The sequence below is a fragment of the Phyllobates terribilis genome, unplaced genomic scaffold (assembly GCF_046119375.1).
Source record: "Phyllobates terribilis strain yellow unplaced genomic scaffold, ASM4611937v1 Scaffold_11__3_contigs__length_659146591, whole genome shotgun sequence".
NCBI lineage: Eukaryota > Metazoa > Chordata > Amphibia > Anura > Dendrobatidae > Phyllobates > Phyllobates terribilis.
Window position 1 is genome coordinate 342,920,313 of NW_027362771.1, and position 144,179 is coordinate 343,064,491.

The 144,179-nt window shown below is 43.6% G+C and overlaps 1 protein-coding gene and 1 long non-coding RNA gene across 4 annotated transcripts; one reads left to right on the plus strand and one right to left on the minus strand.

Moving 5' to 3' along the window:
- Positions 1-4,411: 4,411 nt before the first annotated feature.
- CSK (C-terminal Src kinase) lies at positions 4,412-106,736 on the minus strand. 3 transcript variants are annotated; one of them, XR_012251272.1, is made up of 14 exons: positions 106,280-106,736; positions 57,495-57,568; positions 56,306-56,419; positions 50,232-50,344; positions 38,528-38,747; positions 24,975-25,068; positions 24,487-24,552; positions 19,974-20,073; positions 12,482-12,572; positions 12,285-12,358; positions 11,531-11,726; positions 9,111-9,197; positions 5,547-7,959; positions 4,412-5,296 (listed from the first exon to the last, which is right to left on the minus strand). XR_012251272.1 is itself a non-coding variant. In XM_073652818.1 (13 exons), exons 2-13 carry the CDS (start codon positions 57,507-57,509, stop codon positions 7,777-7,779), a joined length of 1,353 nt encoding a protein of 450 aa, XP_073508919.1. In that variant the 5' UTR covers positions 57,510-57,568; positions 106,280-106,736; the 3' UTR covers positions 4,412-7,776. The 3 variants fall into 3 exon arrangements, 2 of the variants coding, with proteins under 2 accessions (XP_073508919.1, XP_073508920.1); XM_073652818.1 differs by having other exon boundaries at positions 4,412-7,959; XM_073652819.1 differs by lacking the exons at positions 50,232-50,344; positions 56,306-56,419; positions 57,495-57,568; positions 106,280-106,736 and adding an exon at positions 44,407-44,553 and having other exon boundaries at positions 4,412-7,959.
- On the plus strand, positions 52,219-58,247 carry LOC141166280 (uncharacterized). The gene is made up of 3 exons (XR_012251273.1): positions 52,219-52,483; positions 57,388-57,547; positions 57,721-58,247. It is a non-coding gene; the product is annotated as an uncharacterized lncRNA (long non-coding RNA).
- Positions 106,737-144,179: the final 37,443 nt, after the last annotated feature.

Here is a 144,179-nt window from a genome sequence, read left to right on the forward strand (position 1 = left end):
TGGGCCAAATGTTTTGCATATTTTGTCATGGGTAGTCGAACATTGACTAATTTTTTTTCTATGTGTGTGTTTTTAGGTGCAAACATAGCAAATACCAAGCCAAATTTATCACCAGCTGTCAGGAAGCTTATTATTCTGAGAGTGAAGTCAGCCAAAAGCCAAAAAGAGGAGCTATGGAATTCAACTGTTCTCAGGGTCAAGTGTCACGTATATTGAAGAAATAAAAAGAAGGTTATGGAGCAGCTGACAAACCTAAAAGGGGAAGACCACGGGAAACTTCCTCCAGAGTTGATCACATGAAGAAAAAGTCAGTATCTGATGTCCATAAAAGTGCTGTACAGATTTCGCACGAAATGAAGGAAGAATATGGGGTAAGTGAGTCGCCAAACTGTGGTGCAACGGCTAAGGGCAGTAGGGTTGAATGCACGAGTTCCAGTCAAGAAGCCTTTCATCTCTGCAAAGAACCAGAAGGTCCGACTTGAGTTTGCCAAAGAACACAGCTAATGGAAAGAGACAGATTGGTCTAATGTGTTGTGGCCTGATGAATGGCAAGCACTATATATACTGCCCAATTGCAAAACGTAATGATGTAAGGTACCATACACCTACAGTGAAACATGGTGGTGGCAATGGCATGGTTTGGGGCTGCTTTTCTGCATCTGCCATTGGTCCTCTGCACAGAATTGATGGAAATATGAATGCTACTATGTACAAGGATATACTGGAGAATGTAATGCTGCCACATGGTAAAACCAAAGTAGGCAGGGGATGGAAATTCCAGCAAGACAATGATCCTAAGCACACATCCAATTTAGTCAAAAATTGATTAGCAAAGAAAAATGTTCACCTGTTGCAATGGCCAACCCAATCACCTGATGTAAACCCTATACAGCACCTTTGGGATGAGTTAGGGCGACGAGTTGGGGCCCGTACTCAGAGCAATACAGATGAATTGTTTGCAGATTTGCAAATGGAATGGAGCAAGATACCTCAAGATGTCTTGAATACTCTAGTGGCTCCAATGCCCCATTGGTGTGGTGCAGTAATTTATTAAAGCAAGAGGTTCTGCTACAAAATACTAAATTATGGCATAGTAAACAATGAATTACTCTCTATGTTGTGATTAATAAATAGTAGATACAAAACTTTTGGCCGTCAGTTTTCTTTAATTAAATGACCATACCTATATTCAAAAGCATTTGGGTTAAAATTAAGGTCTTGCATGATGACAACTTCATGCACTTTCAATTCATCACCAGGAAAATGGCCTCACAACAACCAGACAGAAGTAATCACACTTTAAAAAAAAAAAAGCTAAACATTTGGTCGCCATTGTATAAGTCGCCATGTAGCCCTAGCTTAAGAATGACAACTATAATACCCAAGTGTGACTGCATCCTACATTTGGAAACCCTATATGCAGAGTATTTTTTGCTCAATTATACTTCAAAATGTAACCAAATAAAAATATTCATATATATTACACACATTTTTTATTTGATGGTTGCAATTTTAAAATATAATTTGAGCAAAAAATACTCAACATGTCAGGTTTACAAATGTAAGATGCAGTCCTACTTGTATATTCTATTTGCCATTTTTAGGTTAGGGCTATACAGCCAAATGTGTCTGTTTAAACTTGTCCTTTTAACTGGTTGAAAAACAGATGATTTTTCATAGACTAGTTACTAAAACTCAGGCAGGCCAATCACAACTGCATATTGGACAAGCACAGGAGTTGCTTGTACATCGCACCAGACTAGGCCATACTGCGACTCTTGTGTAAACAGGCGGCACAACCATTATTGGATCAGTGTCAGAAAATAACAAGGTTAGAGTAAGGCCACAGAGTTTGGTTTACTGATGAAATTGTGAAGCCAAAACCTGATGTGGATCATAAAAGGGATGCAAGTATAAAAGGACAGATTTTTCGGATCAAAAACCAGTAATCGTGCACACTGCAATTTTTTTGTTCGTTTACATGGCTTGTATGTATTTACTTGCTCCAAGTGCGGTCCGTTTTCTATTTGGACAACGGATGGAAGTAAAATATGCGAGCCTAAACAAGCCCAAAGGGGGATGTATTTTAGTGCAATAAATAAAGCAGAGAAATGTTGCATAGTGGTGCGGCAGCTTCATTCACTTGTATAGTTACAGTTCGGCTCACATTACAGAGTCATGTAAAAAGACTGAAAAATAACTCCCCTCTTGAGATCCATGTGTCATGTGTCTCAACTTGCTACTTGGTAAGGTAACTCATTTCAAGTTCTGGAGTGTGCATGCTTGGAAAAAAAAAATATGGTAAAGGAAATCTGTCAGCAGGTTTTTGCTATATAATCTAAGAGCAGTGTAATGTAGGGGCAAAGAGCCTGATTCCAGCGATGTGTCACTTACTGTTCTGATGGTGCAGTTTTGATCGAATCCCTGTTTTCTCTGCTGTAAATGTAGTAGTGCTGTGAATGCTGAGCTGTGTATAACCCCGCCCACGCCAATGATTGGCAGCTGCCTGTGTACACTGTGCATTGTCAGCAATGGTCTAGCTTACACACTGTCCAGCAGTGAATATCTATAGCTGATAAAACACTAATTTTATTGAAACTAGGCTCTCTGCCCCTACTACAGTATATGCTGCTCTCAGATTAAATAGCAAAATCTGCTAACAGTTTCCCTTTAACCCATTATTAAACAACCAACCATTCATAAAAGAAAGATAGCGGCACTCCCCATTAAAGATCAAATGTCCATTTATTCTTTCCTGTCGGACAGAGAATGAACAGGCTTGTAGTTTGCATTTCTGCATCTACATGATCATCGTGCAACACTTTTTTTATATATGTAAAACCAATGTGATTATGGTCTCTTCTAAATAGGAAAAACAATTTGATTGATGCTAGAAATATGGTGAACATTTACGGTCTCCACCGATGAGAGTAGGATTTTCTTATGTTGTACAAGATAAATGGGGACAGTTCACAATGGTGTTTCCCTTGCAATGCTATTTGTGGGTTGGGTGGGGGTGACTGACATAAGATGATCATTCGTTATGATCTGTTTCCCATAGACTTAAATGTTTAAAAAAAAAAAAATCTGTCTATCAGTTTTTTCAAAAGCACAAAAGTCATGCAGATTATGACCCCAATTCATCGAGACCACACATCTTTCTTTATGGATGATTAGATGGACTATAGTTCTGTTACATTGCTGAGCACCACCACCAGCTGCTCCGTGTACTCCATGCAGCCCCCAAAGAGACAATGATGGTCAAAGCATTGACAATCCTATCCTTTGATTAGCTGGATTTAACTTATTACTAAACAACAATTTTTTTTATTTTTTTCATTTTAACTCCACAATGCAAAAGTCATCGGCAGCCATATGAGGGCTTATTTTTTTTGCAGCATGAGTTTTAGGTACACAATGTAAAATTTTGGAGGAATGGAATAAATGAAAACAGCAATTCACCCTTGGTTTGGGTTTTGTATTTATGGCGTTCACTGTACAAATAAATGCCACGAAAATTTTATTCTGTGGGTCATTACGATTTTGCCAAATATATAGTTTTTGTTTTATGTTTTGCTTTTGCAGAATGAAAATAGCATATTTTTAAAAATCGTCTTTTGTTGCCAGGTTAAAAAAAAGTTGACATTTATTGTTTCATCGATGGGGCTGTGTAGGTTTGATTCTTTTGCACGGTGACTTTTGGTGCCCTTGAAGGAAACATAACCTTATTACTTTTTATTGTGGTTTTCATAGAAGCGGAATTAACAAAAACAGCAGTGTTCACTGTTCAGAATGTTTCAGTCAGCTAGACAGGGCGTTACAGACGCATCAAAACTAAATCTGTACAACTTTTAAAAATAAAGGACTTTGTCTTAATTTTTTTGCTTTTTATTTTTTATTTGCTTACAATTGTGTTTTCCCAAACACTTGGGCCGTTTGTACATTTTTAGTAGTAGGTGTAATAATAATATTATGCCTTCAAATAGAAATGTAGTATAGTTTTTCTTATTCGCTATGCCTCTTTCCTCGTGTGCAGGCATAACAGTTAGTTGCTAGTGGTCGTAACCATGGATACCTAAGGTCCTGCAATGCCTGCACATGAGGAAAGAGACATAAATCAGAAGAACTATACTACATTTCTAATTGGAGGTATTTGCTAATATTATTATTGTAACGCCTACTACATATTGAGATAGGATCTTGGAGATGGGAATACCCCTTTAAGTCCATCCATAACACTTTTCTCAGGAAAGGGAACCAGAGGTACAAAATGAAGGCCGTCAATTAAAACACCAAAAAAGAAGGGAGCAAACAAATGGACCTTTTCCGTGAAAACCAGTCCCCCTCCCACCACCCCATCTCCCAGTATAAATACTGTATGTGTGTACTGAGCAAGCAAACAGGCAACAACTTCCATGTGGAATGGTTTATTACATTTTTATCCCACCAAATGCAGCATATACATGTGTTTAAAGCACTGGACAGGAATGAAGAAAGGAAAGGCCTTTGGAAATGAAGACACGAGACAGCATGCACACAATTTCCACAAGATTAAATCCAAGAAAGTTCACCTTTCCAGAGTGATTGTATCTTTTTTCCCTACCATCCTCCCCAAACCATGTTTGTCTTTGTATACAATAAAAATAAAATTCGTACTTCAGTAAAACACCTCCTTAACCACAAAGGCAGTATCTTTTGTGATTTTTAACAAAACATGAGTAAAAAAAAAAAAAAAACACATGAAAAATGGACCCTCCTGCATCCCTTTAAAAAAAAAAAAATATATATATATGGCAAATTATACACAAAATACAAGCACACAAATCAGACGGAAATTCAGGACTTTTCATTTGGGAGTATTCCTCCCCTCCCCCTGCCAAAATTCAAAGTGAGTACAGTATAACACATCCTATACTTTGATACCCAATCTTCATACATTTAAAAAACATTGATTCTTTTAAAAAACATTTTAAATGTTATGGTTTTGTTCACACAATTGTTAACAGTTCTGGCATGTTCAATATAAGCAAAATCTGCATTGCTAGTTTTCTCATAAAAAAAAACCGAACCCTGATAGAAACTTAAAGGACCTCTTTACAAATCAATCTGGCCAGTCTCAATTTGTTGGGATCGGTTTAAAAGTGATTCCACCACAACTTTCATAGCTTTGATATGAAAGGAGGTCATAATGCAGTGTGAACAGAATATTAAAGGGAACATGTCACTAGATTCATGCAGCCAGAACCACAGGTGATTGCAGTCCTGTATGATTTAAGAGAAAAAGATAGTGGAAAAGCTGGCTGGGGACCATAAGAAGAGACTCGAGTAGTCCGCCGCGGGCCCTGGCTTCTCCCGCCCAGCTTCAGTCAATTAACAGATCTCTCCTTATACATGGAAGAGAACTGACAATCAACTGGAGTGGTGCAAGGAGAAGACGGCTGGAGGCTGTGCCGGACTAGTCAGGTCTATCCCTATACATAGTCCCCAGCCGGCAATTCCAACTAAGTTTCCTCTGAAAGGCTGCAGCGTTTCAGAAAAAGGCATACCTGGCTGCAATCGAGGAGCAAGAATCTATTAAGAGGTTCCCCTTTACGGTGCATATAAGTAAAATCCTGAAGGGGGTATATACTGCGGGTACAAGCATTTTCTCCACTGTCCTACTGACACATAGTGGTACCTGGACATTTCAACGCATAAGGTGTTTTCAACAAAAAGGCATGCAAAGGTTTGGCTGAATTATGTAGTATTTTCTAATTTCAATAAATCTTGACTTAAAGGGGTATTCCCATCTCCAAGATCCTATCCCAATATGTAGTAGGTGTAATAATAATAATAATATTAGCAAATATCTACAATTAGAAATGTAGTATAGTATTTTTGATTCGCTACGCCACTTTCCTCATGTGCAGGCATTGCAGGACCTTAGGTATCAATGGTTTAAGGCCACTGATAAAGTGACAGTTAGCTAGTTGCTAGTGGTCGTAACTGTGGATACCTAAGGTCCTGCGCTGCCTGCACATGAGGTAAGTGGCATAACGAATCAAAAATACTATACGACATTTCTAATTGGAAGTATTTGCTAATATTATTACACCTCTTACATATTGGGATAGGATCTTGGAGATGGGAATACCCCTTTAAACCTAATTTAATTTAAGGCAGGAAATCTCATAGGCCAATAATTTAGATAATATATCTTTAAGGCTCATAGCACAATAGTTACATTTTAGTGAATGGTTTATTTTATAAAAATGTAAGTAATCGAGAGACATGGGGAGGGGGACATGGATTAAAGTTGTGTCTACGATGCTACCATCGTCTCGGAAATCAGCTGCAGATTTTAGATTCAATCGACCCTTTCCCTGAGCAGGCTTTACAATTCTAAATCACTGTATGGGTCCCAAAACTGCAAACCATTATCCTCGAATTGCCTGAATATAGACACTGGCTAAAATGAAGTCGACCTGAAGGTCAAGATTCATGAGCATTCCTGTAGAATCTCTCGCCGGTAGTAGAAAGTCCTGTAGATGGACTGGGCTATTCTGACTATTGGGTATTACCATTCCCATTGTAAATAACATTGGGCCCTGGCTGCAGATCTATCTCACAATTATACATCATTAAAAAGCTTCTGGTATTTACACCAACACAATGAGAATGAAGAAAGCATTTTGCAAGAGGATGGCATTGCATCATGGCGGTGTGCTCTGCTACAAAGGGAAGTATGACCCCAAAGAAATAATTATTGGAGCCTGCCAATAATTAATTTGTTGCAAAATTTTGGAAACAACAAACTGCATGAGGACCAATAAACATCCAAAAAGACGCTGCAGGTCTAAAAAGTGTTGTCACATGCTCTGACAGTGACCAGGTTATCCAAACCCTAAAACTGTGGTACGTGATGATTGCTCAAATAATGCTAGCACCTCCCTCACTTGAAATGCTAATACCGAATGTACGTCTTAATGAAATGTTTACGCTCCTATATTTAGTACATAGGTTTAATTATTTATGTAAAAAGTAGTGGGGTTATAAAGGGTTTTAATAGAGAATGCTTAAAGAGTGGTACTTTCCAAGTTTAGGAGGGATTGCATTAGGTTTATGACATGCTCTGCAGGAAGGTTGGCAAGTAAAGGAGACAAAAAGTTATTACGAATTGTATAATCCCCATAAATTTGCTTTCCAGCTCAATGTCAGTTTGTAACCCATTAAGTAAGGCAGAGAAGCATCAGAAAATAAGTTCCTGGTCTGAAGCATGCGTTATTATTTGCATTATATTATACAAGAACATCAAAAGTTCCCATTGCTGATTGTATGTTGCAATGATTCCCATGGTCTCTGTGATGATTTTATAACAAGTGTAACATCGTGACCTAACAAAAACAAAACAGAAAAACTAGAACAGAACTAGAATTTAAAGTAGTTTTCAGAGATGGTGTCTATATCTGCTGTAGCCTGGCCATGTAATCTTCTCCTCCAGAGCATAGCCACTGAGGGTTGTCCATGTATCAGAAAACCCAGGGCAGGAGGAGGTGGAAAATGGGACAATAAAAACACTTTTTTTTGGAGAACATCCGAATCCTTCTACAGACCTGCAGGGCTCTTCAGCCGAATTCTGGGCACAAGAGTGGTAGGTAGTGCAAGGCAGGGGAGTTTGGAGAGCCCAACATATATTTACTGTACTCACAAAAGTCCTTTTTCTGCTCCCATAGCCACAATTTGGATATGGATGAGTCACTGTCTCTGGCTCTGTGATTACAAGTGGCCTCCTTGCCTTCACTGGTACAGCTCCTTGTCTTTGATATGCTCTAGCTGTTCCCGTAGTTTCCTGAAAGATGGTCGCTGGTTGGGGTCTAGATGCCAACACTGTTTCATCAACTCGTACACAATAGCGGGGCAACCATCTGGTGCATCCATCTTGTATCCTTTCTCCACCCGAGGGACAACATCTTTTAGAGCCTAGGCAACAAACAATCAAGATGTCAAGGCATAGCACAACGAAAAGTTTGGGTTTCTCTAGGATTGTGATATTTTGGTGGACTGGATGCTAATCCATGCTGCTTTACAATGAATGAAATCAGACTAGTACAATGCCAGTAGTTATGTCAGGTCTTCTAAGTATAGCTGGAAAGAGGCTGAATCTGAAAATACATAGTTTTATATAAATAAACTCATACACGGCAAAATGTGTGGCCATTGGAAGCAGGACTAAAGGGCATAGTTTTATATTATTTTCAGCAGTGAGCCTAAGAACAGGGTGTACCAATCTCAGATAGGGCAGCTTAAAGGAGTATTCTCAAGTTTTAAAGTTATCCCCCAACCATGGGATAACTTTCAGATCACTGGGGCCCCAAGTGATCCCGAGCACCATGACTCTGAAGGGCCCCTGTTGAATGCAGCGCAGGTCGATCGTGCACGTTGCTGCTCCATTCATTCTACTGGGAGTGCTGAACATGAACCAAACAAAGCGCTCGTCAATCTCTGGGGCTCCTATTAAGAGTGAATGAAGGGGTAGTGCCCATGATCAGCCTCCACTGCATTCAGCCGGGCTCCCTCAGAGCCTCGGTTCTCAGAATTGCTAGTGGCCGTGATGGTTGGACCCCAAGTGATCGTAAAGTTACCCCTAACGAATTGTTAGGGAACAATTTTTCAAATTTGAGAATACCTCTTTAACTACCTCTAGATGGGTAATCTACTCCCAGCTGAAGGTGTCCAATTAGGGCTTGTGCACACAAGTATTAGGTGAAAAAATTTCAGCATCATCTCTTTGCAGGAAAACTGCTGCATAAAATACGCGTGTTTTTGCTGCAGATTTTTCCCCACTCATTAGGATGGGTGAAATTTACATCAAAAGTGGTGAAAGAATTGACATGTTGCATATATAAGTCTGCAAGTCACAAATAAGCAACTCAATCTCAATCACTTTGTGGCATCAAGAAACACTTCAGGTTTTGTTACAAATATGCGTCAAAAAAGCAACGGGTGCACACAGCAAAACAGGAGCTTGATATCTGGCGATTGGAGAAGTTCAGTGGACACATCACCCTGAGATTTCTCTTGATTGCATATAACTACGGTACAATATATAAGGCATTATACAATATACTTACAATTCGTGGATAAGGCACTCGCCCAAATGAGTAGATTTCCCACAACAGTATTCCAAAACTCCACACATCAGACTTTGTTGAAAAATTCTGTAAAAACGTACATTATAATGTTGTAAATGATGCAAAAAAAATTAACATTTCAACTCTTAATCTTTAACAACTGCAAGATATTTCATTGTGCGATTTCCTGTTTGCTGGCAAAATAATGTCAGACAAGAACTGCAAGCTAATAGTGGCACAACCCCTTTATATAATTACCTACCCCCAGGATAGGTGATAAGTTGTGATGTCTGGGGATCCTACCACTTGGAGCCCCCCACCAAATAAGAGAACAGGTGCCCAGTGTCCCTCATTTGAAAGAAGCAAGGATCGAGCATGCACACTGTTGCTCCATTCAAAGTCTATGGGTGGGACATGTAGGCATACCCAAATACGGTACTCCGCCATCTCCAGCTGTCCAATACACTTTGAATGGAGGACAGTGGTTATGCTCCCCCGACGCTCTATTTAACAGGGGGGGTGGTGGGGTGTCAATAGGATCCTAGTGATCAGTAACATATTACCTATCCTGTGGATAAAGAATAAGCTGCAACTGTGTCACCACTTCTTCAAACATTGAACACATTTTTATTCATTTTTGCTTTTTGGTATCTGTTTCTAAAGACTTAAGATGCTAAAATCTTCAGTTTTACACCGAAAAAAGTTTAAGGCTATGTGCCCACGATGCAGAAATGCTCAGGATTTTTTCCTGAACGTTTCTGCATCTCCCTGGCAGAAAAAAACGCATGCGGATTGTACATGCGGATCGCACATGCGTTTTCCTGCCAGGGACATGCGGAAATGGAGCGGTTACCCACTGACATTTCCGCATGTGGATTGACAAGCGCTTTCCAAGCGATTTTAGCATCACTTGGAAAGTGCTTGTGATAACTAGGTCACACTATATAAATCCATGCAAACAGCATGGATTTATATAGTGTGACCCGAGAGAGTGATAAAAATAAAAAAATAAATATATACTTACCCTCCGATGGCTCCCGGTGTCGCGCTCACTCCGTTCTCCCTTGCCGGCAACAGTGAATTGAAAGACCTGCCGACGTCAGCATCACGTGACCCGTCACATGACTCGGACGTCAGAGCAGGTCCTTCAATTCACTGCCAAGTGCCGGGAAGCAAGTAGGAGCGGTGCGCGGGCCAACAGAAGGTAAGTATACATTTATTTTTTATTTTATTCTTTTTTTTACAGATTTTTTAATGGTACTTGGGTGTGGAGGAGACTCTCCTCTCCTCTACTCCCAGGTACCATCCGCACATTAGAACGCTTGGATTACGCATCTACATATAGAGTGATGCGTAATCCATGCGGTCTAATGCAAGTCAATGGCGGCGAAGACGCAGCACTTCCGCAAAATAATTGGTAGTGCTGCGTTTTTTTCCGCAATGATAATCCGCAGCGGAAATTTCCGCAGCATGTGCACAGCACATGCGGATTATCATTGGGGAACATTGCTGCCCTTCTACCATGCGTTTTTAATGCGTTTCCGCAGCTGCGGAAACGCATTAAAAACGCATCGTGGGCACACAGCCTAAAGGGGTTATTAACTACCGGACAATCACTTGTCAGTCCCATGATTAACAATGTTATGTGGCCGTATCTGCTGTTTGACTGTTGCAGCCAGAATGGAAATCTGTTCTTAGGGAATGTGCCCACAATGCAGAATTGAAGCAGAAAATTTCCACAGCGTTTCTGCATGTTCTTGGCTGTAAAAATGCTTGCTGATTTTACACGCGTTTTTTAAGCGTTTCAGCAGCATTTTTACAGGCGGATTTGACTTGTGTTTTTCAAATGCATTGTGACCTCAAATCCGCATGCGGAAACGCACAAATAATGGACATGCTGCAGACTTTTCCGCAATGAAAAACCGCTGCGGAAAATTCCGCAGCATGTGCACAGAACATGCGGATTTTCATTGGGGATCATGGGGCACGTATTACCAAGCGTTTTTCAAGCGTTTATGGTGCGGAAATTCCGCATCAAAAACACTTGAAAAACGCATAGTGGGCACGCAGCCACAATAGTGAAGACTGCAGTTTAGTGGCCTATACCCAATATATCTTTAAGACGCATACGGTAATTAGGCCTAGAAGTGTAACTTGCATCACCTGAGCAACATCTGTAACAACCACCAAGTGCCACTCTTAAAATTCCTGCATTCTTAAAGATTTTGGTACCCCAGAATCACCAACACCCCAGTACCACTGCTACCTCTGCGCCCCCTAACTATACCATATTTGGAAAAGTAGTAGAAAAATTATATTAAGAAATGAAATGAAAATAGTTTAGAGCTTGGAGCAGATTGATGTTTTTCACATATCCAGCCAAGGCATGATGCTGCTGACTACGTTCAAATGTCACTTACCTTCTCTCGCAGAGCCTCGGGTGACGTCCACTTCACAGGCAATTTGCTGGTGTCTTGTGTTGCAGATGCTTCTTTTGTGAGTCCGAAATCACTGACCTTGGCAATATTGTCCTCTGAGACTAACACATTACGTGCTGCTAAATCTCTGTGCACAAAGTTATTGGCTTCTAAATACTCCATACCTTCCGACACGTCCCTAAAAAAAACAAAAGCATTTACAGAGACCAGAGGACTGTAAAGACTAAATCTACCTGTGTTTGTGAGCAATACCAGTAGTGGACAACCCTTTTAAAGAGGTTAACTTGCAGCACTGTAATCCAAGGTGACGACTTTTACACACGATTCAAACTAGTGAAAGATCACCTGAAGCCACTAAAGCCAGCCATACCGATTAAATGGCAGTCCGCTGAACAAAGCTTCAGCCGATCATTCGTCAGGCTCTCCCACTTTCCCTCAGGGAAAGCAAAGCAGTCCAAAATTGGACATGCCCGATCTAAATCTCCTCCGACGATCAGCTGCCTGGGACAACCATACACATTAGGTTGTGGATCAAACCCATCGATATCGGCGGGTTTAGCCGACATTAGTCTAATGTGTATGATGGCCTTTAGTGTATAGACATCTTTACTATTTACCACTACGCCTGCTTGGAAAGCACTTTGTCTTATTGTAGTTTTGTAAGAACTTCTTGAGGTAATGACATCAAATATTTGTCTTCACTTTAACAGCAAAGGGATTATTTGGGAATACTTACAAAGAAAACTTCAGTAAACATTCCCCTCCAAGCACCGATCTTCCTCGAGATCTTAGATAGTCTACTAAGCTGCCCTAGGAAACACAAACATACAAAAACTAGTCAGAACAATGGGGCGCAAAAGGAATACATAGGCCGCAAGGCGAGTAGATCAATATTCTGGGAGCTGCATCAGAGGCAACCTGTTCCACATTTACCTTTGCCATGAACTCTGTGACGATAAACAGGCTGCTCCTGTCTTCTACAATCACTCCCAGTAACTGAACCAGATTCTTGTGTCGTAATTGCCTGAAAAATACAAATCATTCCTTTAGTTAAAGAATAGTCACATTATCTACTGCAGAGAGAGAATACACGACTAGGGAATGCCCAGGTAAACATATAGAAATTTAAAGGCCCATAAACCTACAAATGAACGATAATCCTGCCCACCATGTTTATTAGACTAATGAAGCGGAGAATGCCGGGGACATGACTGATCTCTGACAAAAGCAAAGAGGCCAAAAGGCAAAGAATTGCAGAGATAAGTTTTCATATTTTTGTGAGTTTTCTATGTTAAAGGGGTATTCTCATCTCCAAGATCCTATCCCAATATGTAGTAGGTGTAATATTTGCTGATAATAATTATGATATTATCTCCAATTAGAAATTTAGCATAATTTTTCAGATTCGCCATGTCGCTTACCTCATGTGCAGGGCATTGCAGTAGCTTGGGTATCCATGGTTATGACCACACATATAGTGACAGTTGGTTAGTTAGACCGCTCTTAGTGGTTGTAACCATGGATTCGACCACTAAAAGCTGATCTGCTGTCCTGTAGACATGTGGTTGAACACATGACTTATATTTTAAACGATCAGTTGTCCATTTATGTTGTTTTAATTTGTGTGTTTCTGGTCACTGTATTTATCTCAATAAAGAATTTACTTGATTTTCATAGTATTACTTTGGTCCTTTCTGCCTTTCTGGGTTGTTGTCGGCTGTTTTATATTTGAATTGTAGTCTAATGGTCCCATATGATTATACACTGCTCAAAAAATAAGGGGAACACTCAAATAACACATCCTAGATCTGAATGAATGAAATATACTCATTGAATACTTTGTTCTGTACAAAGTTGAATGTGCTGACAACAAAAATCACACAAATATCATCAACGGAAATCAAATTTATTAACCAATGGAGGCCTGGATCCGGAGTCACCCCCAAAATGAAAGTGGAAAAACACACTACAGGCTGATCCAACTTTGATGTAATGTCCTTAAAACAAGTCAAAATGAGGCTCAGTATTGTGTGTGGCCTCCACGTGCCTGTATGACCTCCCTACAACGCCTGGGCATGCTCCTGATGAGGTTGCAGATGGTCTCCTGTGGGATCTCCTCCCAGACCTGGACTAAAGCATCCGCCAACTCCTGGACAGTCTGTGGTGAAACGTCACGTTGGTGGATGGAGCGAGACATGATGTCCCAGATGTGCTCAATCGGATTCAGGTCTGGGGAACGGGCGGCCAGTCCATAGCTTCAATGCCTTCATCTTGCAGGAACTGCTGACACACTCCAGCCACATGAGGTCTGGCATTGTTCTGCATTAGGAGGAACCCAGGGCCAACCGCACCAGCATATAGTCTCACAAGGGGTCTGAGGATCTCATCTCGGTACCTAATGGCAGTCAGGCTACCTCTGGCGAGCACATGGAGGACTGTGCGGCCCTCCAAAGAAATGGCACCCCACACCATTACTGACCCACTGCCAAACCGGTCATGCTGAAGGATGTTGCAGGCAGCAGATCGCTCTCCACGGCGTCTCCAGACTCTGTCACGTCTGTCACATGTGCTCAGTGTGAACCTGCTTTCATCTGTGAAGAGCCCAGAGCGCCAGTGGCGACTTTGCCACGCCTGGTGTTCTGTGGCAAATGCCAAGCGTCCAGCACGGTGTTGGGCTGCGAGCACATCCCTCATCTGTGGACGTCGGGCCCTCATGCCACCCTCATGGAGTCGGTTTCTAACTGTTTGTGCAGAGACATGCACATTTGTGGCCTGCTGGAGGTCATTTTGCAGGGCTCTGGCAGTGCTCCTCCTGTTCTTCCTTGCACAAAGGCTGAGGTAGCGGTCCTGCTGCTGGGTTGTTGCCCTCCAACGACCCCCTCCACGTCTCCTGGTGTACTGGCCTGTCTCCTGGTAGCGCCTCCAGCCTCTGGACACTACGCTGACAGACATAGCAAACCTTCTTGCCACAGCTCGCACTGATGTGCCATCCTGGATGAGCTGCAATACCTGAGCAACTTCTGTGGGTTGTAGAGTCCGTCTCATGCTACCACGAGTGTGAAAGCACAACCAACATTCAAAAGTGACCAAACCATCAGCCAGAAAGCATTGGTACCGAGATGTGGTCTGTGGTCCCCACCTGCAGAAACATTCCTTTATTGCGTGTGTCTTGATAATTGCCAATAATTTCCATCTATTGTCTATTCCATTTGCACAACAGCATGTGAAATTGATTGTCAATCAGTGTTGCTTCCGAAGTGGACAGTTTGATTTCACAGAAGCTTGATTTACTTGGACTTATATTCTGTTGTTTAAGTGTTCCCTTTATTTTTTTGAGCAGTGTATTATAGGGATTCACCTTCTTAGGTAGGCATTAGGTAGTGTTCATATAGGTAATGCGGTTTGGTCCAAACAAGTGCAGTTTTATTGCCTTCCTGAGAATTCCTTCCAAGGAATCCAAAGTCAAAAACAGCATCTTCTGGGTACAATGGTATCACAGCAAATAAACAGTTCATTTAGCAGGCACATATATGCCTGTATGGCCTCACCCGAACAAATTACAGTCTTTTCTCGTGGCTCAAACTTCATACACAGAAGAGTATCAATTCCACCAGTCTCGGTATCCTCTTCAGCCTGAACTCCAGCAGCTTCCAGTGACAAACAGAAGTGTTCAACTCTGCTCACAGTTCACACTCAACAGGCTGCAGCTTCCACACAGCTCTCTGCAGCACCAACATACAGACTGTTCAGCTTTTCCAGCTGACCTATGCAGTCCTCATTCAGAGAGAGACCCCGGCAAGTCTCTCTCTCTCTCAACTCACAATTAGGCTGTTCACTCGCCAGCAGCACACTTCACTCTGCCACATCCAGCAGACTGGAACACCTAGGGAACACGGGACCTGGTTCTAGTAAAACGCTAAGCAGGTGCATCTAATCAAACCCTGCAGAGCTGGGACTTTACCCTATCCTACCTGGCTCTGCTACAATATATATTTATTCTTTCAGTATTTAGCTAGATCCCTTCAATTTTAGATGTTTATTTAAAGGCTTAAGTAGTATGAATGGACGATGCACATTTCAAACCATTTTTTGCAGGTGGTGTGCACACTTTTTGTCTGTAATATAAACGGTCATAAAAGACGTAGTTACTTACCGGTAACGGAATTTCTCAGAGCCCATGACGGCAGCACGGAGAGAGGGGATCCGCCCTTCAAGGACAGGAAACCTACAGATAAAAAGGGCGGTGCCTCTCTCCCGCATCAGTTGTTTACAGAGCATGAGAGGACCACCAGGTTAGTAACAAAAAATTTTACAATTTAAGACCTCGCTAGACACACCACGTGGCTACAATAATTAACTAATAAGTGTGCGCACCCACACGTGAAGGGAGGGAATGTACGGGTGCCGTCATGGGCTCTGAGAAATTCCGTTACCGGTAAGTAACTACGTCTTTCTCCTTCCCCCATGACGGCACCACGGAGAGAATTACAGAGAAGTGACTCATTAGGGGGGGGCCACAGCTTCCAGAACCCTTCTCCCGAAAGTAAGGTCCGAAAAAGAGGTTAAGACTAGCCGGCAGAGGTTAAAGAAGGTAGAGGGGGAAGATCAGGTTGCCGCTCTACATATCTGCTCTATCGTACCCCCGGCCTTCTCCGCCCAGGAGGTTTCTTATTGTTCTGCCATGGATTCCCTGGATTAGCACAGAAAGTAGGGTGCATAATTTCCTGACTTCTATGGAAATTGGAAGCCATCTTCAGAAGATCAGGTAGCTCCGGAACCGACCCATCTTCTAGGATCTGTATAAACAAAGGATTAACCGACAAAGCTTGAATGTCATAACTTACCATGCTGAAGTCAGGGCCACTGGGATAATAGTCTTTATTGTGAAGACCCTGAATCTATGGGTTCAAGCAAAGGCTTGTTACAGCCGTAAGCACTGGATTCACATCCCAGGGTGCCATCTTTGGACTGAAAATGGGCCTAGATCCAAACTCACTTTCACATTCCTTGCTTATTCAATGAAGGTTGGACACTGTTCCAGTAGTTCACGGCTAAAAAGGTCCACTTGCAATTCTCTTTCTCTTTATATGAGGTGCTGTTAAAGATAAAAGGTGAGACTTCGCCATCTGAACTGATTAGACATAAGTGTCATTAGGGATCTTGGCAGAGTTCCTCCATAATGGTTTATGTAAGATAAAGCTACTCTATTGTATGACAAGACCTTTACATGGTGACCATGTCCTACTGGAATGTAAGAGATTACTTATTAACAGCAATATTGCCTTGTTCACAGTTGTGGCCAGACTGCTTTTAATTTTGACATATGGCAGGACTCCTTATTCTACCTTGGGAGACTACGGCTCTTACTCACTGCCCAGTGAGTTTTGCAGCACTCGATGGGTCTGCCGATAATCTTGAAATAGTTGAGGTAAACTATTGTCAATGCCTCTTCCTTCGATATGAGAGTTGTCCTAACTACTATAATCCTCCATAAAGCCTTAAGGCTCATTAACATCTGAATGGAAGGACACAAACTGAAAGCCTAAATCTTCATTTATACCAAGAACTATTCTCAGGAATTTGATGTTTCATGTGAATTGGAACCTGATTGTATACCTCCTTAAATGCATATACTACTATATTGCAATCTGGAACTGCAGGTTCACTAGCAGTTCTTCTAGAGTCCATTTCCAATGGTCTGACTCTCAGGAATCTCAGTAGCCCCTTCGGGTTGAAGCAAACCCAGAAAGGACTGGGTTAAATAATAGCTTTACCAGTCTTGATTAGGGCCCCTGGAGAGCTAAGCACCAGAGCAGGCTAAGCATTCACCTTAGTCAGACTGCTGGAGAGCAGAGCAGATGGTATGTGTCTTGGAGCTAATCAGAGACACAGGCCAGACTCCACAAGTATCAGTGGTTACCTTGGATAAATATTGTTTTGTTTGATCAAGCTGGGTTAGCTGAGCAGTATATGAGTAGTCAGGGTCTGTCCTATTAGTCAGTACTTGGACAAGACCAGAAATATTAAAGTTTACGACTTCTGTGCAACAAGTAAAAAGCAAGAAAACTGCGCTTGATTGGACCAAACCCACAATGGCTGTATGAGCACTACATGATGCCTCTTACCTTTAAGGGTGAAAACGTACAAGGTTTATTATTAGCTTGCAAAACTAAGGAAGCGCTCTTGTTACCTGCCTCCAATTGGCATTTCACCGAGCCAGCTGAGCACCAGCCAGGAATACTGCTACCCTCAGTCTCAAAACAGAGGCTAGGATATTTATTTATTTTTTTTTTTTTTTTACAGTCGCTGACCTGGTTTTGTTAGACATAAACTTAGTTGTGGAACCAGTACCCTTACGAAGAGGGACTATGAGGCACAGACACCCTATAAAAACACTACAAGGCACAGGGGCACCCTGAAGCACAGAGACACTATGAGGTCCCATTAGGTACTAAAAAGGCACTGACAAGAGGCACCGCGCCATGATGGGCCAAGAGGCACCGCGCCATGATGGGCCAAGAGGCACCGCGCCATGATGGGCCAAGAGGCACCGCGCCATGATGGGCCAAGAGGCACCGCGCCATGATGGGCCAAGAGGCACCGCGCCATGATGGGCCAAGAGGCACCGCGCCATGAGGCACCGCGCCATGATGGGCCAAGAGGCACCGCGCCATGAGGCACCGCGCCATGATGTGCCAAGAGGCACCGCGCCATGATGTGCCAAGAGGCACCGCGCCATGATGTGCCAAGAGGCACCGCGCCATGATGTGCCAAGAGGCACCGCGCCATGATGTGCCAAGAGGCACCGCGCCATGATGTGCCAAGAGGCACCGCGCCATGATGTGCCAAGAGGCACCACGCCATGATGTGCCAAGAGGCACCACGCTATGATGTGCCATGAGGCACCACGCTATGATGTGCCATGAGGCACCACGCTATGATGTGCCATGAGGCACCACGCTATGATGTGATATAAAGAGCTATGATGTGCTCTTTGTGAGCGCAAAGAGGCTTATAAGGCACTGTGAGGCACTGCGCTCAGATAAAGGTTTTAAAAAAAGAAATCCATCTGAATGAAGGATAAACCTTTCCTTTGGGTGGTTAATCTCAATTGTCAGACTAGCCCCACCCGAAGGAGCCAACTGATGAGACGCAGCTGGACAGCAGACTTTTACAGAGACCATGTGCTGTATTAACACCATGTGCCGACCTATGGATGGATTAAACAGACTGGAGGACAACAGTAAAAAAAAACCTCAGTGTTAGTTTAACATTTACTGAGCAGATTGAGGCTTTTTTTTTTTTTTTTGGTAAATTCTGAAGGCTAATCATGAGGCTCCGTGCGACCCAGACATGTGGCCAACTTTAGCCTAGAGGTCTAAGGTCCAGCCGATTTTTAAAGCCCTTAGCCCAGATGGGGTCTTACAGAGCGCACCCACACCCAATTTTGAGTTTTGCGCTAACATCCTTCAGCCTTCCCTAGTCCAAACAAGGAAAGGGCCCCATAACAAGGTAAACATTCACGACGATCACTCACCACCAGCTGTACGGATTCGGGGGCTGGAACGAGTCACAGGCCTGTTCCTCCCTCCGTCCATGCCTGAGCAATACTGCTCCCACTGATGTGCAGAGCTGGAGCTGCGCAGTTCCACACCACAGCAGCTTCTCCACTGATGCACGGAGCTGGAGCTGCCGACCCCAAACAGGGGCGCAGGTCCACAGCTGCTCTCTCACGGACGTGCAGAGCTCCACAGAAGCTTATCCACTGATGCACGGAGCTGGAGCTGCCGACCCCAGACAGGGGCGCTGGTCCACAGCTGCTCTCTCACGGACGTGCAGAGCTGGAGCCACCCACGGCAGCCTCTCCCACCAGAGAACGTGCATCAGGAGAGTTCATAGCTCTAAGGTGAGGTCGTGATCCACTCCTCGTCTGGACCTCCCTTCGCACACCCTAAAGGCCCACTGACCATAGCGGTGGCGCCTCAGGACACCGCACCAGCCGAGGTAAGGGGACTCCCGCTGCCTGTATCGGACTGGCCGGGCCTGGCATCCCACGACGTCCTTCTTCTGTCTTCTGGCACCCCGCAGGTATGCCGGACTGTAGGATCCCATCAAGGACAGGAAACCAACTGACGCGGGAGAGAGGCACCGCCCTTTTTATCTGTAGGTTTCCTGTCCTTGAAGGGCGGATCCCCTCTCTCCGTGGTGCCGTCATGAGGGAAGGAGAAAATTACATTTTCACCCTAAATAGTATGACAGTACTCTCATGTATATAGTGCTCAGTAGCATTTTGGCAATGTACCAAGTTTCTCCTCTCAGTAACCAGAGGTGCAAACTGGTGAAAATACCTAGAAGTAATCAGGTTAATTTATTTCTTCAGCAATACATAGAAACTATGCATTGGTATAATGAGTTTGTCACTTACGTCATCACCAGAGCCTCTGCAACAAATGCTTGTGCTGTTGCATCATTCTTGATACATTTTACAGCTACTTTTGATCCCCTGTATTCACCCAACATGACATCTGCAGGAGAAATTAACAACATTTAAAATTACAGCCTGAAAAATGTAATGTGTATAATTTACAATAACTAAAAGCTACTTTCTCTGTGTAAATAAGCACTGTATGTATGCATGCACTGTCCATTTTAGCATCATATTCAAAAATAAGGATGTCTGGCAGGGAGCATAAAAGAAGCACTCCTCCCATCAAAGTTTTTATCCTCCTAATATATTGCAGTCATCACATTATACAGGACTGTGTACTTACATTTGCACATTTTGCCTTTCTAACCATCAAAATCTTCTCTCTGCTCTATGTAGAAACGGGAAGTCTCTTGTCTCTGCATTTGTCATCCCCCTTCTACTCCTAACCCAGCTGCTCTTCCTTCCCCCAGCCAGGGACTATTGCAGTGACTCCTGACTCATACAGGGAAAACTGACCTCCTGTTTCTACATAGATCTTGGAAGGATTCTGCTAGTCCGTTTTTAATCACATGATGTCATAGACTTAAAGCGAACCTGTCATCAGGATTTTGCTAAGTAAACTACAGGCAATGTGAGGTTGGCGCCATTACACTGATTAAAATGATACCTGGGTTGATGAAATCCGCCTTGTGGTTGTTGTATGATCCTTATTTGCAGTTTGGAGATAATGATATGCTCGTGCTTCGGGGCGGGTCTTTCTTTGGTGCTCTGGCATTATCTTCATCATTGTGGCCTAAATGACAGGTCATTGAACTTTCAGTGACCTGCCTCCTATTTTACATCCGCGCTTGCTCAGTTCATGTTGTGGTCTTTTACATTATTTTTTTTTATTTATTTTTAACTCTAGCAAAATGGCACCGTCACCCGCGCATGGGCAGTAGCATCTCTCGGTTGCCAATAGATGCTACTGCGCACACACTGCGGCCATTTTGCTTCAGCTAGAAATTCCAACAAAATGGCACAGACACCCCAGTATTTATCGCTTGCCGATAGATGCTACTGCGCATGCGCTGCGGCCATTTTGTTGGAGCAAAAAAAAAAAAAAAAATTGTCCCCAGCAAAATGGATGTGGTGCGTGCGCAGTAGCATCTATCGGCAAGCGATAAATGCTACTGCGCCTGCGTCATTTTGCTGGAGTTAATTTTTTTTTTTTAAAAGAACACAATATGAATAGCGCAAGCGCAGTATTTAAAATAGGAGTTATTTAAGCCCATAAGGAGGAACAGAGCACCAAGAAAAGCCCCACCCACAGGCTGTCTCGGAGCACGAGAGTCTCATTATCTCCAAACTGCAATCAAAGATTAAACAACCACAAGACGGATTTCATCAACCCAGATAATATTTTAATCAGTGTAACAGTGCCAACCTGACAATGCCTGTAGTTTACTTAGCACAATCCTGATGACATGTTCTCTTTAATAAAAAAGAGAAGAATTAGCTGGGAAGAAAGGCAAAATGAGCAATTGTAAGTACACAGTGCTATATAATCTGACAATGGCAATAGATTAAGAGAATAAAAATTTGATGGGAGTGCTTTTTTTTTTTTTTTTTTTAAAGAGGACCCTTCACAGGAATTTTTTTAAAAAAACAGAGTACCTTATCCAACTGGTGCTGCTCTACTGATTCTGGAACAGTTTTTCATCTGCATTATGTCCCCTGGTAATAAGGTGGAAATTTCCCCTTCAACCAACTGGGTGTGTACCACAGAACATCCGTGGGCATTTGCTTCTTCTCCACTGAGGCTGGCCAATCAAAGCACAGACTCACCCACAGAGAAGTTCAGTGGCATACGCCCAAGTGGTTGTAGGGGAAATTTACACCCTTTCTTCCAAGAAGTGGGAAGGGGGGGGGAGTTTGTGTGAAATTGTTCCAAAACCAAGGGGTAGAAAGGTTCCAGAAAGAGTGGAGTGGAAACCCAATGAAAGTGTGTCTTGCTGGGTCACATACCAGGATGCTTGCTGTAGTTTTAATAAAACATTCATTTATATGCTGCAGATCTGCTAGTCTTCTCAATGATGATCTCTTATTTATTATGCTTGTTTATATATTAAAAGAGAACTTCGAGAAAACTGTAGCATAGTCATATATATTGTTTATATATTGCAATCATATTCCGCAGCGCTTTCTTACATCACTGCCCCAGCTAAATTCCATATTAGTATGTCTTTGGAGCGTGGAAAGAAACCAGAGTACCCGGAAAATCCCACGCAAACACGGGAAGAACATACAAACTCCTTGCAGATGTAGCCCTTGGTGGGATTTGCACACAGGACCCCAGCGCTGCAAAGCTATAGTGCTAACAACTGAGCCATTGTGCTGCTATGTAGTTCTTGACATTTATGAGCCTTTGCTATCCTTCCACCTTTGCCATTAATTGGCAGCTTTCGGCCTATGCACAGTGTAGAAGAAAGCTGTCAGACATGGGCAGGGTTACATAGAGCTCATCATTGAGAGGACTAGCAGAGCTGCAACAGAGAAGAGAATGGTTTTAAAAAACAGTAAATCACAACATACTGCTGGAATCAGGGTCTCTATTTTATTTTGTTGTCAAAGTGGGAAGCATAAACATGGTGACAGATTCTCTTTGAGCCTCCATAGGCAATAGAGCACGCCAGCTAATCTGTAAGGTCTATGAGCTGCTTCATTCTCCTTTTATCCAGCAGGTGACTGACATCAATTCTATAGTAACTTCAGGAAAACAGCTGGTGGTAAGCTATTCAGTATGCATAGAGAGAATCAAGCCCCCCAGAGCGTGGTACGTTTGCTTGTGCCTGATACAGCTTCACATCAGGTCTGCCATACTGCTGAACATTCATGCACAAATTTTGTGTTTGCAGAGAAAACTGTGGCAAAAAGGTGGCAAATTATTTCATGTGCTTTGAATACCCCAGCTCTCCAATTCTAGAAGTCAAAGATAATGCACACAAAAATAAAAATCAAGTTAACAGACCACAAAAACTTTTCCCCCCAAAAAATCATAGAAATAAAAGCGTGGTGCGCAGTCAAAGTGCTATTCATCACACCTGGTTACGGATGGGCTTTAAAGGTAGAGGAATACACCATGTTCCTGTATTGTCTGCTAGAAACAAAAAGATACAACTGCAGCAGACACAAAAATATCAACATTGACTCTCCAAAACGTAATTTGCAATAGAAAAACCTAGTAACTAACATTAAGGCAGATCTGTCACGTGCCCTATTTAAAGGTATATCTTATTTGCAGTTTAGGCTAATATGTCAGCTGACCTGTCATGAGTGAAGCACTTCCCCAGCCTCTTATATCTCCATTAAAGGGAATCTGTCAGCAGATTTTTGCTATGACGTTTGAGAGCATAATAACGTAGGGGCAGAGACCCTGTTTCCAGCGTTGTCACTTACCGGGCTGTGTTTTGCTGTTTCATTAAACCTGTGTTTTATCAGGAGGAGATTATCACTAGAAGACTAGGTGTCCCAGGAGCCCTGGTCCAAGCACGCCTCCACCACTGATTAGCAGATTTTTGTTAATATACAGTGTACACAGAGAGCTGCCAATCAGTGGTGTGGGCAGGGTTATACAGGGCTCTGCATTCCGAGCTCTGCTAGATCTACACCAGAGAAAACGGAGTCTTTATCAACTTCTGCACCCAGTAAACTAAGTGATACATCACTTGAATCAGGGTCTCTGTACCTATATCATGCTAAACCTACAGATTCCCTTTTACCAGTGACTGTCATTTACTAACTGTCTACGCAACTGCAGGCTCCCTGAAAAAATGTATGCAAAAAGCACGTAGGGGCTGGTTTTATGCCATACCTGACACCCTGGTAATTACTGATTGTGTGCTTAGGGGATGATTTGACATATATGTCACATAGTAGACTGTGGCCCTTGCGGGCAGGGTCCTCTCTCCTCCTGTACCAGACAGGAACTTCTATTGTCTAAGATTATTGTACTTGTTTTTTATTAAGTATAACCCTTTTTACATGCAAAGTGCCATGGAATAAATGGCGCTATAAGAATAAATAATAATACATTTGGTATTTTCTTTTTGGCTGGTTATACAATTTGCCTTTCCTTGTGGTTATATAATTACATTTTTGTCTGACAGGTGTATTGCTTTATTTTCTGTTATTCCACTTGGTCTTCTAAATTATACATACAAAATTGGTTGACCCCAATTACTAAACTATTTGTTGTAAAGCCAGTGTATCATGATCGTTGGGACAGATCCTTCTACTTGGGTCACATATCCAATGGGTTTTTCATTCTGTGTTCTTTTAAATGGTCTAAACTGAAACGTACCCATTATAATTCTGCAGAAAACCCATGATGGTAATCTCTATACCCATATGAGCTCAGGATGTGGGTGTATTAACCAAATATAAGAAAATGAACCTGTATTAAAAGTATACTCATGGCCCACACTAAAGTTTCACTCTTTAAAAGGACTATGAAAGGAAAAATAAGTACCTCCAAATTCTCCTCTCCCAATAGTCTGCAAAAGGGTCAGATCTTTCATCTTCAGTGCCCAGCCACCTGATAAAAAAATGCAGTTGGTGATGAGTGGGAAAGTAAAGTATAAGCAAGGAAGAAAAATGTCAGAGGACGAATAGAAATGCATAAAATAAGAAAACAAATGAGGCTGGGGAGCGTTAAAGATCCTAAAAAGAAGGGACCAAACCAATAGAAAAACAAAGAGCAATTAAACAATATAGATGTCAAGCATTTGTAAATGACAGATGTGCTACAGCAGAGTGTAAAGTACAGGAAGAGGCCACCATCTTTGAGGGGACCACCACTCTTAAGTGCTATATTGGGTGGACATCTCTAAGAGGTTTCTCTGTGTTCTCCAGCGCACAGTTCTAGGTATGTAGTTAATGGAAAACAATTAATTTAAAACTGTACTATACCACCAAGTTACTTTCCAGAATATGTGTTAAAACATCTTTGAAACTTACTCCGAAAAAACTCTTCTTGAGCAGCCACCGTTCCCTCCATCAATTTGGGCTTCATTAAACTGGTGCAGAGGCCATCAGCATCATTAGTGTAGTGCTGAAAATCAGAAATAAAAAATGACTGTGGCAGGGAAACTTCTTGTCACATCCACTAGAGGCTGACAAAACCACAAACAGTAATATTGTAACGGAAGCATTCACTTAGAGGAACACTCCCTCCAAATCCTTCATCTGTTAGTATTTTTCAAAAGGTATGGTATATATAATGCACGTGTCATTTCTCCGCCGTCATTCCTCCTCTCACAGTGTTTCTGTGCTCCCTCTCCGCAGTTTCTTTTTACTGCCTACATTAGACTAGGCACTTGCCTATTAATGCCAGAGCCAAGAGTGTTACCAACCCGCGTTCACCCTATTAATCTGTCACCAGGTTTTTGCTACCATATCTGACAGCAGCATGATGTAAGGGCAAAGACTCTGATTCCAGCAATGTGTCACTTACTGGGCTGCTTGCTGCAGTTTGGATACAATTCAGTGTTTTATGTGCTGCAGATCTCCAGTTCTTTGAATGCCGAGCTCTGAATAACCCCGCCCACACCACTGCTTTGCAACTTTCTGCCTATGCACAGAGGACACAAAGCTGTCAGTTGTGTGGGTGGGGTTATACAGAGCTCCTGAATATGGCGAAATACAAGACAGCAGGCATACTAGTTCTCTAGTGGCAAAATCACCATTTTATCAGCAGAGGTTATCAAAACTACAGCAAGCAGCCAAATAAGTGGCAACACTGGAATCAGGGTCTTTGTCTCAACACTGTGCTGCTCTCAAATTAGGTGGCAAAAAACTTGGTAACAGATTCCCTTTAATTTACTCAATTGTAACCATGATTCTGCCAAAAAAGAATTGGGGTAGCTAGGTCTGATTGTTTTATATAGACAGCCCAGGTTCCAACTAAGGAATCCATGCCAATCCAGAAATAATGCAGGGCATTAGGTTACTGCATATAGAAGGTATTTTGCTGACTGTGCATAAAAAATGCACAGGAGGCAACATAGTGTCAAAAAGAATAATGAAATTGAATTCTAGTTTAAAAAATACATTTAAGAAAAAAAAGACTCTTGGAAGATTTAAAAAAAATTATAAAAAACAACAAAGTTTTAGGTTTAAAAAATAATTTAGAAAAAAAAAAAGGTTAACTTGAGTTTTCATATTCCTAATAATCCCGTCTAGAAACAATGATAATATATAATGCTTAAAGAAGTTGGCCACTACTTTTTATGATTGCCCCAATGGATGGACCCTGTGCCCCCAAGTGTTTTTCTAATTACCTCCTGCTGTTCTTGCCTGTGAGGGGCGCTATCACTGGCCGCTCACTGGCATCACGTGACCCCCGGCTGCAGCCGACTCCGATATCCGCTGATGTCACGTCAAGTTATGGCTGCAGCCGGGCGTGACTCAGTGCTGCGCGCTCTCCCTCTCCTCATTCATTGGGAAAGCACGCGCTGGTAGTGATAAGCGGGGTAACCCAACCCACTGCCCAGCATCCACCGCGGGGATCGCGTCACTGATGTTATGCTTCACTTGATGTGACATCAGTGGGGGAAGGTGTGTGTGTGTGTGTGTGTGTGTGTGTGTGTGTGTGGGGGGGTTTGGGGGTGTCACGTGATGCCTGAGAGCATCCCGCGGTAGCGCAGCTCACAGGCAAAAAGGACAGCAGGAGGTAATTAGAAACATACTTAGGGGCTCAGGGTCCATAGATTGGGGCAATCAAAAAAAGTAGCGGCCAACTCCTTTAAAGAAACCTCCAACTCATTCCAAGCGCTATATAGCCCAGTAAATGTACTAAGGTTATGATAAAGAATCCCGAAAGGTAACTCCCGATGTTAAATACTTGTCTTCCCCGTAATATAGCATCTCTTCTTCTATCTCTGCAATCTACCATTCCTCTGTTATTCTTCCTAATGGGCGTTTACATTCCACTTGTCAAAAGGGTCATAAATTACAACCCCTGGCAAAAATTATGGAATCACCGGGCTCGAAGGATATTCATTCAGTTGTTTAATGTTGTTGAAAAAAGCAGATCACAGACATGGCACAAAACTAAAGTCATTTCAAATGGCAACTTTAGGGCATTAAGAAACACTAAAAGAAATCAAGATAAAAAAATATGGTACTCAGTCAGGGTAATTTTTTTCAGACCAAGCAGAGGGAAAAAAAATATAGAATCACTCAATTCTGAGGAAAAAATTATGGAATCATGAAAAGCAAACACACAAAAGAACACTCCAATACATCACTAGTATTTTGTTGCACCACCTCTGGCTTTAATAACAGCTTGCAGTCTGAGACATGGACTTAATGAGTGACAAACAGTACTCTTCATCAATCTGGCTCCAACTTTCTCGAATTGCTGTTGCCAGATCAGCTTTGCAGGTTGGAGCCTTGTCATGGACCATTTTCTTCAACTTCCACCAAAGATTTTCAATTGGATTGAGATCCGGACTATTTGCAGGCCATGACATTGACCTTATTTGTCTTCTTTCAAGGAATGTTTTCACAGTTTTTGCTCTATGGCAGGATGCATTATCATCTTGAAAAATTATGTCATCATCCCCAAACATCCTTTCAATTGATGGGATAAGAAAACTGTCCAAAATATCAATGTAAACTTGGGCATTTATTGAAGATGTAATGACAGCCATCTCCCCAGTGCCTTTACCTGACATGCAGCCCCATATCATCAATGATTGTGGACATTTGCATGTTCTCTTCATGCAGGCATCTTTATAAATCTCATTGGAACTGCACCAAACAAAAGTTCCAGCATCATCACATTGCCCAATACAGATTCACGATTCACAACTGAATATGACTTTCATCCAGTCATCCACAGTCCACGATTGCTTTTCCTTAGCCCATTGTAACCTTGTTTTTTTTCTGTTTAGGTGTTAATGATGGCTTATGTTTAGCTTTTCTTTATGTAAATCCCATTTCCTTTAGGCGGTTTCTTACAGTTCGATCACAGACATTGACTCCAGGTTCCTCATTTGTTTTGTTGTGCATTTCCTGTTTTGGAGACATATTGCTTTAAGTTTCCGGTCTTGACACTTTGATGTCTTCCTTGGTCTACCAGTATGTTTGTCTTTAACAACCTTCCCATGTTTTGTATTTGGTCCAGATTTTAGACACCGCTGACTGTGAACAACCAACATCTTTTGCAACATTGCGTGATGATTTACCTTCTTTTAAGAGTTTGATAATCCTCTCCTTTGTTTCAATTGACATCTCTCGTGTTGGAGCCATGATTCATGTCAGTCCACTTGGTGCAACAGCTCTCCAAGGTGTGATCACTCCTTTTTAGATGCAGACTAACAAGCAGATCTAATATGATGCAGGTGTTAGCTTTGGAAATGAAAATTTACAGGGCGATTCCATAATTTTTTCTTCAGAATTGAGTGATTCCATAATTTTTTCCCTCTGCTTAGTCTGAAAAAAATTACCCTTACTGAGTACCACATTTTTAATCTTGATTTCTTTTAATGTTTCTTAAAGCCCTAAAGTTGCCATTTGAAATGACTTTAGTTTTGTGCCATGTCTGTGAGCTGCTTTTTTTCAACAACATTAAACAACTGAATGAACATCCTCCGAGCCCGGTGATTCCATAATTTTTTGCCAGGGCTTGTAGTACTGACTGACATTGTCAGTGTACAATGACAAGCCCTCAACTGGTAACACCAAGACGACAATTTATTCATGAATTTCTAGAAGGAATAAAAGAGGAACGGCACAAAGAAGAGTTCTGAGAAAAGATGTTCTAGAATTAGTATTTCATGGGAAACACAAGAATTTACTACAACATTCGTCTCATGAGACCTGATGCGCCAAATTTAAAGGGCTTTTACTCATCACCTTAACTTGTTCAATTTACTAGGTGCTTACTAAAACAAGCATCTTTGTGACTTCTCAGTTTTCAAGAACAAGATAGATGTTTAAATTGTATTGCTTCTGCTTGTTGCCTAGGTTACCAATCATTGCTACAGTCTATCAGCGGTGGCCAGTCTCAAACAAGTAGTGCAGTATTTGCATACCCTTTTCTTTATAGCTTGTAACCATTGTTCTGAAGTTGGTCGGAGCGCTGGTTCCAGGCAGTTTCAGTTCCCCTGCGCTCCTCTGATGCTGCAGAGGCAATGCAGACTGTTTGCAGCACTGGAAAGCGCACAATTCAGTACCCTGCCGCTGGCCTAAACTGTCGGTGAGGAGTGCACCGTCCACCGCCATGTAGGAGCCCAGGAGGCTGGGGAGCAGTGTGCTCCGGAAAACACATAACACTGAGCCCTAATTTGTCCTGATCATTGACTCACTGCATACAGCTTAGTGAACTCCGGCGAATTTTGTGATAGCACAGTTTAAGTACGGTATTCTACTTTTGTTCATGTCATTTCTTACTTTATATTACACATTTCAACATTAAACATGTGCTAGATGATAACATTAAAAAAAATCTATTTCTTCAAGATGAGGTCACTGCAAGCCCTTAATAGAACAAATAAGGAAGTTTACGCAGTTTCATTTGGAAGTTATGCCATTTGCTTCACAACAGAAAAAGCAGAAATGAAACGCATTAACCTAAGCAGGACACATCACCCTGTCACATTACACTAGTGCAAACTATACCGGTACAGCTCCGGCCAACCAGGCAACATGCATAAAAGGCAAGACAGTCAAAGAGGGGACCGGTAATTGCTTAGAATTTCAGGTTCAACGTTTATCTAAAGGGTTACATTTCTCCTTGCGGAAAGAGACATGTTAAGCATGTCACGGTGAGGAGACTTTTAAAGCCGCAATGCTCCTCTGGGAAATATGCAGCACTAGCGCTCCTGGACAGGGCCCGGCGGGTGAGTACTCGGAGCCCGCCGAGTGCCGACGCCAGCCCCTACTTCAGCCAGATGTGCTTTCTCGGATGCACATGTAGCTGAAGTGTATTGCAGCGCACGAATTGGCCAGGCCTGTGCGCCGCAATACACGCTGCTGGCCAATCAGAGGCCAGCAGCTGACGTCAGCGTACACGTGACTGGGCGCACAGCAGTAACGTCATGCGCCCCCGTCGCTAGGACGCTGAAATCAGCTGCCGGCTACAGGAAAGGACGCGGAGCGGGAGAGGAAGGAAGGTGAGGAGGAGTTTTTTTTTCTATATGCGATGAACAGCGGTGCCTGCAGGGGAGGGAGGGGAGCATATACATGGATTGGGGGAGGCAGGCATATATACATGGATTGGGGGAGGCAGGCATGCATACATGGATTGGGGGAGGCAGGCATACATACAAGGATTGGGGGCAGCATACATACAAGGATTGGGGCATATGCCAAGATGGGGGTGAGCACATTCTTTATTTCTGCAGTCTCACACCCCTGCTCCCATCTGTGGCTGCTCTATGCTGCCCCCGTCTGCTCTCTGTATCAGTTGGTTTTTCTAAACTAAAACCTCAGTATTCAGGTTAATTTGCCGTGTTGGCACTTGGCGATAAATAAGTGGGTTTTGGGTTGCAGTTTGGGCACTCGGTCTGTAAAAGGTTCACCATCACTGACTTAGGATAATAGCCAGAACCAGAGACTCAATTTGCAGACAGTGTTTTGGGGTACTGCCCCTCGTCAGTGCAAAGTGAGAGTTCTGGTTTGGCTGGATGAGAGGTGTCAGACGGTATCTAAGGAGTAACATTTCTCCTTGCTGAGAGCTACATGTTAACCGGTTCCCGACCGCCCACTGTAGATAAACGTCGGTACTGCCTGAGCTCTGTGCAGCGCCGACGTTTAAAAACGGTGGGTGGTTCCGCAGAGCTCAGGACCCCGAGGGTCCTGCAAGCGCTGCGATTCCGGTGCAGAGCGTTATCTCTGACAGGGAACATCATCGGGACCTGATTGGATCAGGTCCCAATGATGTTAACCCTTTGCTATGTTCTATATGCCGCGATCTATAGTGATCGCGGCATATAGAATATATTGAGAGGAGAGGGGGTCGTCAACTTACCTCTCCGACGGCCCCCTGATAGCTTCCAGGACCTTTCGTTGTTATGGCAGCTGGAGGTCACATGACCGCCTCCAGATCTGCCATATATGGTGTCCTGCTAGGCTCAGCCTGCAGCTGAAGCCTGGCAGGACACACTGACTGTGAAACAGTCAGCAAAGATCTCATCCAATGTAATACATGTTTATTACATTGGATGAGATCAGTGATTAGAAAAAAAAAATTAATGTCCCATACAGGGACTAAGTAAAAATGTAAAAAAAAAGTTAAAAAAAAAATGTTTTTAAACTGTTAAAAAAAAAATATCACAAAATAAATAAAAATAAATAAAAATATTAAACCCGTATATTTATGCAAAACCAAAAAAAGTACACATATTTGGTATCGCCGCGTCCGAAACAACCCGATCTATAAAACTGTCACACTAATTAACTCCTTCTGTGCACACCGTATTAAAAATAAATAAAAAACTGAGCAAAAAAATATGCTTTTTCATCATATCGCCAAACAAAAAGGGGAAAAAAAAGCGATCAAAAAGCTAAATGGAAATAAAAATGGTACCGCTGAAAACGTCATATTGTTCCGCAAAAAAAAGCCGCCATACAGCTCCATGAGCCGAAAAATAAAAAAGTTATAGCGCTCAGAATAAAGCAATGCAAAAAAAATATTTTTTCTATAAAATTGTTTTATTGTGTAAAAGCGCCAAAACAATACCAATAAAAATGTCAACTCGTCCCGCAAAAAACAAGCCGTCACACGACTGTCGGCCGAAATATGGAAAAATTATAGCTCTCAAAATATGGCGATGCAAAAACTAGATTTTGCAAAAAAAGCGTCTCTTAGTGTGTGACAGCTGTCAGTCATAAAAACCCGATAGAAATCTGGTATCTCTGTAATCGCACCGACCCAAAGAATAAAGTAATCTAATCAGTTATATCACACGAGGAACGGCGTAAAAAATAAATAAAACCAATTCTTCACCTGCTACTGATTTGTTTATTATGTCTCCCAAAGATCGCAGTAAGGCTCTGCTCACATTTATCCTGTGCTCTGCGCTGAGCACTTACACCAGAGTTTCCGTGTAAATCTCTGAAATACGTGATTCAGACGGAACCCATGACGGAAGATTCCCTGTAATGAGGCAGATAGATATAGGCCACTGTGGATGCCGTCTGGCCTGTGATCCCACGGTGTCATTTGTTTTAGGCGTGCATAAAAGTGCGGTTGGCCACAGTTTTGTGCACTTCTGAAAAAAAAGGACACCGCTAAACAGAGGCCAGACGGAGTCCAGAGTAACTCTGCTGCCTCACTACAGTGAATGGATCCCGCAGGGGTTTCATCTGAATTACATCACTTGGAAATTTAGATGGAAACCCCGATGTAAGTGCTCAGCCTAGAGCGCAGAATAAATGTTACGTAAAATGTTCCCAATAAAAGCTTCAACTCAGTCCTCAAAAAAGCTAGTCCCCACTCAGGTCCGTCATCTGTTAAAAATATAAGGGACTTCCAAGTTACTGGTAGCAGAAAGGCTCTGGAAAAGCGAAATGGCCCTTGCCCCCCAAAAGAAATTCAGAAAATTTTGTGCTCCCAAATCCAAATGCCTATTCTACAATAATTTGCTCTCCAATTGTCAAATAGCGCTCCGTCCCCCCCAGATCTCGCCGTATGGCTGAGCGGTACAATACAGCCACATATGGGGTATTGTCACTTTTAGAAGAAATTGTGTGACACATTTCGGCACCATTTTTACCCACTGCCCTGTGTGAAAATGTAAAATCTGAGGGTAAAACATTTTTTTGTGGTAAAAATATAATTATGCTTTTTACACTGCCCAATGGTATAAATTTAAAAATTAAAAAATACTCACTACTTCCCTAGATGAATTCCTTCAGAGGTGTAGTTTACAAAATGGGGTCACTTGTGGGGGTTTCTGATGTTTCGGCATGTCAGCGACTCTTCAAATGTGACATGGTGTCTGCAACCTATCCCAGCCAACATAGCACTCCTTTCTCTTCTGAACCCTGCCGTACACCAAAGCAGTGGTTTTCCCCCACATATGGGGTATCGGCGTACTCAGGAGAAATTGCACAACAAATTTCATGGTGCAATTTCTCCTGTTATCCTTATGATAATGCAAAATTAGGGAATGAAAAATTTTTTTTGTGGGAAAAATGTGAAAATTTTATTTTTACAGCTCAATATTATAAACTTCTGTGAAGCACCTTGGGGTTCAAGGTGCTCACCACACATCTAGATAAGTTCCCTAAGGGGTCTAGTTTCCAAAATGGTGTCACTTGTGGGGGGTTTCCACTGTTTAGGCACATTAGGGGCTCCCCAAATGCAACATGGCGTCTGCTAATTATTCAAACAAATTTTACATTCAAAAAGTCAAATGGCGCTCCTTCCCTTTCAAACCCTGCCGTTCGCCCAAACAGTGGTTTGCCTCCACATATGGGGTATCAGCATGTTCAGGAGAAATTGCACTACAAATTTCATGGTGCAATTTATCCTATTACCCTTATGAAAATGCAAAATTAAGGGATGAAAAACATTTTTGTGGGAAAAATGTGAAAATTTTATTTTTACAGCTCAATATTATGAACTTCTGTGAAGCACCTTGGGGTCAAGGTGCTCACCACACATCTAGATAAGTTCCCTAAGGGGTCTAGTTTCCAAAATGGTGTCACTTGTGGGGGGTTTCCACTGTTTAGGCACATCAGGGGCTCTCCAAACGCAACATGGCGTCCGCTAATTATTCAAACAAATTTTACATTCAAAAAGTCTAATGGCGCTCCTTCCCTTCCGAACCCTGCAGTGCGCCCAAACAGTGGTTTTCCCTCACATATGGGGTATCAGCGCGCTCATGAGAAATTGCACTACAAATTGTGTATTCCATTTTTTCCTGTTACCCTTGTGAAAATAAAAAAATTGGGTCTAAAGTAACATTTTTGTGAAAAAAAGTTAAATGTTCAATTTTTTCTTCCACGTTCCAAAAATTCCGGTGAAACACCTGAAGGGTTAATAAACTTCTTGAATGTGGTTTTGAGCAGCTTGAGGGGTGCAGTTTTTAGAATGGTGTCACTTTTGGGTATTTTCTGTCATAAAGGCCCCTCAAAGTCACTTCAAATAAGATGTGGTCCCTAAAAAAATGTTTTTGTAAATTTTGTTGGAAAAATGAGAAATCGCTGGTCAACTTTTAACCCTTATAGCTTCCTAACAAAAAAAAATTTGGGTTCCAAAATTGTGCTGATGTAAAGTAGACATGTGGGAAATGTTATTTATTAACTATTTTGTGTGACATATCGCTCTGATTTAAGGGCATGAAAATTCAAAGTTTGAAAATTGCAAAATTTTCACCAAATTTCCAATTTTTTCACAAATAAATGCAAGTGATATCGAAGAAATTTTACCACTATGATGAAGTACAATATGTCACAAAAAAACAATCTCAGAGTCAGGGGAATATGTTGAAGCGTTCCAGAGTAATTACTTCATAAAGTGACAGTGGTCAGAATTGAAATAATTGGCCCGGTCATGAAGGCAAAAACAGGCTCTGGAGCGAAGTGGTTAAGCATGTCACGGTGAGGAGACTTTGCAGACATGTTCTGTCATGTAGGAATTCAGCATACTAATGAGTGCCATCGGGGTACAATTAGGCCGCCCCTCATCCACATTTTACAGCTAAGGAATGTCGGCAAAATTAATGGATGTGGATGACAAATCTAAAGTGTAACTTTTCCTTTCCATTTTGGCTCTGGTTGTTAAAGGAAAGGGTTAGAAGCTTTATATTATTTTAATAAATGTATTGGGAACATTGTTTTGTGGCATCAAATGTGTTACAGGTTTGTGTACGGCTTGTTCGTGCAGCCTCACAGACATCCGCATTGGAGAATACCGGGGTGGGCTGTACCGTTTAAGTCCATCTTTTGGGACAATTTTTCTTTTTTTTTTTTTTTAAATGCATGTATTTGGGGCTAAAAATATATTTTTTTTATAATTGGACTTTTGCAGTTTGGCTTTTACAGGCTTGGTTTCCCTACATATTCTACTTTGAGGTCATCTGCAGCCATAAATCAGCAAAGAGGAGCTCAGAGAGAGACACATGAATATTACACACTCCCCATCAGACTATCAGTTAACCCATTCTGCAGCCCACTATAAACAGTGAAACTCGGAGGCAAAAGAAGGCAAACAGTGCAATATTTATAAAGAAACAATTACAAAAAAAAGTTGCCCCAATTACAGACATTTAAAAAGAAAAAAAGGACACAAAATGTGGACAACCTTTTTAAAGGTATGGAACAGAGACTTTATAGTATTCAGTTTCATTCAAATGAATGTTGTGTATAAACTCTTGCAGCTCTGGTATATCACATTTGGCAAGTGTATATTTCTGAAGTCTGAGAACACGGCTCTTGTATATTTCATTCCTATAATACGATCATGTAGTTTCTCCTTCCTTGACAGCATGGCTGAGTATGCCGGGGCTTTATGTACCAGAATGTCAACGCAGCGGAGCTCAGCGTATAGAGGAACTGGCTGTGCTGTTTCGGCCTATCTCAGTTCCTGGCACAGGAAACCGGGTGAGGTTAGTCATGTTCAGGAAGATGTTCGCACCAGATGGTTATATGTAATGATGCTCGTTTTTGCAGAAAAAGTTTGCAGAATTCATTATGTTGTGTCTTTCTGCAGGGAGGGAATAGTATTCAAAATGGGGACATTTTCTCTCGCATCTTCGGATGCATGGAGGTTGATTGCAGTAGGACATGTTTATACTAATTCTTAGTGCAAACAGACAAGACTAATAATGGGACGCACTTACCAAAGTGCTTCTTCTAGTTGATAAAAGTGGTGCATCTTTAGACTGCCTAGTATAAGTATACACCACAAAGTAGCTGGTTTGCTGAGTAGCACAAAGTAGCACCAAAATTTTGCTACATATATTGGTGCATGGTATCAGAAATTAAACCATGGCGCCTCCCACTAAGCCAGACCCTTTTTCAGCAGGGCTATGCCCCCTTGTCGAACAAGGCACAGTAGCCAGACCCCTTTTCAGCATAGCTATGCCCCCTTGTTGGACAAGGCACAGTAGCCAGGCCCCTTTTCAGCATAGCTATGCCCCCTTGTCAGACAAGGCACAGTAGCCAGGCCCCTTTTCAGCAGCGCTATGCCCCTTTATCAGACAAGGCACAGTAGCCAGGCCCCTTTTCAGCAGAGCTATGCCCCCTTGTCAGACAAGGCACAGTAGCCAGGCCCCTTTTCAGCAGAGCTATGCCCCCTTGTCGGACAAGGCACAGTAGCCAGACCCCTTTTCAGCATAGCTATGCCCCCTTGTTGGACAAGGCACAGTAGCCAGGCCCCTTTTCAGCATAGCTATGCCCCCTTGTCAGACAAGGCACAGTAGCCAGGCCCCTTTTCAGCAGACCTATGCCCCTTTATCAGACAAGGCACAGTAGCCAGGCCCCTTTTCAGCAGAGCTATGCCCCCTTGTCGGACAAGGCACAGTAGCCAGGCCCCTTTTCAGCAGAGCTATGCCCCCTTGTCGGACAAGGCACAGTAGCCAGACCCTTTTCAGCAATCAGCATAGCTATGCCCTCTTGTCGGACAAGGCACAGTAGCCAGGACCCTTTTCAGCATAGCTATGCCCTCTTGTCGGACAAGGCACAGCAGCCAGGACCCTTTTCAGCAGAGCTATGCCCTCTTGTCGGACAAGGCACAGTAGCCAGGACCCTTTTCAGCATAGCTATGCCCTCTTGTCGGACAAGGCACAGTAGCCAGGACCCTTTTCAGCATAGCTATGCCCTCTTGTCGGACAAGGCACAGCAGCCAGGACCCTTTTCAGCAGAGCTATGCTCTCTTGTCGGACAAGGCACAGCAGCCAGGACCCTTTTCAGCAGAGCTATGCTCCCTTGTTGGACAAGGCACAGTATCGGTGTAAAACACATGCTAAATTTGGCACTTTTGGAGCAAATTGAGCCACAGTTCTAGCTTGATAAATCTCCCCTAGTATCTTACTATATCTATGCAGTCATTTCAGATCAACGCACAGGGAATGCAGCATATACATCCAGCTCTATGCTTTATTATGTGACCATACGTGTGCCTACTGCATTCTAAAAATGCTGGACCAGGTAACACCCATGCGTGGAGGGAAATCTTGCACATCAGATTCAGCACTTTAAATTTCAATGGAATAAAAAAAATCTGCATTAAATGAACAACTGTGGAATTGCTAAATCTAGACAAAAATATTAGAAAATTGTATAAATTGCAAGAGCATTTATGGCTGCATGGAATTCGTGTCTTCCAATGCGGAGTAAATTTGTCAATAGAAGTAGTAAATATCTTAGACAAATTCCGCATCCAGGAGCTTAGTAATGCACCTAATCAGAAAGGCAGGGCACGTGGCATCACTGGATCACTTCCCAGCTTGTTGTGGCACTCATAGCATTTACCTGCAGATTCCACTAGGAGGAGCTTACAGTATAAAGATTTGGCTTCTAGAGTCCAAATCTGGTGTATCAACCCATATGCAGTTAGCTCCCCCTAGTGTCAACTGCATGCAGTCAAAATGATAGACTTTATCAAATCAGGGAATCCTCACACAGAACTTAAAATTAACTGGCACAAAATATTGGAATGGTGGACATTAACTGAAATAAAAGTAATAAGCCTAGCAGAGCTCTCAAGGGGAACTTTCTAAATTTTGCTTTGATACCCTGCATTCAATGCAATCTATTCTGGGCCTTGACCATTTAACCGAAACTCTGGTTTTAATCATGATGTAACATGGCGCAGGGACTTGTCAGAATCACTTGGAGTCTACGCTCTAAAAGGACACCGCGTTTGGTAAAGCACTGCAATCCCCTTTGTCGTATAGAACTGGTGGGAATTTCGGCTTAGAGACTTCAACCAACTCAAGCAGCTCAAGTGGTCAGAGACATGACAAAAAGAAGTGAAAACCATAGTTTAAAGTGTAGCTCCAGCTTTGTAGTACGCTCAGTTTTCTAACTCACTCATGGCGTTTTTGGCTATAAACCCAGGTACGGACCATCCGGAGTATGTGCTGTGGCCTACATTAACTTAGGCTGCAGTCTTCAGTGCGAGAGTGATAGAATTCTATAGGGTGCGCCCCCGCACTGAAGACACTAGCTAAGAGTGACCAGCGGGTGGCGGCCTAGTTTAGTGTAGCCCGCAGCAGACTTCAGGTGGTCCGTGCTGAAGTTCATCAGCAAGAGCCATAAAAAGTGTGATTAAGAAAAACGATTATACAGAAGAGTTCTGAACCATAATCAGTTTCTTATGAAAGTGTAGGTTTGCCTTAAAGAGGTTGTGAAAGGATAGCCCTTAAAACGATTATTTCATTTAGAAATTGCACCAAACAGTATTTATTGTGTTTAACAGTGTTACTAAAGTAATGAAAAAATTGTATATAGCTTTATAGTCTCTGAATACCATAAAATGATTCATGTCACACGCATCATATCACACTAAATTAAGGAACTGAATCATGAGTGATCTGGGTAAAGCCCCTTACCTCCACCAGCTGCATGAGGTTATCAAAGTATGCCTCTTCATCAATAGTCAGCTTGCCAGACTTGTAGATGATTCGGTAATGCTCCACTTTCCCCTCACAGCTCACACACAGTGTGTAGTCTCCGGGATAGTTTGTGCTCTCTCGCACAAGAAACAGGCCCGTTTCTGGAGGGTATAATAGTCGCTCAGCCTGTTCTCTTGTAATCTTGCCATGAAACCATCTGTAAGATGAATATTAGATTTAGGTGCGATGTGGCCAATAGTGATAATATCATTTACATATGTCATAAATTGCATAGATTGCAATCACTAGATTGCCCTGGGTTTAGGAGCAAAAAAACTACAATGAAAACATGGCAGAATTCACGTAAAGTTATACTAGATTTAATTCAGGAACTAATGCCATATAAACCATAAATGGAAATATGTCGATTCTGCAGCCACACAGGGCGAAAGGTTAGAGGAACTTGCAGCAAGTTAGACATCATTTTTATGTAATAAATAGATGACATAACTTACCGGGGAAATACATTTCAGATATAAAATTGTAACAATGCCAGAATTTTAAAATCACCTAACTTGGGTCAGACATGTTATAAAACCCACAAAACACTGTATGGGACTTTCAACACTTCAACTCCATGGCGGACACTAAAGCCCCCGTCACACTAAGCGAGATCGCTGCTGAGTCACAAGTTTTGTGACGCAACAGCGACCTCAGTAGCGATCTCGCTACGTTTGACACTTATTAGCAGCGACCAGGCCCCTGCTGTGAGATCGCTGGTCGTGTCGGAATGGTCTGGACATTTCTTTGATCGTTGAGGCCCCGCTGGGTAGCATCGCTGTGTTTGACACCTTACCAATGACCTTGTTGACGACTCAGACACAAACAGATAGGCGTGCATCGTTATACAGATCGTTATGGGTCGCCGCATCGTTGCTGCGTCGTCGTTGGGAAGATCTGACTGTTTGTCATCTCACCACCGACCACATAGCGACGCAGCAACGATCCCCGACAGGTCGCATCGTTGTCGGGATCGCTGTAGCGTCGCTTAGTGTGACAGGACCTTAAGCGTGAGGATTTCTTTGCATAGTTGACTTTGGTTATCTCAGTTCGCAAATAAGCAAGAATGCAGCATAGCCCATAAGATGCAGCATGGAAGATTAGGCCTAATTGAAATTTACTGAATGTTTTGCCTCAATACATTTTTGATGCCTGGGGTCCATGCCAAATCTGTAAGTCAGACTTCAATCATCTGCCTTTAACCATTTTCAGGCTGGATAATAGATTTTTTCAGTTGCAAAAGGAGAAAATGAAAGGGAAATTAGCAGCCTACTTCCCTTCTTTCCAGAATTAACTCTTCACTAAAAATATACAGAAGATCTATACACTGTGTGCATAATTATTAGGCAAGTTGTATTTTAGAGGATTATTTTTATTATTGATCAACAACTATGTTCTCAATCAACCCAAAAGACTCAAATATCCAAGCTTAATATTTTTGGAAGTTGGAGTGTTTTTTTTTAGATTTGGCTAGGTTAGGAGGATATCTGTTTGTGCAGGTAACTATTACTGTGCAGAATTATTAGGCAACTTAATAAAAACCAAATATAATCCCATCTCACTTGTTTATTTTCACCAGGTAAACCAATATCACTGCACAAAATTTAGAAATAAACATTTCTGACATGCAAAAACAAAAAAAAATAGTGATGAATATAGCCACCTTTCTTTATGACACCCAACAGCCTTCCATCCATAGATTCTGTCAGTTGCTTGATCTGTTTTCAATCAACATTGCGTGCAGCAGTCACCACAGCCTCCCAGACACTGTTCCTAGAGGTGTACTGTTTTCCCTCCCTGTAGATCTCACATTTTATGATGGACCACAGGTTCTCTATGGGGTTCAGATCAGGTGAACAAGGGGGCCATGTCATTATTTTTTCTTCTTTTAGACCTTTACTGGCCAGCCACGCTGTGGAGTAGTTGGATACATGTGATGGAGCATTGTCCTGCATGAAAATCATGTTTTTCTTGAACGATACCGACTTCTTCCTGTACCACTGCTTGAAGACGTTGTCTTCCAGAAACTGGCAGTAGGTCTGGGAGTTGAGCTTCACTCCATCCTCAACCCGAAAAGGTCCTACAAGTTCATCTTTGATGATACCAGCCCATACCAGTACCCCACCTCCACTTTGCTGGCGTCTGAGTCGGAGTGGAGCTCTCTGCCCTTTACTGATCCAGCCTCTGGCCCATCCATCTGGCCCATCAAGAGTCACTCTAATTTCATCAGTCCATAAAACCTTTGAAAAATCAGTTTTAAGATATTTCTTGACCCATTCTTGACGTTTTATCTTATGTTTCTTGTTCAAAGGTGGTCGTTTTTCAGCCTTCCTTACCTTGGCCATGTATCGCACACCTTGTGCTTTTTGATACTCCAGTAACGTTGCAGCTCTAAAATATGGCAAAACTGGTGGCGAATGGCATCTTGGCAGCTTCACGCTTGATTTTCCTCAATTCATGGGCAGTTATTTTGCGCCTTTATTGGCCAACACGCTTCTTGCGACCCTGTTGTCTATTTGCCATGAAACGCTTGATTGTTCGGTGATCACGCTTCAAAAGTTTGGAAATTTCAAGACTGCTGCATCCCTCTGCAAGACATCTCACAATTTTGGACTTTTCAGAGCCCGTCAAATCTCTCTTCTGACCCATTTTGCCAAAGGAAAGGAAGTTGCCTAATAATTAAGCACACCTTATATAGGGTGTTGATATCATTAGTCAACACCCCTCCTCATTACAGAGATGCACATCACCAGATCTACTTAATTGGTAGTTGGTTCTCAAGCCTATGCAGCTTGGAGTAGGACAACATGTATAAAAAATATCATGTGATCAAAATACTCATTTGCCTAATAATTCTGCACGCGGTGTAGTTTTAAAGGATATTCCTTCTTGTATGTAACAACAGAGTACTGTGTCGTTTTGGGGTACAGTACAACTCTCAGACACACAAGTATCTGGTCATGTCAGATACCAGGGCTGTGGATTAGAGTAAATGGGGGCCTTTATTTGATAAAAATCAACTAAAAAGGACCCTATTTACACATATTGGCTCCAAATATAAGACTCAAGCAAAGAATTGTTAATGAATTTTTCTAATATTTATTCATTTTGACAACAAACAAGGTGCACAAGCTAGGCAATGAATAGATAAATGACAACAGTTAGAAGTAGAGTAATAATTAGAAATAAAAGGGTGAGATGGGAAGTTCCATAGGATCATGGCCAATAACTGCAGAAAAATAGATGACATAGAAGAAAAAATGCAGTATGAAGTGAACAGGAATGAGAAAACATGACAAAGGAATTATGTTGATGCTTTAAAATGGCAGCAAGTTTTTGGAACCAGAAAATAGATTCTATGAAGCAGAGAGGCAGAGACAGACATAAGAAGGCAAGAACAGTATGTGAGCCCTTCGCAGTCCAATAACGCACCCCTTTATGCATCTGCAACAGAAGCGGATTGCTGCTTTAGCGGTGGAAATAGACCCCCTTGCCTCATGGGCCCCAGTTCAGATGCACAGATTTCACCAATGTTATATCTGCACCTATCACACAGAGCAGTGGCAGCAAGGAGGAAATGTATATATAAAAATAAGGTTGTGTCCAGCTCTCTGGGGAAAAGAAAGAAATCACTTTCAGGGCTCGCTCACACTAGTGTATAATACGGCCGAGAGCTGTGTGATGATTTATTGGATAGCCCTCGGCCCAATGTTATACTATGGAGCAGCGCTGATCTGCAATTTTTTCTTATCCCAATTCGGCATGAGAGAACAATCGCAGCATGCTGCAGATGCATCCGATGATCGGATTATACACACCCATACATATATACATGTGACACATCGGACTGCACTCGGATGTCATCTCAGTACAGTCCAGTGTACGCGCACAGAGACAATGGAGAAATTAAAGGGAATCTGTCAAGTGTCATTTTTTCATAGTATACTAATAGTATCTTGAAATAGTCAGCCATTTCAGAATAAGTAACGCTTATTGCTGTAAGCTGCGGACAATTCAGAGTCGTGTGCCAGCTAGTAAAGGGTATGTAAATCAAAAGTAAATATGCCCCCCTAACCAAACCCACAATCCCTCCCACCCTTCTCTATCAGCATCAGTGATAGGAAAAATCTTGTGCATGTGAGATGCCTCCCTAGTTCTGCAGGGTTTCATTTACTATCACAGACACTGGTACAGAGGGGTGGGCAGGATTATGGGGTGTGTAGGAGGGCACATTTACTTTTGATTTACATACGCTTGACTAACTGGTGCTCAGCTCTGAATTTTCTTGAGGTTAAAGCAAGAAAAAGTGATAAGGTACAACAATAAACGTTACATATTCTAAAAGGGCTCCCTATTTCAAAGCACTATTGGCACGCTATGAAAAAAAATCACCTGACAGATTCCCTTTAAGTTCTCCATCTTCTCCGCACAGATGCTGCGATTCTCTCAATTGGATCACACCAATATGACACTCGGCTCAAACTCTGACATAGTTTGAGCCTTTTTCTTCAGTATAATCGGCCCCATTCTCTCGCATGACTGAATCGACAGCTGTGAGACCCCGGCCTTAAAAGGGGTGTTCAAGTTTGAAAGATCTCCTATCCAAAGGATAGGGGATAATGTTCCGATCGCAGAGGGTCCAACCACTGTGGCCCCCAGAGATCCCAAAGATCTTGGCTCTAAAGAGCCCCAGCTGAATGGAGAGGAGGATGATCATACGCACGGCCTATTTTTTCATTCTATTTGGAGCGACGAAAATTAGCCGAGTGTTGCGGTGGAGCAAATCGGTGGAGGCCACGGCAGTTGAAACCCCAGCGATCAGAAAGTTATTCCCTGGCCTGTGGATAGGGGATATTTTTTAAAAACTTGAGAACACCCCTTTAACTGAAGGCTTATTTTACCCCTGAATTGAGAGTGAGATTAATCGTAGAGGGAAAAAAAAAGCTGATTTCTCTAATAAGATAGATTATAAAGTTTCTTATTTTTATGTGCATTATTGATTTATAAAATAAAATGGTTAGTTACTCTTTAAAGGGAATCCGACACCTCCAGAAACACCATTTACCTGCAGATATAGCGGTAATCTGCAGGTAAATAGCCTTTAATCATGTCTGGCACTTTTACTGGAAGAGCGGCTGCAGGTAGAATATAAATTCATTTTCTTCCTGTGGGTACTGCTCCAGTAAGGCAGCCAGGCATTATTTTAACACCATTTACCTGCAGATACAGCCACTGATCCTCCTCTAAACCCTGAAGTCATGGTCATCTTCAACTACGAAGGCCGAACAGTACCTGAAGATAAATAGCATTGCGGGAGGAGACAGGTCCCCTTTAAAAGAAGTTGCAAATCTCAGCTGCTGGGTACTGCAGAACAGTGCCTATACAAAAGCATCATATAAAATATAGAAAGCCAGTCAAAAGAACAGAGGCTGTTCAGCTGTACTCAGCATCAGCAGCTACACATTGCAGCTCCGTTCAATGTGCTTTCTTCCGGCGGCCACTGGGGCAAACAGCTGAGAATTTTGATAATGACTAATCAATTTTGGCAGAGAAAGAAGCAGATTTCTCCGATAAGATATATTACAAAGTTGCTGATTTTCATGTGCACTATTGATTTATGGAATAAAAAATTAAAACAGCGGTTACTCCTTAATACTTTTGTCCTTATGACCCCCAATATTCATGTATCCGTATCCACACAAGTGTCTAACAGACTACAGGTACAAAAATTAAAGTTGTTGAAAAGAAACTTCAATATGCCCAAAACAGAAAATTAACATAAAAAGTGCAGATATTAAAATGGGGTTAAAGATTACCTGGGCACTGAAATTGCAGAGGAAGATAATGGCATTTTAGACATTGCTGTCGCTCCTGTACACGTATCAAATAGCAGCACGGGAATACAGCAACAGTGAACATTCAATACTGCACCAGGAAGTTTGCAGAAAAAAGTGTATGCAAATTAAGTTTAAAGGGCAATAATGGGTATAATCAGTTGTACAAGCAATGACAGCGGGTCCAGAAATCAGAGCTGGGGTTGACAATAACAAAGGTGTTAGAAGGTGCACTAGTAAAGAAGTATGCAATTTATTTAATACACTTTTCACAGTTTTAAAAGGACAACCTGTCACCACCAGGATTATGCCCGTTAAAATACGTTATAATGATCCAAATGATACCTTCAGTGAAGAAATCCGCAGCCTGGTGATTGTTTAATCATCATTAGAAGTTTGGGTTTCCTAATCTTTCTGTGCATTGGGACAGGATTGTGGGTAGGGTCTTCGGTTCTGCCCCGGCCCCTCTACTGCCTCTGGTGACAGTATTTTCTTCCCGATTAAAAGTTTGCGCCAGCACCATCCTTACCGCGGACGGCAGGCTTCAGTAAAATTGCGCTGGTGGTGGTGCATGCGTAGATTGAGATCTCGGCTCATCATTGATCTAAAGTCTAAAACTATGCATACGCCGCCACCGGCGACATTTTCCTGAGGCCCGCCACAAGATCAATGTGTGCTAGCGCCACCCGCGGTTAGGAAGGCGCGAAATTTACAACAGAAAGATGATACTGTCACCAGAGGGGCTAGGGCAGAACTGAAGACCCTACCCAAAGTTCCACGTCTATGCACAGACCGCTTAGAAAAATATTATCCTCAGTAGTTGATACCTTTTAAAGGCTAACACGGTACAAAGATATATTTTTCCTGTAAAGAAAGCTCAGGAAACCCAAACTTCTAATGATGATTAAACAACAACCAGGCTGCGGATTTCTTCACTCAAGGCATCAGTTGAATCAGTTTAACAGAGCCATTATGGCCATACCTTTATTTTAACAGGCATAATCCTGATGACAGGTTCTCTTTAAGATCCCTGATAGCAGCCATTCAAAAGAAACCTTACCGCCACATGCAGCAGGCTTTTTAGCCACAGATTTCACAATGAACACGCAGCAATACATGTTACATATAGATTTGCACACTGCTTTAGCCCCATATAATTAATAAATCTGAAGCAGAAGACCTGAGGATGAGAAAATCCGTATGTGCCTTCAATACTGCAATGAATTTTTCATACTACATGTGGCTCGTGTGTGAATTTAGCCTTATACTTTACTTCTTCAGGGATAAAATCGGTCCAGGTCACATAAGCGCAGTTTACTATAGTTGTGGCACAGTTCGTGGACCTCCACTTTGTGACAAGATGTACATTGTTGTGATTATCACATGGCCATTATTGAAACCAAAATATCCCTTTAAACAGAGCGTGTCCTTGACCTTGTAAGGGTTAAAGTGGCGACACATTACATAAGAACTAGAGCTTAGAATCCCGATGCTTAATTTAGAAATGATATCAGGCTCAATATTCCTGGTGAAATGTTTGCGGAGATCTCAGTCCAGGGACCCCTTTAAAGGGCCATACTTAATTAGCAGGTAGAGGAAAAATTGCAGTGGGCAACACTTAGAGGCCTTTTTTAGGCATGTAGCAAGATACAAAAAAAGTCAAAATATATTCAGACTCTAGAATCAGGCATCAGATTAGACTCAAAAATTGGTCAGACCCCAGGCAAGACACCAGAATTAGGGCTCATGCAGACGTCTGTGGATCTGGGTCCGATTACGGACTGGCCGCAGGTCTCCCAACTGGAGCATGGAAGTTTCATATATTTCTATGAAGCTGTTACCCTCGGGTCAGACGACCAGCTAAATATAGGAGCACTGATTAGACCCTCTTGTTCAGTTCTGGGTGCTACCTATGTGTATGCACCGGCACGATTATTGGATCGTCTAAATGGCCTGGATTCAGGGCGCAGCATAAACAACCTTCGTTCCTGCTTCTGTGTATGTATATGGGAGGATGGAATCTGCAAGAGACAGCAGAAAGAATGATGACCGTCTGTTACTGTCATTATTCCCTCTGTATAGTCTTCCAGTGACCTGAGGGAGTGGATTAAACAGGAACTTTTCTTCAGGTTATCACCCATCCTTACTAATCTGAGAGGGTATGTCACTTTTGGGCGGAATGGGGGTGAGGCTTTTTTATTTAACCACTACTAAAGAGGTAAGAAGCTGAGCAGTTTTAGATCTCATTACTCCTATGCCTAACTAGGACATTTGTCAAGTTTGACTCAAGAGCTTAATGTCATCTAGAACATCAAGATTATTGTTATAAGAAGGATTGTTATTGTGAACATATGCACAGATACACAGATTTGGCCCCCCCCCCGAAGAAGCCAAACGCAAAACGCGCGTTGGGGCTTGGTCAGCACATGCAGATTGTGCCACTCCTTATGTGTAACCATTCACAGACTTAACAATTGTGTCACTATGTGTTTTTGAGCAGCCTCCTTTTCACACTTGTACTCTGCTATTGCAGTTTTCCAAAATTTGTGAGGGAGTCTAGTCTTAGGGTGTGTACTCTACCATCCATTGTGTTTTTGAAATATCCCATGTGACGTATCAATTAGTGTGGATACTCTTTTCCCCATTATGGAGTGTCATTAATCTGTGTGCACTGTTGCACTTGATGTTTAAATCATTCACCTGTCCCGTGTTATAATAATAATAATAATCTTTATTTTTATATAGTGCCAACATATTCCGCAGCGCTTTACATACATCATCATCGCTGTCCCCATTGGGGCTCACAATCACATGGCCTATCAGTATGTCTTTGGAGTGTGGGAGGAAACCAAAGAACCCGGAGGAAACCCACACAAACACGGGGAGAACATACAAACTCCTTGCAGATGTTGTACTTATATTGTCTAACTTTTTAAATGTAATAAAAATTAATAATTTTTACATGAAGCTAGAAGTACATAGATTGCTATTTTTCTTTGTGTGGGGCAGTTAGGCTCCTTTTTTTCTTTAATTTCTGTTTCCTTATACACAGAATTGACATTTAAGGACGCTGCACATCTTATGTACGGTATCTTTTACAAACGGTGTGTCTGTGGCTCAGTTTGGTTCAAACGGGCAGTATTTTACATAAGTGTTTGTAAGCCAAAACCAGGAGTGGGTGATAAATACAGAAGTGGTGACGTGTTTCTATTATACTTTTCCTCTGATTGCTTTACTAATGTAAAATACGTGAATGTGGCCTTAAAGACACAAACATTAATTTTTAGCCATTTTTTTCCCAACAAATCATGACTTGATGCAAAATTACATGAAGCACATGACAAATTTAGGAGGGCCAATAATTGAATGCTTGTGCCCCATTATAGGCCCATTTAGTAAACACTCACATAAAAAGTAATATATTCATCAGGTGAGCTGATTTTTACGTATGCATAAATAATATCATTACTAGAATATCGGCTACTGATGACTACTGCTACTGTATGGGTGAGAACAATTGGATTAGCGATCAATCTATCCCCATCATTGTTTCATTGGCCTCCATCAACAGGCCAGTGAAAGACTGCTGATTGGCTTGTACATAGCTGATCGGTAGTTGTTTAAAAACCTGTAAAGGCCTGAATAAAGTATGAAAATGTATAATATATCTTATCAGAGAAATCTCAGATGACAATTGCTACTGATGAGCTTATATGTAGAGGGGGAGGGGTGAGGAGAAAGAAGGTAGAAGGCAGAGCTCCTCTGGTCTACATAGAATCTCATTAGTAGGAACTGCCATCTCCTATCTCAGTAAAGTCACTTTCACAGAGTACAGATTTTACTCACAAATTTACAACTTTGAGAATGAAGGATCAGTCTTGTTGGAGAAAGAAGCAGATTTCTTTGATAAGATATTACAAATTTTCTTATTATTCATGTGTACCATTGATTTTGGAAATAAAAATTTAAACAATGGTTACTCTTTAAATCCTAAGGAACTGCAAATATATAAAACCACATATCTCAGCACTATGGCACTACATGTAATACTGTTATAGCATGTGAGGGCTGCAGCCCATCAGAGATAAAACTTCCGTTTGATGGATGTGTGAAAGCGGCTGCCGATCATTAGGCTGCAGCGCTAGCTTGACATATCAGCAGCTCCTGATCAGCGGTAGTCACACCTCCACCATATGAAACAGTTTAAATATGACGGAACGGTGATGGAACGTGACATGGTCCATCGGCAGCTATCAATAGGCTGCGATATGATGTCAGACAGAGACACAGCGCTGACATCACTGGAATAGCGCTAGTTCAGCAGGAAAGGGTCTTTATTAGTGATGAGTGAGTATGTTCTGTTAACCCTTTCGGCGAGTATGCTCGGGCCGAGCTCCGAGTAGTTACAGCTGCTCGGTGATATGTTTGAATCACTCCCATGTGCATGATTTGCGACTGTTTGACAACTTTACTACATGTGAGGAATGTGTAAGAAATAGACATTCCTCCCATGTAATAAAGCTGTCAAACAGTCGCAAATCATGCACACGGGAGTGATTCAAACATATCACCGAGCAGCTGTAACTACTTGGTGCTCGGCCCGAAAGGGTTAACAGAACATACTCGTTGATCACTAGTCTTTATTTTACTTGAGGCACTGCAGCATTCAAGAAGGGGCTGTCAAGTAGTGGACAACCAAGTACAAATGCACAATCCAAGCAGAACCCAAAGGCTTGGCAATAAAGAAAACAGGACACAACTTCAATAAAGCATACATGAGCAAGGTGAATACATGCATTTTTGAAAATTAGCATTATAGTATCCAATCCCTTGAACAAAAAATAAGTTTTTACACCTAGAGAACTATAGAACTGAACAGTATCTAGAGTATCAAGGTAATTGTAAGCATTATCATTAGTATGACCCTCTGCGACACATGCAGTATTGAGAAGGCAGCTCCAAAAGATTTTCTACCTTTCGGCAGATAAGTAGGTGTACAGACACTGGAAAGACTAACGTTAGTGAGTTGTAGGCATGCACTTCTGTTCTGTGGATGTCTAAGATCCCTAAACATGGGCCATAGGCGTAGGGGCAGAAGCATAGTGTACGCGGGGGCCAAAAATCCCACCTCACATGAGGTTTTCATTTTATTTACATAATCACATACAGATTGTGGTGTCTAACAGCATTGAGCCAAGAGATGAAAGGATAATATAAAGTTAATTTGTTTATTTAAAGAGAATCTGTCACCAGGTTTTTGCTACCTAATTTAAGAGCAGCATGATGTAGGAGAAGAGACCCAGATTCCAGCGAAATGTCACTTACTATACACTGGTTAATGTAGTAGTTTCAATAAAATCAGTGGTTTAATCTGTAGGAAGTTTTCACTTGTAAACCTGCTACCATGTAGCTCTCCACTTTCATGAGCTAAGCATAACACCACCCCCACAACTGATTGGCAGTTTTCTGCCTATGCACATTGTAAACAGAAAGCTGCCAATCAGTGGTGTGGGAGGGGCTTATACAGAGCTCAGCAGAGAACGGCTAGATCTGTAGCAGACAAAACATCAATTTTATCAAAACTACAGCTAACAGCTTATTCTACAAAGTGAGTGAGTGACCCGGCACTTTGACAGCTTGCTCTGCAGCATATCTGGAAGATTTGCCGATCTGCTACGTGGTGATAATGAACATGATAGTACTCTGTATTATTGATACGCCAGTAAGTGGACTATGTATTATAGCACAAGAATATTGTAAGTATATTGCTATTAGAAGTATATAGGCAATATGCTAGATATACTTACGGCATTAGACTAAGCTTTGTCCCAGATTTTACACCTTGTCTCTTCTGTACATAATTGGCAGGTATAAAGCCAACTTGGCCACCTTTATTCTTTGCTTTATACCAGTTAGGATCCTGCAGGAAAATATACACAAGTAATAAGATAACAGTAAATCTAGATTATAGCATAAATCTTTAAACACCAACCATCCATTACTTGAAAATTACAATTCCAGCTGAGTGGAATAACAGTGTTTTGTTTTTTTTCACTTGAATGTAAAAGGTGAAGGCTACAGCCAATCAGCAGCTAGCGGTCATGTGACACTGTTTACATCAGGAGGCAAGTGTGGGTCAAGTGGCTCGGAGCATAGGAGAGGCGCTGATTCAGTAGGAAAGTATACGTTTCCTTTATTTTAAGCAACACCCTGAGGACCTTAAATAAAGGGTTGTCAAATAGTGGACAATCCTTATAAATAGTTAAGAGATGGCACCAGGATCACTACTGTAAGAACACAAGCCAGCACAAGCAGTGTAGTGTTCTGAGTAATGTTCTCCCTGGAAACCTATTTTTCTTCCAATTTATTTTTTTCATTTATGTCATGCACTGCCCCCCTATGGTCTTAAAAGACCTTCAGGAGAGCATTTTAACATATTAAAGCGCACCTGTCAGCAGGATTGTGTTCAGTTAACTACATACACTGTCAGGTGGGCGCCGTTACACTGATTAATATGATACCTTGGATGATGAAATCCGTCCTGTGGTTCTTGTGTAATCTTTACTTTCAGTTTGGAGATAATGATATGCTTGTGCTACGGGGCGGCCTGTGAGGGGCGCTCTACTTACATATTCATCTGTATGCTCTTATGACCGCCCTCTGTGCCTTCACTGACCTGCCTTCTATTTTACATAATGCATCTAGTAGTGCGGGGCTAGGTAAAATAGGAGGCAGGTCAGTTAAGGCACAGTGAGCTGTCATAAGAGCATACAGAATAATATGTAAGCAGAGCACAAGATAGAGCGCCCCCCACAGGCTGCCCCGGAGCATAAGCATATCATTATCTCCAAACTGAAAGTAAAGATTACACAAGAACCACAGGACGGATTTCATCAACCGAGGTATCATATTAATCAGTGTAATGTCGCCCACCTGAGAGTGTATGTAGTTTACTGAGCACAATCCTGCTGACAGGTGCGCTTTAATATATTCTTTTTATTACCAATGTTCCCTGTAACTGTGGCTGGTATATTGATCCTTGTTACAGGGGAAATTCAGCCTCCTGCCTGCTTAGGCTCCCTCTCTCCCACTACATACAGTGATCACAAGATCTATGGGTCCGGAGGAGGAAGCGCCGTTATTGCGTACTTTGCTGTATAAGCAGCGATCAAAAAGGCAGCTATGGCAATAAACAAACTCTGCATTCTCTGACAACTGGCTCTCTGCTGCAGCAGCTTACTCTACATTGACCTTTTAGAATATCATTGCAACATGAAGCCTGGACCGCCTTGACATTTAAAGTCTATGGGTGAACCAGAAATCAGTAATCCCCAGTCTGCTCTTTGTGTAAAATGGTATGGGAACCTTGTGAAGATTAAAAAAAATAAAAAAGCAAAAGGTTCACAATTATTGTGCAGCAAGCACTACATTAAAAATAAAAGTCTAAGTAATTTACTCATTTGTCAATGATCGCATCTTGTATGCTGACATAAAATTGATAGTTTGCTGACAGTACATCCACCAATGTAAACATTCATCTAAAAGAGGTTTCTATCGGTAGAAGCATGAGAGATGGAAAGACAAGCGATCGCCAGCACAAAAACATGTGATTATTGTGCAACATAAATGTATTGTGATATTTAACCAACGCTTTTTATTTTCCATCACCACTTGTTTTAACAATCTATCTTGCCATGTACAAAAAAAAAAACACATTAGTAAACTTTGCCGCTGTGGTATCTAGAAATTGGCAAGGAGTCATAATAGATATGGTCCAACGTTTCGACCGAGAACAGTCTTTGTCAAGGACATCTGTGTGTAGCAAGAGCCGGGAACCAGGAAATGTGGCACGGTGTAAGCCATGGGTTCATCTAATGGCAATGGTCTCTCAGCAGAGTAATGCACCCTGCTCAGGAACGGTTTGAGAAACATGACAAGAAGACTTGATTTCCAAATTCTGTAGATGGAACAGTTTAATCTGATGGGACTATGAAGGCTGCAGCCCATCAGCGCTGGGAGACAGCGCGCCGACATCACTGGAACAGCGCCAGTCCAGGAGGCAAGTACATGCTGTTTATATTGCACTGTGGCATATAATAAGGAATTGATCAGTACTGGACAACCCTTTTAAGATCTTCACTCAAAATTAACAGTTCCCATAGAAGAAAACAACAAAATATAGAGAGTTTTCTTCTTTGTCACTTAATGTATGTTATAATAGAGACCATTAGTAAGAAATGTACACACTTTTTGAAGTGGTCAAGCTGGATATTATACGAGTCTTTGTATACAGCCATATTATAACCTGACGTAGGTTCCACTAAGCTTGTATATGAAATGCAAAACTAGTTGGTGGGGTTTTTACAGGTATCGCCAGCAAAAGGTTTCCAGGTGCAGCACACACAATTTATCAGGTTGTACTTTAGATTAAAGAGACATCAGCCTTCACATTAATAACAAGGAAGTGACATGGGGAAATCCCAACCCAGTCACTAACAATCTGCCACTCGTATACAGTTTAGTACCTTGTGTTCAGTTCTCAGAAAACCAGAAATACTAAGGAAGCCACAATTGTGATGCCATTACATTGTGTGCCAGGACCTTGTTTATGCAGGAGAATGGTGATAAATCTGTCCTGTGCAATGAGGGTATCTTTTAAAGGTCCATATTTTAAAGTGCATCAAAAAGGTGATCTGGAAAAGTAGTATTAAAAAAAACTAAGAAGGTACTACTGGTGAAAACTACGGTCATAGTTTTATAATATTTTCCTGAATTACATTTTCCTCACTGAAATCAATTCAAGAAATAAAAAAGAAAAAAAGGCATGACATGTCCTAATAATTAAAAAGGCTGCATGCAACAAATATCTTGAAGACCTATCCATAGGGTGTAACACCAGCACCCCCCACTGATTAACTGTTAGCTGGTCCAGCAGAGGTCAGATATAAACATTGTATGGAGTCGGAACAGTGTGGCTCCGTACATTTAGTGACTGACCTTCAGTATCAGAGAGGCCACTATACAATCTACACAGCTACCGGGCCCCAGATCCATGTAAATCAATCTGCCATCACAGCAGATAACAGCTGATCAGCAGGGGTAAAGCAGATGAGGTCTTCAATATGTTAGTAACGAAAAACCGCTTTGGGCAGCTTGAATATGCTTTAAAATACAGCATTATACAAAAAAATTGCATGCAAGTGTAAACAACTAGAGCATGTAGGTGACCATGGTTAATGTCCAAGATATCTATTCTAAGGGTGCACTTACACAGCACAATTAATGTGAATGAGCATTTCTAATAACGCTCATTTCCTAATAATCCTTCAGGGTGAACAGGCTGCCGATCACCCGATGAACAAACATTGTATATGTCTGTCGTGGATGTTATGGCTAGCTCAAAAGATCACGGTTTTTAGCAGCACTACAGGACCTGTGCTGCAGAGAACAACCAGATCCTATGCGCACTGAGCGATCTATTACTAATCGGTATAGTGAGCATCAGTATTGCGGTTTCCCTGTGTAAACAGGCCATTAAACGACCTCTGACCAGCAAATTGTTGATTGAAGTTCATTTAATGCTGCGTATGGTGCAGTATAAAAGCACCTTAACTTGTTACCATATCTTGAATATCTGATAAACAAGGTGCTTGCCAAACTATGACTACGTTAGCATCTTGCCAGAGCCTTAAAGGGATTGTCCATTTTATCTTTATACCAACAAATGTGTTGAGGACATGATTTTTTGGCACTTCGTAATATACACAAACCTCAGAAGGAAAAGTTAAGGAATTATGAATATCACAGGATTGATAGACATGTTAATGAGATGCAAATGATAAAAAAAAAATTCAAAACATCTCAATGTATTCAGTATCGAGTATGAGCGCCACACACAGATAGCATGCCAAGGAGTGTAAGCACATGTATTAATGAGGTTATTAACGGTTGTCCGAGGAATGTTCTGCCACGCTGACTGCACTTGGGCACACAAATCATCAAGATCAGCTTCTGGCAGCTCCCTTTACAAATGCTAATCCATGATGTTCAGGATGTGCTCAATGGGAGACAAGTCTGGAGATGCTGCAGGCCATGGTAGCATGTTTAGACCACATAGGCTGCTGACAGTAGCACAACAAGCGGCCTGGCATGGTAGTGTTGAAAATTGACTCCTGGGATACTTTCATGCTCCCTCGCAAAGACTTCGTAATGGAGTTGCCCACGTGGTCTTCAGATCCATCTCCAGCCATCTTTACATCCAAAACAAAAGTGTTGAAGATAGACATTCATTCAGCCTCCGTTGCCATCTTGCTCTGCTTAATGTTAACCTCACGCCACTGCTGTCGAAGGCTAACTGAACACCAGTAGTTGGATGTCTGGCTCATAGCTCAATGTCATGCAAACGCCTTGTGATTGTTTGTGTTGACTCTGTTTGACACCTTAGGCTTGGTATGTGATGTCCAATTTCACTTGCAGTACAGAATGAATCACTACCAACCATTCTTCAAATCTGATGAAACCACGTGGGCAATACCATGAAGAGGCCTTCACGAAAGAACGTCACATTGGCCCTGCTCCTGGCATTATGGTATGGAGTACATAAATGTTAGGTGGCCGGATTGCTCTAGTCTCCATCTCGGTGTTACATTGACTTAGTCGTGAACCAGTGGTACATCCGTTCTCCAAAGTACCCAGAAGCAGTTTTTTTCTGTTGTTTACAGAAAAATGTCAGGCGGTATCTTTCTTGTGCTCTACCTGTGTGGCTTAAACATGCTACCGCTGCCTGCAGAGTCTCCAGACTTGTCTCCCATTGAGCACATCTGGAACATCATTGTTCGACAATTACAAAGATTGCTGCCAGCATCAGATCTTTTCCATGCCCTAGTGCATTAGGTGTGGCAGAACAATCCTCAGACAACCATTTATTCAACTCAAAGATAACAAGATAAGTTGTGTAAGTGCATGCATTTTTGCATGTTGTGATCATACACAATACCGAATAAATAATTTGCATATCATTAACATGTCTATTGATTCTGTGATTTCCAAAATGCCAAGATTTTTCCTTTTTGGTTTTGCAATTTCAATGTTGAGGAACGTATATGTAAAATCTTCTCCTTTATGAAGGGTCACCTGCTTGTTCGTGCGTCCTCACAGACTACGCAACTCTCCTTTTCTCAAAATGGCTGCTGACCAAGGGTCAAGTAAAGAGATCTATCCATCAACTTGCCCTAATTGAAAAACACTTCACATGGGGAGGTGGAAAACATAGTCCTGTGTTGGGTGAAAGGGTATTCATGGCTATGTATGTTGTGTACACCATGAGCTCTCGCACAGACTATGCTATATATGTTCACATAATGAGATCTCTACAAAGCCAATGTAGAAAATTACAGGGAAAAACAAACTGCGTCAGGAAACCCTATAAAACCTTAGGTTGACTACATTCCAAGTTTCAAGACCTCAGTTGTGCCATGTCTACATACAAATTCATCATTGTCATTTTTGAAGATTTCCCAAAACAGAATGTAATATAGGCAGAACATTCACAGAACACATTAGTTATAAAACATAACAGACGAGTACAGTAAGTAAATTTAGTACTTGCTTGGTGTTTTCTATTAGATTCTTATTATTGCTGTTTCCATTGCCAATGCTCCTAGAACAGATTTTATGAAAAACCAAAAATACATCTATAAACTGTATGTTTACTTGTCATTTTCTCATACACTATTTTTCCCCAATTCACTCCACAGGAAGCCAGCTACAAAAACACTGCAATAAACACAGCAGTACCCATAAGTGCAGGTCTACGTTCTGCACAGTATGAATAGGATTTAGATATAGTACATCCGGACAGGAATATGGGAATTCATTTTACCCTGGTCACAGCCACAATTGTCAAGACTTCTCCTTTCGTAAATGGAAGATCCTGGTCTGTTCTCCTCTGGAAATCATAGTTAGCGACACATTCTGTACCAGCTTGCCAGGGCGTCTATGGATGCAAGGAAGAGTTTTAATAAAATATTCCTAACTTAAAATTTACAAGAATTTAGAGAAGATTTATTGTACAAGAGCCATAAGCCAAGGATACTTAGTAGTTCCTGCAGTCTGTTGGGCGTGACCCAGTTTAATGTTAGTAAGGTTAGGGGTTGGGTGGGGTGTGCTTAAAAAAAATTATATAAATATTTAGATTATATAAAAGTAATGGAGATCAATAAACTAATGCAAAAAAAGGTCCTGCAATCCTTTACTAAAATGCAGTAACACAACTGTTAATTTTTTTAAACACTTACGTCAACTGAACAAAAGTGTAAAAGGAGTTTTCCAGACAAGAATAAAGACACTAATGACTGGAATAAGAAGCCTCATCACCTGGACGAACAATAGTCTGCAAAGAAGAAACTAACAAAGTATTCAGCTGGAGTAGCCCTTTAAAGAGGTTATCCCTTTCAAAATTGTACCATATGGATGCAGAGATGTAAATTAATAAGCGGACTTGTTACTCAACATCCCTGGGGTCCAGCGCTTCCGCACAAACACTGTTCCCATTCTTGATGATAGTCTGCACCGGTGCAGCCAGTCAGGTTTACAGCATTTATAACTGGCTGCAGCCAATCACTAGGCTGAGCAGATTGGGCAGTCTACATCAGCAGAGGCAGGGAGATCAGTGATTGGCTGCTGTGGTTACGAGCACTGTATACATGAGGTCACTGCTACAGCTAATCAACAAAGACCAGAGCCATAGTGGAAAGGCAGCACTGAACCCCAGGAAGGTGAGTGACAGCTCAGTTTGTCATTTTAGACCTCTCCAACATTATGGTACAATAAAGTTTTAAAATGGACAACTCATTTAAGGAAAATGTAAAAGGAGAGCATTATTGTTTTAAACCAAACTATGCAACAACATATATGAAGAATCCTGTGATCTTTAACTCAATGCAATGAACTTCTCATTTGCAGGTGCTTCTTTTCCAGGTAAAAGGGTTGTATAGTCCAAATCTTGGACTAGGAGTCAGTAACAATGTACTTGGCTGTGAAAAAAAAACACCACAAAAGTCAAGACTTACCTGCACCACAGACATCTTGGGAAAAGTCTTTGTAAAGGAGACTCAGAGTGAAGGTATTCTGCAGACAATCAGACCTAAGAATAAAGAAAGAATCACAATTATGTAACAGAAAAATGTATTTAGAGAGTTAATTTATAGATGCTGATGGCAACAATAGCTTTAAAATAATTGCGCATGTTTAATTTTTGTGAACGCCAACCAAAAACATCTTTTTTTCTTTATGTAGATCACAAGTCTGTTGTCCCCAGTCTTCTCACAGAAAAGCAGGCATCAACAAATCCCAGGAACCCATCAAGCCCGGTACTTAAGAAGATATATAGATCTATATCTACCTATGCCCAGTATTCTTAAGGGAGAATTTGAATCTTTATTTCTGTGGGCATAAACTATGGAAAGGAGGGGCACAGAAGAAAAACAAAAACTAATCCAGAGTCAAAAGGAACAGCGGCAACTCAAGGAGGAACTCTATTTAAATTAAATTTAATTGTAAATTTTAAAAAAAAATGAAAAGGTCCTCTTTTTAACCCCTTAAGCCCCGAGGGTGGTTTGCACGTTAATGACCAGGCCAATTTTTACAATTCTGACCACTGTCACTTTATGAGGTAATTACTCTGGAACGCTTCAACGGATCCCCCTGATTCTGAGACTGTTTTTTCGTGACATATTGTACTTCATGATTGTGGTAAAATTTCTTCGATATCACTTGCGTTTATTTGTGAAAAAAACGGAAATTTGGCAAAAATTTTGAAATTTTCAAAATTTGAATTTTTATGCCCTTAAATCAGAGAGATATGTCACACAAAAGTGTTAATAAATAACATTTCCCACATGTCTACTTTACATCAGCACAATTTTGGAATCAAAATTTTTTTTTGTTAGGGAGCTATAAGGGTTAAAAGTTGACCAGCGATTTCTCATTTTTCCAACAAAATTTACAAAAACATTTTTTTAGGGACCACATCACATTTGAAGTCACTTTGAGAGGTCTTTATGACAGAAAATACCCCAAAGTGACACCATTCTAAAAACTGCACCCCTCAAGGTGCTCAAAACCACATTCAAGAACTTTATTAACCCTTCAGGTGCTTCACAGGAATTTTTTGAATGTGGAAGAAAAAAATGAACATTTAACTTTTTTCACAAAAATGTTACTTTAGACCCAATTTTTTTATTTTCACAGAGGTAACAAGAAAAAATGGACCCCAAAATTTGTTGTGCAATTTGCCCTGGGCACGCAGATACCCAATATGTGGGGAAAAAACACTGTTTGGGCGCACGGCAGGGCTCGGAAGGGAAGGAGCGCCATTTGACTTTTTGATTGTAAAATTTGCTTGAATAATTAGCGGACGCCATGTTGTGTTTGGAGAGCCCCTGTGTGCCCAAACATTGGAGCTCCCCCACAAGTGACCCCATTTTGGAAACAAGACCCCCCAAAGCACCTATCAAGATGCATAGTAAGCACTTGGAACCCCCAGGTGCTTCACAAATTGATTCGTAAAAATGAAAAAGTGAAAAAAAAAACACTTTTTAATTTTTATGAATCAATTTGTGAAGCACCTGGGGGTTCCAAGTGCTCACTATGCATCTAGATAGGTGCCTTGGGGGGTCTAGATTCCAAAATGGGGTCACTTGTGGGGGAGCTCCAATGTTTGGGCACACAGGGACTCTCCAAATGCAACATGGTATCCGCTAGCAAATTGTCGGCTCAAATTGTTAGCGGACATCATGTTGCATTTGGAGAGCCCCTGTGTGCCCAAACATTGGAGCTCCCCCACAAGTGACCCCATTTTGGAAACTAGACACCCCAAGGCACCTATCTAGATGCATAGTGAGCACTTGGAACCCCCAGGTGCTTCACAAATTGATTCGTAAAAATGAAAAAAAAAACACTTTTTCATATTTATGAATCAATTTGTGAAACACCTGGGGGTTCCAAGTGCTCACTATGAATCTAGATAGGTGCCTTGGGGGGTCTAGTTTCCAAAATGTGGTCACTTGTGGGGGAGCTCCAATGTTTGGGCACACAGGGGCTCTCCAAACGCAACATGATGTCCGCTAACAATTTGAGCTGATTTTCCATTCAATTTGTTAGCGGACACCATGTCGCGTTTGGAGAGCCCGTGATGTGCCTAAACAGTGGAGCTCCCCCACAAGTGACCCCATTTTGGAAACTATACCCCTCAAGGATTTTATTAAGGTGTATAGTGAACATTTTGAACCCAGAGGTACGACACAGAATTTGTTTACATTAGGTCATCATATTGAATAAGTTGTCATTGGTCTTGAGCGCAAGTGCTCGCTACTTGAGTTTGCATCGGGTACTCAGGTATGCACCATGTACAGCGTGTGCTCGAGTGACATGCTCGAGTCCCTGCTCCGCATGTTTCACGGTTATTAGACACCCAAAAAAAAACATGCGGGGATCGCTCGTGCATGGCAGGCAATCCCCGTAAAGTTTTTTTGGCCGCGAAGCATATGGGGCAGAGACTCGAGCATGTCACTCAAATACCCACGATACTCAATGCATACCAGAGCACCCGATGCAAACTCAAGTAGCGAGCACTTGCGCTCAACACTAGTCGCCATATCGTCATCTTTTTTCTTACTTTTGAAAAAAATCCCAACACCAACCGCAGCACAACCCCAACCGCAGCACAACCCCAACCGCAGCACAACCCCAACCGCAGCACAACCCCAACCCTAGCACAACCCTAACCCTAGCACAACCCTAACCCTAGCACAACCCTAACCCCAAACCCAGCCCTAACCCTAGCCCAATCCTAACCCAAGAGTTTATTTTTGACGCCGTTCCTCGTGCGGTATAAGTGATTAGACGACTTTATTCTTCGGGTCGGTGTGATTACAACAATACCAGAATCATATGGGGTTTTTATGACTGACAGCTTTTAAAAAGACGCATTTTTTGTAAAATCTAGTTTTTGCATCGCCATATTTTGAGAACTATAATTTTTCCAGATTTTGGCAGACAGTCATGTGACGGCTCGTTTTTTGCGGGATGAGTTGACGTTGTTATTGGTGCCATTTTCAGGCACGTGACATTTTTTGATCGCTTTCTATTCCGATTTTTGGGAGGCAGAATAAACAAAAACAAACAATTCAGGAATTGTTTTTTTTTTTTCCATTCTGTTCCGCGTGTGGTAAATTTGATAAGGCAGCTTTATTCTTCGGGTCAGTACGTTTACAGCGGTACCACATTTATATCGTTTTTCTATGTTTTGCACTTTTACATAATAAAAGCAATTTTATAGAAAAAAATATTTTTTAGCATAGCTTTATTCTGAGAGCTATAACTTTTTTATTTTTCGGCTGATGGAGCTGTATGGCGGCTTGTTTTTTGCGGGACGAGATGACGTTTTCAGCGGTAACATTTTTATTTATATTCGTCTTTTTGATCGCGTGTTATTCCATTTTTTATTTGGCGGTATGGTGATAAAGCATTGTTTTTTGTTTCGGTTTTTTTTTTTTTTTTTTACCGTGTTCACTGAAGGGGTTAACTAGTGGGACAGTTTTATAGGTCAGATTGTTCCGGACGTGGCGATACCAAATATGTGTACTTTTATTGTTTTTTTGGTTTTTTTTTTTTTATAATAATATTTATTGATGGGTACATTATATTTTTATTTTTGGTGGATTATTTTTTTTTTATATTTTTGCAATTTTTTTTTTTTTTCACTTACTGACAGTTTTTATACTTTATTACTTTGTCCCACTATGGGACTTTCACTTTTTTTTCTCTGATCGCCTGCATGGCACAGGAATGCAGCACCATCCCTGTGTCATACAGGCTTTCAGCGCTGCACAGTGAGAAGATTGTTTGGAGATGCACTGCGCATGTCCAAACAATCTTCCTGCTGTGTGGTGACCCGGATGTTGTCATGACGACATCGGGTCGTCATGGCAACACCCGGGAAGCCTTTGCAGACAGCACTGGAAGCCGGAAGAGGAGGCGAGTATCTGCGATCACCTCCCCTTGCCCCCGCAATGCTGCGATCGGCTGCGATCGACTTCGATCGCAGCATCGCAGGGGTTAATGTGCTGGGAGCGGTGCAGGACCGCTCCCTGCACATAGTACCGGGTGTCAGCTGTGACAATTAGCTGACACCCGGCGGCGATCGCGCCCGCACAGCCTGTGCGCGCGCGATCGCGATGACGTACTAATACGGGTCTGGCTCTTAAGTCCCAGGGCACAGACGCGTATTAGTACGTCAGATGTTATTAAGGGGTTAAAGAACATTAGTCACCAGGTCTGAAGTGTCCAGTTTTCACTCTTATTTTATTCATGCTGCTCCACTGAGTATTCTGCTTTCTATAAAATCTACCATACACTTCCAGAGATATGGGCTTCTTTATTTATTGGTTAATTGCTCCTAAAAAATGGGTTGTGGCTCACAGGATCCTGTGAGCTACAACCCCTCAATAGCAACCATAAAAAGTGAAAATAATAATAAGGCCCATATTTCTGGAACCATATGGTGATATACAGTACAGACCAAAAGTTTGGACACACCTTCTCATTTAAAGATTTTTCTGTATTTTCATGACTATGAAAATTGTACATTCACACTGAAGGCATCAAAACTCTGAATTAACACATGTGGAATTATATACTTAACAAAAAAGTGTGAAACAACTGAAAATATGTCTTATATTCTAGGTTCTTCAAAGTAGCCACCTTTTGCTTTGATGACTGCTTTGCACACTCTTGGCATTCTCTTGATGAGCTTCAAGAGGTAGTCACCGGAAATGGTTTTCACTTCACAGGTGTGTCCTGTCAGGTTTAATAAGTGGGATTTCTTGCCTTATAAATGGGGTTGGGACCATCAGTTGTGTTGTGTATTATGGCAAGAAAAAAGCAGCCAAGTAAAGAAAAACGAGTGTCCATCATTACTTTAAGAAATGAAGGTCAGTCAGTCCGAAAAATTGGGCAAACTTTGAAAGTGTCCCCAAGTGCAGTTGCAAAAACCATCAAGCGCTACAAAGAAACTGGCTCACATGAGGACCGCCCCTGGAAAGGAAGACCAAGAGTCACCTCTGCTTCGGAGGATAAGTTTATCCGAGTCACCAGGCTCAGAAATCGCAGGTTAACAGCAGCTCAGATTAGAGACCAGGTCAATGCCACACAGAGTTCTAGCAGCAGACACATCTCTTCAACAACTGTTAAGAGGAGACTTTGTGCAGCAGGCCTTCATGGTAAAATAGCTGCTAGGAAACCACTGCTAAGGACAGGCAACAAGCAGAAGAGACTTGTTTGGGCTAAAGAACACAAGGAATGGACATTAGACCAGTGGAAATCTGTGCTTTGTTCTGATCAGTCCAAATTTGAGATCTTTGGTTCCAACCACCGTGTCTTTGTGCGACGCAGAAAAGGTGAACGGATGGACTCTGCATGCCTGGTTCCCACCGTGAAGGAGGAGGAGGTGTGATGGTGTGAGGGTGTTTTGCTGGTGACACTATTGGGGATTTATTCAAAATTGAAGGCATACTGACCCAGCATGGCTACCACAGCATCTTGCAGCGGCATGCTATTCCATCCGGTTTGCGTTTAGTTGGACCATCATTTATTTTTCAACAGGACAATGACCCCAAACACACTTCCAGGCTGTGTAAGGGCTATTTGACCAAGAAGGAGAGTGATGGGGTGCTACGCCAGATGACCTGGCCTCCACAGTCACCAGACCTGAACCCAATCGAGATGGTTTGGGGTGAGCTGGACTGCAGAGTGAAGGCAAAAGGGCCAACAAATGCTGAGCATCTCTGGGAACTCCTTCAAGATTGTTGGAAGACCATTTCCGGTGACTACCTCTTGAAGCTCAACAAGAGAATGCCAATAGTGTGCCAAGCAGTCATCTAAGCAAAAGGTGGCTACTTTGAAGAACCTAGAATATACTGTAAGACATATTTTCAGTTGTTTCACACTTTTTTGTTAAGTATATAATTCCACATGTGTTAATTCATAGTTTTGATGCCTTCAGTGTGAATGTACAATTTTCATAGTCATGAAAATACAGAAAAATCTTTAAATGAGAAGGTGTGTCCAAACTTTTGGTCTGCGCTGTATAGAAAACAAAAAAATTACTCTGGGCAGCATCGGGAATAAAATAAGAGTAAATGCTGTCTACCTTTGACCTGATGACATTGGTGTGAGACTGGGCTCCATTCTAGAGATAGATATGGATCTATATTCAAACATTTATGGTATATGATATGGTTATACCACAAACATTTGCGATGGGTATAGTAATTTTAGAGCCATGTGTTCTCAAAAGATAGTTGAGCACAACAGCAGCTATAATCATTTACTTCCGTAACTTAAAGACAAACCTGTCATGTTCAGGAATGCAATTTACCTACAGATTGCCCCTATATCTGCAGGTAAACCACGTTTACAGCTTACAGGAACAGTTGCTCCAGGGAGAAAATGAAGTTGTATCCTCCCTGCAGCCACTCACTTCCAGTCATTGGGGCATTAGAGAGCTGTTAGTGTCATCAATCTCTATACATTGAGCGCGGCTGTAATTACTGTCTGGGACATTGATTGACAGTCAGCCCCGCACACATGCTGCAGAGCATTGTCATTGTGTCGGGGAGTTATTACAGCACACTCACTGTGCAGTGAGTGGTCACTATTACAGCTCCCTGTACTGGCCCAATGACTAGAAGAGAGTAGCTGCAGGAAAATAAACTGGGTATAAATGATCTAAACACTGTTTACCTGCCGATTACACTAGATCTGCAAATAAATTGCGTATCTGTAAGTGGCAGGTTCTCTTTAAAGCACCACGTTGTTTTTTTTTTATTTCAGCGCTTGTGCTACAAATGTAAGTTCCCTGACTTTAGTCTTATACTTATCAGTCGCTGTCTTCAGCTGTTCCCAGCGCTGCCATCTTATGACCGCAACTTCTGACTAGCAGGAAGTTAGAGGCAACAATCACAAGCTCTCAATGCAAGTCTATGAGAACCTAGCTCTGGCTCTCATAGACTTACATCAAGTTGTGACTTCCTAATCACCCATCAAATACTGCAGCAATTCATCAGATCACAAACTTCAGAAAATGACTGGAGCGGCGCCGATAACCGATGAAGATGGCGGTTGGTAAGTATATTACTAGGGGCAGGGAACGTAGATTAGTAGAACCACTCCAGCGGTAAATTAAAAAATACTCGCTGAAGTGGTGCTTTAAATGATCAATAGTCTTTTGAATCACAGTAAAGGATCTATATAGTTACGGTACCAACCAATCTATCAATTCACAGAGCTCGTACCTCTTCAAGACAAATTCCAAAATATAACACTTAATATCTGTATTGAATTATTGACAGTCATAAAATAACAAACCACAACATCAGTGCACAATGAGAGGAGGGGATAGTGCCTCATCCTATTTAGGCCCTATCTCACCCTACCTTGCCGCAGAGGTTGGCACCCTATTTTCCTGCACAATGGTGCCCCCGCTCAACGATGACTCTCCCTGGGATCCCTATAACACCCTATATTGACGGCCAATGGGGTACAGGGATTCTTAGTGGAGAACACACAGTTCAACAGATAGACTCTCCAATACAAGCACATTTATTATAGTGGGGACTCTCCATGGACTCCCAAAATACTCTACAGAGAGATGGTGGAGACTCTGTGCTTTTACATATGGAGGACTCAGATAAGTAATCCTTGACATTATACATTATGTCTTTGGAAAATTTGCCTAAATAAGGTACTCCTGATGAACCTTGGTAAAAGGGGAAAAGCGTTGAGTTATACAGGCATTGAGTCATATATGCACGATATATTTTCATTCATGACATGCAATCTTAATTATGCAGGCTTTAAGTCATATAGGTATAGATTTGGTATTTTTTTGTATTAAATGGATCCCTGGTCCAGGACAATTTATTAACTGAGATCATGAGCTATATATAAGCTGATCGGGCATTGAGTATTATCTTGAAATGGATCCTCTGTCCATGACATGGAAATTTAGTAGTGCATTTTAAGATTTATCCTTCTATGTGGCATAATTTCGACCAAACAAAAAAAATAAAAAAAAATTGATCCATGTTATGCGCTTTGATTATATTTATGCACCCTTTTGTATCTGTGGCAAAATTATACTGATCAGGGCTACAAATATATAAAAACTTTTTGAGTATTTTTTGCATTGTTTCTATTTGTCACAAGAAACTGTGTGTTCTCCACTAAGAATCCCTGTACCCCATTGGCTGTCAATATAGGGTGTTATAGGGATCCCAGGGCGAGTCATCATTGAGCGGGGGCGCCATTGTGCAGGAAAATAGGGTGCCAACCTCTGCGGCAAGGTAGGGTGAGATAGGGCCTAAATAGGGTGAGGCACTATCCCCTCCTCTCATTGTGCACTGATGTTGTGGTTTGTTATTTTATGGCTGTCAATAATTCAATACAGATATTAAAAGTTATATTTTGGAATTTGTCTTGAAGAGGTACGAGCTCTGTGAATTGATCAATAGTCTTTCCTTCACTGGTCATCAATATCCCCCGAATTAAAAGTATTGTCCCATCAAAAGGTATGTCCCATAAAATATGGCAAAAAACGTGAAGCTATACATCCCAGGTAGAAAAGGATGCTCATTACCACCTTCACCTAAACATGTAGGCTACTTAGTCACAGCCATTGTACAGGAAGTGGGTTTGTTACGCAGTGTGGAAAGTCTGCAGACACCCACATAGATGGCAGTTTGATATTGTAGTATTCTTAGCTATATAACTATGTATAGTCAGCTTGTAGATCGTGGGCACCTAACTGTGCAGTGAGCAGGTAAATCACTCTCGATGACTTCTCGGATAGTCAGACATGATAGCAATCTGCACAATGTATCATGTTTGCGGAGGGTAATCTTCCACTTGAAAAACTTGTTACATTTCACAATGTTTATTTTAGGTTTAGTAGTGTGGATTTATATGAGACTATATTAATTGTGCATACCGTACACATCTGGCCAAGATATCCAGAGGCAACAAAAACATTAAAAATGACAAATTTTTAAATGTATTTTCCATCTATTAGAATATTAATCATCTCTCATTATCCCGATGACCTGCCGATCCCCAGATCAGCTACTATAAAGTGTAACAGAGCGCTGGAGTTCACGTCTGTCCACTGTGCAACATCTGGCCACTGCCAGGGCCGATCACAGCATATCGCTGTGGATGCCGGACCCCACTGATCAGATATGGATGCTGATAGCAATGAGTGTATGCTATGCAAATAAAATATCAAAGACTACCCAATAAATGGAGCATCATACACTTTGCAGGATTACTGTCAAAATCACAGATCTTCCCACTATTACATCTAGTCATAAGCAAAAGCAATCTCCGTTAAAGTCAACCTGTCACATTTGATATACAGTGCAATCTGGGTTGGCAGCATGTTATGAGCTAAGGAGATTCATAGAAGCATATATGTTTTGTTGGGAAAAGTTTTAGTAGAATTTGTTTTTTTTTCCTTCTTAAAATTCCCGCTCATTCTGAGATCCTAATCAGTGATTGACATTTCTGTATGCACACAAAGAAAAAAAAAGCCCATTGGACTCCAAAAGCCCACAGTAATGGATTAAATATTCTGCACACAAATATATATTAATCCGCTAAGCATTTTCTGCCCATAGATGGGACTGTATGTTCAACAATGATAAATTTCCCTTTACAAGGGAAGATATTAAGGATGGGGGAGGGGAGGAAGAAAACCACAACTTTTCAGCTCAAAATGTTAATAGAAAACGTCATATCCTCGATCTGGTCTTTTTTTTTTTATTTTGTCCCAGAAAACTCCTTTACTTAAAGAACATGTCCAATACTTTTTATTATCTCCCTAATGTATTCACCTGGTGCCCATGAGGGTTTTTGTAATTACCTTTAGCTGTCCTGCTTGCCTGTGAGCGGCGCTATCACTGACTGCTCACTGGCATCACGTGGCCCCCGCTGAAGTCATGTCAAGTGAGGCGTGACATCAGTGACGCGCTCCCCGATGTGGATGCTGAGCTTTGGGCTGGGTTACCCCACGCGTCACACCCAGCATCCACCGCGCACTTTCCCAATGAATGAGGAGAGGGAGAACGTGCGGTGGATGCTGGGTATGATGTGTGGGGTAACCTCGCCCACAGCCCATCACTCACCATAGAGAGCAGCACTGACTCACGCCCGGCTGCTGCCGGAATTTGACGTGGCATCAGTGGGTGTCAGAGCCAGCCAGCGATAGCGCCGCTCGCAGGCAATAAAGAACACGCAAGGTATTTACAAAAAGTCTTATAATCAAAGGGTTAATACATTGGGGAGATAATAAAAACTACTGGACAACTCCTTTAAAGTTTACTATGTAAAGTATGTATACTTCTACCAATACCAGGCCACCGCTATGTACGCTAGCTGGAGGCCTGAAGTCCTAAGAATCGTTAGCACCGTTGTCTTGTAAAACCAAAGTACTGAGAAAGTCTGAACATAAGCCATTTCTGCAGAATATAAGCGATGCCGAACGTGTTGGCTAAGAATATAGGCAAATAAGCAGAGGAGAGATCAGAACCATCTCGTAACTTCCTAAAATATCAACCTATAGTTAAAACTAAGTTTGGAGTCTATAGAACATCCTTGACACGAATATATTTACAGAGAAGAGGACAACAGCTGAAATGTCCTGTACACCAATGGCATGAGCTGGTTTGAAGTATATAGCTCATTTCATAAAGAGAATCAATTACTCAACTGTGTTTTTTGGGCACACACTAGCCCCTACCCCACTTGATCAACCCCGGTGAAGACATCTGATGCATTAACTAAAAGCATGGATTAATGTGTCATCTGGGGTTATTAATATCAAAGGCTGACGGCGAAGCAGGGAGGATCCCCAGAGAATCCTATATGCAAAGGACAACACGCAGCAAAAGCTCAGCTGCATAAGAGATAATTATTACCCCTCCCCAGCTCGGCAGACAATTAAGGCGCAAAGAGTAATATTTAAGAGTCCCAGCTGTTTGATGCTATTTTAGGACATTATTTGAGAAGTGTGGAAGCCGGAAAGAGGACAAGGGGATGAAAAAAATGCTGGCATACAAGAAATGCAAGACATGGAGGCGGACAAGTGGGATTTATGAAAAAATTAAAGCAGCACAGACTACAGATGGCCAGAACAGGGAATATGACATAGAAGGGATGATAATCAAGAAAATGAGACCAGCAGAAGAGGACGAATGTCATAAAAAGGGGGCAGATGCAAAGACTGTTTAACCTTGGCAATAAATGTGCTATTGTAGGGCAATGGGAGCCAGGTCAATAGATTTATGTCTTTGCGGTTATAGCACTACACTTTGGAAATTACCGGTATGTAAGATGATGTGAAACATTAAAATGCAGCAAAGACATGCGCCAAATATCCCAGATTTCCCATGGAGTCCTAACACCACCTACTAGAATGGATACAGTGGCTTGCAAAAGTATTCACCCCCTTGGCTTTTCACCTATTTTGTTACATTACAACCTGTGTTTAAATATTTTTGTAATCCGATTTGTGTGTGATGCAGCAGCAGTAAGTAGTTAAGTTGGTAAATTGAAGTGAGAAAAATATAGGAATAAATTTAATTTATGGGTCAAATAATTCAAAATTGGCATGTCCATATGTATTCAACCCTTTTGCAATGAAGCCCCTAAAAATAAGTCACATGCTTAGTGAAAGGAAGTCCACCTGTCTGCAATCTAAGTGTCACAGGTCTGTTAGTATATACACACTTTTCTGAAAGGCCACAGGGGCTACAACACCATTAAGAGGCAACACTAATCAAACAACACCATGAAGACCAAGGAGATCTCCAAACAACTCAGGGACAAAGTTATTGAAAAGTACAAGTCAGGATTGGGTTATACAAAAATAACTTAATTTCTAATGATCCCCCTGAAGCACCATCAAATCTGTTATTATCAAATGGAAAGAACATGGTACCACAACAAACCAACCAAGAGAGGACCGCCCACCAAAACTCCCAGCCTGGGCAAGGAGGGCATTAATCAGAGAGGCAGCACAGAGATCAAAGATAACCCTGGAGGAGCGGCAGAGTTCTCAAGTAGAGACTGGAGTATCTGTCCATACAACCACAATAAGCCGTACACTTCATAGAGGTGGGCTTTATGGAAGAGTAGGCAGAAAAACGCCTTTATTTACACACACAATTTGTAAGGCTCGTTTTGAGTTTGCCAAAAGATATGTGGGAGACTCCCGAAATGTATGGAGGAAGGTGCTGTGGTCAGATGAGACCAAAATTTTACTTTCTGCCCAACAAGGTAAACGATATGTCTGGAACCAAACCAACACAGCTCATCACCGCAATAACACCATCCCTACAGTGAAACATGTTGGTGGTTGCATTACATGGGGATGTTTTTTGGCAGTAGGGACAGTGAAAATGGTTCAAGTTGAGGGGAAGATGGATGGTGCAAAATATTGACAGACTGAAACAGGTTTTGCTCAAAAATACCTCTGTGATTTGAGACTGGAACGGAGGGAGGTTCACTTTCCAACAAGACAATGACCCAAAGCATACTACTAAAGCAACACTTGAGTGGTTTAAGGGGGAATGTGTAAATGCTTTGGAGTGGCCTAGTCAAAGCCCAGACCTTAATCCAATTGAAAATCTATGGTCAGACTTTGAAATTGCTGCTCACCAGATGAAACTATTTACCTTGAAGGAGCTGGAGCAGTTTTGCCTTGAGAAATGGACAAAAGTCAGAGCGACAAGATGTGGAAAGCTCAGAGACTTATCCAAAGCAACGTGCAACTGTAATTGCCGCAAAAGGAGGCTCTACAAAGTACTGACTTTAGGGGGTGAATATTTATGCACAATCAATTTTCAGTTATTTTGTCTTGTTTGTTGTTTAGTTCACAATAAAAAGAAAACTAAATGTTCACTGCTGTAGGCATGTTCTTTATATGAACTGATGCAAAGTCTCAAAAAAAAAAAAAAAACAGTGAAATTCTAGGTTGTGAGGTAGCAAAACAAGAAAAATGCCAAGGGGGGGAATACTTTCTCAAGCCACTGTAAGTGTGATGTTCCTTGCTTGTCATACATCTAAGCAGTGGAAAAACAAATTTACGGTACATTTATGAACATGTTATTTCCATTTTCATTTGATGTGTTTATATCTCATCATGTGGAGTATAGAGTACACAATAAGACGCTGGCTAACGACTAAAAAGAAGAAAAATGAAATCGGAGATTTCTTTGCGTCACAAATCTAGATCTTTCTAGATGCCAAAACTGATTAATATACTGTATAGTAAGAAACCTTTGGTTGTACAAAGTTCTATGTATTGCCTGGTGTCCTCACCATTGTCTAAGCATCTAGTATTTCCTAGTGCATGACAACAAAGACTAAACTGATCATAACTAAAGATCCACATTAATAATCCACATGGTTTTCTCTATGGTGCTAAAAAAGCTGAGTTCTGTTACCTTTTTCTGCAAAATTACCTTGGACACTAGGTGAGAAAAGCACACGTGGGGCAACTGTACAGACCTTATAGGGGTAGTACTTAAAGGATAGGTTATGGCAGTAAATTGATAATTGTCTTCCTGCGTGTAAGACATGTTTTCTACTGCAATTTTGAAGTGGGATGTTTTTATGTGCTCCTCCGCACGCTCCAAAAAAAAAAAAAAAGTTATAAATAAAAAGTAGGTGTGTGGGTGCATATATATCTGATATAATCTCTATGTATATAAACACATTCCTTCAGAATATGCAACATTTGGTTTACTTTCTCAAGCAGCCAGTGCACAAATGTTTGAAGGGTCAGTTAGAAGAGGCGGATGTTCTCCATTCTTTACATTCCTAAACAGAATAAGTTCAGTGATTTCTGAGTTCTTAGTAACTTCCCAGCAGAATGAGCATTTTGTGGTTAACAGGAATCTGTCACCAGGTTTTTGCCATTCAATCTGAGAGCAGCTTAATGTGGGGGGTCAGAAAGCCTGATTCCATCCATAGCTGTGTCACTTGAGCAGCAGTTTGCTGTACTTTCAATACAATCACTGTTTTATCAGCAGGAGATTATCATTGCCGGACTATGTGTCGTGTGCCTGGCAGTCCAGCTAATCTGTGTAACCCCGTCATCACCAATTGGCAGATTTCTGTGTACACTATGCATTGTCAGCAAGCTGCTAATTACAGGGGGTGTGGGCAGGGTTATGCCCAGCTCAGAAGAGCTACATCTACAGCAGAAAAAACAGGGATGACATTGCGGGAATCAGGGTCTCTGCTTCTACATAATGCAACTCTCAGATTACATAGCAAAAATCTGCTGACAGATTCCCTATAATCTCAGTTTCCAAATTCAAACCTTTTAATATGGACAACATGCATCAGGAATAGCAAGAACTAGGAAAAGCCTCTACAAAGAAATACATGAGGATACCACATTAACCAGGGACAAAGAGTCCGTGTGAAAAACAAATATTGCAGCATGCACCATCTAGCATCTGATTTTCACCAATATATTTCCATTACTAACATAGGTAACTATGCAACCATATACAGGTCATTTCAAAATGTGTAAATATGGACACAAATTAAAATAGTCTGAGTTCTCTGGATGAAAATGGGACGATTTTTCATAAGTATGTCGGACCCCAGCCTTAATAAAGTATAAGGACATTTTCTAACAAAATTAAATGATTTGGCTTTTCTTTATAAATTGTTCCATTCAATTTTAAAATACCATAACATTTTTCAACAGAACAAAGCCAGACTAACCTACGAACAGCTCAATGTAAATTGATATCAGAATATTACAAAGTAGGTAACTAAATGCAGCATGGGAAGATAGTAATATAATAATCAGGACAGCTCATGATGGCACTACAATTTCTGTTACTCACTACCAGTAATATAGAATACTTCTGCAGCTGAAAAATAGAATTTCTTGCAGAGATCTCATGATGGGACTAAAGAAACATTTCTGCCACCCCCTCTGCAGGGCCGGAAATCCCCAGAAACGTCAATCATCAGATTACTGAACACAGTTGACTGTAAACATAAATGAACGTAACAATTTTGGCAGGTACAACCATCTATCTAAATATGTATGAGGAGACCCATCTCTCCCCACGGCAAAAAAATTTGAGCATCTTGAATGTCAGCATGTCCAACCCTTTGTCTTTAAACCACAAAAAAAAAGTTGGTGTCTTGGTCAATCTGTGAATAGGAAAACAGCAATTCCTCCGGAAAACCACGCTAACAGAGCTTACATGTACCCTGATTGAAGGGGGTGGAAATAAGTCGCTGATGGACCATTCACGTGGCAGGAATAAAATGCTCAGGCATGTTGATGTATACCGAACCTTAATTTTTTTTCCCTGGTACTCCCACTTCCCAGGACACCCCAAAGCCTTCACATGGTGGTGTCTAGACCATTAAATTGTCGTGCTGAATTGGCACAAACCATTCATCTGTTGAATGGTCTTACGGATTCAGGAGTGGAGCATGCACAATGGGCAGAGGAATCATTGCCACTCTCTGCATGCACTGGTCTATGTCGCATTTGCACGGTCATCACTTTTCTCACTGATCAAAGCTGACGTTTTTGCAGATTGATCATAATAGCTCTGCTCACAAAATGTGAAAATAAATGGTGCAAGAGCCTTTCCATTGCTGGAGTGGCCTATGAATGACATTGGAGGGGTTATCTATGATAAAAAAAAGCATTTGACACTTAGCATATTTTATTAAGTAGCTTTTATAGGCAAGGTGTCGGTAATGGTTTAGAGGTAAAACCTGACACTGGTCGTAAAGTGGTCAAACAATTATTACACAGGGTTTGCATGGATTGCACAGACTCAATGTGTCTTTTTGTCAAATTCATGCCGAAGGGACCCTGTGTTTTAGGCTATGTTCACACATTGCATTTTTTTTCCCGCAGAAAAACCTGATGCCAGGAGGTTTGTTCCGGATTTTCCTTGTTTTTTTGGTGCTTTTTTAACTGTCCTTTTGTTTCTTTTATGCATGTATATAAAATTCAGTGAAAAAAAAAAATCTCATTCTGGTTTTGGCACAAAAACGCTGAAAAAACTGATACCTGCGTTTTTGGTGCATTTTTTTCACTACCCATTACTTCCAATGGGTGAAAAAAAAAAGCTGAAAGAAGTGACATGTTCTATTTTGCAAAAAATCAAGCAAACCGCAAAATCCTGATAAAAAAACATGATGTGTGCAAGAGATGTCTGGAATCTCAGACTTTGCTGGTACTGCAAAACACAGCTGAACATTTGCATAAAAAAATGCATCAAAAACCGCTGAAAAAAAACAAGATGTGTGAACATAGCCTTAATGTAAGCTTCAGCATTCCCTTTTTAATCTAATTAAAAAGCACGGTCAATGACACTTTTCAAGAGAAGGGGATCCCGAAAAAAAAAAAAACAACAAACAAACAAAAAAATCATACCTCAAACACGACAATTTTTTATCACTGGAATTCTTAGTGGATTTGAGCATCTTTATAGGCACGTTAAAGTTTAGAGTAAACAACCTCTAAAAATTTGGTGCCGGTTGCAGATTTCTACACATGGCTTCTGGAACGTGTCAAGCTTGTGTCATTATTATTGATACATTTAAACTAGCAAACGCTTGATGGTAATCATTCGCAGACATATTTCAACAGTGCCAGCATCCATCTTAGTATTACATAACGAAATACTTCGCGCACTAGTGGTATGAAATGCCCATTATGTGTAGGAAGTCACAACAATTAGATGTCTTGTGTGCCAATACCACCAGGAAGAAATGTCATTCTTGTGACATGAAGGACGCTTTAACCACTTTTCTCCCGGAAGATCTTTAAGATTAATGCAAAGAGTAGGAATCAAACGGTTTGGAATCTCACCTTGCAGCAAACGAGGTACGAGCTTATCCCTCAGAATAAATACGTGATCATTGCTTCTTTGAGATTTTTCTAGTTGATTTTTTTTTCTACCACTGGCGTCAGGCCATCGCTGCATGTATATCTGGCAAATTTTTATGCAGCTACAAAAAACTTGTGGCTTTATAGTACTATGTGCCCAGGCCACTGTGTACTCTCCCCAACACTCCATCACAGAGGTTATAGAAAATACCACTCGTTCCCTTGAAGCCTATATATTCCCATTAAAACTGACTTGGCACCATATTTATAACTAAATACTATGTGTAAAGATGAACAGAGTATTAAGTAAGTAAAATCTTACTGGCCAAGTGTCATGGGACTCCCAATAGTCAGTATAAATTAATTACGTGGGGCCATTATACTGTACAGAGGGCTGCGTGGGGCCATTATACTGTATGGAGAGAACTGTGTGGGGCCTATTATACTGTATACTGGTTGGCCTGCGACTTTGTCCAAGTTTTTCATTTTGGCCCTCTGTGTGTTTGAGTTTGACATCCATGATGTAGTGGTATGCAGCAACAGAAACTCTTAATAGAAAGAGTAAAAGGAGCACAGTCACCATCCAAACAGGTTTGATGAAAATGAAAAAAGTAATAAAAAAAAGGGGGGTGGGAGGGCAATAAAGATGACTGATGTGGGTACAATAGGCCCCGAGGTCGAAGAACGAATGATGGGAAGTTCAAAAGTATCTTGAGCTGTAAGCGGTTGACACGTCTCAGAATGATCACCAGTTAGAGAGCCATGAGGGTTCACATGTTAAATTTGATTGACGCGATGTCTGAGTCGGCTACCCCATGTACTGTACTTTTCGGACTATAAGACGCATCTAGGTTTTAGAGGAGGAAAATAGAAAAAAAAAGTTGAAGCAAAAAATGTGGTCATGATGCACTGTTATGGGGGAGGGGATCTGCTGCTGACACTGTTATAGGGGTAATGTCTCCCAATTCTGTACTAATATCCTCCATCCTGGTATATATGCCCCTCCCCTTCCTGGTATGCGTGGCACCCCTCATCCCCATCCTGGTATGCATGGCACCCCTCATCCCCATCCTGGTACGCATGGCACCCCTCATCCCCATCCTGGTACGCATGGCACCCCTCATCCCCATCCTGGTACGCATGGCACCCCACACCCTGGTATGCAAGGCATCCCTCACCCTGGTAAGCAAGGCACCCTCCCTCACCCTGGTATGCATGCCACCCCCATCCCCTTCATACAAAAAAATAAAGGATTCTACTCACCTCCACAGGGCCGGCGTCAGCACCTGGCGCACCCTGGCAAATGCTGGGACCCTGAGCCAGCAGGAGGCCCACTCGCCGTCAGGGACACTGGCATGCTATGGGGCGGGAGTCGGGAGAGCGCGGTCCCAGTGCCCGCGAGTGGGCCCCCCCGCTTTCTCAGGGCCCCGGCATTTGGAATACTTACTTCTCCCCGTTCCCCGTAACTCCAGCTTTCTCGTCTGACTTGTGACATCTCAGAGCAGAGGGCGCGATGACGTCACTACAGAACATCCTTTGCTATGAGTGTCACAGGGCAGAGAGCAGGAAGATGGCGACGCTGAGGAGTCCAGGAGCTGCAGCCAGCAAGGAACGAGGAGAGGTAAGCATTTTCTTTTTCCTGTTCATAGCATTACATGGGGCCAGTCATGAACGGAGCATTACATGGGGCCCGTCATGAACGGAGCATTACATGGGGCCAGTCATGAACGGAGCATTACATGGGGCCAGTCATGAACGGAGCATTACATGGGGCCAGTCATGAACGGAGCACTACATGGGGCCCAATAATACAGTATGGAGGTCTATATTGTCCGGTCTAAAATGAAAATGTTAGACTCCCCCCAGGTCACGCATTGTGCGCTGCGAGGATTCGCCGGTTTCTGAGCTATTGTAAAATTTACAATAGATATCGCTCATGTAATGTAAAAAGTGACATCTTTGGCATTGTACTATATCTATATTTTTCTGCCGTATCGGTGCATCATGAATCGTGGTATGTGTTAAAGGGGCCCACAGACTTTTGCCCAGGGCCCACGAAAACCTGGAGCGAGCCCTGCATCCTTTTCTACTCCCCACGCCGGGACTATGGGTGTGGGGAGTAGTGAATATTCATTCTCCTTAACAGCAGGCGCACAGTGTCAGCAACAGCCGCCGGCTCCTGCAGCGGCTGGGCAATCACGTGTTCCCGCTGTTAAAAAGCATGAATATTCACTACTCCTCATGCCCATGGGAGTGGGGAGTAGTGAATATTCACGATTCATGCTCTTTAATAGCGGGCACATGTGACTGCCAAGCCGCTGCAGGAGCCGGCAGCTGCTGTTGACACTGTGCACCCGCTGTTAAGGAGAGTGAATATTCACTATTCCCCACTCCCATGGGTGTGGGGAGCAGTGAATATTCATTTTCTTTAGCAGCAGGCAGTGTCTGCTGCAGCAGGCAGCTCCAGCCTCCTGTGCCCCGCTCACCCCATCGACAGCAACAGTATAGTACACAGTATAACACATTCGACCTATAAGACGCACCCCCCACTTTCCTCCAAAATTTTGAAGGAAAAAAAGTGCGTCTTATAGTCCGAAAAATACGGTATTTGTTCTCCTAGCACTGCACACATGGTTTCCCTTCAGCATGTACTAGATTTCAGGGCCATGATTTTTCATAATTTACGTGGGTCTGTTCTAATGACTGATCTTCATTGGTATGGACCAAGTCTATACATGAGAAGTGGAGGGACATGCCACTCCTTGTTTTGTAGTCATTAGGCCGTACAATTTTGCTGCAGTCTATAAGAGCTTGGATAATCTGGTTTAACAACAGCTGACAGACACCCATCACAGCACATTCCCAGCATAATTACATTTACCAGTGCATTATGCACTCTATATAGCACGGATGTGCATGTGTACCCGGACTGATATCCCTGCTATAAAAAGAAACCACAAGGGGATAACATCAAGCTATTTCTTTTACAAATTTCCACTTGTGAATATGATGAAAGAAAATTAAAATATTACAACAGTCATCTGGCCAACTAAGTGGGAGAAAAAAAAGGTAACCTTAAATAAGGATCCTTTATAGAGCAATAATCCCAAAATATATTTTTTTCCCCCAAGAATCTCAAATCTTCTTCTTAGGTAACACTAACGTATTACACTAAGGCTACATCTAACATTTTTTAAGCACTCGCTACGCTATGTCAGGAGTTAGGCTATGTGCCCACGTTGCATTTATGAAGCAGAAAATTTCTGCTGCATAAATGCAAGTCCTCTCCCGGAAAAACGCATGCGGAATTCCGCACGCGTTTATCGCGCATTTTTCGCGCGTTTATCACGCGTTTTCCACATGCGGAATTGCCTTGCGTTTTTTATGCATTGGACAAAGGCAATTCCGCTTGCGGAAACGCAAAATTAAATGACATGCTGCGGATTTTTGAACGCGGCATAAACGCTGCGGAAAAATCCGCAGCATGTGCATAGAACTTGCGGAATCCCATTGGGGAACATGGGGTGCGGATATACATGCGTTTTTCAAGCGTTTACGCTGCGGAAATTCCGCAGCATATACGCTTGAAAAATGCTACGTGGGCACACAGCCTTAAGGTCTAAATGGCCACAATCACGTGGGCTCCTGATCTCCTCATCTCGTCTGAGTGGGATGATTACTATTAATAAGGATTTGGTGAATCCATGTGCTCCTTCTGGAAAGGCTTTTTGGGCACATAACCAGGAGATTAGTTTTAATTAGACCCTTGAGGAAGCAGCCAATTTTTGATTTAGTTTTTTCATATTCCAAGGGCCATAACTTTATTTCTCCATCTAGATAGCTGTTATTTTTGTGGGATCAATTACATTTTTTAATAAAGCCATTTTAATTTAAAATGTATAGAAACACAAAAATTGCGTGTGGTGGAATTCAAACAAGAAAAAAATATATATATACACAGCAATCGCAACATTTTTTATTGGAGGAGGTACAGTTATGGTACTACTAAAGCATATCTTGTTTTCTGTTTTAATACAGAAAAAAAAAAAATTAAATTGGGTTGTGCCGGTATTTAGTGAGAGACTTTTTTATTTCTTATTCCCCACCCCCATGTCAATGTAGTATAAGAAATTCTTTTTGGCAGGTATCCACAAAAAAAAACAAAAAAACAGCAATTAAGGTATTTTAATTTTTCCCCCTTTACAGCATTCATCATGTGGGATTAGTTCAGATAATTAGGAGCGCAACAATACCAAAATTATTTTTTTTTTTTTTCAATTTATTCCTTAGGGTTTTTGTTATTTAACGTATAAAAAAAAAAAAGGTAATTCAAATATAATTTTCTTGGTGTGCTTTTTCGTACACTTTCAGTCCTGTGGAATTCAACTTGCAATTTCTTGATGGCAAGTAAAATACATTGCAATCCTTCATCCTTCTGTATTGCCATTCCAGCAATCACTTTATACACCAGTGTTGTAGCAATTATTAACCTAGAGGCTGCAGTCTTATTTTCAGCATCATCTAAAGCACGCGTGTTAAACTCTGGCCAACAGGCCAAATCTGTCCCACAGGGAGAGTATATTTGGCCCGCAACGACGGGCATGTCCCCAGAGTATATTTGGTATTGCACTTTCAACTATATTGGCATCCTTGATGCCTATACAGTTGAAAGCAATGATTTCCTATCATTCCCCTGTGCCTCTCACGTCTCAGCGCAGTGGGCTCGATGACGTCATTACAACGCGCCTGCTGTACCGAGATATACAGAGGATCTGGAGACACACTGAAGAGATCGGATCAGCGTGGGAACGGGCAGAGGTGACTTTTATTTTTTTTAAATGTGGGGCCCCATTACACTGTATGGAGCACCATGTGGGGCCCCATTACACTGTATGGAGCACCATGTGGGGCCTCATTACACTGTATGGAGCACCATGTGGGGCCTCATTACACTGTATGGAGCACCGTGTGGGGCCCCATTACACTGTATGGAGCACCATGTGGGGCCCCATTACACTGTATGGAGGACTGTGTGGGGCCCCATTACACTGTATGGAGGACTGTGTGGGGCCCATTATATACTGTATTGAGGACTATGTAGGGCCCATTATACTGTATTGAGCACTATGTGGGGCCCATTATATACTGTATGGAGGACTATGTGGGGCCCATTATATACTGTATGGAGGACTATGTGGGACCCATTATATACTGTATGGAGGACTACGTGGGGCCCATTATATACTGTATGGAAGACTATGTGGGGCCCATTATATACTGTATGGAGGACTATGTGGGGCCCATTATATACTGTATGGAGGACTATGTGGTGTGTACAGTAGAAGAATCATACTGCGATGGAGTCATCATACCGTGCGTGTGAAGTGTACTGTGGAGGAATTTACTGTAGAGGTATCTTACTGTGTTTGGGGGCACTATTGTTGGCATCATACTTTATCTGTATTATTGAAGGTTTTTTACCCTTTGTTATTACATATTTAAATTAGGATATTGGGCCATAAGCTTTTTACTGCTCTTACATAACATATTATATTATTCCAATATTTTATTCTAAGAGCTATTAATTAAAATGTACTTTGCTTGTGGGACAACCCCTTAAAGTTTTTTTCCATATGAAAAAGTAAGTTATATTTGATAAGGAAAAACTTCATCAATTGTAGACCTTTTTTTTTTTTTTTTTAATGAATATCAAGGTTGGACGGCAACATAGTCTAAGCTTTTAATTTTGGCCCTCTGTGTATTTGACATCCCTGATATAAGGGGTTTAACTACTGCAAAAAAATTGTAGGTTTGAGCACACAAAAAAAATCCATTTTTCTTTACCAGAAAGATGAGATCTCTGGAGGTGGCTTATATCATTCTCCCCTTGAAAACACATTCAACATCAGATCGGTGCATGTCCGACTCCCAGCAGCCTTATTGAGCAGCTGATTGAAGAGGCTCCAGTTTACCAGTCACAGCTCAGTACTTTTGACATTGTCTGCACTCGCAATTGAAGCAGGCACGGGAGCAGGCACGGGAGCAGGCACGGGAGCAGGCACGGGAGCAGGCACGGGAGCAGGCACGGGAGCTGGCCTTTTTCAAACTGTTTTTCCACACAATTATATGGAATCTCATAGTATATGTAAAGGGGATTTCCATTTGAGTACTACATCTGGGTATCTGTGAATCCCTGAAAAACTGAACTGTGATGGGAACCCCAATCGAGCTATTCACTTAATTGAAGCTGACAAAGTCACTATATGGTCTCCATACTGCATGTATTCAACTTTTCTGACATGCAAAACAATGTGGTTTGACATGTTTTCAGTAGGTCGGAAAAAAGACCAATGCAGAAGCCATACAGAGACTCCGGCGTCATTTATGTGAATGGCTGTCGGGACTATGTCTGATTTTCCAGTGGAATACAGTTTTTTGGAAATTCCGACAAAAACCCCAATATAGTGCTTGACGGAGCGCACTGTGAAAGTGTGAACCTAGACTTAGTCTTGAGTTGTGAATGATGATCTCTGACATGGAAACTATCCATGAATCTCCGATTTGTTTTTTTAATGCAGTATATAAAACCACAAAAAATAACACCGCTTGCAAGAAGGAAAAAATAACCCGCTAAACATAAGGGAGGGGATGGGTGGGGATACAGAAGGGAAGGCTTCTTAGAACCCAAAATCGCTTCCTGTCACAAATCACTACTCGCTATGAACGGCCAACAAAGCTAAAAAGAGACATTACTTTCTCTTCATGCTTTGCTAATAGTACAGTACCAGACGCCAGCAGACTGAATATACAATACACAGCACTCAAAGAAATCCCTGAAATCATGTAAAGACATGAAGGCACTGGCTGCAACTCTGCAGTAATTTACACCTAGAAAAGTATTCATACAAACATGGTTTCTACAGTACAGTAGTCATAAATGAAAGGGAGAAGATTATGTACAAGCCCTAAGGAAGTAAGGTGTGCGATGGTCTCGTCTAACTGCATTCCCCTATGACTGCTCCTAAGCCTACACTCCCCCATTCGTCATGTAGTCTTACATACACATATGCCCAGTGCTACAAAGCTGTGCTAATATCAAACATAGCAACACCACGGCTTCCTGCTAACAGCAGTTCTTACAAATTGCCTACTGCTTGACAAACATTTACTTTCTAAAATAGGAGAAGATGCATAAAGAAAACATGAGAAGCAAAATGCAACAGTATTTAGCCTCTAATTGCTCTAAAAATGGAGTATACGGCATACAGCAAATTTAGTATGCATTTTAGAAATTTTCTTTGCCAGGTATAATGGGAATGGCTTAAAGCACATATGTCAAACTCTGGCCCCTGGGGCCAATACTGGCCAGCAGGGTGAGTATATTTGGCCCGCTATGCCGGGTGGGTCGCCTGTCCGGTATCGCACTTTCAACTATAAGGCTATGTGCCCACGATGCAGAAATGCTCCGGATTTTTTCCTGAGCGTTTCTGCATCTCCCTGGCAGAAAAAACGCATGCGGATTGTACATGCGTTTTCCTGCCAGGGACTTGCTGATGTGAAGCGTTCTTCACATGCATTTCCGCATGCGGGTTGACAAGCGCTTTCCAAGCGATTTTAGCGTCACTTGGAAAGTGCTTGTCAACTTGGTCACACTATATAAATCCATGCAACCGGCATGGATTTATATAGTGTGACCCCAAAGAATGGTTAAAAATAAAAAAATATATCTATACTTACCTTCCGATGGACCCCGGAGTCTTGCTTCGCTCCATCCTGGCTGCCAGCAGATCGCGGTACACTAAAGGAAATTTCAGCGGCAAAAACGCTGCAGAAACGCTTAAAAAACGCATAGTAGAAGGGCAGCAATGTTCCCCAATGATAATACGCATGTGCTGTGCACATGCTGAGGAAATTTCCGCTGCGGATTATCATTGCGGAAAAAAACGCAGCACTACCAATTATTTTGCGGAAGTGCTGCGTTTTCGCCGCCATTGACTTGCATTGGAATGCATGGATTCCGCATCACTGTATATGTAGACGCACATTCCATGTGCGGATGGTACCCGAGTCTAGAGGACAGGAGACTCTCCTACGGACCCGGGTACCATAGAACCTGTGAAAAAAAGAATAAAATAAAAAATAAATGTTATATTTACCTTCTGACAGCCCCCGCTGCGCTCGTCCTCCCATGCCGGCAGATCGCGGTGGACTGAAGGACCTGCGCTGACATCATAGTCATGTGACGGGTCACGCGATGCTGACGTCGGCAGGTCCTTCATTGTACCGCGATCTGCCGGCAGCCAGGACGGAGCGAAGCAAGACTCCGGGGGCCATCAGAAGGTAAGTATAGATTTATTTTTTTATTTTTAACCATTCTTTGGGGTCACACTATATAAATCTATGCCGGCTGCATGGATTTATATAGTGTGACCAAGTTGTCAAGCACTGTCCAAGTGATGCTAAAATCGTTTGGAAAGCGCTTATCAATCCGCATGCAGAAATGCATGTGAAGAACGCTTCACATCCGCATGTCCCTGGCAGGAAAAACACATGTACAATCCGCATGCGTTTTTTCTGCCAGGGAGATGCAGAAACACTCAGGAAAAATCCAGAGCATTTCTGCATCGTGGGCACATAGCCTAATAGTCATCCTAGATGCCGATACAGTTGAAAGCAATGATGGAGGAGGGAGCGTCACCTGGCGTTCCCGCTCCCATCATTTCCCCTTTGTGTCTGACGTCTCAGCGCAGGAGCGATGACGTCATTACAACGCGCCTGCTGTACCGAGGTGTGCAGAGAATCTGAAGACACCATGAAGAGATCAGAGCCTGTATGGAACCCTATGTGGGGCCATTACACTGTATGGAGCACCATGTAGGGCCCACTTTACTGTATGGAGCACTTTTTGTGCCCATTATACTGTGTGGAGGGCTGTATGTGGCTTACAGTTGGGGAATCATACTTTGATGGAGTCACCATTCTTTGTTTGGGGGATTGAGGGAGGGGATACAGTAAGGTCATCATATCGTGCGTGGAGGAATTTACTGTGGGGGTATCATACTGTGTTTGGGGGGCACTTTTGTTGGCATCATACTTTATCATCTGTATAATTCAAGGTTTGTCATTACATATTTGAATTAGGCCAATTGGACATTTGCTTTTTACTGCTCTTACATAACATTACATTATTCCAATAATTAAAATGTACTTTATTTGTGGAACAACCCCTTTACATATGTTTCCATATGAAAAAATTCATTGTTATATTTGATAAGGAAAAATTCTCTCAATTGTAGATTTTTTTTTCCATAAATTTCAATGTTGGCCCACAAGTTTGTCCAAGCTTTTAATTTTGGCCCTCTGAGTATTTGAGTTTGACATCCCTGGCTAAGAGGAATTGTAAAAGATGGCCGCCAAAATACCGATGTATATGTACAGTCATAAGGAGACAAAAATGGATTTAGAAAAGTGCCTACCATGCCATCTACACTTATGTCATTAGTTACAGCACTTACACCATATATATGTACATGCTACAGACAGTTCATAATCAGAAAGAACAACTTTTCACAGTATCTTAATGAGTTTGTCCAGGACTACAATTCCTGGCAGTCCCACAATCAACAAAAAACAATTCCAGTAAGGATAATTGTCCAAAAGGGGGCCAAATATGAAAACCTCTACGAAAAATTCCCTTAAGAATTTACCTTATATCTATATATAACCCTTTATTGCGTGTAACAAAATCACTGGATTAAATACGGTCTCTGAGGAAATGAGGGATATAGAACCTATGCATCTCAAATGCCAGTCCTTAACTGATGTCTGTTCTTTAAAAGAAACAATAAAAAAGGGGGTACAAGAACATTATAATCTGGTAAGCGGTATATTGGGAAGAAATAAAAAGATGCCAGACATGTTGATAAATCAGCTTCCTGGCTTCAGAGGTGCACACTAAGCATGCCCGAAAGTTCAGAAGATGGCTTCCAGTCATGCGCAGTGCGAGCCTCTAAAGCCGGTCCTGATTTTGAAGAAAATTTGGTATGGCCAAAACGGGGATAGTTCGATAAGTGAGGTGAAGTGATAAGTCAGACTAAAGAAATGCATTTTTAGATTATGCTTAAAACTGTGGGTATTGGGAATTAATTGAACTGTCCTGGGTAGTGCATTCCAAAGAATTGGCGCAGCACCTGAGAAATCTTGGAGACAGGAGTGGGAGGTTCAAATTATTGATGGTTAGTTTTAAGTCATTTGCAGAACAGAGGGCACGGGTAGGGTGGTAGACATATGGGGGAGGAGATGTAGGGTGGTACAGAACTGTAGAGAGCTTTATGGGTGAGGGTGATAAGTTTATATTAGTCTCTGAAGCAGATGGGCAATCAGTGCAATGATTGGCACAGGGTAGAGGCATTGGTGTAGTGGTTGGAAAGCAATATGATCCTGGCAGCTGCATTCGGGACGGATTGGAGAAGGGAGAGTTTAGTAAGAGGGAGACTGATTAGTAGAGAGTTGCAGTAGACCAGACAAGAATGAATAAGAAAGACAGTAAGGCTGTGTGCCCACAATGTGTTTTTTAAGCGTTTCCACAGCGGCAAAAGCGTTGCAGAAACGCTTAAAAAACGCATGGAAGAAGGCCTGCCATGTTCCCCAATGATAATCCACATGTGGTGTGCACATGCTGTGGAAATTTCCGCTGGGGATTATCATTGCGGAAAAAAATGCAGCACTACCAATTATTTTGCGGAAGAGCTGCGTTTTCGCTGCCATTGACTTGCATTGGAACGCATGGATTACGCATCACTGTATATGTAGATGCGTATTCCATGCGTTCCAATGTGCGGATGGTACCCGGGTGTGGAGGACAGGAGACTCTCCTCCGGACCCGGGTACCATAGAACCTATGAAAAAAAGAATAAAATAAATGTTATATTTACCTTCTGACGGCCCCCGCTGCGCTCGTCCTCCCATGCCGGCAGATCGCGGTGGACTGAAGGACCTGCACTGAAGTCATAGTCATGTGACGGGTCACGCGACCCCTGACGTCGGCAGGTCCTTCAGTGTACCGCGATCTGCCGGCAGCCAGGACAGAGCGAAGCAAGACTCCGGGCGCCATCGGAAGGTAAGTATAGATTTATTTTTTTTATTTTTAACCATTCTTTGGGGTCACACTATATAAATCCATGCCGTTTGCATGGATTTATATAGTGTGACCAAGTTGACAAGCACTTTCCAAGTGATGCTAAAATCGCTTGGAAAGCGCTGGACAACCCGCATGCAGAAATGCATGTGAAGAACGCTTCACATCCGCATGTCCCTGGCAAGAAAACGCATGTACAATCCGCATGCGTTTTTTCTGCCAGAGGAGATGCAGAAACACTCAGGAAAAATCCGGAGCATTTCTGCATCGTGGGCACATACCTTTGATTCTGCAAAAACTTTTAGGCTAAGAAAAAGTCGAATTCTAGAGATGTTTTTGAGGTGTAGGTGACACAAGCGAGCGATCCGATGTAGGGGTGAATGAAAGTTCTGTATCAAATATGACCCCAAGACAATTGCTGGGGAGTAATTGTAGAACCACATGCAGAAATGGCAACCTGGGGCATAGACATGTTAGTGGAGTGAGGGAACACAAGGAGCTCAGTTTTTGACAGATTCAGTTTTAGGATGACTTAATGTTAGAGACAGCAGAAAGACAATCACTGGTATTTTGTAGTAATGCAGGGTTGATGTCAGGAGACAATGTGTATAATTGGGTGTCATCAGCCAAGAGGTGGGACTGAAAACCAAATCTACTGACGGTTTGTCCAATATGGGGAATGTATAAGGAGAAGAGGAGGGGGCCTAGGACTGAACATAAAGGAACCACAACAGTAAGGGGAAGAGGATCCAGTAAAGGATACAGTGAAGGAGCGGTCACAGAGTATGAGAACCAAGAGCAGTATCCTTGAGGACGATAGAAAGGAGCATAGTGAGGAGGAGCTGGTGATCCACAGTGTTGAATACTCGTTTGCTCACAGGCAGTGTTTAATTCAATGATTTCAAGTCCTAAAATCAGCAGTTTCTAGGTCCAATAGGGTGTCGAAGTACAAAGTGTGCCAAGCAGAAACACCTCAGTTCTGTATGCTGTGTAGTGCCAGTAGGCTGATGCAGCATGGTTCCTATTGGAGAAAGGGAGCTGAGCTACTGCGCCCAATAGCTACTACACGGTGTATGGAGCCGGGGTTGTTCTGCTCACCAGGTCCTGCAAAAGTGTAGCATAGTAACAAGTGATCATGGTGGTGATGGGCATAGGGACCCCACCGATCCAATATTAAGAACATTTTAAAAGGATAAGTCATCAATAGCATAGTCCTGGAAATCCTTTTTAAAAGTTTGGCAAAGAAACCTTTTTTTCTGTGTTACAATCAAGCAATGTGGGCCTTTGGGCATATTCAGAAGCAGATTTGTTTGGCAGTGGATTTTTCCGCGTATCTGCAGCAAATTTGAAATGTATAAGGCCAGAGCATGTCTTGAAAGACAGCTATTTTTCTGATGTGTACATTTCACTTTAATTTGTTGCAGATTTTCTTAGTGGAGCAGCAGCCAAGCTCTGTACAATACATGAAGTGTGCATTATAGTTCTGGATTGTCAGGATAAGACTTATTTTTCTTTTTTGCAAACTCCCCCTAAAAGGTCAAAACAGACCCTTAGGGAACTCTTAAAAATTACATATATTTTCAAGCTGCATTTACTGATAACTGGGACTGACATATCAGGTGATGTATAGCCTTCGTATATAAGTTATAGAGCCAAACTCATTCCAGAAAGTGTTGCATGTACCTGGCGTCCAGTAATCATGCAATTTATAAAGTAATCATTCACACAGAATTTGGCATCAGCTCTTACTCTAATGCATACAATGGGATCATAAAGAACCATACAGCTCATTTCATAACCAAAGGCAAAACCGTATAGCCTAGTGTACCACAATCCCTTTGGTCCGGATCAGTTGCGTCGTTCTTGTGAAATATTAGCTTTATGCAAACGGAACTGGAAGTGGACTGAGGGGTGGGGTGGTGAGACATACTGGTGCACTTACAATTTATGCTCCTCTACTGTTTTCCCCACCCAACATCGCCCTCCGCGGCTTGATTGACAGCAGGTCCTTAAATCTCATGCATAATTTGTTCCAACCAGACACACACTTACAGTGTCCCTTTAAGAGAGAGAATTTCCCCTGTATCAGTTTAAAGGGTTCTGTTACAACAACATGTAATTCGGTCAGGCATATAAGATCATGTTCAGACTCATGTTGTGTGCACAAAGCAGCAACACACCTTTCTTTACCAAAATAAAAGATTTAAAACTTGTTTCAGGCTATGTGCGCACAATGCGTATTTGAAGCAGAAATTTCCTGAGCGTTTCTGAATCTCCTTGGCAGAAAAAAACGCATGCAGATTTTACATGCATTCGCTTTTTACATTTGTGAGGTTTTTTTTTGTGTTTTTGTACATCAATGAATGCTATTGGAGCTAAAGAAAGTTATTTGTTGGGGCATTGCTTAAATCTTGGATTACCATCAGAACTTGGGTGAGTATATTGGTTCATTTAAATGATTAAAAAATGTGTCTGTTGTATTTCAAATATAGTGTTTGCTCTGTATCTGTGCTTATTTAACTCTTTACTTTACTTTAATTAAGTTAGGTCATGAAAAGGTCTGATTGACACCTTGTCATAACCAAACAAAAGATGTATGTGTCAGCTAGTCCCATTCCACACAATCTTCATTAGCATTTCTATTTATGTAATTTATGCGGCCGCTGTGAGCTGCTATTTTTAGCCTGGGAAGGTGGCACTAGGCAAACATTTTCCCTGGCCATAATTAACATCTCACAGCTGGTTCCTTAGAAGCTATGTCTCCCTGATCAGCACTCAGCAGCGCTTTGGACACAACATATTTTTGTTGCGTCCAAAACACGGTGTTCTAATGCCGCACTTTTGTTGTCGGTACATGTGAATCCACCGCATATAATGACACTTCAATCGGTCAAAATCTGCAGCATAGACTGGCATCTCCACTACAGAAATTAACATGCTGCGGGTGAGTTTGGGTACGTGGCCACGATCAGGAGCTGCTGTGGGTTTGAAGCTGCGTGTTTACACAGCGTCAAACCCACAGCTTCCAGATGTTACAGCATCGTGGATGGGATCTCTAGAAATCTCATGTCCGTTATGTGTGCATCTGAGGCTGCAAATCACCCATGGACACTGACATGCAGAGCTTCTTTCAGGACCGCAGCATGTCAAATTCTCTTGCGGAGTCGCTAGTCTCCGCAACAGAAATTTGACCACTAGAATGTATTGAATGCGATAAATCCGTATGGTTCAGTGAACACATGTGTATTTAACAGGGTTCAATAGAATGCAATGTTTTGGACGCAGAAAAAAATTTGAGTCCAAAGCACTGCTACGTCTGAATTATGGGCAAAGCCTAAAATGTAAAAAAAAAAAAAAAAAAAAAAAAATGGCGTGGGCTCCCGCGTCATTTTTGTAACCAGCAGAGGGAAAGCCGAATGCTGGGGGCTGATATTAGTAGCCGCAGAAGGGGCCATTAGCCAACAATGTTCTCCGGCTATTAATATCAGTCCAGAGCTGTTTGTTTAGCCTTTACTGGCTAGATTACAGGGGGACCCCAGAAAAAAATTGACGTTGGGTCCCCCTATAAAATCTAACCAGCAAAGGCTAAACTAGACAGCTGCGGGCTGATGTTAATAGCCAGGGAAGGGGCCATGGATACTGCCCCCTCCGCGGCTATTAATATCATGGCACTTAGCCTCGCTCTTCACACAGCCCTTTAGCGGTGGCAAGTGGGGTGATGAGGTTGGGGTTCACTTCAGCCTTGTATTGGCAACTGGCGTGAAGCTCAGGTTAGTAATGGAGGGCGTCTATAAGACGCGCCCATTACTAACTGCGTAGTAAAATGGTCGCCGCCCTCAGGCTATGTGCCCAAGATGCAGAAATGCTCCGGATTTTTCCTGAGCGTTTCTGCATCTCCCTGGCAGAAAAAACGCATGCGGATTGTACATGCAGATTGTACATGCAGATTGTACATGCAGATTGTACATGCAGATTGTACATGCAGATTGTACATGCAGATTGTACATGCAGATTGTACATGCAGATTGTACATGCAGATTGTACATGCAGATTGTACATGCAGATTGTACATGCAGATTGTACATGCAGATTGTACATGCAGATTGTACATGCAGATTGTACATGCGTTTTTCCTGCCAGGGACATAAGGATGTGAAGCGTTCTTCACATGCATTTCCACATGCGGCTTGACAAGTGCTTTCCAATCGATTTTAGCATCACTTGGAAAGTGTTTGTCAACTTGGTCATACTATATAAATCCATACAAACGGCATGTATTTATATAGTGTGACCCCAAAGAATGTTTAAAAATAAACAAATCTATACTTGCCTTCTGATGGCCCCCGGAGTCTTGCTTCGCTCAGTCCTCCCTTGCCGGCAGCTTGCTGTACACTACACTGAAGGACCTGCCGTCACATGACTATGACGTCAGCGCAGGTCCTTCAGTCCATCGCGAGCTGCCGGCAAGGGAGGATGGAGCGAAGCAAGACTCCAGGGGCCATCAGAAGGTAAGTACAATATTTATTTTTTATTCTTTTTTTCATAGGTTCTATGGTACCCGGGTCCGGAGGAGAGTCTCCTGTCCTCCACACCCGGGTACCATCCGCACGTTGCAATGCATGCAGTGCAGTGCAGTGATGCATAATCCATGCGATTCAATGCAAGTCAATGGCGGCGAAAACGCAGCGCTTCCGCAAAATAATTGGTAGTGCTGCTTTGTTTCCGCAATGATAATCCGCAGCGGAAATTTCCGCAGCATGTGCACAGCACATGCGGATTATCATTGGGGAAAGTGGCAGGCCTTCTACCATGCATGGCTCTCGCTGTTATCAGCAGAAGTGGCGGTCGGATGAGAGAAGTAGTAGCCTCCTCTCCCACCCGCAGCGCATTTTCGGCGCAAATTCGCGCCCATTGGCTTTCATTGAAACGCAGCAAAACCACAGGTTACCTGCGACTTTGCTGCGTTTCAATTCAAGTCAATGGGCGCAAATCTGCGGCGGAAATGTCCGAACAATGGTCCTGCTGCACTTTTTAAAGCAATGCAAATCCGGAGCGGAAATTTCCGCATCATGTGCACAGCACATCCGGATTCGCATTGCTATGTGTGACAGACCTATTAACAAGCGTTTAAACGTATCAAAAACGCTACGTATGCAAATAGCCTTAAGCTGAAAATATTGTAACCGGAGACTATTCTAAATCTTACAGCCCCCCATAAACCTTTAACCTGCCATTTTCAGACAATCATCAAATGTTATGGGGACATGCTGACTTTTCTATATAGGTGTTGTCGGAAAAGAAAAGGGTCGGGCAGCATGAACGAAAATGTTGAATCTTTTCGTTTGCCGGGAGATAAGTCACTGACAGAGGTGTTTGGCTGTGGCTGAAAGGAGATAGGTAATTTAGATTAAAACGTGTTGAAAGGAGAGATCTCCATTTCTGAGTCCCTATAGACACTCGATGGTGATGAGCTGGACCGTGTCATATTTCCATTATTAGTCACAGTATACCAACTTAATCTGCCAGGCTTCTGGTTGTAGAAGCAGAACACAGCATGTCATTGTCACAGCTCATTGAGGGAAAGCATAGTTGTCTGTCTGTCCTGTGACACTGTCTGCTCAGCATCCTGTCCTCTCAGCCTTATTTATCACAAAGAAGATGCAGAAATAAAGGTCACAACTTCTTGGGCCCTGACAAAAAGAGGTTTTCCAAAGTTTTGGCACCCTTAAATAAAACCTGGTTGCAGAATCATCTTTCCTTTGAGAACCATTGACTTACTGATAGGGAAATCACTGTATCAGCACTAGCTTTCATTGCAGTATTGCTGCATACAAAAAGCATCATTGCATGAGCATCCATGCTTTGTCTGTGCCTGAGGACATCCAGATGTGAGAGATCCTGCTAATTAAGGGGGTAGGTGTTAAACTTGAGGATCATATTAACATTTCCATATCATTCATACACACCTGTGTATATGGGCTGATCTGAGAGCAACATAATGTAGAGAGAGACCCTGATTCCAGCGATGTATCAATTACTTGGCTGCTTAGTGTAGCTGATAATCTCCTGCTGATAAAACTGTGGATTTTATCAGTAGAGGACTAGTAAACCTGCCGTTAGATAGTCAAGCATATTCATAAGCTCTGTATAACTCCTGCCCCACCACTGATTGGCAGTTTTCTATGTACACTGTGCATAGGCAGAAAGCTGCCAATCAGGTGTTGTGGGTGAGGTTATACAGAGCTCAGCAGTCATAACTGGTAGATCTGCTGCATACAAAACAGTGATTTTATCAAAATGACTAAAGCAGCCCAGTAAGTGACATGGCAGGAACCAGGTTCTTTGCCACTAAACCATGCTACTCTCAGATGAGGTAGCAAAAACTTGGGTGACAGATTCCATTGATGAAAATATATGCAAAATGAGTGAGATGGCCAATTGTCTACAGAAAAAAATAATTATATAAAATGAATCTGTCACCAGGTTTTTTTTACCCCATCTGAGAGCAGCCTAATGTAGGGGCAGAGACCCTGATTCCACAATGAATCACATACTTTACAGAGTGCTGCAGTTTTGATTAAAGGGAATCTGTCACACCCCTGGGCGATATCAGACCTGTACTATGGGCATACAGGTGACAGAAAAGTAACTCTATACTCACCGGTATGGCCCATGGCAGAGGTCTGATTGCAGAGAAATCTGGTTTTATAAAGTCTGTTTTCCAGAGGCTTGGCTTCCGGGGGACGCCAAGCAAACCCCTCCTATCTGCTTACTATTCCCCTAAATCGCACCCTCTGTGCTTAATTACCATATCCCCCCCCCCCCCTGCACATTACAGGACCCTATGACATGCCCTGCTCTGCCTCCCCTCCCGCGCATGCGCAAAGCACCACTTTGTTTCCCTCCGGCCACGTTTGGCTGCGTACTGTGCCGCAGCCTTGTATTGCGCAAGCGACGGTGAGTCACTGAGACTTCCGCTCTGCTGGCAGTACACAGCCAAACAGGTTCGGAGGGAAACAAAGCGCGCTCCATGGGAGCGGGGCCCAGTAGTTCTCTAGTGATAATCTGATAAAACAAATTATTTTTTAAAAAACCAAACTAAGGAGATCAGTAAGTGAAACTACATTATGTTGCACTCAGATTAGGTAGCAAACTCCTAGTGACAGATTCCCTTTAACTGCAGAGAAATGAAATAAATAGCGTGATAGCTTTCTACTAGTAACAAGCTTTCAAGTTGTGGAGTGGCTATTGGCAGAAACAGCACAGAAGTATAGCCGGGGCCCCTACTGTACAGTCAGCCCCCGGATGTGTCCTCTGGTATTTCTCACCACTGAGCAGCAAGGATAGCAGTGCAGGAGGAAGTAGGGGTTAAATGGTGAGAACCTCAAGATGCAAATTATAGAAAAAAAAAAAAGAGGAACTGCTTCCACCAGTAGGAAAGTTTGTTTTTTAACACATACAACAAAAATTTCTCTCTAAAGATACCACTCCAAACATGAAAAACCAATAGGGTATTACACATTTATGATGCCAATGACTCACTAGAAAAATGAAAAATGAAAGAGGGGCACTCTGACTATGCCAGTAGCAACGTTTAGGGGTGTACAGGTATACCTTTTAACAGGGCTTTCAGAATTTCTATATTGATCAATATCCCATCACCCACTCTCCTTCATCTCCATGAGACCTGGATCCTCATCCAATAGCTCCAACAGGATATTAACAGTGAGAAACAGCACAGCGCCATTCATCGTGTAGTGGCCGTTCTTGGGTACTGCAGGTCAGCAGCTACTCCCTTCAGTACCTGAGAACTGCCACTACAGAGCTGGGCCATTTGGCTCTGTTTACTGTTTATATCCAACCGCTGCCACAGCTGGAAAAAGCCGATCAGTGGGGTACTGGGTGTTGGAGCCCCCATCAATCAGATATTAATTAACCATCAAACAGAGAGATCATCAATATGGTAAGCCTGGAAAACTCCTTTAACATATGAAGCTTGTTAATAAGCTGATGCACTGGTCCCATAAATTCCCCTTGGACCCTATGGAGTGGAGGAATTGAGTGGAAAAGTGAGGATACAATATAGTACTAAAAAGACACTCCTAGTCCAGAACTGCTCAGAATAAAAGCTAAATAACCAGAGAAGGTAACATGGATACATTTGTATTTTGTGCACTTTGTTCAATAATGTATTACAGCAGCTAGATGTTACATTGTTACTATTAAGATCGCATACAAATCATGAAGCAACATAGGAGGGCTTCCTTATAGCATTGCACATTACTACTGCTACATGTGACTTTAGGCACCGTTCACTTGTCCCTTTTTATTTCCATTGTTATGTTCAGTTTGACAAGCATAAAAATGAAAATAAGGCGTTCCTAAAATGTCACCAGCTTGTATCCATTTTGCTTGCTATTTTTTAAACAAATAAAAAATAAATAAATAATAAAGAAAAACACTAAAGATTAAAGTCTATGGAAAACAGTTTATAATGGATGGTCATCTGTTACATCATTCATTAGCAGATCCGTTTTGTAAGCAATGTGCATGCCCACAACATCAAGGTCTTCAGAGATACAAAAGAGGATGGAAATGGATGAGAGACGGAAAGCAAAGCTTCTTTTTAAAAGGCTCCAACAGATTGATGCACCCCATATAAAATTACCAGAAAATATGACCTACCGGCAAAAGATATTTTAGCTTCCACAGACGTGTGCCACATCAGAACAAACCGAAGACAGAAGTAAAAGGACACTGAACACAATCACACAGGGTCTACATTAGTAATGCTTATTGCTAAATAATGAAGTGAATTTAAATAACCCCTACTCCTTAAGTCCTACTAATATGGATTCAGAAAGCACAGAGGGGAATTCTCCTCTCAAGATCCCCTTCTATGCGCAAGAGCTGCTCCTGCTTCAGTGGATGTCAATGTGATTACATGGTTGACTATCCACCTAAATAGTCAGCACATATTACTACAGTCACAGTGCAGTGGATTCTTAGTGGGTGTTGTCAGGAGGGGGTTTCTCCACCGCTAACCCCTAAGTCACACAAGCTGTCTGTATATTTCAACACTAGGTTTTTTCCTCACTTGCTTGCAGTGCATTAAAGTGCTGGAATGCAGTTTTAACATGTAGAGTCTACTGCTACATTGTAGGAACTCCTGATATGTATGGGGGAGGTTACCCCGACAATCCCTTCTATGGTAGATGTCTGGAGAGAGAAGGGTCGGGCATGTTGGATTTCAGCATGCCCAATTTTTTTTTCTCAAGTAAGGTACCACCAAAAGTGTCTGGAAGCAACTTAATCTCCTTTCCCTATTCAGAACACATGTATGTGTATAAGGTTGTGGCGGGTGGGGGAATAGCCATTAACTATTTGTCAAATCTAAAGCTAACCATACCCATAAAATTAGGATCAACCAGAATTTAGTTGATTATTCATCCACTACCCAACATGACAATCGTTTCTGCAGATCAATGTCTGCCATCTTCTGTCACAAGCAATTTTGATAATTTTGGCAGACATCTTATGTGAATGGTTACCATGCCTATTATCAAATGGTTTCATTCACTAACGTATCCCATACACATCAGACAAATGCCCTATTAACCCACCGATATCAAAAGGTTCGGCCAATGGTCCAATGTGTATGGGGGCACTGGCCGACTGATAGTAGGGAGAGATGTCGATTGTGCATGTTTTCCAATTTCGGACTGCCGATTGCATTGCTCTCCCTAAAATAAGCCACCATCTGACGCATCAGTCAGTGACTTTCTCATAGAGAACACAGAAGTGCTCGGCCAAAAGAGCACTTGTGTATAGGAGAGTCGGCTGAGATGGCAACTGGCCGAGCGATGGACAGCTAGCTAATGCTGGCCTTAGATGAGACATTTATCTGCAGTTTATTTGCAATTATTACTTCTTGTCGTAGCATCCGTAGTTAATCTTATGTGTGTAGCCACCAGTCATCAGATTGTGAGCAGACTAGTAGCTTGATCTTTCCATTGTCTGCAGTCCCCTATATAAAATGTGTAAAATGAAAAGGCTGGATGTACAATTGGCTAGAATGCTCTCAATCAAATAATTGTCCCTCGCTTTTAAAATCTAGGAGACCCGTCAATACGCGAGACTGAACAAGTATATTGGGGAAACCATTATTTAATATTATATATACATACACACACATATGCTTACATTAAAAGAAAGAAAAAACAAACAAACACACCACACACATGCACAACATAGTTGTCTAATACCAAGTAACTGGCCGTATTTGATCAATAACACATTTTTGGCAGACAGTCTGCTGATAATCACTGAGAGCGATCTTTTGCAAATAATTTTAAAATTACAGTAAAAATGGTCTACTTCACCTGACTTGTGTGTATGGCTAGTTTGACAGAATATAAAATAATGAGAATCATTATTGGTTATCACTGATCAGCACAGTTGAAGCCAAGGAAGCAACAATGTCGCTGGTCCAAACTGTCAGTCAAGAAGAAGTCGGGAGGCTGGGGAGCAATGGGCTTCTGCTCATAAGAGGAGAATAAAAGTTTAAGTCTTAATTCACACGTTCAGTATTTTACATCAGTATTTGTAAGCTAAAATCAGGAGTGGTGACGTGTTTCTATTATACTTTTCCTCTGATTGTAAGCCAAAACTAGGAGTGGAACAAATACTGATTGATATGAAATGCTGACCAAATACTGACCGTGTGAATGTGGCCTTACAGTTCAGTCTTTAAAGAGAATCTGTCAGCAGGATTTCACCCCTCAAGCTATGTATATGTGGCAAAGACAAGTCAAATAATAGGTTTACCAAGACAGTTCGTTCCTTTGATACTGAGAAATCAGTGTTGGATATGAAGCCTCTGTCACTCCAGCTCTATTTCCCCAGTGCCACCGCCTCCTGCTTGACTGACATCCTCTATGCTCTGTGACTTCAGGCAAAGGAACAGTCAGTCAAGCAGGAGGCGGCTGCGCTGGGCGCTGTGTGGACCTTTCAGCAATGTAAATATTTAGGTACACATAAACCAGTATGTATAGATAGGAATAAAAAGATATTAATAAATACTTACAATGGTTGGACACATACGATCAGGTTTATAGTAAAGTGCACATGACAATCTCCTCTACCATATAAAAACAGTAATGTCTAACACTAGGATAAATACACCAACATTTGTGGTAGTGAAAAGGCAAATAGTAAGATATAATGGAAGAAAAAAAATGCTAATTATAGAATGGTAGCATCTTTATATTCCTTAGGATACAAAAGGAATAAGCCATCAGTAAGACACAAGAGAGCAGTGCAGCAAGCTCAGCAAATAACCTAAGCGATACAGCACACAACCAGGTGTGCCATGACATTAGAAGCAAGTGACTTCAAGACAGCACCAAGAACTGAGAAATCTTATGTGGCACCAGCATGACTCAACAGGGAAGACGAAGAAGATACAAATCGATGTGTCAGATCTGCTGTAAATTACCACAGATCTATGTGAATGTGCCCTTTTGTATTTTTCTTTCAGAGTTTAACAGCTGCACTGTGTGAACAGGGTCTAATCAATCAAAGTGCCTGAGATTTGTTAGGGCCTGCTCACATTTTTGGTGCCACATAATCACGACTCCATCAAGGATTCCATTGAAATCCCCGAAAAACGAATTTGGACGTGCCTCCAAGAGAGCCATTAACTATATTAGGGCAGTCTGATTCACTTTATACTCCATCTGGTCTCCACCTAACAGTGTCCATCTTGTTTATACAGATACAATATGGTAGACTACATTTTTGCGTCACTCAAAAAAAGATTGGCACCACTGGAAAAGAGGCTAGATGGAATACAAAGTTACTCCATCTGCCTAGTTATAGTGAATGGTTCCATCAGGGGCACATTCCAATACCATTTTTTTTTGGGGTGGTTCAAATGGAATCCCCTGAAAACCATCATAAACATGTGAGCCGGACATGATGTGAACATGCCCTAAGCAATACTGAACTCATATGGGCCAGTACATTGGGAAAGTGGCACTATTCTATCAATAAGTTTCTTTTACTGGTACAGACGTATCAGGCGAAGTAGCTGTGGGCATCTGAAAGGAATATTGCCCACTAGCAGGTACGGAGCTGTGGTGATGCCGATCACCACACCACAGAATGATAAAGATAGCAGAGACTTGTTTTCATTACCTCCATAGAGTCACATCTACCGTGAAAGAAAGTCTTTGAAATTTCAACTGAACACCTATCCCTTGTGAAAGTGGAAAATCAGAACTAGAGGGTGACATACAGATGGACGGCCTCCTATTGATGAACTCTAGATCCCCTGTTTAAATAGTCATTAAATATATGCATATATGCAGAGAACATATGGATTGCCTATTAAAGGGATGAAAATACAAGGGTCCTACAAATCTGAAGGTCAATCTGTAAATCTAAATTTTAGTGGCCTGTGTGAACATGCGCCTACAGGCTGCATGCATACCAACTTATATTCCAGTTAATCTTTTCAGGGTTTTTTTTTGTTTCAGGTTTTTGCATTTTGTGCATATAAGGGTGTGGCCTCAATTTTCTTTGAGCTGGACATTATGTTTATATAGCTCCCCAAGTCCATTAGTTGAGGTCTCAGTCCTTATTCACATTTACGTCACTTGACATATGGTAAGGTAATACTAGAGGTTAGGACTGTCCTGACTAGGTTCACCTTGACGTGGTGGGATGGCTTTTACGTTTTTTGATCAAAATTATGTTAACTAAGCAACTTATATTATTTTCATACACTATTGCCATTTATTTCTTTACTGCAGGGTATTTGCTCATTTTGCTTTTATCTTAGGACTTGTATGAGGAAATGAAGACTGCTAAATGCCTCTAAGGAACTGCAGTTCTCATGCTTACTCTACTTTTGTGGCCTCCACACCTTTTTGTTTGTCGCATACCTAAAACCTGTCATTCTGAGGCCACCTGTACCTGTGACATTTGCAGTTTACCCTATGGTAATGTGACTACATGTGCTGTGCATCACGTCTGGGTGTGACATCCTACATCTGATGACGTAACACCACAAGAAAGGCTTTTCATAGAGCTGCTCCCCACTTACCTCCAATCAGCGACTGACAACACAATTATACCGCCATTGCTACAGTTATAACAGTGCCCACTGTACTAAATATCACACCCATCATCCTGTAAAGGTGAAACCGCAAATGCAGAAATGAACTGTGAAGTGATTCATTCTACACATCATATTGCGTACAGTTGTGCGTTATTAATTTCCCTACTGCAGCTATTTATAAAGATGGAGGATGGGAAATATTAAGCTTGGTAATCTCATTAGTTCCTGTTTGTATCTGAAGTTCTGCCCAGTTCACATAATAAGGCTTTTTTTTTTGTACCCTTCCTCTTGCAGATCCTTCTCTCCTTTACAATTGCTCATTCATTAATTTCTTAGCAAATGCAAACGTATGATGAAAATTGAAACTTATGGATTGTGAGGGAAATCTCAGCAAAGCTTCATCGTTCACATGAGTGTTTGACATTCGTGTTCTAGGTCTTTTCATGGATAAAACAAATGCCCGTTACGTTCACGTTCTTATTTTTTTGTGGACCAATTGTCTGCAAAAAATACAAAAGATGTGTCCATTTTTTATTTACAAATCAAAGTCGCTCATTTAAAGAGTAACCCTCATCTTTACCCTCCCAGATACATAGAATCTTAGGGCAAAGTCTGACGTCCGTATTACTCACGCGAGGATCGCAATCCTCGGACCGGCCGTCTGCTCTCCTGACCTGAGCGTGACAAAACGTATTTCTATGTCGCACGAGTAATACAGCCGTCTAACTACGCTCTTGTAAGAAGCAAGTGTCATCTCCTACCTCAGTAATAGAATATGTCTTCAATTTAGAATTGAAAATTTTGAAAATTAATGATCGATCCTGGCAGATGCTCTGATAAGATATATTACAAAGTTGCTTATTTTCCTATGTACTATTGACTTATGAAATAAAAATTAAAACAACGGTTACTTATTCAGTGATTGCGTCCATCAGAAAAACAGGATGTGGATGCCACCCGTGCATGTGTGTATAATTATAAAGTACAGACCAAAAGTTTGGACACACCTTCTCGTTTATAGATTTTTCTGTATTTTCATGACTATGAAAATTGTACATTCACACTGAAGGCATCAAAACTATGAATTAACATGTGGAATTATATACTTAACAAAAGAGTGTGAAACAACTGAAAATATGTCTTATATTCTAGGTTCTTCAAAGTAGCCACCTTTTGCTTTGATGACTGCTTTGCACACTCTTGGCATTCTCTTGATGAGCTTCAAGTGGTAGTCACCGGAAATGGTTTTCACTTCACAGGTGTGCTCTGTCAGGTTTAATAAGTGGGATTTCTTGCCTTATAAATGGGGCTGGGACCATCAGTTGTGTTGTGCAGAAGGTATGTCCAAACTTTTGGTCTGTACTGTATATATCGCACATATACAGGATATAATTCCAAGCTCTTTGTAACCAATTAGACAGGGGCAAAAATAAAAAAAAGGACAGCACGTGGATGGCTCTTATGGGTAGGAGAAGCTTAAAGCACCACTCCAGCGCTTCTTTTTTTTATTGCACTGCTGGAGTGGTGCTTTAAATGTAATTCCCCTTCAATCTTTTCCAGCGCTGCTCCGGCAAAAAGTCACCGGCTGGAGAGCTTCGGAGGTCACTTTTCAACACAAGACTATGAGAACCTCGTTCTTGACTTGTATCAGATGTTCATCTGTGCATCAGCATGAATCATTACAATAGAAGATGCAGGTAGAAATAGCAGCAAGTCAAACTGCACCCAAATCGCTAGCTATAGCATAGTGTGGTGCATGCACAAGACAGTCTTTAGAGGGGCTTTTTTTGCCACTATTATTGCAACTTTTCATTCAATTGTATTTCTGTTCCAAATGCTGTCCATTATTCTTGAATGTATTACAATGTAGTATTACAGGGCATAGACCTGCGGGCTTATAGCAGCTCACACAGGTACCTACTCTATAATGTACATATACCCCATTAGGGCATACTGATGAAATAGGGAAACACATTGAACCCTCTAAGGAAGTAACTTTTTATTTTACACTTTTCTCCCTAACTTTCATCAAGCCATTCGTTTATGGGTTTGGTTTTGTATTGTTTTAATTTTCAGTTGATGTATTTTTCTTTTTTTAAAGGCATCATTCTGTAAAATTTTATTTAAATATAAGTAATTTTTATAAGAAATCATAGTCTTTGTAATGCATACATTCCCTGAATTAAAGGAGTTTCTGGGAACTTATCACATATCCACAAGATAGGTGATAACTTCTGGATTGGTTGGTGTCCGACTGCTGAGACTGCAGGAATGGACAATTTTATTCCCTGACTGAAAGGCTCAACCACAGCACCACTCATTCTCTATGGGATTGGTGAAAGCTTCCCGATGTCCACCATCTCTAGCAGTCCCATATGGAATGAACAAAGCAACAGTCAAACATGCACAACAAACTTCCTTTCAAAGGGATATGAAAGTGTCCCACTCTAATGATCAGTGGGGGCTTCGGTGTCTGGACCCCCAATGATCCAAAAATAGTCCCTTTCTTATTGAAAGGGAATAACTCTTTAGTATCCCTCTAATTCAAGGAACATAGGCACCTTGTTTTCTTTTGCTGTTCTTTTTAGCCAAACACTGGAGCGGATACAAAAGAGGAGGAAAACTTCTTTCTGCGTTCTCTCTTAGGCTATTTGTCCACTATGCAGAAATGCGCCGGATTTTTCCAGAGCGTTTCTGCATCTCCCTGGCAGAAAACACGCATGCGGATTGTACATGCGGATTGTACATGCGTTTTTCCTGCCAGGGACAAGCGGATGTGAAGCGTTCTTCACATGCATTTCCGCATGCGAGTTGACAAGCGCTTTCCAAGCGATTTTAGCATCACTTGGAAAGTGCTTGACAACTTGGTCACAGTATATAAATCCGTGCAAACGGCATGGATTTATATAGTGTGACTGAAAGAATGGTAAAAAATAAATCTATACTTACCTTCCGATGGCCCCCGGAGTCTTTGTCTCTGCTTGCCGGCAGCTCGCGCTACACAGAAAGGACCTGCCGACGTCAGTGGTCGCGTGACCCGTCACATGACTAAATGACGTCAGCGCAGGTCCTTGAGTCCACTGCAATCTGCCGGCAAGCCAGGACAAACAGACACCGGGGGCCGTCAGAAGGTAAGTATATGTTTATTTTTTATTTTATTCTTTTTTTTACAGGTACTATGGTACCCAGGTCCGGAGGAGAGTCTCCTCTTCTCCAAACCCGGGTACCATCCGCACATTGAAACGCATGTAATCCGCATGTACAGATCCAGTGATGAGGATTCCATGCGTTCCAATGCAAGTCAATGGCGGCAAAAAAGCAGCGCTTCCACAAAATAATTGGTAGTGCTGCGTTTTTTTCCGCAATGATAATCCGCAGCGGAAATTTCCGCAGCATGTGCACATGCAGATTATCATTGGGTAACATGGCAGGCCTTCTACCATGCGTTTAAGCGTTTCTGCAGCGGAATTGCCGCTGCGGAAATGCTTAAAAAACGCATCGTGGGCACACAGCCTTATCTTTGAATGAATAAAGGGAAAAAAAACTCATTTAGGTAATATGTTAAATACTTGGGATGTTACCCCCAGGTAATGCTTTCTCCAATGATTAGATCTGAGCACTGCACAGTGGGGCTTGCAGAAATCCATGTGCTTGCCGCCAGATGTATGAAACTGACTGACAGGCACAGGAATTTCTGCAGTAAATATGCTGCATGTGTATTATAGAGATTTTTTACTAAGTCTTCCACATAATCTGTTTATTTTCACTACTCACAGGGGTTGTCCACTACCTTGATATTGATGAGCACAAAAAATATATATATTATTTATGAGTCATCGATATCTGGTGGAGGTTTTAGCAACTATTTTCAGACAAAAGGGAAATGCGAAGTATGAATAGTGGCTTTATCCAATTTTAACATTTATCAGCTTCCTTTTGAGATTAGCAGGGGGCCCTTCTGAACACCCCCCCATGGATGGCAAAGCCACATTAGGACACAGTGTACCGACCAATTACTCTGATGTAAGTGATGGAGTCTGTGGCGGCTATTCCTCTGTAAAATCCATGTTACACATGTGGATTTACTGCTCGTTTGCACAGCATTCTGTACCATGTGTGCAGATCTAGTCTGAGGCTGTATGGCGGCATGTGGAGCCTTGTGATTCCAATAGATGGAGCCACTCCGCGTGCTGCTCTATGGTGCTCAAGTACAAACCCAACTCATAAAAGGAACGCTTCATAAAATAGGTGTCTTTTAGGAACAATCGCTCTCTATACAAGGATTGGTGATTTTTTTTTTCCATAACAGAACACTGCTTTGCACACATAGGTAACAAAATCGCCACAGCCTGGGCAACCCCAGTTTTATTGCATGTTTTCTGTATAAAGAAGGGCATGTTGACATGTGTCGTTTTTGCACTGAAAAAAATTAAAAAAAAAACACAACACTATTTTACAATACCAGCAAACAAAATTAAGATTTTTAAAATCTCATTCACATGCTGCATTTTTTTTCCTTGCGCTTTTTTTTTTTGCTGCTGGGCATTTTGAAAATCTGCAGCAAATTAATTCTTTCAGCGCTTTTGACTCAAATGAATAGAGAAAAAAACACGCACAAAAAACTAGTGCATTGTATACAGTTTTTCCTGCGAATACTGGTTTTTGGTGCAGAAAAATCGCTGCATGTGAACATACTCTAAAACTGCCGTCACGTACATACGCTTCCATTTGATTTGCCTTCTGCGGACAACTTACATTGGCACTCAATGAGATTAGAACTATTCAGAGATGGAGAGAGATAACGGAAAATAGATTGTGAGCCCTAAAGGAGACAAGAACTGATGTCAGAGAGGACAGTCTCTGTACAGCGCTCTGGACCATGATGGTGTTATATAGGGAAATAAATAATAGCAAACAGGAACTGGTAAAGGCTCACATAGTAAGACATATCACATGCCATATTAGGCTTGAATCTAAAAAAGATTTACAGAGTTGGTCTGAAGCAAAAATAACCCAACAATAATGACAGCCTTTCTAGCCTCCACCACACTGGACAGCTGGAATTTCAGAAACTGCCCAGCTAGTGAGTGACATAGACATCCCCGGGGAGCGCACACTGACAGCCACAGGCCTCCGCCTTCTCAAGATAAAACACTGCCCTGCCATTGTGGTAATGGCATGAAGCAAGGCTGACAGGCGCTGCCCAAGGCAACACACAAATGCTGCCTGCCTCCTTTATGAGATACACAAGAAGTAGATATTTCCAAATACCGAAAATCTAAAAAGAATTGTGAATATTAATTGGGATGTAATGACTAAGGGGGGGATGCATGAGGTCCGATTATATATGTATTGGACATCGGACCGGCCACACGTCTCCCAAGCTGAGCCCAACAGCTGTCGAGTTCAGGTCAGGAGATCTGCAGCGAATTTTAGATGTGCGAAATCTGCTAATAGAGGAAATATTTTCATATTGTAAAATGATGGCCAAGATATGCTCTCACTATGATCACTGCGGGTCTGACTTCTGGACCGCTGACAATCCTGAGAATGAAGGGTATACAGCGTTTTGCTGTTACTTATAAAGGTGGAAGGCTTTAGCTGAAAAAATGCTGTGATGAAATGTTCCTTCAAAGTCCACAGTAAATTACTGAAATGTCTACATACATACTTGTTTTTTTGTTGGGGGTTAGAGGGGGGGGGGGCATAGCCTTATGATTTATTTTTAAAGAAGCCGCATGCTTTGGCTATGGTGTTTTTTCTGGAGTTTGCCACTGGCATCTGTACGGAAAATGAATGACGGCAGTAAAGAACTTGCATCTTTTATAAATTACAAAATGAAAAAAAAAAAAAAACCATTTGAAAATCAGGACACTTTTTTTTTTTAGAACAATTTAAAAAGGCCAACAGAGGCCTCGATTAATCCAAAACTGGTATTTAGCTCACCATTATTGATCAACAGGCACTGGGTTATGTGCCACTGCAAAAAATGAGCCTCTGTTAGAGATTGGAGTACATTTCTCTTGTAATTCATGCCACTTTGTGGAGTGAATTATGATCAATTTTTGGGCCATGCTTAGTTATGGGCCCAACACCAGGATAAACTCTGCCCTTTTTCCAATAAAGTTATCAACACGGGTCAAGACAGATGTAAAAATGGCAAAAATTTCAAACAGTTTTTATCCTCGCATACAACTTTAAGAGGAAGGCAGATTAGTTGCAGAAATTTCTGTGATTACCCCATTCAGCAGAATGAAGTTTGTACAAATCCATTTGCAGCAAAAATTAAAATAAAATAAAATAAAAATCCCTCTTATAAGTATGGAATAAAATGGTAGTTGCAGATTGTTATTCACTTCTTTCAGGGCAGTTTCTCAGTTGCAGAAATTTGTGCCAGAAGTCCCAGCACACAAACATACCCTGGAAATTTGGTTTGATTCCTAGGACTTTTGAGTAATTTTCTATTGTGGTCTATGAACGTTCAGACTACCAGGATGATTGAAGGGGTTGTCCAGGCGAACTCTCTCACCCAATATATCTACCAATAGACAACAGCGCACGGGCAGGACAGTATTCTTGGCCTAGCCCATCAATATTTGATCGCAAGGGTACAACATATCACTCCTGGCGATAAGATGTTTGATGGAGCCGCTAAGCACCAGGGTCTCTTCAAACCGATGGTACCTCCACCAATCTAAACATTGATAACCTATCCAAAAAAGCCCATCAATTTTAAAAGCCCTTGATATTTTACATAGAGGATTTTTTTCAATTCTTGAATATTTTGAGCAGGTAAATCAGAAGGTCACATGACAGAGAATCCCCCATTGATATATTCCAGATTGTGTTTCTGTAGGACATCAATGGAGAAATAGTTGTCACTAAGAGGGGATCCAGAGCGGAGACCCCCTCAATGACTTTAGATTAGAACAATCACCTGCGCAGCGATACACATGAACCATAATTGTAACATTGGCAATCAGAAGAGAAATTAGAACCATTCTTGCAAACATTTTTCAACAGTAAAACATCAGACATTCCAATCTCAACTTGCCATCTAGAGAAAGTCTAGTGAATTTCCAGTCCATCCAGGCTTAGTACACCACGTGATATACTATACAGATCATGAGTACAGACAATCTCTAGATAACAAAACAAAAAAAACTGATGACGTTACCATCCGAGCGTTCAGATTATATTACAGAAACAATTAATGAATATGGTCAATACCAGAAGACACAGAAGAAGCCTTGGTCACCTTTGTGTCAGCGCACATAATAATTACCAGCCAAGATGGACACAGACAAGCAAGTGACCTGGACAGAAATCCCACCATTGTCTGCACGGCGACCAGATCTTGTGTACATGTCACCAAGCCCAGCATGATGGCCACGACCAGATCTTGTGTACATGTCACCAAGCCCAGCATGATGGCCACCATGGGAAGTCCACTGGTGAGGGCTGTGATGAGAGCAGTGCTGGGGCTCCTCACTAGTATACAGTATACAGATATACACACAGGACCCCATATACAAGGAGCAGCACAGTGCAGCATCAGGAGCAGGCTGGTCAGCCACACACATGCACGCAGCCTCACCTGGAGGGACGGATGTCCAGGATCACCCATTGATTTGGGGCGACGTGTGGAGGAGGAATGGGGGGCGAGGCAGGAGCCGAGACCGCAGGGGGATGAGAGAGGGGGCACCCTAAGCTGGGAGCAGAGAGCAGGGGGTGGGCTGACACCGGGAACATGCAGAAGCTGAGTGCTGCGGACAATGCATACAGAGCACGGGGGTCCACAGGACAGGGATGTATGGGGCTACAATAACGGGGCAGTACAGTGGCAGCCGCCCCGGGGAGTATGTGACAGCATGCAGGCAGCCAGTCCTGGCGATATCCTCATGTACGGAGCGGCCCGGTATGGGGACCGTTACAGGCTCGGAGCAGCAGGCAGGCCTCCGTTCAGTTGTCTCTGCAGACGCGGCCCTGACAGAGGAAACGGTGCCAGGTCCGACCACCGCACCGCGCCTGCGCAGCCAGAGCAGGGGAGCAGGGCGTTTCACGCCCCTCCTTTCTCCGCCATATTGTGGATGGCAAGAGACGTCTGGTTGGTGGGTGACGCAATTTTCAGGCGACGCAAAAACAGCGACAAGAGTCTAGAGGCCACATTATACAGTCGGGTGTGCGAGCCTGGGTCACTTTCTAACACGCTGCTTAGTACCCAGCAGAGCTAGGGCTCACACATAGGGACGTGGAGCTTCTGGTTCCCAGCACGCGTCTGATTTCATACAATCGGTGCATGTTCTATCAGGCGCTCTATGGATGGCGGGATGGGGCAGATTACTAATCCAGGCCAGTGTTTTGTGTACGTTTAGGCAAGTCTGTCGTCCATAAAGTGCCAGCACCTGAAATGTTACTCCAGTTTGGGTAAAGTGTCTCTTTAGAGAGGAAGAGGACTAGATCTCTAGCGCCACCTATAGGAAGTAGCAATCCTTAAGCCTATGTGCTTACAATAAGGATTTGAAGCATTTCCTGAGCGTTTCTGCATCACTGGCAGTAAAAACGCTGTACGTTTTTGATGCGTTTTTGACCCGCTTTTGATGCAGTTTTTGTACATCAATGAATGCTTTTTGGCGCTAATAAAGTTATTTGGTGGGACATTGCTTAAACCCTTTGATTACCATCAGAACTGGGGTGAGTAAATTGGTTAATTTAAAGAATGTGTCTTGTATTTCAAATAAAGTGCTTGCTCTGTGTCTGTGTTTTTATTTAACACTTTAATTCGTTTTGGTCATGAAATGTTCTGATTGACACTTTGTCATCACCAAACAAAAGAGCTGGGTGTCAGGTGGTCCCATTCACCCAATCTTCATGAGCATTTGTATTCATGTAATTTCTGGGCAGCTGTGAGCTGGTATTTTTAGCCTGGGAAGGTGCCATTTGCAAGCATGGTCCCTGGCCATTATTAACAGTTCACAGCTGGTTCTTTAGCAGCTATGTCCCCCCGATCAGCAATAAGCGGCGCTTTGGACGCAGCGCATTTTTGTTATGTCCAAAACACAGTGTTCTAATGCGGCACTTTTGTTGTCGGTACATGTGAATCCACCTCATATAATGACACTTCAATCGGTCAAAATCAGCAGCGGGGACTGGCGTGTCCGCTACAGAAATTGATACGCTGTTGGTAAGTTTCGGTACGTGGCCACGATCAGGAGCTGCTGCAGGTTTGACGCTTTGTGTTTATACAGCGTCAAACCCGCAGCATCCAGATGTTACAGCATCGTGGATGGGATCTCTAGAAATCCCATGTCCACTATGCGTGCATCTGAGGCTGCGGATCACCAGTGGACACTGACAAGCAGCATGTCAAATTCTCTTGAATTCTCTTGTCTCAGAAATGGTGTATCCATAAGATGCACCAAATCTGGCGCTTAGCCTCCGCTCTTCCCACTGCCCTGTAGCGGTGGTGAGTGAGGTAATAGGGTTGGGGTTCACGTCAGCCTTGTATTGGCAGCTGACATGAAGCCCAGGTTAGTAATGGAGGGCGTCTATAAGACGCCCTCCATTACTAACTGCGTAGTAAAGTGGTCGCCGCTTTTTCAGTAAACAGAAGGCCAGAATAAAGTATTTTAATGAAATAAAAAACAGTTTTAACATTTTTTTTATTATTCTCTCAGTCCCCGAATCCCTTGATCTTCTGAAAAAAAGGTAAAAAAAAACATATTCCTCACCTGTCCGCCGTCACGAAGCAGTCCACGATTACCGCCAACGACTGTCCCTCGGCGATCCGGGCCATTTCTACAGCAGTGACACCAGCAATCACTGATATCACTGCTGTAGAAGACAGGAATGTACACTGACAGGGGTGTAAAATCACTCCTGTCAGTATACATTGCTGCTGGAGTGAGGTTACTGGGGTTCATCAGCTGAAGATCAGCTCCAGTGAGCTCACCACCAGTACTGTTGGGAACATTCTTGAGAATGTTCCCACCGTGAGGTCACATGAGTGATCAGCTGATCACTCACGTGATCGCAGGTCCTGGCAGTGCAGTACACTGCTGGGAGCAAGCGCGCTCCCAGCAGTGTACCGCCGGTCTGAAGACATCGTCGGGAACCAAGTGGACACCGGGGGGGCGCCGGACAGGTGAGTATAGTGTTCTGTTTTTTTTTTATTTTTCCTTTTTCAAATTTTTTCTTACCACCGCTGGCACGCCGGCTTACTGTTATCAGCGGGAGCAGCAGTCGGATGAGAGGACTAGTACTCATCTGCCGACCCGGGTACTACCCGCAGGGCGTTTCATCCGCGAATTCGCGCCCATTGGCTTTAATTGAAATGCAACAAATCCACAGGTATAAATATGATACCTGCGGATTTGCTGCGGTTCAATTAGTCGGGTTTGCTTGGTCACACCCTGTACTGCACCGACTCCACTTACTTTTGTAATGGCATAAAACCGCCAAAAGTTATTCACAACTTCAGATTCTGCACAAATTTCAAGTTGTTTTATTCCAGAATTCTGGTGAAATAATCTTGATGAATGGGGCCTTCAGGCAATGTATATTGGATGCATATTTTTTTTTTTACGCCGCGTAAACTGCCCTGTGTAATTTTGAAATCTGCAACATGTCAATTTCACTTGCAGTAAATGTGAGATTTGTTTGTGGATTTTCACCATAGAATTGACTGAGATCAGGGAAATCCTCAGAAAAATACATGTGCATTTTTGTTGTGTTTGCGCAGTGGAAATGCTATAAAAATGCTCACAGTCTCTAAATTACTGTATCAGGAAAGTTTTATCACAGTCAAATAACTGAAAGTATCCAAAACAGAGCAGGTGATAAAAAGTGCAGTAGAAAAAAAACACTGAAAATCCTTGTGGGAAAAAAATACAAGAAACTCAATTTTTCTAATTGCTGCAGAAATGCTGTAGAAAATGTGCAAGGTCAAAAACTCAATGCTCATCTTGGGAACTTAATCTGAAAGCCAGTGGATTATAAATTTGACACCTATTTAGAGACTTGTCTGTCTACCACTTGATTAGTCTGTGTCTCTTTTTTGTGTCTCTCCTCTTAGCTGCAACCCCTTGTGAAACCTTGATACAACATTGTGTGCCAACACACGTTACATTTTTGCACATTTGCCCCATATATGTGACCTCCTTTATGAAAACTGTTTTGTAGTAAAAGAAAAATCATATTCGGCTATAGCAACCATTCAGAACCTGTTTTATTTTTTCTGGAGCAGTTTAATAAATGAAAGCTGAGCTTTTCTTGGTTGCCCAACCAACTAATAAGAAGCCTGTTTTTCTGTCAGAATAATGGCTCATGTATCTGATGTCTGTGCAAATCAGTCCGAGCCCAGACTGGCTGCGGTCGGACACAGCTTCATATACAGGTGCATCTCACTAAATTAGAATATCATCAAAAAGTTAATTTATTTCAGTTCTTCAATACTAAAAGTGAAGCTCATATATTATATAGAGTCATTACAAACAGAGTGATCTATTCAAGTGTTTATTTCTGATAATGTTGATGATTATGGCTTACAGCCAATGAAGACACAAAAGTCATTATCTCAGTAAATTAGAATACTTTATAACAGCTTGAAAAATGTTTTTAAAATCCGAAATGTTTGCCTACTGAAATGTCTGTTCAGTAAATGCCCTCAATACTTGGTCGGGGCTCCTTTTGCATCAATTACTGCATCAATGCGGTGTGGCATGGAGCCGATCAGGGCACTGTTGTTATAAAGTATTCTAATTTACTGAGATAATGACTTTTGTGTTTTCATAATATGTCTTTTATCTTTTGAATTCTCTACCTCATACAGGCTTTTTATCTTTATATGAAAATCTAAGGTATTTCCATAATGCACAGTATTAAATTTAAAATATATATGCTTCAAAATTCCTTTAATCGGTAATTTGTTATCCTAGTACATGTTTCTGGCACAGAACTGCTAGATTAAGGCTATGTGCCCACGTAGCAGATTCTGCCAGAGAGAAGCGTTTTTTCAGCGTTTTTACATGCGTTTTCGCATGCGTTTTTTCAAGCAGTTTTTCAAGCAGTTTTCCAAGCGATTTTGAGCATCACTTGGAAAAGTGCTTGACAAGTTGGTCACATCCATGCAAACGGCATGGATTTATAATGTGTGAACAACTGATGCTTTAAATGCAGCATCTATAGTAAAAAAAAGAGAATTAAAACGTTAAAAAAAAAAAAAAAAACTGTATACTCACCTCTCCGGTCTCCTCCAGTCTGCTCCCGGCGGCGTCCTCTCTCCTTGGTGTCCCGCAGTGTACTGTCAGGACCTGCGGTGACATCATTTAGTCAGCTGATGGTCACGCGACCATCACCTGACCGTCGGCGGTCGCGTGACCATCAGGTGACTAAATGACGTCACCGCAGGTCCTGACAGGACGCCGGGAGCAGACCGGGGGCCGCCGGAGAGGTGAATATACAGGTTTTGTTTATTTTTAACTTTTTTATTTCTTTTTTTCACTGCGTGGTAGCCGGGATGAAGAGGAGTTGTAGTCTCCTCTTCATCCTGGGTACCACACGCACCGCGATTACGCTGCAAATTCACGGCTATTGAATTTAATTGAAACGCAGCAAATCCACACATACCTGCGGGTTTGCTGCGTTTCAATGTTCCTCAATGGCCGCGAATTTGCAGCGTAATTGCGGTAGAAATGGTCATGCTGCGTTTTGCAACGCAATGCGAATTTGCCGCGCAAATTAGCGCATCATGTGCACAGCACATCCGAATTCACATTGCTTTGCATGGCAGACGGTTTTACAAGCATTTTCGCGGCGTTTTCGCAGCCGTAAAAACGCTACAAAAACACTACGTGGGCACTTAACCTTAGGTTAAATTCACACATCCGTGCGATGTCCCAGTGCTGCCTATTTTTTTTTTGAGACAGCACACAGACCCATAGAGTTTTATTGAGCCATACACACTTCAGTTTTAAAAATGGATCTATGTCTCCTGTCCGTCAGTCCTATTGTTATCCTTTTTTGCGAAAATACTTAGCCATTAAAGTCTATGGGATCCGCGTAAAACGAATGAAAAACTGAAGACATTCTTTGTACTTCTGCGTTCCATCCAAGTTTAATATGTTGTTAATTGATACATTTTTAAAAGTCAATGGAGAAGAAAAAAATGCAGTCTACCTGCTTCAGGAAAATAAACGGATGCAACTAGGATAATGCTAGATAAAAAAAAAATCGGTCTGTCTCAAATTATCTCTAGCCCTCCAGGACCTGATAGCCATTCTTTTTCTGACTCATGGACAGATATTACCAACAATTTATTGTTGTTGATAATATCTGGTTATATTGGCATGTTGCCGTAAACATTTTGAAATGTATTTTGTTTCTCTTTACTATAATGATAATTCGTGATATGGCTTTGAAACGAAGATAAAGAGAAAAATAGTTCTTTATTAATTCATCAGTGTATGAGTGTGATTGATGTTTTACTGTGCGTCACCTATCCAGCCCAAGCCCACCCTATACTGGCGTCTCCTCCATTCCTGCTTTCTTTTTCTCATGTGATGTCTAACTGAGAAAGCATGGCAACAATCCACAAAGGAACTCCAAGGTAATTCTAATCGACTACTAGAATCCCAGGCTTGAATAGGTAAAACATGCTATCACCAGCAACTCTCTGAGGATCTGAATGTATTTAAGGACACAGCAAGGAGGTGCTCATTAACAGCAGAAAGGTGATGATACCTCAGGATCCTAAAGGGAAAGGTATAATCCTCAAGCAAAGTGAGGATCACCACTGGGACCTAAAGAGAGAGGAAACATAAAAGGATCAGGGAAATGTTTGTAAGGCCAAACGCAGCGACCTTCTACAGCGGGACACCATATGACTTGTCTGTCAACCATGACACACCCGTGTAAACAAGTTGTCAGGCCAGCCCCTAGTTACCTGCTATGACTGTACCTCCACTATAGACCACTCAGGATCCTCCACCACTTGGTAAAGTAGTGCACTTCCCTCTGAATGGACAATATCTTTATCTCAATCAATGGCCAAGCTAACCAAGGTTTCCCAGTCCTTGTTTACGGTTACCAAATTCTTGCCGTTCTCGACTTCCACTTTTGTAACCACCAGGGGCAGATTAAGAGTAGCCAGGGCCCCGGGCAGTGTAGAAGGCATGGACACCCCCCGGGTACTCAATGTATCATGTGACATGTCTCACGATCCCCTTTGATAGATCACGTGATAGGTCATGTGAGTAACACTCTGGTGCACATCTGTAGATAGAAACCATTAGAAATAGTGCGCTGTGCAAATTTTTTCCTTATGTACAGCACTTTACATAATATAGCACTGTACAAAATAGAGCTGGAGTAGAAGATTAAATGAGTTTTCCCACTAATAAAAGTTGAATTTAATCAATAGATCTTGGAATAATATAATAAGTTCCACAATTGGATGTGTTTAAATAAAATGTTCCTGTGCTGAGATAATCTTATAAATGTGCCCCTGCTGTGTACTGTGTACAGAACACAGTCTGATCATACCACATCTCCTGGGCAGGGGAGGAATTAAAAGAGTATACAAACATTACAGCAGGTGTGAGCTAATACGTTCCTCCTGCCTGTTTTTAAACAATGTTTTACTTCAGAGAAAGAATTAGCTGTGATCCCATGTTCTAATGTCAGTATACTCTCTTGCTTCCTCCCCTGCCCAGGAGATGTGGTATGATCAGAGCATGTTCCAGCACACTGAGACACAGCCATTACACTGTACATAATTGGGGCACATTTATAAGATTATCTCAGCACAGGAACATTTTTTTAAAACACATCCAATTATGAAACTTATTATTATTCCAAGATCTATTGATTAAAATTAACTTTTGCTTGAGGAAAAACCCCTTTAACCTCTTTCCGGCCCAAGGCATACTAATATGTATTTGGGCCTTATGGACCGGATACGTATTAGTACACCCTGACGATTTCACCCGCACACAGGCTGTGCGGGCACAATTGCTGCCGGGTGTCAGCTGATTGTCACAGCTGACACCCAGTGCTATGTGCTGGGAGCGTCACATTAACCACCGAAATGCTGTGATCGAACTTGATCGCAGCATTCCGGTGGCAAGAAGAGGTAAGCGCCGGTACTCACCTCCTCTCCGGTGTTCTGCTTAGTCTGTGGCCGGGTCCCGTGGTTGTCATGTGACCCGGATGTTGTCATGACGACATCCGGGTCACCTGACAGCAGGAAGATACTTTGATCATGCGCAGTGCGCAATCAAAGTATCTTCTGCCTGTGCAGCGCTGACAGGCTGCATAGCACATAGATGCTGCTGCATTCCTGTGCTATACTGGAGATCAGAATGTAAAAAGTTAAAGTCCCATAGTGTGACAAAGTGTAAAAGTAAGAAAAGTGTCAGAAAGTGAAAAATAATTGTAAAAATATTAAAAAAATAATGAAAAAATGAATCCCCAAAAAATAAAAACATAATGTACCCACGGGAAGTTGAAGAAGACAGCCGGATGGAAGGTGCCTGGGAACCTTGTTACGGGCACAGGAGGAACAAGCCGCGATGAAGTCCGCAACGACCTTGCGTAGGGAAGACCACCAGTAATGTCGGGCGATGAGCAGAAAGGTCTTCCTCTGGCCAGTATGACCGGCTAGTTTGGATGAATGGCCCCAGAGTAGAACCTTCTTACAATCCTGAACCGCTACAAAGGTCTTACCGGGTGGAAGATGAGACAGGTCGAATGGAGCCACAGTCATTACTTTGGAGGGGTCGATGATATGTAGAGGCTCCTCCCAGTCGGAAGACAGGAATGAGCGGGAAAGAGCGTCAGCTTTAATGTTCTTGTCTGCCGGGCGGTAATGCAGAGTAAAGCAGAATTGGGCAAAGAACAGAGACCACCTGGCCCGACGGGGACCCAATCTTTGGGCGTTATGCAAACAAGCGAGGTTTCTGTGGTCAGTGTAGATGACCACTGGGTGCAGAGCCCCCTCCAGCAAGTAGCGCCACTCCTCCAGTGCTAATTTGATGGCCAGCAGCTCACGATCTCCTATGGAGTAGTTGCGCTCGGACGAGGAGAAGAGCTTGGAGAAGAAGCCGCAGGTTACCATTCTCCTGGACGAGGATTTCTGGGTGAGCACCGCTCCGGCTCCGGAGGAGGATGCATCAACCTACAGGAAGAACTGCTTGTTGCAATCGAGACGGTGTAGCACAGGAGTGGAGGAGAAAGCTTCTTTTAGGGAGACAAAGGCCTCCTCCGCTTTGGAAGTCCATTCCCTGGGATTTGCCCCTTTACGGGTGAGCGCGGAGATGGGAGCAGTCCGGGAGGAGAATGAGGAATGAAGAGGCGGTAATAATTAGCGAAGCCCAGGAATCGCTGAATCTCCTTCAACCCCTCCACTTTAAGGTGGCAGAGACCTTCCTGGGATCCATCCGCAGACCAGTCTCTGAGATAATATAGCCCAGGAACAGTAGAGAGGTCTGCTCAAAGAGGTATTTCTCGAATTTAGCTTATAGGCGATTCTGCCGGAGCCTTAGCAGAACCTGACGAACATCCCTCCGGTGTGAGGGTAGATCCAGAGAGAAGACCAAGATATCGTCCAGGTACACCACCACGCAAGAATACAGGAGATCACGGAAGATGTTGTTTACCAGCTCCTGGAAGACGGCTGGAGCATTACAGAGACCAAAGGGCATTACGCGGTACTCGTAGTGACCGTCCCGGGTGTTGAATGCCATCTTCCACTCGTCTCCCTGGCGGATCCGGACCAAATTGTACGCCCCACGAAGATCGAGCTTGGTGAAGATCTTCGCGCCTTTAAGTCGGTCGAACAGCTCCGAGATATGAGGCAGGGGGTATTTATTTTTGATGGTAATCTGCTTAAGACCCCTGTAATCGATACAGGGACGTAGATGGCTGTCTTTCTTCTTGAAGAAGAAGAATCCTGCTCCAGCCGGAGAGGTGGATTTCTGGATAAATCCCCTGGCAAGATTCTTCTCCATGTACTCAGACATGGCCCGGGTCTCAGCCAGCGACAAGGGGTAGATACACCCGCGGGGAGGAGAAGCTCCAGGTACCAGGTCAATGGGGCAATCATATGGCCTATGAGGTGGTAGTGTATCTGCTTCCTTTTTGTCGAAGACGTCCGCATAGGACCAGTGGGGTGCCGGCAGACCAGGTAGATTAGCCGGAGTAGACGGGGGTCGAGCTGGATGAACCCGAACCAGACAGGACTCATGGCATTCCTGACCCCAACAGAGCACTTCACCAGATCTCCAATTCAGGACGGGCTCATGTCTTTGTAACCAGGGTAGACCAAGCAAGTGGGGGGGAGAGAGACTGGACAGCACATGAAAGGAGATCTTCTCCGAGTGCAGCATTCCCACCTGAAGGGTTACAGGCTCCGTGATGAGCAAGATGGTCTCTGGAAGAAGCCTCCCATCCACGGAGGCAACCGCCAATGGTTCAGCCAGACGTACAGTAGGAATCTGATACCGCTCCACAACAGCCTGTTGAATGAGATTCCCAGTGGCTCCGGAATCCAGATGGGCAATCTCGAAGAAGCGGGTCTCACCACTGGAAATAGAAACAGACAGAGTCAAGGACAGAGAGTATTTACTCTTGCCTAGGACGACCTCTCCGAGCGATCCTAGACACTGGAGTTTCCCAGCTTCACCGGGCAGGAACGGATCAGATGCTCTTTACTGCCACAGTAGAAGCAACTCCCCTTGGCTCGGCACGTCTCCTGGCAAGACTTAACCATCTTGGTTTGGTCAATTTGCATGGGCTCAGGCGAACATACCCGGGGAATTGCTGGTTGCGAGGCTGGCTTTTGGAATATAGGAGCGAGATGAGGAAATCTTCTCTCCCGGGTAGTCTCCTTAGCATGTTCCAGAAAACGGATGTCAATCCGGGTAGCTAAAGACACCAGGTTGTCCAGGGTGGAAGGGATGTAATGACCGGCAAGCTCATCCTTGATCCGTCCGGAAAGACCCTCCCAGAAGGTGGACACCAGGGCCTCGTTGTTCCAGGCAAGCTCAGATGCAAGGGTTCGGAAACATATGGCATACTGGCCCACGGTGAGACTCCCTTGGCGGAGACGGAGAAATAGGAGGCAGTAGAAGATTTTTGTCCAGGCTCATCGAAGGCCTTCCAGAAGGCAGCGAGGAAAGCCAGAAGATCGGATACCAGGGGATCCCCTCTTTCCCACAGAGGGTTTAGCCATGCCAATGCCTCCCCGGTGAGGTAAGACATGATGAACGCCACCTTGGCCCGGTCGGAGGGGAACTGATGTGCCAGGAGTTCAAAGTGCAGCGTGCACTGATTCAAGAAGCCACGACATAAGACGGGGTCACCACCAAAACGTGGAGGTGCAGAGAGCCGGGTTCCAGAGCCGGGTGCCATAGCGCCTGTAGGTTGATGTGCCGCCGGAGCGGGTGCCGCTCGGCTAGAGACGGACACAGAAGGGGTGGACAGCGTGTTCAGGTGGGAGTTGACAGTCCGCAGATAGGACAGGATAGTCTCCTGTTGGGATCTCTGACGTGAGACCTCCTGGTACAGGTCAGAGAACGAAGGAGCCTGGGGGCCACTGGGTTCCATGGCCTGTGCAAACTGCTACGGGTCCGGGTGGTGGAACCTCTGTGCTTCGGTGCAAGGAGGGAACAGAGGGGCGTGACTAAGTGCTTACTCGGCCCGAACAAGGTCACACGGCGACTTAGTCGACTCCGTGAACCAGGGAGGAACCGGGCAGGTGCCACTATGGGACCGACCTTGTGTGAAAGCAGGTGACTCCCACGGGTCTGATGGCAGGAACTGACGGGTACAGCGGATGAGCACGGCAGGAGGGCTGACGGGTGGACCTGGTAGATACGCAGGCTGGTTCGGTAGATAGCCAGACGGGTGCTCCAGATAGGCGAGCAGGCAGGCACAGCAGGTAACTGGCAGGTGCTCCGGGTAGACTGGCTGGCGGGCACGACAGGTAACAGGCAGGTGCTCCAGGTAGGCTGGCTGGTGGGCATGACTGCTAAGGTGACCCAGTGCAATATTAAAATTGGTTACATCTCACCGTTAGTAGTCTTCAGGCGAGGTCATCCAAAGGTTCAGGGGAAGGTAAGGGCAGAGAGGAACCCTAATCTCCCTGTCCTGATAAGGACAGTACCCAAGTGTGGTTTATCCCACTAGTAGTGTCCCTATACAGCCCTCCGAGTATAGCAGGTCATTGACCAGGTCCTCCCTTGTGGTTCTGAGCATCCTTAATCCACAAGGCGAGATCTTCCATGGAGCCCCAGACCAAGGAAGACTTACAGTCATCTTGTGTTTATTCCATTTTGTAATAATTGTGCCAACAGTTGTTGCCTTCTCACCAAGCTGCTTGCCTATTGTCCTGTAGCACATCCCAGCCTTCTGCAGGTCTACAATTTTGTCCCTTTGTCCTTAGAGAGCTCTTTGGTCTTGGCCATGGTGGAGAGGTTGGCGTGTGATTTGGCAAAAATGGTGAAAGTTTTACAATTTTAAAACTTTTAATTCTTATACCCTTAAATCAGAGAGTCATGTCACACAAAATAGTTAATAAAAAAAATTTCCCTTGTAGATATGCTGCCCTCCCCCAATCCTTGTATATATGCTGCCCTCCCCCAATCCTTGTATACAGTGGGGGAAAAAAGTATTTAGTCAGCCACCAATTGTGCAAGTTCTCCCACTTAAAAAGATGAGAGAGACCTGTAATTGACATCATAGGTAGTCCTCAACTATGAGAGACAACATGAGTAAACAAATCCTAAAAATCACAATGTCTGAATTGGAAATTTTTTTCAAATTTTGGTGGAAAATAAGTATTTGGTCAATTACAAAAGTTCATCTCAATACTTTGTTATATATCCTTTGTTGGCAATGACAGAGAGGTTGGCAATGACATAGGTTCACCAGCACTGGCCTAGACGTATCCATACGTCCCATGTCGGTAAGTACCAGCACAGGGACATATGGATATGTCTCATGTCAGAAAGGGGTTAATAGACGTAATGAGTGCAGAGTAGGAAGGTTTCTTAAAGAAAAACAGGTTTGTGAAAGCCTGAATTCTTACTGGTTGGTAGATGATCAAATACTTATTTCATGCAATAAAATGCAATTCAATTATTTAAAAATCGTACAATGTGATTTTCTTAATCCTTTTCTTTTCGATTCTGTCTCACAATTAAAGTGTGCCTACGATAAAAATTACAGACCTCTCCATTCTTCGTAGGTGGGAAAACTTGCATAGTCAGCAGTGTATCAAATACTTATTTTCCCCACTGTATAAATATATATATATATACATATATATATACATATATACTGCCGGTGAAATAAGTATTGAACTCGTCACCAATTTTCTAAGTAAATATATTTCTATAGATGCTATTGACATGAAATTCTAACCAGATGTCAGTAACAACCCATCCAATCCACACAGGCAAAGAAATCAAACCATACATATCCATAAATTAAGCTATGTGTAATAATGAGAAATGACACAGGGAAAAAGTATTGAACACATGGAAAAAGAGAAGTGCAAAAAGCCATGGAAAGTCATGACACCAGCTGAAATCTATCAGTAATTAGAAAGCAATCCTGCCACTTAGTGAAAAATAATATCAGCTGGTTCAACTGATGGCCTATAAAAAGGTTTCTCATTACCAAGGTAGGGCAGCACGGTGGCTCAGTGATTAGCACTGCAGCCTTTCAGTGCTGGGGTCCAGGGTTCAAATCCCACTAAGGACAACATCTGCAAAGAGGTTGCATGTTCTCCCCTTGTTTGCATGCATTTCCTCTGGGTTCTCTGGTTTCCTCCCACATACCAAAGACATACTGATAGGGAATGTAGATTGTGAGCCACATACCCACATACCAAAGACATACTGATAGGGAATGTAGATTGTGAGCCCCAATGGGGACATCGATGATAATGTATGTAAAGTGCTATAAAGCATGGGGGGTGGATCAAACATGCATTGGGGTTGTGTTGCAGCCAGTGGCTTGGGGAACATTTTACAGGTAAAGGGAAGAATGGATTCAGTGAAATTTCAACAAATTCTTGATGCAAACATAACACCATCTGTAAAAAAGGTGAAATTGAAACAAAGATGGCTTCTAAAAGGGATAATGATCCTAAACACACATCAAAATCCACAATAGACTACCTTAAAAGGTGCAAGATGAAGGTTTTACAATGGCCCTCACAGTCCCCTGATCCGAACATCATTGCAAATCTGTGGCTAGACCTCAAAATAGCAGTGCATGCAAGACGACCCAGGAATCTCACAGAACTTGAAGAATTTTCCATGGAAGAATGGATGAAAATCCCTCAAACAAGAATTAAAAGACTCTTGGCTGGCGTTTACAAGCTGTGATACTAGGTACTAACCATGCAGGGTGCCTAAACTTTTGCATCTGCCCATTTTCCTTTTTGTAATTTTTAAAAAGTAAAAGATGGAAGGAAAAAACTAAATAAATAAAATATATATATATATATATATATATATATATATATACAGTACAGACCAAAAGTTTGGACACACCTTCTAATTTAAAGATTTTTCTGTATTTTAATGACTATGAAAATTGTACATTCACACTGAAGGCATCAAAACTATGAATTAACACATGTGAAATTATATACTTAACAAAAAAGTGTGAAACAACTGAAAATATGTCTTATATTCTAGGTTTTTCAAAGTAGCCACCTTTTGCTTTGATGACTGCTTTGCACACTCTTGGCATTCTCTTGATGAGCTTCAAGAGGTAGTCACCGGAAATGGTCTTCCAACAATCTTGAAGGAGTTCCCAGAGATGCTTAGCACTTGTTGGCCCTTTTGCCTTCACTCTGCGGTCCAGCTCACCCCAAACCATCTCGATTGGGTTCAGGTCTGGTGACTGTGGAGGCCAGGTCATCTGGTGTAGCACCCCATCACTCTCCCCCTTGGTCAAATAGCCCTTACACAGCCTGGAGGTGTGTTTGAGGTCATTGTCCTGTTGAAAAATAAATGATGGTCCAACTAAACGCAAACCGGATGGAAAAGCATGCCGCTGCAAGATGCTGTGGTAGCCATGCTGGTTCAGTATGCCTTCAATTTTGAATAAAACCCCAACAGTGTCACCAGCAAAGCACCCCCACACCATCACACCTCCTCCTCCATGCTTCATGGTGGGAAACAGGCATGTAGAGTCCATCCGTTCACCTTTTCTGCGTCGCACAAAGACACAGTGGTTGGAACCAAAGATCTCAAATTTCCTCTGGTCTAATGTCCATTTCTTGTGTTCTTTAGCCCAAAAAAGTTTCTTCTGCCTGTTGCCTGTCCTTAGCAGTGGTTTCCTAGCAGCTATTTTACCATGAAGGCCTGCTGCACAAAGTCTCCTCTTAACAGTTGTTGAAGAGATGTGTCTGCTGCTAGAACTCTGTGTGGCATTGACCTGGTCTCTAATCTGAGCTGCTGTTAACCTGCGATTTCTGAGGCTGGTGACTCGGATAAACTTATCCTCAGAAGCAGAGGTGACTCTTGGTCTTCCTTTTCTGGGGCGGTCCTCATGTGAGCCAGTTTCTTTGTAGCGCTTGATGGTTTTTGCAACTGCACTTGGGGACACTTTCAGTTTGCCCAATTTTTCGGATTGACTGACCTTCATTTCTTAAAGTAATGATGGCCCCTCGTTTTTCTTTACTTAGCTGCTTTTTTCTTGCCATAATACAAGTTCTAACAGTCTATTCAGTAGGACTATCAGCTGTGTATCCACCTGACTTCTGCACAACACAACTGATGGTCCCAACCCCATTTATAAGGCAAGAAATCCCAGTTATTAAACCTGACAGGGCACACCTGTGAAGTGAAAACCATTTCCGGTGACTACCTCTAGAAGCTCATCAAGGGAATGCCAAGAGTGTGCAAAGCAGTCATCAAAGCAAAAGGTGGCTACTTTGAAGAACCTAGAATATAAGACATATTTTCAGTTGTTTCACACTTTTTTGTTAAGTATATAATTCCACATGTGTTAATTCATAGTTTTGATGCCTTCAGTGTGAATGTACAATTTTCAAAGTCATGAAAATACAGAAAATCTTTAAATGAGAAGGTGTGTCCAAACTTTTGGTCTGTACTGTATATATATATATACTGCTCAAAAAAATAAGGGAACAGTCAAATAACACATCCTAGATCTGAATGAATGAAATATTCTCATTGAATACTTTGTTCTGTACAAAGTTGAATGTGCTGACAACAAAATCACACAAAAATCATCAATGGAAATCAAATTTATTAACCAATGGAGGCCTGCATTTGGAGTCACCCCCAAAATTAAAGTGGAAAAACACACTACAGGCTGATCCAACTTTGATGTAATGTCCTTAAAACAAGTCAAAATGAGTCTCAGTATTGTGTGTGGCCTCCACATGCCTGTATGACCTCCCTACAATGCCCGGGCATGCTCCTGATGAGGTTGCGGATGGTCTCCTGTGGGATCTCCTCCCAGACCTGGACTAAAGCATCCGCCAACTCCTGGACAGTCTGTGGTACAACGTGACGTTGGTGGATGGAGCAAGACATGATGTCCCAGATGTGCTCAATCGGATTCAGGTCTGGGGAACGGGCGGGCCAGTCCATAGCTTCAATGCCTTCATCTTGCAGGAACTGCTGACACACTCCAGCCACATGAGGTCTGGCATTGTCCTGCATTAGGAGGAACCCAGGGCCAACTGCACCAGCATATGGTCTCACAAGGGGTCTTAGGATCTCATCTCGGTACATAATGGTAATCAGGCTACCTCTGGCAAGCACATGGAGGGCTGTGCGGCCCTACAAAGAAATGCCACCCCACACCATTACTGACCCACTGCCAAACCAGTCATGCTGAAGGATGTTGCAGGCAGCAGATCGCTCTCCACGGCATCTGTCACATGTGCTCAGTTTGAACCTGCTTTCATCTGTGAAGAGCACAGGGCGCCAGTGGCGACTTTGCCAATCCTGGTGTTCTGTGGCAAATGCCAAGCGTCCTGCACGATGTTGGGCTGTGAGCACATCCCTCATCTGTGGACATCGGGCCCTCATACCACTCCCATGGAGTCGATTTCTAACCGTTTGTGCAGACACCTGCACATTTGTGGCCTGCTGGAGGTCATTTTGCAGGGCTCTGGCAGTGCTCCTCCTGTTCCTCCTTGCACAAAGGCGGAAGTAGCGGTCCTGCTGCTGGATTGTTGCCCTCCTACGGCCTCCTCCACGTCTCCTGGTGTACTGGCCTGTCTCCTGGTAGCGCCTCCAGCCTCTGGAAACTACGTTGACAGACAAACCTTCTTGCCACAGCTCGCATTGATGTGCCATCCTGGATGAGATGCACTACCTGAGCAACTTCTGTGGGTTGTAGAGTCCGTCTCACGAGTGTCAAAGCACAACCAACATTCAAAAGTGACTAAAACATCAGCCAAAAAGCATTGGTACTGAGATGTGGTCTGTGGTCCCCACCTGCAGAACCACTCCTTTTTTGAGTGTCTTGATAATTGCCAATAATTTCCATCTATTGTCTATTCCATTTGCACAACAGCATGTGAAATTGATTGTCAGTCAGTGTTGCTTCCTAAGTGGACAGTTTGATTTCACAGAAGTTTGATTTACTTGGAGTTATATTCTGCTGTTTAAGTGTTCCCTTTATTTTTTTGAGCAGTGTATATATATTTATTTTTTATTATTTATTTTTTGGGGAAGTTTCTCATCTTTAACTTTAGCTCTTTTAGAGATCATTTCATCTTCAACTTGCTTAACTGTTATCACAATAACAGTAATTTTTACCAGGGTTGCCCAAACTTTCACATGCCACTGTATATACAGTATGTATAACAATAATAATAATAATAATAATTGGATGCAATTATTGCTGTATCATTTGGGCTGCTTGTATTCTCAACGATCCTACTACAATGCATGGACTAGCAGAATGCATTATGCTCCCTCTTCTAGCCATCCTAAGTAGAAGATACAAACTGAGTTGGCATGGTACACATTTATATCCACCTGCCATGGGTACAGAAACAGCTGGTAAGAGCAGCAAGCAGAGTTGCAATCCACCTAGAAATTCCTGGACAGTCCCTAAAATTAGGGTACTTTTTCCCTCTGTCCATAAAAGAAATTGATGCGTCATTGCTTTTTTGGAAGCTGGAGACGCTTGCACAGTTCATTGTGATTGTAATCATTTTACAGGTCACAGTAATTGCTGCTAATGCAACATTATGTCTTTGTAATCGGTTTATTGAGCTATAGACATATATCACTCAGGATGTTTATGATTTATTATGTTTTTTGAATGAGTCTGTAAAAAATGTTGACTGTCCATGTTTTTTGGATTTGCTGTCTTGAAAAAAAAAGAAAAAAAAATCAAGTTGGTGACTGAGGGCCCAAGTACACAATCAGCCAATAACAAGCTGAAAAAAAATTAAAGTGTGTCATAGAGTCTCTTTTTTCCCTCAACTCCAACTTGAATTTTCACACATCTGCAACTTTTTTATATTTTCCCTGGAAATTGCAAACAATATAAATACTAATACTAATTAAATTCTATGATTGTTCATGATATAGTACAATATGTCAGAGCCTTCTGGCCCTATGGATCCAAATGTGTCTCTAATGATGTGACGTTCCAGCCATGACTAAGGACTAGTGATGAGACAACGTGCTCGGTGATACTCGGATTTCACTTGAGTATCTGGGTGCTCGGATGTGCTCGGCACTTGCTGAGCATTGGCTGGTGCTCGGATTTCAAGCTCAAATCCCCGCCCCACAAGTTTGGCGCCTCTTACAGAGCCAATAAACATGCGGGGATTGCCTGCCTGTCACTGTGATACCGTAGCTATCTTGGTAGTGGCTTTACTGTGATTGGCCAGCCGCAATACCTCGTCAGAGGCTATAAAAGGATCGGCGCCGCCACGCTCTGCACACTGATGCCATTGCACAGCTCAGGGACAGTTGTGATTGGAGGAAGTGAGTAGTTGACCAGGCCTTTGTGTGCACAGACTCCTGTACTGGTGCTGAACCAGGGGCATACTGTACATAGAGGCAGCCCACGCAGCTGCTATGGGGCCCCGTGAGACAGGGGGGCCCGATGTGAAACAACATCAGACCCCTCCATCCCGCATCACAATCTCCACAGTATCTGCATCCTAAGGATGCAGATACTGTTGAAAACAAACATGCTCGTTCAGAACCTCCAGAGGTTCGGTGGGCCGGAATCAGGTCCACCTCTTCACCTCTGGCTGCACTGTGTCCTGTCTGGCCGCGCAGACGATGCCTCTGTGACGCCCAGCTGCTCTTGGTATCACAGATCCTAGAAGAGTGCATTGACGGATTCCTCCACAAGAGGTCCCCATAAACATTCATACATCTCCACCTTCCACCTCAGACCAGCAGAGGGAGCCCGTTAGGGATAGATAAATAGGGAAGGTGGGGCCAGGCAGCAGTCAGTCAAGAGTCTAGTTGAGTCTGGTTTAGCAGTGAGTCCAGTATAGTCTGAGAAGAGTTACCTCAGGGGACAAAAGCCTGTTCCAGCTCCTGCAATTGCTATCCTGCAGTGGAGCTTATCCAGATCAAGACTCAGTGTAGCTCAGAGAAGTGAGCTTTAGGTGTGCCGGCGCCATAAGATCGGTGAAGCGCGGCAAGCTGCCGTTAGTGTGAGTAGCCTAGTGAGGGCCCGAGTAGGCCGAAGGCGAGTGGAGAGTTAGTACATAGGGGGCAGAGGAGCTTAACTAGCTCACCCCGAAGCTTTTACCGGACACCGGGTCCGAAGCTTACCGGGATCTCTATGACCCAGTAAGACATAACCGGAATCCCTGGAGAACTACAAGTCCCAGGATCGCTAAAGTGCTGATACGTAACAGAGCCGGGAGACACATAGGCCCCGCAAGCTGAGGAGCATGTACTCCAAGGAAATGCCCTACCACAAGGTCAGCCAGCGCAGGACAGAGACAAAGTTAGGCCTAGCTCCAGGCAGGTCAGAAACTTACTACGCAGAGGCAAGTAACAGGAGGCCCTAAACCCACTCATTGGGGAGGATCCTGATATGCACCCTTCACCCTACAGTGCTCCGGGACGTGCCTGAATTTCCATCAGTAAAAGGTACTGAAGTGACTATCGTGTCTGTCCCTGTTCTTGCTCTGACCCAGCTGGGTCTCTCCTGTCCTGCATCCCCTTCCCGTACGCTGCCCTGAGGCCTAGCTCCACCTGTGGGGAGCTATACCATCCAGCTGCCTTATCATCGGCCTCAGTGGACTGCGCAGCGCTGGTGATTCTCACCAGAAGCCACAGGTGGCGTAACGAACTTTTATAAAATAAACAAACCATCAACCCTTTTAAAGAGTGACCCCAGGGTACGGGCCCGGGAGCCGACCACCGCGACATCCCCAAGGCAAAGGCCCGGGTACCGAGTCATCCCCATCCCCTGGGCTAGTCATCTTCTCCTGGCGTCACGAACAGTATAGCGTGCCCGCTGCAACGACGAAGTGTTATGCACGTTGACACCGGGTACTGTGCGCCTTTATTCTGAACTGTGTACGTAAAGTTGTGGTGAAGATTGCCGCCATTGTTGGGTCGCCGAGCGAGAAGAAGGGCGTAACCGCGGGAAACCAAGGGGCATGCCTGCAAAAGAGCGCGAAGCCCCGGACACGCCCCATGCCTCGACGTCAAACCAGGAAGCGCCAGGTCCTGTAATGAGCGTCGCTGAACGCTCTGATGTAGAACGCAAGGTCCTGAAGATGACCGTCACCTGCGGAGCTGCGGCCTACCGGAAGAAAAACTAGAAGGTAGGCCACGATTAACTATGGGGGCGTCAAGATGTCCGACGAACAGCAGAACGCTGACATGCCGGTCAACGTCCCTGAAGTTCAGCCCGCGCCCGATGATGAGCAGGCCGAAGCCGCCGCTCCACCAGCAGCGCCTGTAACACCTGTCATTCCTATGACTTTACCGTACATTCCTGGAGCAAAGTGGCTCCCCCAGTATAACGGCAATCCAGATACCCTGTCTGGATTCAAGCGGAAGATATGTGGTATCTTGGATATGTACTCCATGACAGGTAAACAAAGAGCCGCTGTCGTATTAGGACAACTGACCGGTGCTGCAGAACGGGAAGTGGAAACATGGTCGGCCGCAGACCAAGAGTCAGTGTCCACAATATTTCAAAAACTACAGACTGTCTTTGAGGACCTTACTGAGGTGGACCTCCGAATGAGGTTCTACAATTGTTCCCAACAACCGGAGGACAATGTTCGGGACTACGCCTGGCATCTATAGGGGGCCCTGCGGGCTCTTAAACAGGTCAGTCCAACTAGCATTGAAAACGAAAACAAAATGCTGAAAGACCAGTTAGTCCGGGGACTGAAGTCTCCAGAAGAGAGCAGGACCATGCGTTGGTGGTCCCTGGATCATCCAGATGCCACCTTTGATAATCTGAAGGACATGGCTATAAAAGGACTGCAGCCCCTGGAAACAAATGCCATCCAACGTTACCAGGGTGGGGCTACCCCAGTGCCTGCTACACCCACCTTCTCCCCAGTGGCTGCTGAAGCCAAGGTTCCAGCAACGTCCCCCAGAGAGCTGGACAGTCTGCGCTCTGAGGTGCGTCAGTTGAGCAAACCCCTGACCACTGTGCTGAGTGCTCTGCAGCTGCGGACGGAGCCCGAGGAAGGAGGGAAGATCCTGTTAGCTGATAGCCCTGAGGATGTCCCCTGGATGTGAAGGAGGAGGAGGCCAACACCACCCTCTACGAGGACCAGTGACCAGCGCCGTCCGCCGAAGGACCCCGCCTGCTACCGATGCAGCAAGACTGGACACATCGCCCAGAATTGTCCTTTAAACGAGAAAACCCTGGGTCCGAGGGCCGACGCCCAGGAGTAAACTCACCAGGCCCATCAGACTGGTACAACAGGTTCGTCGGAGGAAGTCCTTTCCTGTCCATTGTACTGGACGGGATCCCGACGCACACCCTGCTGGACAAAGGATCTCAGGTAACCATCATGCCTGACGTCCTCTACAAGAGGTTCTGGTCCATGGACGACCTACGTCCGCCAGCTCCAAATCTTTCTGTATATGCCTCAAATGGACTCCCCCTTAACCTACTCGGGGTTAAGAATGTGACTGTAAAGGTGGGGAGAGTGGAGCTGAAGGACCAGGGGCTAATTGTAGTAGAGACTAATCCTGATGACACCAATCCGTATATGGTACTTGGCACTAACATTGTTGGTAACTGTTTGGGAGAAGTTGTGTTCTTGCGCCAACAGATAGCCGACACTGCCAGGCCGAGACCGAGGAGGGCGCTGCAGAAGGAAATCCGAGTCCTGATGTATCAACAGCAAGTAAAGTTAACAGACGGTGAAATCGGTAACGTGCGGGTAACAGACCCAATACCCATTGTCATCCCCCCAATGAGTGAAATGCTCATCTGGTGTAGAGCTGCTATAGGTCTTAGAGGACAGAGCTACCAGGCGGTAGTAGAACCCCTTTGCTCCGAGCATAGAACCACGCTCTTAACTGCCAGGGGAGTGGTAGATGTACGCAATGGGAGGGTGCCCGTCCGTCTTCTCAACTTAGGGGAAGATGAGGTCAGACTGCCACGTTATGCCACTGTTGCCAAATTACATGCTGTCAATAACAACTGCATTCACGAGGCGGAGTCCTTAGCCTCACCAGATGAAGTGGAGGATAATGACCCTGCAACCCAGGTGGAGGATTGGTGTCAACAGCTCCATGTTGGGACAGACACCACTCCTGCCCATCAAAAACAGGGTGTACACCGGGTGGTTCAAGAATACTCGCAGATGTTCAGTAAACATTCACTTGACTTTGGGAGGATTAAGGGGGTTCAACATCATATCCCCACAGGTGACCATTCCCCAATCAAAGAACGTTACAGGCCTATACCACCAGCACACTACCAGAAGGCAAAGGAAATGTTGCAGGACATGAGGAAGGCGGGAGTAATAAGGGATAGTTGTAGTCCCTGGGCAGCTCCCCTAGTGCTAGTTAGGAAAAAGGACGGGAGCATGAGAATGTGTGCAGATTACCGTCAAGTAAATCGCATTACACATAAAGATGCATACACTTTACCACGCATAGAGGAGTCCCTAGCTGCCTTAAAGTCTGCAAATTACTTTTCCACCCTTGACCTCACTAGTGGATACTGGCAAGTAGCTGTGGCTGAGGAGGATCGGGAGAAGACGGCCTTCACCACCCCGATGGGACTATGCGAGTTCAACAGTATGCCATTTGGACTCTGCAATGCCCCCTGAACATTCCAAAGATTGATGGAGTGCTGCCTGGGACACCGCAACTTCGAGACTGTGTTACTTTACCTGGACGATGTGATAGTGTACTCCAGAATGTACGAGGACCACTTGAAACACCTGGCAGAGGTATTTGAGTCACTGTCCCGGTACGGGATGAAGTTGAAGCCCACAAAGTGCCACCTGCTCAAGAGAAAGGTACAGTACCTGGGGCACATTATCAGTCCGGAAGGGGTAGCACCAGACCCGGAGAAGGTCACAGCCATCCAGAAGTGGCCGGAGCCGAAGAACCTCAAGGAGGTGCATCAGTTCTTGGGACTAGTAGGATACTACCGGAGGTTTGTAAAAGACTACACCAAGAAAGCAGCCCCTCTGCAAGACCTCCTGGTAGGGCAGTCCCCCAAGGGCAGAAATCCCCCATTCCACTGGGGTAAGGAGCAAGCCGAGTCATTTCAGGAGATGAAGGAGATCCTGACAGGCGATGAGATCCTAGCCTACCCTGACTACAACCAACCGTTCTTGCTGTATACAGATGCCAGCAACGAAGGGCTGGGCGCTGTTCTAAGTCAGAAGCAGAATGGCCAAGAGAAGGTAATCGCATACGCAAGCAGGAAGCTCCGCCCAACTGAGAGAAACCCAGAGAACTATAGCAGCTTTAAGTTGGAGTTCCTGGCCTTGGTCTGGGCCATCACTGAAAGGTTCAAGCACTATATAGCCTCCAGTAAGTTCACTGCCTTTACGGATAACAACCCCTTGACCCATCTTGAAACAGCTAAGTTGGGGGCACTGGAACAACGATGGATGGCTCGGCTGTCAAACTACCAATTTACAATTAAATATCGGGGGGGCCGCAAGAACACCAACGCCGATGCCCTGTCTAGGATGCCTCACCAGTCAGACACAGAAGAAGAAGTGGATGACCTGGAAGAGATAGAGCTACCTGCCTTTCACCGGAGTGGGATGATCCACGAGCAACGAGCCTCCAGGAAGCAGCATGAAAAGACGTTAAACCCCCTGCCTCACCACAGCTGGAAGGAGACCCAGGACAGCGACCCGGTTGTCAGCCGCATCAAGGAGCTGATAATCCAAGAGGGTGCCTCCCTGAAGAAGGAAGCATCTATGCAAGCAAAGCAGCTGTGAAACGAGAGAAGCCGGCTGTTTATCTACCGTGAGAAGCTGTGCCGGAGGTACGTCAATCTGAAAACCCATGAGATGGTATGGCAGATAGTGGTTCCGAAGACAGACATCCAGATGGTATTGGAGGCTTACCACGATCAGGCGGGGCACTTTGGCTGGAAAAAGCTAGAGACCCTGCTGAAGTATCGATTCTACTGGGTAGGAATGCGCAGCTCCATTGAACGGTGGTGCCGGGACTGTGGACCCTGTGGCCTTAGAAGAAAAGACTACAGCAGCCAGAAGGCACCCCTGCAACCCATCAAGACGACTCGACCCCTGGAGATCGTGGCCCTGGACCATGTCAAGCTGTCCCCCAGCAGATCAGGGTACTCCTATGCTCTGACCATGGTGGATCACTACTCACGTTTCCTGGTGGTCGCCCCCGTCAAAGACCTAACGGCGGAGACAGCAGCAAAGACGTTCCAAGCAAATTTCTGTAGACCCCATGGTTACCCTGAGCAGGTGTTGACGGACCAAGGCCCGGCCTTTGAGGCTGAGTTGTTCAAGGAGTTCTGCCATTTGTACGGTTGTAAAAAGATCAGAACTACACCGTACCACCCACAAACCAACAGTCTCTGCGAAAAGATGAACAACATCATCATCGACCTGCTAAAGACCATACCACTTGAGGAGAGAAATCAGTGGCCAGACCTACTACCAGACTTAGTGGATCTGTACAATCATATACCAGTAAGTTCCACCAATTGCACTCCGGCATACCTCATGCGGGCAAGGCCAGGAAAGCTGCCCATGGATCTGGAGCTTGGTGTTGTTGAGCCTGAAGCTGATATGGCCACTGAGGACTGGGACCAGACAAGAGCAGTACAGACGAGTACAAGCCTGTGTCGAGGACAGTCTCACTCGGATGAGAGAAAAGCAGGAGGCTCACTACAACAAAAACGCACCCGCAGAACCCTTCACACCTGGTGAAACAGTATTGAAAAGGAAAAGACATAACCACAAACTTGATGACCAGTGGGAAAAAGAACCCTACACTGTGTTACCGTCAAGATTTGATAATAAGAAGACATGCATAATCAGTCGAGATGGAGGAAAAATGTCTACAACAGTGTCCAGGGACCACCTAAAGTTGTGTCCAGACTTGCTGAAACCTCAGGAAGAAGTGCCTCTCACAATCCCGGAAGAACCTAAAGAAGCGGTGATACACACTGACCTAGGAGACTTCCCAGCAGATTGGCCTCAAATAGTAGGAGCAATAATCATCCCAGTACTCCAATTCTACGAACAGCCAGAAAACCCACCACAGCAAGTTGAACCTGTAAGTGCTGCAGAAGAGCCAGCTGCTCAAGAAGTATCCCCGGATGAAGGATCCCCGGTAGCAGCAGAGCAAGAGGGCCCAGCCAATGGTGAACTTGCCAGTCCAAGAGAGAGGTTAAGGCAGTTTTACAACTTGGTCACACGTAGAACTGGTAGGGTAACTGACAATACCGACTCTGATACCCCATAGACCACCGCACTACGCAGATCAACACGTAGCACGAGAGGTAAACCCCCTGTCAGGTACACTCAGTAAGTAGTCAAATTTCTGAAAATGTAGATAGTTACCCTTGGGGTATTCAATTGAAATGTACTGTATTATTGTGTACTTTCTTAACTGTATGTCTTTATTAATTTGTGCTTTACCTTATTAATTCCTTTATTGTTGTCATAAAGAACTTCGTGACTGAGGACTGTGTGCAGCCCAAAAACTGCTTTTGTATATAATTGCGCTCCCTGGAGTGCCCCTTTTAGGTGACCTCAGAAGAGAAACCTGTCGGGAGTGGCTCTATTGGAGGTCCAACACGGGATCTTCATGCCCTGCAGCCACCCCAGGGCCTACGTTGACGGTTTGGGACAGGTCCCTCAAAAACCACCAAGTACTCTACCCTGTGAGATGGACATCATGTCTGGGAACCTCACCATAAGAGACTTGAGTTCTGAGGACACTTTGTATTTGTTATTGTTATGTAACGTTTAAGATTGGTGCCTCCCATAAAGGGAAGATTGTTCATGTTTCCTATTGTTATTGTTTTATAAAAATGTACTTCAGCCCGGGAGTGCTGAGCTTAACTAGGGGGGAATGTGACGCCCAGCTGCGCTTGGTATCACAGATCCTAGAAGAGTGCATTGACGGATTCCTCCACAAGAGGTCCGCATAAACATTCACACATCTCCACCTTCCACCTCAGACCAGCAGAGGGAGCCCGTTAGGGATAGATAAATAGGGAAGGTGGGGCCAGGCAGCAGTCAGTCAAGAGTCTAGTTGAGTCTGGTTTAGCAGTGAGTCCAGTATAGTCTGAGAAGAGTTACCTCAGAGGACAAAAGCCTGTTCCAGCTCCTGCAATTGCTATACTGCAGTGGAGCTTATCCAGATCAAGACTCAGTGTAGCTCAGAGAAGTGAGCTTTAGGTGTGCCGGTGCCATAAGATCGGTGAAGCGCGGTAAGCTGCCATTAGTGTGAGTAGCCTAGTGAGGGCCCGAGTAGGCCGAAGGCGAGTGGAGACTTAGTACATAGGGGGCAGAGGAACTTAACTAGCTCACCCCGAAGCTTTTACCGGACACCGGGTCCGAAGCTTACCGGGATCTCTATGACCCAGTAAGACATAACCGGAATCCCTGGAGAACTACAAGTCCCAGGATCGCTAAAGTGCTGATACGTAACAGAGCCGGGAGACACATAGGCCCCGCAAGCTGAGGAGCATGTACTCCAAGGAAAGGCCCTACCACAAGGTCAGCCAGCGTAGGACAGAGACAAAGTTAGGCCTAGCTCCAGGCAGGTCAGAAACTTACTACGCAGAGGCAAGTAACAGGAGACCCTAAACCCGCTCATTGGGGAGGATCCTGATATGCACCCTTCACCCTACAGTGCTCCGGGACGTGCCTGAATTTCCATCAGTAAAAGGTACTGAAGTGACTATCGTGTCTGTCCCTGTTCTTGCTCTGACCCGGCTGGGTCTCTCCTGTCCTGCTCCACTTCCCGTACGCTGCCCTGAGGCCTAGCTCCACCTGTGGGGAGCTATACCATCCAGCTGCCTTATCATCAGCCTCAGTGGACTGCGCTGCGCTGGTGATTCTCACCAGAAGCCACAGGTGGCGTCACAAACTTTTATAAAATAAACAAACCATCAACCCTTTTAAAGAGTGACCCCAGGGTACGGGCCCAGGAGCCGACCACCGTGACAACCCCAAGGCAAAGGCCCGGGTACCGAGTCATCCCCATCCCCTGGGCTAGTCACCTCATTGTCTCTGTAAGTGCCGGAGATGAGGCTCCGCCCACGAGCTCCGGCCTGTAGTTCCAGCAGAGGGGCTGCACCAGCATGCCCCCTGCTCTCCCTGTCTCCCCTGCTCTGTAGGTGTCTTACTGCTCCGCTCTCCCCCTCCTGACTTCAGCCCTGCAATTTGCAAGAACACTCTGCTGTCGGGACCTGGGCGATGGGAGGCTTCACCAGAGAAATGCATCATGTGGAATCATCTGCAGAGAGGGTAAGTCCATGTCTAATGTGTGTGTGCGCATATATGTGTATGTATATGTGTGTATAAATATTGTAAGGCGGCGGTGTTCACACCGTGCAGTAACTGAGGCAGTGACCCAAGCAAGTCCAACATAAACAGCTTTATTCAGCAACTCACAGGTAAACAGGACAGTCCTCCGGTTCGCAGCCGGGCAGACACAAGTTTGTAAACAACGGTTGCCGTGGGCAACGGCCGCGCCGGGCCGTTCAGAGCCTGACAGGTGCAGAGCCTTCCCAGGCGGTGGTTCAGCCACACTCAATCCTGCTGAGCTTCCCTGCTGTGCTCCTAGCAGGTTCCAACATAGAACAACACTAATCCTTAGTGCAGGGATTTTAAAGGACCTGTGGCAAGAGCCACTGGAAAACCCCGGTTGGAGGGAGGAGGCCGCCCCACTGCCTCCTGTGACCTCCTCCAAGAAATGAAGTCCCTGCCAGGTTTTACGTAATCTGCCTTAGCCAGGTAGTCTGACCAGGTCATTGCTCACATTCATTCCTGCATTGCAGCCGCAGCTGTGTCTGTGACTGCAATGCACTCCAATGGATTTAATAGGTCTCTGTACACATTCTGGGGAATATATAACGTCCCTCGTATACGATCCCGGTCACTGCCTCGCATATCCCGCCCCCTTTGTTCAAACTTGTGGGGTTGAACATTTGCCACCATACAGGGTGCCCGGGACAGGGCATCCGCATTTGCTTGCAACTTCCCAGGGCGATGTTCAACAGAGAAACTGAAATTTTGCAGTGACAGGAACCACCTGGTGACTCGCCCATTCCTCTCCTTGGCATTCCTCATCCATACCAAGGGTGAGTGGTCCATCACCAAGCGGAACTGACGCCCAAGTAAATAATAACGTAGTGATTCCAAGGCCCACTTAATAGCCAAACACTCCTTCTCTACCACGCTATAGTTTTTCTCTGCCGGAACAAGTTTTCTACTCAAGTAGGTGACCGGGTGCTCTTCACCATTCACTTTTTGTGACAATACCGCCCCTAGGCCTACCTCCGAGGCATCTGTATGTACAATGAAGGTTTCCTTGAAGTTGGGGCTGATGAGGACCGGCTGTCCACAAAGAGCCAACTTCATGGACTGAAAAGCTTCTTCTGCCTGAGGGCTCCACCAAACCATTACTGATTTTTTTCCTTTCAAGAGATCGGTCAGGGTCGCCGTTCGCCCAGCAAAATTAGGTATAAATCGGCGGTAATACTCCAGGATGCCAAGGAACGCCCTCACCTGTTTTGTACTTGACGGTTTAGGCCAGTTTTTTATGGCCTCAACTTTATTGATTTGGGGCTTGAATGCTCCTCAGCCTATCACATACCCCAAATATCGGGCTTCCTCTAGCCCTATCGCACATTTTTGTGGGTTTGCCGTTAACCCCGCGGCTCTGAGAGAATCCAGCACCGCTTGTACCTGTGATAGGTGCATATGCCAGTCAGTGCTAAAGACGATAATATCATCTAAATACGCGAACGCATACTCCTGATGAGGCTTGAGCACTATGTCCATCAACCTCTGGAATGTAGCCGGGGCCCCATGTAACCCAAAAGGTAAGACCACATAGTGGTATAGACCCTCCGGAGTTACGAAGGCAGTCTTTTCCTTCGCTGAATCTGTGAGAGGTACCTGCCAGTAACCCTTGGTGAGATTGAGCGTGGTAAAGTACTGGGCCTTCCCCAGTCTCTCAATCAGCTCGTCCACCCTGGGCATTGGTTAAAGGTCAAACTTTGACACTTCATTCAATTTCCGGAAAAAGTTACAGAAGCGTAACGATCCGTCTGGTTTTGGAATCAGTACGATGGGGCTAGCCCACTCACTCCGTGATTCCTCTATGACGCCTAACTAAAGCATTTGTTTTACCTCAGCCGTCATGGCTTGCCTCCGGGCTTTGGGTACCCGGTACGGTCTTATTCGCACCCTTACCCCAGGTTCGGTGACAATGTCATGTTGGATAACCGTAGTCCTACCTGGTAGCTCTGAGAACACGTCGGTATTGTACTGCACCAGCGAGCGAGCCTCCCGTCGCTGCTGTTTAGTGAGGGCATCACTTATCCTGACCTCCCCCTCGGACGCATCCCTGGCTGAAGGTAGAGAACTCTCTGGTGATATGCCCGGGGTGACGTCTGTAACTAAACACTCTCGATTTTTCCAAGGCTTTAGCATGGTAAAGCTACTCAGGTTTCCTCCTTCCGGGCTGATACACCCGGTAATTTACCTCCCCCATGAGCTTACTCTCGACTGTGGGTACCAGTACTAACACCCGATCACCCTTGTTAAAAGACCTGACTCTGGCTCTTTTATTATATGTGCACCTCTGGGCTGCCTGGGCATCTAACAGATGTTCTTTCACGATGGGCATGACCGCCGCAATCCGGTCCTGCATACTAGCCACGTGTTCAATTATACTCCTATGTGGAGTCGGCTCTTGTTCCCATGACTCTTTGGCTACATCCAACAGACCCCTAGGGTGTCTGCCGTACAATAACTCAAAGGGAGAGAACCCTGTGGAAGCCTGGGGTACCTCACGGACGGCGAACATCAAATAGGGTAGGAACATGTCCCAATCCCTTCCGTCCTTAGAAACCACCTTTTTTAACATGGACTTGAGGGTTTTAATGAACCGTTCTACTAGCCCGTCTGTTTGAGGGTGGTACACCGAGGTGCACAATTGTTTAATTTTTAGCTATTTGCACAGTTCCCTTGTCACTTTGGACATAAAAGGGGTCCCCTGATCCATCAGGATCTCCTTAGGTAGTCCAAGGCGACAGAACATGGCAAACAGCTCCCGTGCAATCAGTTTTGCCGAGGTGTGGAGTAGTGGTATAGCCACCGGGTACCGGGTGGCATAGTCCATGACCACCAGTATATGTTGGTGGCCACGGGCGGATTTTACAATGGGCCCTACCAAATCCATTGCAATCCATTCAAAAGGTACCTCTATCATTGGCAGGGGTACCAATGGGCTACGGAAACTTGCGGTGGGTGAGGTCAACTGACACCAGGGGCAGGATTCGCAGTACCTTTTGACCTCCGCGTAAACCCCAGGCCAAAAGAACCGCTGCAAGATACGTTCTTGCGTTTTTTTTCCCCTAAGTGTCCGCCCAGGAAGTGTGTGTGTGCCATATCTAGAACCACCCGACGGTACGACTGAGGTACTACCAACGGCTCCACGACCTCGTCCCTGATCTTATCTATCCTATAGAGCAACTCTCCGTTGACTACCATGCGTGGAAATACAGTATCTGCATTGGGCTGTTGGGCTACGCCGTTTACCTCTACCACCCTTTCCCGCGCCTGAGTCAGGGTGGGATCCTGTAGCTGAGCCGTCCCAAACGTGTCCCGGGACACTTCCAGCTCTGGGATCGATGGGGTCTCCTCGACCTCTCCTGCCAGCACCTCTAAGGGAAACCTATCGGGGTCACACTCTGTCCCTAGGTTGGACACCCCTACTGCAGGTTCGTTAGGTATAGCATCTGTGTTACGCTCACGCCCGGACTGACTGGCGTGAGCGTGATTAGTGATCCCACTGTACCATGAACCGAGGAGTGCCTGGAGGGGCGTAACTAAGTATCAACCCGATCCGACCAAGGTCGCACGGCGGCTTAGTCAACTCCGTGGACCAAGGAGGAACCGAGCAGAGGGACCAGGTGCGACTCCAGGTCAGACCCCGATCACAGTTGCAGGAACAGGCAGGTTGGACTGGCATGCAGGCAGGTGGGTATTGGCAAGTATGGCTGGTATGCAGACAGGTGGGTACTGGCAAGTACGGCTGGTATGCAGACAGGTGGGCACTGGCAAGCATGGCTGGTATGCAGACAGGTGGGCACTGGCAAGCATGGCTGGTATGCAGACAGGTGGGCACTGACAAGCACGGCTGGAGTGTAGACAGGGAGATACTGACAAGCACGGCTGGAGTGCAGACAGGGAGGTACTAGCAGGTTGGAGCGCAGGCTGGATTGGGTCCAGTACAGACTGGGAGACAGGTACAGAGCCGCAGATGCGGTAGACAAGCAGAGTAAAGCAAAAAACGCAGGTGTGGTGGGCAAGGCAGAGCAGAGCGGAACCACCGGAGCGGTGGACAAGGCAGAGCAGAGAGAAACCGCAGGTGCGGTGGACAAGGCAGAGCAGAGCGGAACCGCCGGAGCGGTGGGCAAGGCAGAGCAGAGAGAAGCCGCCGGAGAGGTAGGCAAGTCAGAGCAGAGAGAAGCCGCCGGAGCGGTGGGTAAGGCAGAGCAGACGGAAGCCGCCGGAGTGGTGGGCAAGTCAGAGCAGAGAGAAACCGCCGGAGCGGTGGGCAAGTCAGAGCAGAGAGAAACCGCTGGTGAGGTGAGCAAGGCAGAGCAGAGAGAAGCCGCCGGAGCGGTGGGCAAGTCAGAGCAGAGAGAAACCGCCGGAGCGGTGGGCAAGTCAGAGCAGAGAGAAACCGCCGGAGCGGTGGGCAAGGCAGAGAGGACAGGGCTCTGTTCTCATGGAACAGACTGGAAAATACAGGAAGATACGGAGAAAGGCAAAAGGGACAAGCAGAACCAGATACACACAAGGTACTTCCTATGAAGTAGCGAGTGGACACAAAACTCACAAACAGAAGTACAGAGACAACGAGTTGGAGTTAGGTGCAGGTTCAGATACTGCAGGAAAAGGGAAGGTACGGACATAGAGAAAAACAGGTAACAGACTAGGATACAGTTCAGACAGGAACTGCTACTGCAATAAGATACAAGAACGAGCCTGGGAATACAGTCCCCAGAGTGGCGGAAACAGACTAGAAGTCACAGGTAACAGGCCTGGGAATACAGCCTCCAGAGTAGCGGAAACAGACTAGAAGTCAGAGATAACAGGTCTGGGAATGCAGCCCCCAGAGTGGCGGAAACAGACTAGAAGTCAGAGATAACAGGACAGGACCTGGCAATACAGTTGCAAAGACAAACTGAGTGAAGGTGTTGCTCAGGCACCTCCTACTGGGTGGAGGGGGTTTAAATATCCAGTGACTCACAGCAATAGGCTGGAGACGCATTAGGGGTGCGCCCACAGCAGCTATAAGAATCAGGAAGTAACCGGGCCGCCGCCCTAAGCAGTCAGTGCGGTCTTGCATAGTGGGAGGTGGTGCACTATGCAAGCACGCCGCCAGGGATGTTACAGTCTGTAATACATTTTACCGGGGGAGAGTGGATTTTGTTTTTCCACAGAGTCCAGAACAGGGGCAAGTCTCTTCCCAACACAGTCCCGTAGGGAAGTGTTTTTACCACTCCCACCACATGTTTTATGTCTCCACATGGCGTGGACAAAACTACCTCCGCAGTTGGGTACTCTCGGAGGTCCCCATGGATACACACAACCCTGACTGGCCTTCCACTAGGGTTGTCTCCTGCCACCAGCGACCCATGTACCAGAGTCACGAGGCTCCCTGAGTCCAGGAGGGCCTCCGTGGGGTACCCATTAACCAGTACCTGGCATAGTTGGAGTTCACTGTCCCGGGGGTCGGCGCTCGCTGTGCAGATGGTCTGGGCATACATTGAGACCCGGCGGCTATATCCGCAGTCCATGGGTTCCGTAGTCAGGGGACAATTAGCAACCACATGTCCCAGCCCCTGACACCGCCAGCACCTAAGCGTGGAGGTACTGTTAGGTCTTATGACAGTTTGGGAGGGAATCGGTCTCCTGCCACTCTCACTCCGAGGTTCCCCTTCAGCATGGTGCTGACTGTCCCCAGCAGAGGGACGCGACCCCGTTCCCGACTCCTGGGTTGGCAGGGATCGGCGTGACAGCCGCGAAGGAGCAGAGTCCCAGATAAAGTCCTGAGTGGCCGAGTAGCGCTCGATCAGGCTGACCACCTGGTTGAGTGTGGCGGGGTCCTCTTGCCCCACCCAACGTTGGATAGCGGCTGGCAGAGTCCTCACCAGCCGGTCAACCACCACCCTCTCCACCATCTGGGCTGGAGACAAAGTCTCAGGCTGGAGCCACCTCTTTACCAGCTGCAGCAGGTCATAAGCCTGAGACCGGGCGGGTCGGGTCTCCACTTAGGCCCACGAAAACACACGCTGAGCCCTCACGTATGTATTGACCCCCAGCCGGGCAAGGATCTCACCTTTGAGCCTCTGGTAGTCCTGGGCGTCCTCTCGACTTAGGTCAAAGTAGGAGCCACCACTTCTGCCCACGGGCTGGTCGGTAGGTTTTCCTGCTCCGCTGTGCGCTCATAAATGGCAAGGAAGGCTTCCACGTCGTCCTCCGGTCCCATCTTCCTCAATGCTGAGCGAACCTTGTCCCGGGCCTCTCGACGTTCCGGGGCTGATGCCGTTGGTGTCTCCCGCAGGGCAGCAATCTGTTGCAGCAGCAGTTCATTTGTTTTTTGCTGCTGCTGGTACAATAGCTGTTGCTGCTGATTACGCTGCTGCTCCCGCTCCTCCTGCTGTTGCCGCTGAGACTGCAGCAGCTGCTGCTGGGCGAGTGTCAGTGCTTTAATAGTTCGTCCATTTTGTCCACGGGGTGGAACTGAAAGGTGGCAGGCCGGATTGTGGTCATACAGCTGCCGGTGGGGTATGCCTCAGTCACAATGCCCGCATTCTCCACCATACTGTAAGGCGGCGGTGTTTACACCGTGCAGTAACTGAGGCAGTGACCCAAGCAAGTCCAACATAAACAGCTTTATTCAGCAACTCCACGGGTAAACAGGACAGTCCTCCGGTTTGCAGCCGGGTTAACACAAGTCTGTAAGCAACGGTTGCCGTGGGCAACGGCCGCGCCGGGCCGTTCAGAGCCTGACAGGTGCAGAGCCTTCCCAGGCGGTGGTTCAGCCACACTCAATCCTGCTGAGCTTCCCTGCTGTGCTCCTAGCAGGTTCCAACATAGAACAACACTAATCCTTAGTGCAGGGATTTTAAAGGACCTGTGGCAAGAGCCACTGGAAAACCCCGGTTGGAGGGAGGAGGCCGCCCCACTGCCTCCTGTGACCTCCTCCAAGAAATGAAGGCCCTGCCAGGTTTTACTTAATCTGCCTTAGCCAGGTAGTCTGACCAGGTCATTGCTCACATTCATTCCTGCATTGCAGCCGAAGCTATGTCTGTGACTGCAATGCACTCCAATGGATTTAATAGGTCTCTATACACATTCTGGGGGATATATAACGTCCCTCGTATATGATCCCGGTCACTGCCTCACAATATATATATATATATATATATATGTGTGCATATATGTAGTGGTGTACTGCCAATGGCGGCCAGTCACACAACTGCTATGGGACCCGTGAGCCACACCTCACTGGGCCCTGCTTCCGCCTGTTAGCACCCGCACTGCCCAGCCGCTCTCCCGCATAGAATAATGGGAATGGAAACGTCTTCTGATGCTCCCTCGTCCATCATCATTGCTCGCGCTGACAGCCGGAGGGGGCCCAGTGAGAGCATCATTCTTACTTGACGTATGATGTCATTAAAGGGCGCTCACTGCTCTGAGATGTCCGGCACTTCACACTGCACGCTGAGGGGACTGGAGCATCGGCTGAAAGCAGGAGAGGTGAATATTGTATTTATTTGACCAATGGCCATAATACAGTATGAGGACTGCATTATACTGCATGGAGGACCAGGGGGGTGCATCATACTGCATGTAGATCCATGGGGGTGCATTATACTACATGGAGGACCATGGGGGTGCATTATACTACATTGAGGACCATGAGGCTGCATTATACTGCATGGAGCACCATGGGGGTGCATTACACTGTATGGAGGACTATGGGGAGTGCATTATACTGTATGGAGGACTATGGGGAGTGCATTATACTGTATGGAGGACTCTGGGGAGTGCAGTATACTATATGGAGGACTATGGGGAGTGCAGTATACTGTATGGAGCAGGGCTTCGGAGCCCATTTTGGTGGAGTCAAAGGCGGTAAAAAATGGACCAACTCAGACTCCTAAAATATATAATAAATTGGGTACAGTAGTTCAATGCAGTTTGTGGGGAATATTTTTTCATAAGAATTTGGGAAAGTTATGAAATGTCCTATAAATGTCTGTCATATTCATGAGCTAAGGGTCAAGACTTTTAGCTAAGATGAATCTGTGTTACAGTAAATTTATCACTTAAACATGAGCCATGTATGAAGGAGTCGGAGTCGTGGAGTCGGAGTTGGAGTCAGTGTCGTGGACATTGAGGAGTCTTAGTCGGAGATTTGGCTTACCGACTCCACAGCCCTCGTATGGAGGACTATAGGGAATGCCGTATACTGTATGTAGGACCATGGTGAGTGTCTTATACTGTGTGGATGACCATGGCGAGTCTCTTATACTGTGCGGAGGACCATGGCGAGTGCATTATACTGAGTGGAGGACCATGGTGAGTGCATTATACTGTATGGAGGATCATGGCGAGTGCATTACACTGTGAGGAGGAACATGGCGAGTGCCTTATACTGTATGGAGGACCATAGCGAGTGCATTATACTCTGTGGATTGTGGACAGGTGTGGGGCCATTATATTGTATGTAGGCCCATTATACTGCATGGAGGGCTGTGTGGGGGTCACAGTTGGGGGATCATACTGTGTTGGGGTCACCATACTTTGCCTTGGGAGTTGAGGTGGGGTACAATAGGGTCATTATACTGTGAATGTGGAGGAATTCACAATCGGGGGTATCATACTGTGTTCGGGGACACTTTTGTTGGCATTGTTGTTGGCATTGTTGGCATCACACTTTATGGGGCAATGAAAAAGGAATCTAGGACTTCACCAGGAGAAAAATTACTATGTAAAGGCTGGAAAGTTGTGAGATCTGCTCTTCTGTGACCCCGACTATTATTTACCTTTTTTTTTTGAAAGGGGGGGGCCCAATTAGAACTTCTGCTATGGGGCCCCATGATTCCTGTGTACGCCCCTGTGCTGAACCATCATACTAACAATCCTTCTAAGGGCCAATCCTGTGCTTTGCTGTTTTTATGTGGTACATTCTACATTTAGACTAGAGACAGCTGCAGGAGCAGGGAAAGTGACTGAATAAAGCATCTAGGCAGGGCTTAGGGCTTTGCAGCTTGTTGCTAAATATATAGCTGCTGCGGGTGACCACATTCTTTTTTTCGGGGGTGAAAAAATTTACTATATTGTCATCCACACAGTTTAACATGCTTAGTGTTACATTACAGTGGTATATTAACCCCTTTACCCCTGAAGGTGGTTTGCACATTAATGACCAGGACAATTTTTACAATTTTGACCACTGTCACTTTATGAGATAATAACTCTGGAACGCTTCAACAGATCCCACTGATTCTGAGAATGTTTTTTTCGTGACATATTGTACTTCATGATAGTGGTAAAATTTCTTCGATATGACTTGCGTTTATTTGTGAAAAAATCGGAAATTTAGCGAAAATTTTGAAAATTTCCCAATTTTCAAAATTTGAATTTTCATGCCCTTAACTCAGAGAGATATGTCACACAAAATAATTAAAAAATAACATTTCTCACATGTCTGCTTTACATCAGCACAATTTTGGAACCAACATTTTTTTGGGTTAGGAAGTTATAGGGGTTAAAATTTGACCAGTGATTTCTCATTTTTCCAACAAAATTTACAAAATCATATTTTTAGGGACCATATCACATGTGAAGTGACTTTGAGGGGCCTTTATAGGAATTTTGAGGGGCCTTTACAGGAATTTTTGGAATGTGGAAGAAAAAAATGAACATTTAACTTTTTTCACAAAAATGTTACTTTAGACCCACATTTTTTTTATTTTCGCAATGGTAACCGGAAAAAATGGACCCCAAAATTTGTTGTGCAATTTCTTCTGAGTAAGCTGATTCACATATGTGGGGAAAAAACACTGTTTGGGCGCACAGCAGGGTTCGGAAGGGAAGGAGTGCCATTTGACTTTTCAAATGTAAAATTTGCTTGAATAATTAGCGCACGCCATGTCGCGTTGGGAGAGCCCCTGATGTGCCTAAACAGAGAAAAAAAAACACAATTGACCCCATTTTGAAAACTAGACCCCTCAGGGAACTTATCTAGATGTGTAATGAGCACCTTGAACCCCCAGGTGCTTCACAGAAGTTTATAACACTCAGTCGTAAAAATAAAACGTTCAAATTTTTCCCACAAAAATGTTTTTCAGCCCCCAATTTTGCATTTTCATAGGGATAACAGGAGAAATTGCACCATGCAGTTTGTTGTGCGATTTCTCCTGAGTACGCTGATACATCATATGTGGGGAAAAAACACTGTTTGGGCGCACGGCAGAGTTCAGAAGGGAAAGAGAACTGTGTGACTTTTAAAACACAAAATTGGCTGGAATCGAGAGAGGAAGCCATGTCACATTCGGAGAGCCCCTGATGCGCCTAAACAGTGGAAACCCCCCACAAGTGACCCCATTTTTGAAACTAGATCACTCAAGGATTTTATCAAGGGGTATAGTGAACATTTTGAACCCAGACGTACGACACAGAATTTAATAACATTAGGTCATCATATTGAATAAGTTGTCATTAGTCTTGAGCGCAAGTGCTTGCTACTTGAGTTTGC

What these genes read in the sequence shown, in the direction of transcription:
- CSK (XM_073652818.1), bottom strand. An exon ending in CAATTGTGGCTGTGACCAGG is followed by an intron (nt 50,345 to 56,305) that starts GTAAAATGAATT and finishes ATTTTCCTGCAG; the next exon opens with GATCCTAACTGGTATAAAGC. An exon ending in TCAAGAAGAGTTTTTTCGGA is followed by an intron (nt 24,553 to 24,974) that starts GTAAGTTTCAAA and finishes TTTTTTTATCAG; the next exon opens with GTGGCTGGGCACTGAAGATG.